Genomic DNA, 132,556 nt, shown 5'->3' on the forward strand with positions numbered 1-132,556 from the left:
CAAGATGAAACACTGGACACAGGATTTGTAGAATTCTGGATGTAGATATGGCTTCGGCAATATCGGAGGAATAAGTTCTAGTGTTTTACAGCATAATAGGGTGACTATGATGAACAATAATTTATTGTATATTTTAAAATAGCTAGAGGAAAGGATTTTGAATATTCTCAACACGAAGAAATGATAAATGTTTGAGGTAATGGATATGCTAATTACCCTGATTTGATCATTACACATTGTATACATGAATCAAAATATCACACTGCTTGCCTGGGCAACATAGAGACACCATGTCTCTACAAAAAAAAATTAAAAAATTAAGCTGGCATGGTGACATGCATCTGTAGTCCCAACTACTCAAGAGGCTGAGGTGGGTGGATTCTTGAGCCCAGGGGTTTGAGGCTGCAGTGAGCTATGATCACACCATCACACTCCACCCTGGCTGGCAGAGTGAGACCTTGTCTCAAAAAACAAACAAAAACACCACATTGTACTCCATAAATATGTACAATTATTGTGTGTCAATTAAAGATAAAAACAGCATAAGGTGAAGTGCACATCTGATTAAAAGATTGCATGATGTTTCTATATGATTCTAAGCACAAATGACTTCTTTAGCTTTTTTTTTTTTTTTTTTTTTTTTTTTTTTGAGGCGGAGTCTCGCTCTGTTGCCCAGGCTGGAGTGCAGTGGCGCGATCTCGGCTCATTGCAAGCTCCGCCTCCCGGGTTCAGGCCATTCTCCTGCCTCAGCCTCCAGAGTAGCTGGGACTACAGGGGCCCGCCAACACGCCCTGCTAATTTTTTGTGTTTTGTTTAGTAGAGACAGGGTTTCACCGTGTTAGCCAGGATGATCTCAATCTCCTGACCTTGTGATCCGCCCGCCTCGGCCTTCCAAAGTGCTGGGATTACAGGCGTGAGCTACCGTGCCCGGCTGACTTCTTTAGCATTTTTATAAACCACTCACTTGTGACTTTTCTTCCAATTTTAAAGTAAAGATTCTGCATGCAAACTAACTAGTTGTAATAATGGCAGAGAAGCATTGTCCTTGCTAACGTGGGGAGAAGAAGTGAAAGCAATATCCAGAAGCATCATCCTCCTATATAAAAGATAATCTTTTTGATCACAGACAACACAAATGGTAGCAATGTTGGGCCAGCATAATTATATTAAATCCAGTTGTCATCTCAGCTGTATTTTTGTCTTCAGGAGTAAGCAAATGAATTTCTCAGTATTTTATCTTCAGTTGCTCTTAGGTTGTTACATTTGAGGCAAAATACTCTTGCAAGTAAAGTAAGATTTTTTAATGTAAATGGAGTAGAAACTTAGTGGTTTTAGAAACTGAATGCACAATAGAAAGAGATAACATTATTAGTTCAAATAAACTGAAAAGAATAGACATACAAATCACTCAGTTGTAATTTTAAAGAATTCCTCAAACTAAACTTGAATTTAAGCAGAAGCTTATGCTTACAGATTACTATTTGCTAGCTTACTAATGATTACTTGAATTAAGCAGTAAGAACTAAAATGTAAGTTTCTTAGTTTTACGGGTTGATTTGAAGGCGTGCTATCTTGCTAATATTGAAATACATTTGTTTCTTAAAAATTACTGTTTTATTGGATTATGTCAGAAGCAGGGCTGTGTTCTTGAGGAAGGACAAGTTTCTTCTCCGACTCATCAAAATGAAGCTCTCACTGTTCTGCCCTTCAGAGGCTGGGTTGGGCGGTTGTTGCGCTGAATGGGGACAGGGTTATCACCTTCAACATTTGATAGAAGACTGCGGAATTGTGCCAGCTGGAAGGATAAAATATTTTAAAAATAAAAAGTTTTTAAAGATGCATAAAGCGTTTTATTTACAGTATTACTAATGCACTGATATTTAGAAAACTGAGTTAGAAATTGCAGTGATATCACTAATAGGAAGAGAGAAAGCCCTAAATCCTCTACATTCATTCCTTTGAACCAGGCATTTTGCTTTAATTATTGATGACTGGGTTAAAGTATCAACTTTTTAATTTCAGCTGGGGTATGTTGGGCGAGTGATGTATTAGCTTGGTACCTTAGTTTCCATATAGCACTTACTTCACTGTGTTGTTGTGAAGATTAAACGGGTTAATACATGCAAAGCCCTTAGAATGATGCTTGACATACAGCATGTGCTCAACAAATGTCAGTTAGCAGCAGGCTACAATGCTTGTCCTGTAGGTTTGTTATGAGAATTGGCTACCAAAACATATGTAAGGTACATAATAAAAGTGGTTGAGCAACCAATGATACTTACTGTAATCACAATTATACACAACAGTTAATGAGATATTTTGCTGAATATTTCAAAGTTTAAGCTCCACAAAAGGAACAAAAATATTTTGCCAACTATCAAGGTATGCCAGCTTACAGCCACAGTTCCCCAAAATCTTATTGAAATGTCCACACAGTTTTTCTTTTATTTCTGAAATGCTTAAGAAGATATTTAACAGGTCGGACATTTCCTTATTAAGGAGGAAAGAGTAGTGGGAGTCATTTTTTTTCTGTATAAAGGTCAAAAAAATTGTATTATAATGCAGTTTTGGATAGTTTAATAAACCGATGTCCCTGAATTAATATTTTTAAGTTGGGAGGAAAAATGAACTTCTCACAAAGCTGACTGAAATAATAATCTCTCTCACTGATACTACCAATTAAAGTAATATTCCTGCTACATATTCCCAGTTCCCATTCATTCACAACTCTACCTGCTCTGAGCTGACACTGATGCTCTCCTTACAGATGATCCAGGTTATACTCTCATAAAGAGGAGGATGAGTCAGAGAGCCAGAGTAGGTCCAGAAATCCAGGGATGAAGGAAGGAGAGTAGAGGGGTCAAAATTTGTGAACGGGGCTCGTTTGCCCTGGAAGAAAATAATACATCATTACAGCATGATATAAAATACTTATATGAATATATATATGCTATATTATCTTGTTATACATTATGTAGACATTTTAGCTAAGAGTCATTGATTTTTCTACTATTTAGTATTTCTTGACTGGTGTGTTTGTGGGTATAAACAATAATATCAACAGAAGAAAAAAGATGAAAAATGTGTTACATGTAAGTTTTTGACCAAGACATCTTCTTCCTTCTTCATTTGGTTGCAGATAAGCAAAGATGCAAAAAACGTTTTTACAATCTGTATCTTTAAAAGATATTTAACTTCTAGTATAACGCTTTTATTTTTTCTCTAGGAATGATGCCAGATTCTATTTCAATGGCAAAGATCTTTATTGACATGCATATTGGTTGTTTTAGTTTTATTCTATTTATTCCTATCATCTTTTCTGATTATTACTGGTGTATAGGAAATGTACTGACATTTGTATGCTAATCTTTTATGCATTCTGTATTTTAGATGATTCTTCTGGAGTGTTCAGGTGGATGTTAATGATGATATCAACTGCACATAATGATAGTTTTGCTTTTGCTATTTCAATATCTGTCATAGTATGTACTCTTTCATTATTTCGTTGCACTGATTAGGACCCTTATTATAATTTTCAATTGTGATGGTCACAGTGGCAGCTTGGTCTTGTGCCTGATTCAAATGAAAATGCTTCAGGTGTTTCACTATGAAGTTAAATGTTGATACAAGTTTCTAGGTAAAATTCTTTATCAAATTCAAGAAGTTTTCAGGCAGTTTTCTTTCATTTTGTTTCATCCTAAAGAAAGGGCATTAACTTTTATAAAATGATTTTTAAGCACTTAACAAGTTGATCATGATGTTTTCTTCATCTTTAGTTAATATAATGAATTAATTTAAGATTTTCTAATATTGAGTCATTCTTGTATTTTTGGGATATACGCTACTAATTCAGAAACTACTCTTTTAATACACTGTTGAATTTGATTTGTTATAATAAATGTTAGGATTTCCTTTAGCTATATTCCTAAGAAAGTTTATGCTATGTTTCTGTTTTGTGTGTTTTGTAGTTTTCATACCCGGTTTTGGTATCGATTCCATTAAATTGATAGGAAGTTTTCTGTCTGTTCCTTCATCTGGGCAGGTTAGTTAACACTGGCATGATTGTTTCTTAAAAGTTGAGTAACCCTTTTCCATGAAATGGCCTGGGCCTAGTCTTTTCGTTTAATAGATACATTTTGACTATTGTTTACATTTACTTTTAGGTTCTCAGTCTATTTAGGTATTCTAACTCCTTGTGAGTCAATTCCCTTACTTCACATTTTCTTGGAAAATTATCCATTTTATCTAAATTTTCAAATTTATTGGCATAATGTTATAAAAAATTTTGTCTCTTAAAATTTTCTTCTATATCTTTAGTCATAACCCATTTATTTCTAATAAAGTTTTATATGTATGGCTTTTTTTCTCTTTATCCAGCTTCCCCATATTCTGACTTTTTTGTTGTTCTTCGAAAGAATCAACTTTTCGATTTATTGATGAAATTTTACCCCTTACTTAGTCATCATTTTTCTTTTTAAAATTTATTTATTTAAGATAGAGTCTTGCTCTGTTACCCAGGCTAGAGTGCAGTGGCAAAATCTCGGCTCACTGCAGCCTCCACCTCCCAGGTTCAAGCGATTCTCCCGCCTCAACCTCCTGAGTAGCTAGGACTACATGCGTGCGCCACCATGCCTGGCTAATTTTTTGTATTTTTGGTATAGATGGGATTTCACTATGTTGGTCAGGCTGGTCTTGAACTCCTGCAATCTCAATCCTGAAACCTCAGGCAATCTGCCTGCCTCGGCCTCCCAAAGTGCAGGGATTGCAGGCATGAGCCACCACACCCGATCATAAATTTTCTTTCTTATTTTATTCTTTTCTGCTTTTATCTTCACTAATTATTTCCTTCTATTTTCTTTTCATATTTTTTTGATAACTCTTGAGTTGAGGGCTTATTTTTTATCTTCTGTCATTTATACTTTATAAGACACTCACTTAAGTTTAATCTTTTCTAGAATCAGCATAAGTCATATTTATTTTACACAAAAATATGACAGTTCTCCATGCTGCAAAAAATGACAAATCTCTGATTTATGTTTTAACTACTTACCATTAAAACAATAAAGCTAAGTTTGTGTATATCAAAAAATCCATTTTTTGAGTTGACTAATGAGAGTTATGGTTATCAAAGATTGTATATCAATCGTATCTCAAAAGAATGCCCTTTACTTCTGAATATTTGTACTGCTAAAAAACTAGAGATATCTTTATTTGTCAAATGGAAAATCACAATTTTGTTAGATACAGTTTTTCAAGCAAATTTAAATGGCTATGTAATCTGCTTTTCTACAGGCCATATTCTGCTGAAATAAATAAACCATAACTATGAAAAACAAAAAACCAAAACAATCCCCTGCATTAGAGACTTTCTCAGAGGTAGGCAATGTTGAAGTAGCACCTTGATTTTTAGTTGGTAGCTTTTGCTATCGCCTTCCTACTTCCCGGTTTTAATACTTCATTAAATGATTTCCATAGACTTGTAAATTCTTGTTCTCTGATTTAAACTACTTATTTAGTGTATTTACCTTGGTTTTAATTGCATGGAGGGCATCAAGTACTTTCTGCAGCTTTGGGTTGGCCTCACCAACCTGGAGATTTAAGAAAATAAAGTATGAGATAAAGATTATTGTCAATCAAACACTGCTTAGCTAAGCTTCAATTTTTTTTCAATTAGCAACTGACGAGAGATAAGGTATTTTCTCTCTGCTTTAGAAGGAGAAGTTTTTCAAGCTGTATGTCTTTGAGAGCCTTTGTACTCTATAAATTGTTTATAATATGTACCTACGGATAAAGTAGCAAACAAAAAACTTGATTAAACTTGATTGTTGGCAATATGTTCAAAGTTTTACAGGGCAAAATCTAGAAATTTATCAAAACTGACATGAAAACAAATCTCTTATTTTGGTCTGTTATGTTACTTATCATTACTACAGTTTTTGGCATATTGTAAGTGCTCAGTAAAGGTTAAGTAGAGATGCTATAATTTCCAGAGTTACTTAGTTACCCAGGCATACCCAATTTAATAATAACTTTTTTGTAGAACTTTTCAGGGATTCTTCTATAGAGTATTTGAGCAACATCTCCCATTTAAAAAAATCAACTGAATGTTCTTTGTAAGAAAAAATTCTCTTTATTTCTTTCCTAATGAGATTTTAAATTGATAAATTTCTGAATCTATGGTTTCAGGTTTCCTTATTAATATTTAATAATATTTCTTTCCTGATGAAATATTAAATTAATAAATTTCAGAGTCTATGAGGTAGGAATTTTAGAGGAAGGGGAATTTGGAAGAGCTGGGAAATAGAAATTCCTTTTTCCCTATGAACACCTTTCTATCTCACCTGCACCTGAAACTCATTTCTCTCAGAGGGAAAAGCAGAGATAAAACCAAGCAATAAAATCCTAGGGAACTATTTTTTCACCTGTAGTCATCGGTTGAATGGGAACTTTAAAATAAGAAATTCTAAAATATATGTTGCCTTATTTCCTTCTATTTTGAGGTCTAATTGGAAGCAGAGCTGTGTAACTTAACTACCTGTAACTCACCTTCATCAAAACGCCAATAACTGCCAAACCATCAGCCTTTGAGACAGCTTCAGCAAGGCTGGAGTATTTTGCAGAATTCCAGTGAACTATATGAAGCTAAAAATGATACTCTGGTTAATTAATTATTTATACCAGTATGATGACAAAAGGTAAGTTATAAGTTAACTTGTTACCATATGATGATGTATCTTGGCTTAGATACATAAAACTTATGTGAACCTTTATCCAGTGGATTAGAGGAGTTACCTTGTTACTCTTAGGAAGGGTTATCTGTGTGCCAAGTAGAGATTGCAAAACCTGGAACCAGTAAGCAAAATGTCCTTTCCTACAATATTGTTATTTAATATTAGTCCTTTAAATGTATCTCTCTTTGTTATGAAAGGATCAGGAAACATGACTAACTAGTTTTTGGGAAAATGATTGTAGTAATTTTCTCTCACATGAGGTACTTTGTAGTAAATTCGTGAGAAAGGGTTCCTTGAGTATCTGGGAGTCTCGGCCAAGAACGGATTCTTTCAAGCACATTAGTGCCCTTTTGAGACGCCTCTCAAATATCTCCAGTTTAATGTCTCTGCAAACTCTAGATTTGTATATCCAAGTATGTATGTATGTATTCTTGATATCTCTACATGGATGTCTAATAGATGTTTCAAACTTAATCTGGCCAAAATAGAACTCTAGATTTCCTTCTTGCCAAACCTGCTTAAATTTACCTTCCTAGGATAAGGTTTTTTAATTGCTGAATCAATAAGTACAACAATTATCATTCATTTCTTACTTTCCCCACCTATCAACATTCACATCTTACAGATTATACTTCATCACAACTTTGAGTCTTTGCATTAGCTTCTAATATTCTCTGGAATTTCCTTCCCCATGATCTTCAAGTGGCAGACTTTTGTCTTGAGTTAGGGTTGAACTCAAATGCCACTCCTTAAACAATTCTTTTCTGATCATCCAACATAAAGTAACCACCACAAATCAAAACAATTCTATCCATATCGCTTATTTAATCTCTCTTCTTCCTATTCTTCTCCCTCCCTCCCTCCCTTCCTTCTTCCCTTCCTTCCTCTGAAATTTTTATTTTCCCTATCAAATAAGTTCTGATCACAAGTACTTTTTAAAAACAGTATCTCACGCCTGTAATTTCAGCACTTTGGGAGGCCGAGGAGGGTGGATCACGAGGTCAGGAGTTCGAGATCAGCCTGACCAACGTGGTGAAACTCCGTTTCTACTAAAAATACAAAATTAGCCAGGTATGGTGGCACATGCTTGTAATCCCAGCTACTCAGGAGGCCAAGACAGGAGAATCACTTGAACCTGAGAGAAGGAGGTTACAGTGAGCCGAGATTGCACCTCTGGACTCCAGCCTGGGTGAGAGAGCAAGACTCTTTCTCAAAAATAAATAAATAAATACAAACCAAAAATAAATAAAGAGAGTATCTGGCATATTGTAGGTGTTCAATGAATATTTGTTGAATGAAAAAAGAATGATTAAGACAGTATATTCAGAGAGATCACTTATTGCAATTTCCTCTGACCATGCCAGTCTAGATTCTGTCCCTACTTGTAATTAATTATTCTTACATCTGTATTCCTGTGCTTCTTTGTGAATAGTCATACTGCCATTTACTACTATATTTATTTAATCACAATAATTTATGCCTACACTTCCCTGCTTGAAAAGGGCTTGCTTGTGTCTCTATGGAAATGTTAAGTAACATTATTCAGCACATGCAACATGAAAGGTGCTGGTCTAAGTGTGCTCTGTATGGGTTTACTCTTTTCATGCTGTTAACAATCATTGAGATGGATACTAATGTTATATTATCTAGATTTGCTATATAGGAATATTGGAGCATAGAGTGATTCGTTTGAAGTTGTACAGCTAGTAAGTGGTTGAGCTTTGATTCAAACCCTGGCAGTCAGCTGGGTACTTGCATTCTTAGGCAACAGGCTGCCCTGTCTCTCAAATCTAGTGTCTTATAGCTATCCCAAGAAGGTTTATTGAATTGAATTTAATCACATGCTAAACTTTGTGGCTAAGTGTCTCTCATATCTAGCATGGGTTATATTGATTTTTCTCAATTTAGGTGAGAGAGTCACTAATTTAGTTTTCTTGGATACTACCAACTGTCTTTCCAAAAAGATAATACTAATTTAGGCTGTTAGTCCATTTAATTTTAATCTATCTTCAATTTTATGGAGGGGAAAATCCAATTAACAGATTCTCGCAGCATTGAAAGGTGTTAGTCGTGCTTTACAACACAAGGTAAAGCAAGTTTTATTTGTACACAATCACTGATATTCTATCAGAATAAAAGATACATATACTTTGTAACTTGGCAATCTGCCCTGTAAAAATCTATCCTACATAATTACTTTCATTAGTGCACAATATATATGTACAGATATATTTACTGAAGCATTTTTTAATAAAAGGAAAAGAAACCAATTAAACAAAAATCATATGTTGTGATTGTTCATCAATAGAAGGCAGTTAAATAAATTATGATGTATTCACCCAAATGAAATACTATACAGAAAGTAAAAAAGTGAGGTGAAATTCATTCTTTTTTTTTTTTTTTTTTTTTTTTTTTTTTTTTTTTTTTTGAGACGGAGTCTCGCTCTGTCGCCCAGACTGGAGTGCAGTGGCGCGATCTCGGCTCACTGCAAGCTCCGCCTCCCGGGTTCACGCCATTCTCCTGCCTCAGCCTCCCGAGTAGCTGGGACTACAGGCGCCCGCCACCACGCCCGGCTAATTTCTTTTTGTATTTTTAGTAGAGACGGGGTTTCACAGTGTTAGCCAGGATGGTCTCGATCTCCTGACCTCGTGATCCGCCCGCCTCGGCCTCCCAAAGTGCTGGGATTACAGGCTTGAGCCACCGCACCTGGCCCATTCTTCTGATTTTTAAAAATTATCGTGATAAATGGGTAAATAGAAAAAAGCAGGTTGCAAAATTATGTATATTATAGAATTCACTTTGATGAAAGCAAAATTAAAGAGTCAACCTGCGTGTATGGGTACACATGTATTATATAATTCACACATCTAAAGTAAAGAGCAAAATTTCTCCCATTTTAATCTCCCGGACCCTCTATTGACAGTTTGGTGTACATGTCTTCAATTTTTCTTTGGATATACAGGTAATAATGTCCTGAAATAAGTCACAAATTCCATGTGAGAGCAGTTTAAGAGCCAGGGAAGCTCAGACCCTCATCTAGGTGTATGCTGTTCTCTGTGACCATTGCTATGGTTAAATTCGAGCTGATAGTAGAGTCTCATTGAATTGTCCCAGCTTGGTCACAACCATACTGCTGGTGTGTCCAAACTTGAACATTTAAATAAAGAGGAAATGGTTGTGTGTTCCATTTGAGGTTAGAGCTTTAAAGGAGAGCAGTGTCACCCTTTGAAGCTAGCCATGATATTAAGGTAACAGTTTTTGAGGCATTCTCAGGGAAAGGTGAATCTTGGGCTTAGGAGTTTAGCTGCCTCTTTCCACATGAAACATTTCACTCTCTTGCCAAACGTTATGTGTCTGTGCTTGATTTTAATGGAACCTGGGAGTTCATTAGTGGAATACTCATTCCTTTGGAGTCGTTATGATGTTGTTTTAGGAGAGAAGGGAGAAACTGCTTCTGGGAGTACTCTCAGGGTAATTATCTCTCACTTACTAAATTACATTACCTCGCTAGAATATTTCACTCCATCCACTGTATGTTCAGAACCATACTCATTTGAACTGCCCCAGTGAAAATGGAACTGAAAGAGCCTATAGCTGTCGGAGAAAGGACCACCTTTCAGCACTGGAAGAAAAGGGAACCGATTGTTAGTCTGATGCTCCGCAAACTCTAGCTTATCTTTGCATTTAATACAAACCAACACTAAATTGTGTTGACTAGAAGTGAAAACAAACATTAGTGCCTACACTTTCATCTTGTTTTACCCCACATCTATGAGGATGACAGTCATATGTATGGTACACACCTGACTGTGGCATTGATGAGATATTCCATGAGTTATATACATTTCCCAGCACACGAGCTATAATTTTACCTATTTCCAACTCCTAGAAGGCATATTGCAAGGTGAGTGAATTATATCATTACAGGGCTGTCCTTGAATCTCCTTTTATTTGCAAATTTATTCCTTCATTCTTTCAACATAGACAATATGCATCAAAAATCTTTAGTAGTTTATTTTGAGTAATGAACCATTCATCACCTACTCTGCAACTGATGAAGACACAACAGTGTATATTGACAGCTTTGTTGAGAATCCCTGGCCAAGGACCAAGAGAGAGTACCAGTGGGGCAGTGGGACACTTTTAAAACTTTGTTTGGAGAGCCTATCCAATGATAATATTAGCTAAATGCACATCATACCAGACCTAATCTAATATTAATAATGGACATAGCCCCAAAGTACTTAAAATTTAGGCTTCAGAAGCTCGCAAACAAGTTTAGCATTTTAAATCAGTAGAACTGTTTTATGGAATTGTCATTTAATAAAATATTCAATAAACCTTCATGAAAAGCTAACTCTGTAGCAAAATTTGTTCCAGATTCTGGAGTATAAGGATAATTCAGTCACTGTTTTGTTTTTCTTTTCTACTGTGCTCATTCATCTTCATCCCAATTAGAAAATATTTTTCTTTTCAGTTGTTATATTTGTAATGACTGGTTCACTAGACCTTTCTGGATAAATACTGTTTATTCAGAGAGAGTGAAGTGAGCACACAGATACCAGAATGACCAGAAGAGATGTGATGGTGACTTTGAGAAGAAAGACTGAAAATACAGAGCTGGGAATTCCAAAAATTGTCTTTACCACCTGGGCATTTTCCAGAAGTCCAAGATGCCTCACTAGATTACAGTAACGCTACACACAAGCACAAAAGACTTAGAATGGGTGTCATGTTTCTCGAGTACTATTTTTTAAACTTCCCCAGTAGACTGTAAGAAAAAAAATATCAGCAGGGTCTTTCAGCTCACCTGATCGGTTATCGTTGTCCTCAAAATTTACATGGAAGGAATGTCCCACATTGATAATTTCTTTGGCTGTGGCTGGGTTGTAGGAGACACTAATAGGTTTCAGAGAGGTGTCATGTTTGGCTTCACTGGTTTTAATATCAACAGGGGACTGGTTATTTCCATTGGCAATGGGATATAGCTTGCTCCATTGTTCAGGACCTACAAGGACAAACACATGTGTAAAATCAATACTTTATCAAATGCTTGATTCCAAGTTTTAGGAGTGTAGTTACCTGTTTGCTTACTAGATTAGGGTTTAAGTGTATTAAATGATATTCTGTTAAGATTAATACAAATTCTGTGTTTGAAAATGTCCCTTTTCTTTTCTTTCTTTTTTTTTTTTTTTTTTTTGACAGAGTCTTGCTCTGTCACCCAGGCTGCAGTGCAGTGATGTGCTCTCGGCTCACTGCAACCTCTGTGTCCCAAGCTCAAGCAATTCTCATGCTTCAGCTTCTCGAGTGTCTGGGATTATAAGCATGTGCCACCACACCTGGCCAATTTTTTTGTATTTTTAGTAGAGATGGGGTTTCATCATGTTGTCCAGGCTGGTCTCGAACTCCTGACCTCAAGTGATCCACCCGCCTCTGTCTCCCAAAGTGCTGGGATTACAGGCATGAGCCACTGCCCTGGTCTCTTTTCTATATTATACTATAAAATAATGTATTTGTCAATACTACTAATATAGATCTATACTCATAGTATATAGGATTAGACTATACATATTTTGTTATCAGCAATAGATTTCTAATACAAGCATACCTCATTTTATTGAATTTCACTTTATTGTGCTTTGCAGATATTGCATTTTTTATAAACTGAAGATTTGTAGCAATCTTGCATCAAGCAAGCTTATTAGGGGCATATTTTCAACAGCATGTGTTTACTTCACGTCTCTGTGTCACATTTTGGTCATTCTCACAATATTTTAAACTTTTTAATTGTTCATATATCTATCATTGTGATCTTTGATGTTACTATTGTAATAGTGTTGTGGCACCATAAACCACATCCAAGTAAGATGATGAACTTAGGCTGGGCGCGGTGGCTCAAGCCTGTAATCCCAGCACTTTGGGAGGCCGAGACGGGTGGATCACGAGGTCAGGAGATCGAGACCATCCTGGCTAACACGGTGAAACCCCATCTCTACTAAAAAATACAAAAAACTAGCCGGGCGAGGTGGCGGGCGCCTGTGGTCCCAGCTACTCAGGAGGCTGAGGCAGGAGAATGGCGTAAACCCGGGAGGTGGAGCTTGCAGTGAGCTGAGATCCAGCCACTGCACCCCAGCCTGGGCGACAGAGCAAGACTCCGTCTCAAAAAAAAAAAAAAAAAAAAAAAAAAAAAAAAAGATGATGAACTTAGCCTGTAAATGTTGTGTGTGTTTTAACTACTTTATTGACTGGCTGTTCCCCATCTCTCTCCCTCTCTATAAGTCTTCCTATTCCCTGAGACAACAATATTGAAATTAATCTGATTAATAACCCTACAATGACCTGTAAGTATTCCAGTAAGAGGAAGAGTCACATGTTTCTCACTTTGAATCAAAAGCTAGAAATGATTAAGCCCAGTGAGGAAGGCATGTCAAGAGTTGAGACCGGCCAAAAGGTAGACTTTTTGTACCAGTTAGCCAAGTTGTGAATGCAAAAGAAAAGTTCCTAGAGAAAATTAAACATGCTACACCAGTGCACACACAAATGATAAGAAAGCAAAGAAGCATTATTGCTGATATGGAGAAAGTTTGAGTAGTCTGGATAGAAGATCAAACCAACAACCACATTCCCTTAAGCCAAATCCTAATTACACAAGCTTACAGCTCTCTTTAATTCTGTGAAGGCTGAGAAAGGCAAAAAAGCTGCAGAAGAAAAGTTAGAAGCTAGTGGAGGTTGGTTTATGAGATTTAAAGAAAGATGCCATCTCCATAACATGAAAGTGCGAGGTGAAGTGGCAAGTGCTGATACAGAAGCTGCAGACAGTTATGCAGAAGATCTAGCTAAGATAACCAATGAAAGTGACTACACTAAAGAACAGATTTTCAGAGTAGACAAAACAGCCTTCTATTGGAAGAAGATAACATCTAAGACTTTCATAGCTAGAGAGGAGAAGTCAATGCATGGTTTCAAAGTTTTAAAAAATAGCCTGACTCTTTTGTTAGGGTCAAATGCAGTTGTTGACTTTAAGTTGAAGCCAACACTCATTTAGTATTCTGAAAATCCTAGGACCGTTAAGAATTATGCTCAATCTACTCTGCCTGTGTTCTCTAAAAGGAACAACAAAACCTGAATGACAGCACATCTGTTTACAGCCTGGTTTACTGAATATTTTGAAGCCCACTGTTGAGCTCTACTCCTCTGTAAAAGAAGATTCCTTTCAAAATATCACTGCTCATTTGCAATGCACCTGGTCACCCAGGAGCTCTGATGGAGATGTACAAGGAGATTGATGTTATGTTCATGCCTACTAACACAGCATCTATTCTGCAGTCTATGGATCAAGGAAAAATTTCAACTTTCAAATCTTATTTAAGAATACATTTTGTAAGCCTGTAGTTCCCATAGGTAATAATTTTTTTATGATGGATCTGAGTAAAGGAAATTGAAGTTGTCTAGAAAGGATTCACCATTCTGCATGAACATTCATAATTCATGGGAGAAGGTCAAGTTATCAACATTAACAGGAGTTTGGAAGAAGTTGATTCCAAAGTCATGGATAACTTTGAGCTTTCCCAACCTTCAGCAACCACCACCTGATCAGTCAGCAGTCATCCACATTGAGGCAAGACCCTCTCCATCAAAAAGATTAATACTTGGCTAGGCGTGGTGGCTCATACTTGTAATCCCAGCACTTTGGGAGGCCAAGGAGGGTGGATTATGAGGTCAGGGGATCGAGACCATCCTGGCTAACACGGTGGAACCCCATCTCTACTAAAAATACAAAAAAAATTAGCTAGGTGTGGTGGTGGGCACCTGTAGTCTCAGCTACTCAGGAGGCTGAGGCAGGAGAATCACTTGAACCTGGGAGGCAGAGGTTGCAGTGAGCCTAGATCGTGCCATTGCACTCTAGCCTCAAGTCAGAGTGAGACTCTGACTTAAAGAAAAAAAAAAATTAGTACTTCTGAAGGTTCAGATGATCACTAGCATATTGTAGCAATAAAGTATTTTTAATTAAGATAGGTATATTTTTTGGACATAATGCTATTGCACATAATAGACAACAGCATAGTGTAAACATAACTTTTAAATGCCCTGGAAAACTCCAAATTTTATATGACTTGCTTTCTTGTGATATTTGCTTAATGATAGGGGTCTGAACCTGAACCTGCAGTATCTCTGAGGTATGTCTGTACATATATCAAACATATTTTGTAGTCAGTCATGCCCCGAAAGACAATGCTAAGAATACATGCAAAGATAGTATAATTATTTAAAGCAGCCAGTTCAACAATTAACCTATGGCTGTACCGTTATTTTAAATGCTTAATATCTCTTCTGTTGGAAATGGAAAGAAGCTATCATTTTGATCTATATAAACAGGAGAACTCTTACCATTTTTGTCATCATATCCCCAGTCTGGACTTGCCATTGTCTTCTACTGAGTTTTCTTTTTCTGAAAACAAAAATAATACCTGGAATAACTAACTGCAACTGTGCGTGCAGGAGATGCCTTAAATCCCTGCTTGGGCATTTTTATAGAAACTTGTTTGCCCTTAATAGGCCATTATTTCATCATCTCTGCTTATCAGGAAGTACACATATCTAAAAAAAGTGTTGTAAAAAATTCTACAAGGGCTATGTTAGTTTCAATTGCTTTATTTTCTTATATTGTAAAAGAGAATGATCAAATCCTAGATTTTATAAAGCCAAGTCCTGTTTCACTCATGTTAGTAGAAGATATGGCTTAATATTATCACATATAATTCTTTAGATTTTCTAAATGGAAAATATTTTGTACACTTAAGATTTCCAACTCTACCTTTGTTAGTTACTTAAGCAATATAAGCAAAAGTAATTTATCAGGAGAATAATTTGTGTGTTTACAGGCTGGTCTGAACTAGTATCATAATGTTAATTTAAAATCAGATAATTAAATTACTAATCATTTGTAATATATGCTATTTATAATGGTACATTTTACAGATGTACAGGGTAAGAATAAAGTCCTTTTTGGAGCAATATTGGAATTCATAAATGGAGAAGATTTTATTAATATTAAAGTTAAATATGGCCCAATATTTATTTGATACATCAAATAGGTCTACTAGAATGAGAGTCTTCCTTTTTAATAGTTCTATATAATTTATAAACCCCTTTCTTATTATTTTATTTCACCATCACACATACATACAAATCCTATATAGTAAGAATTAGCATTTTGTAATTGAGAGATGTTGAGGTACTTTGCCATAACTAGCAACAAGCCAAGAAGCCAAGACTTCAGCCTCCTAATCCAGTTGCCTTCTTCACTTACCTTCACCAAATGCCACAATTAATTCCCCTCCTATGCTCACAATACTCTTAAGTCCAAGTTAAGTCTGGACCAAGATGAAAACTGATGCCCACTCAATGATGAGAAGCTACACAGGACTTTTCAGGAAGGCAAAGAAAACTGATTAGAATGTGCCAGACTCTGACCAGTTCTACATATTCAAAGCTCTAAACATGCTTAAAGAGAAGACAACCAGAAAAATAAGCTTCCATAGTGATGCTTTTTTCATGCCATGATAGTCATTCCTCGTTTCACACTGTAAGGAGCTGCTGCAACCCTTAAAAGAAGAGAAGGATCAGGGCAATTTTCACCAAGGCTGACTGGAGACATGTTGTTTGCTCCTTTGCAGTTAATGATGGTGCATTGTCTTATAGGCAGAGTGGGATGTGGTCATGAACATCCACAGAGTGGGAAGAGACGCAAGCTCCCATTCTATGGCTTCAGTAAGCATAAGAAGATATTGTTTAAAAGGGAATTATTTTTTTTTCAAAGTACTGTTTATTGAAGGCCCAATAGGGATCAACTGCTGTGCTAAAAACTTTACGTGCATCAACTTATTTAATTCTTATTATAACAAAATTGGGCATTAAAATCTGTGTTTTCGGCTGAGATGGGAGGATCTCTTGAGCCTACGAGTTCCAGATCAGCCTGGGCAACATAGTGATACCCTGTTTCTGGAAAAAATAAATAAATAAATAAAAATTGTGTTTTATATTAAAAAAAATTGAGGCTTACAGAGGTGAAGACACCTCCTCAGGGTTACAAAGCTTGCAAGTGGCTGTTTATATCCCATAAGCCTAGGGTTTAAACCTAGATCTGTCTAATTCCAAAGCTAATACATTTTCTCAACCTTCCACTGTCAACAATTGTCCACTGACCTCTAGTTGATTCTGTTTTCTGGAGGATTGGATTAGGTGATGTAGCTTGGTTTGGCTCAAGATGACCAAGAGTCAGGCTTCATCCTTGGGCTCACTTCACTCTGGAAGCTCATGGAGTGACAGGAGCAGGCTACCCTTTGCCAGGTAATTTGTCTCCTAATATTGTATACTTGTGAAAAGTAACTTTAGCTTGAACTGCTCTATTAATCAACAAATTTGAAAAACAGCAACCCCCTTTCATTACATGATTATGTGATGATTTGTTACATGAATGCTTTAACATCCATATGGAGTGGTAATTTATTTAAAGTTTTAGGTACAGAATGACACTGGACCCTAACTATTATCACCTTTTATTTTATTATGTACCCAGGGCGTGCTAGTGTACTGCCTCAGGCAGAAAATTATATAGAGAAAGGATATGAAGTTTAACGAGCTTTTATGAGTCCAAACACCCTTCCCATTTACCTTTATCCCTCTTTTTCTGCTTACAAATTTTGCTTCTCTCAGCTGAATCTATGCCAAATTCAAGATGTTTAATTTTGTATTCACTTCACTTTCACCAACAGTCTCCTCCCAGTATACTTTTCCAGGATGATCTTTGGGCTACTTTTGCCTACCAAGAAGGAGTTTAATCTACACAGCCTCTGCTTTTCTAAACTAAAAAAAAAAAAATATATATATATATATATATATACACTTTTAAATTATATATATATAATTTAAATTTATATATATAATATAATTTAATTATATATTATATAGAATATGTAGTATATAATATAATTTAAATTTATACATATATAATATATATTAGATTATTACATTTATTTATTAACACTAATTAATTTCACCTAAAGATTTTTTAGGACCCTAAAATGTGTTTCAAAAAAGCATTTCTTCAGTGTTTTTAAGTATATATTTAAGTCAGTTTTAAATTATATTTAAGAGCCTTAGTAGTTCTTATTTTAACTTTTATTCTTCTAGTTCCTTTGATACTTTTCATCTAATTTTTATTTTAATATTTTAAAATTAAAAACATGAACTCTTCTGGAAGCAAATAAATTATGGTGAGTTTCAAATTTAAATTTGTACTTAGAAAATAACTCTCTGGTATAAAAGGAACAAAAAGTGAAAAAAAGTGTCATCTATGCCTAGTTATGGGTGAGATCTGCTAAATGCCACTGAAAGGAAAAATCCACACCTTGGCAGGACCAAATTCCAAAAAGCCATAGCTGTTCTACAATGCTTAGAGTTCCACAACAATAAGTGGCTTTCCTGGGATTCATATTTTCCCTAAAATGAGGAAATATATATTGTGAAAATAAGTGTCATCGTTGACTATTAAATTAGGCCTGACTTTCACATTGCTTCCTAAATTCCCTGCCCCTCCAGAAATGGTATCATTTGGGGTGGCAAGATAAATCTTATTTCCAGTGGAGAAGTGGGTCATGGAAAATGGTGATATTAGCCTGGACATTTCTGCATTGAGACAACTAGACATTCTGATTAATCAACTGAAGTGGCAGGATGGGTTATCTGGATTTCACAGTTATCATTTTCTCTCAGTTGGGCTTTCTCATCACCAGTAACAAAGCTGTGTTGGTAACTTTATTCCTTCCAGTGTTTGTATTTGTCTCCATCCATACCGAGCTTGTTTCCATTTTAGGACCTTTGTGCTTGCTGTCCTACTGTCTGGGTTGCTCTGTACCCAGACCTTTGTACGGCCTCAAATATCTCCTGCTTAGATATGACTTTCCTGAACTCCAAATTCACATGTCCCCCTTTTCCCAGTCACTCCATTATATCATTCTGTCTTATTTCTTTCATAGCATTTGTCACATCTTGAAATTATCTTGCTTGTATTATGAAATTAATTTACTTAATGTCTATAATCATCTCTAAAGTGGCATCTCTATGATATGATAAAACCTTGATCATTTTTTTTCACCACCATGTTCTCTTCACCTATAACATGCCTGGAAAACAGTGGTACTCAATAAACACTTATAGAGAGGATAATTAAATGGTCATTTTAAATTTAAACTATTGTATATTTTTAAAGATATAGAAGAATAGAATATTTATCAGGGACTATGCTTACCCAAGTGCACTGATCTGAACTCAGGTTCTGTGGTACATTGATATTTGGGCATGTGAATGAGCTTTGCTATACTCATGTTTGTTTTTGGATTAAGGAAAAAGCCTTTCCCCTCTCAGTTCTATTAATGGGAGGAATGAAGTGACCTGTCTGTGTCTGTCAGTCATTACTGGGAGAATGAGAACACTGATCTTTGTAAGTGTCAAGTTTTTGACACTTTGTAAGTGTCAAAATCTAACTCTTCAAATATAGTTTGAACTTTTGACATATAAATTTCAAAAATCCATCACTCTTATGGCTTTTATTACTGTAACTAAAGAAAAGTTTCAACCTTTTATTTCCTGTCTTAGAACATTTCATTTTTAATGCAGTTGTTAACTCTGCTAATGAGTGTTTTTTATTAACAACCAAGTCAACTCTTTATATGTAAGCATTTTAATACATGCATAGAGGCATTCACAATGTCTTACAATTTCATGCTTTTGAAAACACTAAGTTTTAAGTATATCTCATTGACTGTCATGCTTACTGAAATTATTGGCTAGAAAGACACACACATTCAGAGAATGTCTTATGAACTTTTATGCTAATAATTAGGAATCTCTTCTACTGAATGAAGGATAACTTGGGCAGGTTAATAGTACTATCCCCAAATTTATTTTTAAAATTGAAAATATACTATTGTACCTTATCTTCTATAACTGTTTGGGAAATAAATGAGTCTTTATAGAACAGATGATGACACTGTTAAGTATCATTTTTCACCTAAAAAGAAAATAACATGCATTAATGATTTGTAAATCATAAACTTCTGCCAGATGTGGGGGCTCGTGCCTGTAATCCCAGCACCTTGGGAAGCTGAAGCAGGTGGATCACCTGAGGTCAGGAGTTTGAGACCAGCCTGGTCAACATGATGAAACCCCGTCTCTACTGAAAATACAAAAAATTAGCCAGGCGTAGTGGTGGGCACCTGTAATCCCAGCTACCGGGGAGGCTGAGGTAGGAGAATCCCTTGAACCTAGGAGCCAGTTGTTGCAGTGAGCCAAGACCGTGCCACTGCACTCCAGCCTGAGCAACAAGAGTGAAACTCCATCTCTAAATAAGCAAATAAGAAAATTCTGCACTAATATAAATGATCAACATAAGCCTCAAAAAAAAAAAAAAAGAGTTTGATTTTAACTCTCAGGCAAATAGATGATGATATAAAACAAAATAGTTCAAATATTGCATGTGGCCTGAAATTCAAACACTTGCTTCATAGATACCTGTTTGCTATATATTAGACTAAATCCTACATGTAAATATGAAAAAAGATAAGTTCTCAAGTAATATTAAGTGAGGTGAAGGTCAGTTCTATTAGTTACCTTGTTGTAACATCCTTCATGCATCTGTTTGGGGATTCTAGCTACCTAAAATCTTTTTAAGATTTTAAAAAAATGTCTTCTTACTCCTGAAATCAGCTTTGTTAGGTCTCAAATCCTCTTATCAAAGACTAGATTTCTAAAATACATGTGTAATGACATGTCTTTTCTTAATCCAGTGGGTTCCCAATGTGTGGTTTGTAAATCACCTGCTTCGAAGTCACCTGAAGTGATATTAAAATACAATGTGTGTGTCTCAACCAATCCTTTATTTTTGTGAACGGCCTTGGCCAGTTTAGACAATCAACAAATAAGCTCTTTTAGTAAGTATTGGTAGCTTTGTTAGAGGTATCTGGGAGTTAGATGACTCCACCCCCACAATCTAATTACCAAGAGGTACATTTCGGTGAAAGCAAGTCTTCAACAATCAAGTTTCCCAAGTGTACATGTATTATAAGCAAATAGCCAGCAAATAGTCATATGACTTGCCTGTTGTTTCAGGTGGGCTGGCTGCAAGTGAGGCTCACCAACAAGCACCTTGCATGAAAAGCTCACTCCAAACAGACGTCAGTGACATCAAGACCTCTTTTGGGTCAGGGAGCTGGGTTCAGTGGGGCTTAGACCTCACATACTCCATCAATGGCATTTGAGTGCTGGGCTTCTCCACTCCTATGTTCATACAAGACATTTTCTGGGTCCAGAAAATTTTTCCTTCTCAGTTACTTCTCAGGTACTCTTGATACCACTAATTGTACAAAATTCTTTCTAACATCTTTTATAGTAAATAACAAAACTTCAGGTGTTGATTTCACTACAAATAACTAAGTAGCCACCTCTGAAGAGGGCAGGTCCTGATTAGGACACTATCAAGCATTCCTATTAGGCATTAGATTATATGAACAAAAGTTATTTATACTGAAGTGATGTATAATTATAACACTACTGAATCAAAATCTCTGCATCCAAGACCTGGGAATCTATGTTTTTAACAAACATTTCCGGGTAATATTTTAAAAACATATTTGTAGACTTTTACAAACATTTTTAAAAATCCTAAATGCTGTTTTCTTGACTTACTTTCTCCTTTAGGAAGAATACTGAATTAATATTCATTTCAACAGTCACTTCAAAAACTACTCACTGTTTTTCTAAATGAGATTTCTCCCCATAAAATTTCTTGAATTTTTAATGCTTTTACTAGTACCTAACTCCGGTGAAGAAATTTTTTTTCATTCATTTTTTGTGATGCCCTTTTACCTATTGAGTCAGTATGCTAAATACAGGGTGGTGACTTGCTCTGCAGTAGTTTTTAAATCAAATGCTCAAGTCAGAGCTATGATTAAGTGAAGACAGGTACAATAACTAAATGCGCTCTAGTACTGGAAATATCAATTGTTGCATGCAGAAGATTGTCTTTTTAATTTACTTTTATCTGATCTTTGTCTTAGTAGATCTATCAAAGAAAAGTGGCAAGAGCACTAGTTGAACTAATGATTTGCAGAACGACTCATTACTCAAGGGCAGAGTTCACAGAAAACGTACATTACAGAGGTCTTCTTTACTGATCTTAAAAGAGTAAACAAAGACATACAATGAGGATGATGTAATATCTACAATGCTCCTTTAGTCTCTAGACTGTCTTTTGCTTCACAGTTGTTTTTACATTAGTATTAACTGTAAATTTTTTTTTATCTGTCTAACCCAATTTCTTTGAGTAATGCTATTTCTTTACGATAAACCTGGGTTAATAAGTATAAAATACCTAAAAATATTTTCTAAATGAGGATTAGCGATTAATGCACATAGCAGATGCACAGTAAAAGATGGCTTTTACTTTTTACTGAGTGTACTACTACTAATAGAAAACTATGGGCTATGGTTGAAACTGAAATGCAGCCAGGTGTTAAGGAGGACACAAGGCTATGTCTGAGCTTCCAAGGATTGGATGATGTACATTAGCTGATCAGCCTTGAAATCAAGGGACATAATCCGACCCCCTCATCCTGGAGTTTTTCTAATAAATGGGGAAGGAATAAATGGAATGATTACAAGTGCTTTCTGATTTTTAAAAAGTCTTTTTACTTTTAGCCTCTACACTAAGGACACAACAGGTGCTTTTAAAGAAAGAAATATAAATAGTTTCTTTTTAGAGTAACCCAATAGAATGAGACCATTTTACTCCGGTAATTTCTTTACTCACATGATCTTAAGGTATAACTTTTAAGAAGTTCGGAGGCTGAGAAAAACAAATATCAGTATTTCCATTTCAAAAGGAAGAAAGAGGCTTTTACAGATGAGAAAGTTAAGCCACTTGTCCAAAGTCAGATGGAAGTGTTAAAAGTGGAATGTCAAGTCTTTAAACTCTGGGTCAAGAATTCTTCCCACTATGGTAAATTATAAAATCAAACTAACAATAACTTTTTCATTACTTTTTACTTTGTTATCACAAAAGAGTTTAGTCATATGGGAAACTATTACCTCACAACATCATTGTAGTTTCCCTAAAACAGACCCTATAATTTTGGCTTGATTTTGTCCATGGGGGCTGATGATGGGGTATAGACCATCATTATCTTTGGAGAGAATGCATGCCGCATGCTGCGGTTTTTGCATCTCCACAGCCAGCCTGCCCAGCCCACGAGGCTATCACATGCATCCCTACTGAGGCTCTTTCAGGGCCTACCATTCTCACATTTGTGTGGAGAGACCAAGCTACTCGTGATCTATGCTTGCTGATTCCAGTGTAGCTGGTGAATGCATATTCTACATTTCCACAAAAATCTACTTTATTTCTCCCAGTCCTAGGTGTAAAGGATCAGCCCACAGGATGGAACAAAATAGATCCTCCTCCCTTCTATTTCTAGAATAGGAAGGAGAAAAAAGCAAAATTATTTATTAGGATCTTCACAGCAAAATTTCAGAAAAGAATACTGTCCTCTTAGCTAAAGGCAAAATAGCAAGGTTTGAATGAAAGTCCTTCCCGATCCTGTTTCCTTCATGCAAAAGATTACTTGGGCAATTAATTTAGCTGGTCAAGGTCATGTCTTATTCTGAATTTCCTGTTTTACTTTCTAAACATTGTTTTTTTCAAGTTGCTCCAGGCAAATGACAGTTACCTAAACATATTAAATAAGCAGATTTCTAAGATGGGTTTAGCTCTAAGTAAGTGAAGACTTTTCAGACCTCTTAAAGATCTTTGATACCATGTAACTCTGTCCTCAGTGACTCCCACAGAAAGAGTGCAAGGCAGCTTCTCCTGTGGTTTCTTAGGGCTCTTTTAGCTTCTGGAATCAGAAAACTCTGGAGAGGCTGCTTAGGCAACAGTTTTCAAGTGTGACTTGAAAAGCTCTGCGTTTCAAAATCCCAGGGTTATGAGTGAAAAGGTGTTGAATGAAAGGCTCTTAATTGCATCCCCTTGCACCTAGTTTATCTGGCCCGGTGATGGAGTTCCTTAATATGCACCACCTGGACATTGCAGTCGTCCTAATTCCTTTAAGACTGTCCCAGACTCTGCCTTTAACTAGTTGGTAAAGTTCCACATAGCCTTTGTGCAACTGCCTGAGGGTTGCAAAATGAGGGGATGACATGTTGGCAAGTGCCTCAGTTTTCCATCATCACCCAGGAGGCAGCCAGAACCGGTCTGGTGAGAAAGAACTCCAGGAAAAACACCTCCCCAGGTTTGTGTCAATAACGCTTTTAAAATGGAGATCCGCCGAGTCCAAAGGAGTTCTTACGGGCCTCATAGACTAAGAACCGCTCAGTTAGAATGAAGCTTATTAATGTGGACTGCTTAGAATAAATAGGGCTGATTTTACGCAGTGATTCGATCTGGGCAAGATGAATTCTTGGCAATGCCCTCAATTCCTCCTGTTGGTAATTCCTAGGGGTGCTTGCTAGCCAGGGTTCACGTTCGATGTTCTTACAATGCAATCTTTTGTCGCTCCTATCTCAGGCTCCAAGAGTCCTCATACAGTCCTCTGCAGAGCTGGACAGGATTTTACTGCGTGGTTGCTTGCAGCTGGCAACAGCTGTCGCTACACTTTTTAATCCACATTTATTTTTGTGTGTTAAGATTGTGTTTCTAGTCCTCCCCCAACCTCTGATGCTACGCAAACAGTGCCAAATTGTTTGCTGGCGAACATGATATTATTAGTAAAGGCCAGTGGCTTCTTCCAAGGGAGCATTGACTGTTCGTGTCGTGGCTTTATGTAGCCTCTTCTGAGTATGGCACTCACTGTGCCATTTATTTTGGCTAATGTTTTTAAAAGACTCATTTTGACTTTAAAATCAGAGGCAGCAAATGAAACTTTGCTTAAGGATTCATGTCCCTAAAATGTAATGTTGGAGTGGTAAGGAAAAAAGGAATCACCTTTTAGCAGCAGCTAGGTATAAGGTACAATGAAGTTTGCGGAAAAGAAAAATAGGGTTTATTTTATTAGCTCCAATATTGACAGCACTGCCCTAGCATGATGGACATGCCTTCTGTATGAGATGAGTATGACATCCACTCAAAAAACAGCCCAGTGGGGAGAGAAATGCCAGCAATAATAGATGTGACCTTTTAGTGCCTTGGCTATTGGCATTGCCTGAGGGTAATCCTAGATCACCCATTTTTCCATTTGGATGTAGCTGAGACTGACAGGGCAGGTGTCCTGCCTAAAGCAACTGATTTACTGATTTACGAGCAGCTTTCAGTCTCCTTCCTACTTGCCTCTTCCAAAGTGAACTTGAAAATCCAGTTCTTTTCACTACCTCTGCAGAAAACCTAGAGGCAAGCACAGGATTTATTCTTTGTTACTTGTAAGGCTGCTGTTGAAGTCATGCAAAGGTCGATGATTAAATGACATACCATAAAGATTTTTAGTATTGTTATTAAACCCAGTAGGATTAAAATGCAGCTACTGACGAAAGACTTGAACTGCAGTGTCTAGATGAAGCTAATTTGAACACAACTTAATCCCCTCATCATAATATGAACAAGGAACAAAACAAATGGTACCATGGCAGCTGGACACTGTCTCAGGCACCACAACTTCTGGTTGTTGAAATTAGCTGTGGGTTGATTTTGTAACTCACAGTTACATATTACCATTAATGTCACCAACCTGTCTCGTTAAACACCAGGTCTGCACCCAAATCATTCAACCTAACCTCATGGGGTGGATGGAGAAAGTGTGTTTTGAACTCAATGACCCATGGCTTCTTAGGGTGTAAAATATGGGCTAGACAGCACTGAGTGTGGGAGGGGAGAGAATCACATTTGGCCTCGCTACATGTTACAAGTGGTGCTTGCAGAATCCTGGCTCCCTCTCTCTACATCCTCAGCAGGAAAAGTGCTTAAAACCATTTGAGGGGGCATAGCTTAGTTACATCCTGAATAGACATGTGTGAACCTGTCTTTTCTGGAAGCTAGATTTAGGTTAGCTTGAATGTCCAACCAATACCTGTATGCCTGCTTTCCATTCTGTCCTGTGCCATCTGGAGCAACTCAGCTCTCTGGACCTTAGCCCCAGTTTTCCAATTTGGACTGTGACCTTGCCTTTGACCTGTGGTTGGTCTTATATCATAGCCACTGACTGCTGCCTGTGTCAGGATGCATGCCCCTGCTCTGCCCATCGCCTTCCTGCCAGCTCAGCCCCCAGCTCCATTTTTTTTTTTTGAGACATAGTCTCACTCTGTTGCCCAGGCTGGAGTGCAGTGGTGTGATCTCAGCTCACTGCAGCCTCTGCCTCCCGGATTCAAACGATTCTCGTGCTTCAGCCTCCAAGTAGCTGGGACAACAGGCATGTGCCACCATGCTTGGCTAATTTTTGTATTTTTAGTAAAGATGGGGTTTTGCCAAGTTGGACAGACTGGTCACAAACTCAGCCTAGCTTCTAATCCAGGACCTCTTACACCATCCTGTTCTATGGTCTGATGCTGACCACTAGTTGAGTTCAGGCTCAAGTGACTGCTTAGACCACAGGCTGAGAGTTTAGGCCTGGGAAGAATACTGCTGAGGCACCCAAGACCCAGAGGGGAGAGTACAGGCTGTTTTGAGCCAGAAACAAAGGTCACTGTGTGCTCTCCAGTGGTCAAAAATTTGAGCAGAAATATCTGGCTTAAATGGGAGAAAAGTGAAAGCAAGAAGAACATGAGCCATTAATCTTGTGCCACACGAATAACTAACATGAGGCTATAGACTTGCAACTCAGCTCACTTGGGTAGCATTTGCATCTTGAGTTTCTCACACATTGTGAAAAACCACCCAGGGATATTTTTATTTATGATCTTAATTTAATTTTGTTGGACGGGTACTATGTTCATGTGGTTTCAAATTCAAAGATATAAAAGGGTACAAAATTTAAAAAATCTTCTCCTATTTTCCGTTCCAGAGAAAACCAAAGTTACCAATTTATTTCATACATTTAAAGAGATATTGGATGCATATACATGGGTATAACTGCATGTATCATTTTGCTCTTTTGAAAAAAATACAAATAATACATACTGTATACACTTTTTTTGTCCCTTACTTTTTCCTCTTATACATTAGAATTTGGCCCTATTACTATACAAAGAGTAATTTTATTTTTCTTTCTGTTTTACATGTTTTGTTTTACTTTTTCTCCGAAACCCATTATCTTGGCATTTGGCCATTATACAAAGAGTATTTTTTTTTTTTTTTGGCTTTGCAATGTTCTGTTTTATGGATTGCCATTGTTTATTTAGCCATTCCTCAGTCAATGGACATTTAGGTTATTTCTCATTGTTATAAACAATGCTGAAATGAATGGTACATTTCCTTGTATATGGAGAGGACTGCTACTGGATACAGGAAAAGGGGTCTAGTAATATCAATACCTTGTAAATAAATACATAGATTTTTGTTCTTCTCAATGACTTCTCACTATTTAGATTCTAATAACTATCCTGACAGGGAGGGAAAGGTAATACATACTTTTTTTTTTCTTTTCATTTTTTGAGACAGAGTCTCACTCTGTCACCTAGGCTGGAGTGCAGTGACATGGATCTCAGCTCACTGCAACCTCTGCCTCCTGGGTTCAAGAGATCCTCCCAGCTCAGCCTCCCGAGTATCTGGGATTACACGCTTGTGCCACACCCAGCTAATTTTTTTTGTGTGTGTGTATTTTTAGTAGGGACGGGGTTTCACCATGTTGGCCAGGCTAGTATCAAACTCCTGACCTCAAGTGATCTGCCCACCTCGGCCTCCCAAAGTGCTGGGATTATAGGCGTGAGCTACTGTGCCTGGCCCATTTTTCTTTCTTTCTTTTTTTTTTTTTTTAACATAAGGAAAAACGTATATAAAGAGAGGCAAAGGTGACAGCTTTCTTTAAAGGGAAAGTTGAATGGAAGGAAATTCATTTCTTAGATACACCTTGGAGTACCACGTTTTAGCAGGGAAGTCCATTCGTGCTTCCAGAAAAAGTGCTAAGACAAAATCTTGTTGGGATGATCTGTTTTTAGAGCTCTTTAAAAAAATATCTGTTTCCTCACATATATACATAGTAAAGGAAAGCAAATAGCTTATAGAACAAGGATGGCTTTTACATGATTGAGAGCAGATTCAAGGTGGAGTCACCCGTGGAAGTCATTGAGACAACAGAGAAGAGAGATCTTTCAAGGTGGCGAACCAGCTTCTGATTGAAGGGAGTGTGTGGTGGTGGGGAGGCAGGAGCAGTCTCATTGTCCTTATAAGTAGCTCTCCAGGACAGCTTTTGTGTTTGATATAAAGAGAGAAAACAAGTTTTGTGAGCACAGTCTTAAAACCAATGGAGCATACCTTAGTTACGTCCTGGAATAGACTTGTGTGAACCTGTCTTTTCTGGAAGCTAGATTTAGGTTAGCTTGAATGTCCAACCTATACCTGTATGTCTGCTTTCCATTCTGTCCTGTGCCATCCGGAGCAACTCAGCTCCCTGGACCTTAGCCCCGGTCTTCCAATCTAGACTGTGACCTTGTCTTTGATCTGTGGTTGGTCTTATATCACCACCACTGACTGCTGCCTGTGTCAGGATGCATGCCCCTGCTCTGCCCATTCCCTTCCTGCCAGCTCAGCCTAGCTTCTACTACAGGACCCTCTTATCTCACCCTGTTTTATGGCCTGATACTGGCCACTAGTTGAATTCAGGCTCAAGGGACTGCTTGGACCAGAGGCTGAGAGAAATGCAGCAAATCAGGGCACTGAGATCACTGACTACTGTGCGAGAAAAACTGTAGCTGCAAAGGAAGAACTGGTACACACGAACACTGAGAAACATCACCCCAAAATTGCTTTTCTCTAACTGAAATATGAAGATGAGTGTACAAAGAAAGAAACTTTAAAGCTTAGTGAGAAAGCAACCAAACATACCTGTGCACTTATTTTTTTATTTAAGAATTAAAAACAAATTTTTAAAAGACAGGGTCTTGCTCTGTCACCCAGACTGGAGTGCAGTGGCGCGACCAATGCAGCACCCAGGTCCCGGGCTCTAGCGATCCTCCTGCCTCAGCCTCCCGAGCAGCTGGGACTACAGGTACACGCCACTATGTCTAGTTACCTTTTGTTTTCTTTTAGTAGAGTCAGAGTCTTGCTATGTTGCTCAGGCTAGTCTTGAACTCCTGGGCTCCAGGGATCCTCTTGTCTCGGCCTCTCAAGTAGGGGCATTATAGGCATGAGCCACCATGCCTGGCCCAAGTTTAAATTTTCACTTTTAAAAGTATATACTTTTTATTTTTAAAAAGTGATTAAGTGTATTTTATTTATTTTGTTTTAATGTAACTTGAAGCTAAGCTTACTGTGTGAACCAAGCCATTTTGATCAGTGATAAATTGCAGGTCTAGTTTTCTTTTCTTCTCATTGAAAGATCAAGAACCTCAGCCTGCCATGACTTTCTTGGCTTCCTTTACTAGCATTTAATCCTTCTAGTATTTGACATAATTCCCATGACAACATGTGGGCTGAATATAATGTCCTTCATTTCACAAATGAGGAGATTGAAGTTGAAATATTTTGTCACTTGCCAGAAGTCCCATGTCAGGGTGGCAGTGTTGATATTTGATCCCACTTTTTGTGCCTCCAGCCCAAGAGTTTTTCCATGACAATCAGGAACCTTGAGATTAAAAACACATTGAATGTTGTCATATGTTGGTAAGAATAAAATACCAAAAAGAAAATGCCTTCTACACACAGCTTTTCTCATGTACTCACTCTAACCTTCTATTTGCGCAATTGGAAGCAAATGTGTTAGCCTCATTGGACTTTAGTTTTCTTGTTTGTGAGGTAGAAATAATAATAACCTTACACAGTTGTGAGGATGAGTAAATAGTGTATATAAAGTGTTTCATGAAAAGATAGCACTCAGTGAATGGCAACTTTCCTATAATAATAATAATTATTATTATTATATATGAGATCAGGTAGGTGAAAATGTTTTATAAATTGCAAGTTGATAAATGCAAGGTACTCTTGTTATAATTATTTTATTACATTTAAAAATATTTATTCACTATTTTTAGAATACGTTTTAATGGTTGGATCCATTTAGTATATTCACTTTAGTGTTATTCTAAGCCATTATCTTAGGAAATTAAAAATTTTAAGGTAGTTTAACTGAAGTGAATACCAATGCTTCTGAAAAGTGCTTTCCTTTTTTTTTTTTTTTTTTATTTTACTTAATCTTAAAACTAAATGTCTTTCTGCAAGAAGAAATAATTCAAAAGTTCTGTTGGGATCAAGTATGATTAATAGCCTGAAATCAGGAATAAAACTGCTTTATAGAAGAGTAAGAAAATAAGGCACAGATAAATCTCCTAAATTCTTCTTTGTGTACTAGAGGAAAACAAAATAAAATTTCCTCAACCCTTAAAAACTTCGTGAGCTCTAAAACCATTCACAAACATAATTTATTATTACAGAATCCCAGTTGCACACCTGAAAACCCTGGGGCCACATGTGTTTCAGAATTCAGAATATCTCAGATTTTTTGAAAGCAATGTAACACAAATACTATATATGAATGCACTTATCAGGGTCTGGGGGAGCACCTTGTAATTGAACACGTTACTATTTTTGGAGCAAATGTATGAAAAGTCATGGTGCATGCAATAAATAAAGACTATAAATAGCTTTGTGTCAGGTCAGGTTAGGCCACTGATGAGTTCAGGTCAAATCAGGTCATGTGTTTTCAGGAATACTTTCGGTTTTCAGAAATTTTTGGATTTCAGAGCTGGAGACAAGAGACAGTGGAGCTGTATTTTTATCCCCAATGTGGAACAGGTCAACACGAAGGCAATGTGTCTGGTAGGAAGATCATCAGATCTGGACTCAAGTAGGCCTGAACACCTGATCTACCTTTTACTCCTCGGATTTATTGTGGAAATTACTTCACCTCTATAGGCCTCTGTTTCCTTATCTGAAAATGGGGAAAAGAATCCTACCTTGCAGGATTGTGGTGAGGGTTAATGATAATATAGGCCAGGTGTCTAGTTACCTGGCACTTACAGTATGATTGATAGCTGCTATCATTGTTCGTGAGAGGTAGTATCTAATGAAATAGAATAAAATCTTTTTTTTTTATTATTTCAAATTTGAAAGTAGCAGGGAAAAGGGGTAGAAATTTTGTGTATGAATCCCAGCAGACTTCCTAAAGGGAAAAGGGGCAAAGCCCCAAAGCTTTGTCTCTGGGACTTAACATTTATTGAAACCTATTAGGCTGGACAGGATAGCAACTGACCTCAGCTCAGAGTCAGGGAAGTTCCAAAGAGTCCAAAGAGCCCCTGAAATGAAACCCCCAGGAGGGTAGAAAGAACTTGCACAGTGGTTGGTCCCAACTGAGAGACGGGCAAATGTAGTCTGGGCTCATGAGGAATTGGCCTATCTCACCCTGAGCATCGGTGGTCATGCGTTCAACCTGTGCAAGTGACTATGTTAATTCATTTATTTATTCATTCAGCAATTGTTTTTGAATGTCAACTAAGCATAGATCTATGAAAATATCCAAGAAACATACAGAAACAACTCTATCTTCATTAGCATTATAGTTTAAGAGGGACTTAAACAAGGAGCAACAGCAAATCACCCAAAATTGTGGTGAATTTTCTAAAGGGATAAACTTGGTGAGCAGTGGTAAGGGCAGGAATGGGCTACTTACAAAGAGGAAAGCAAGAGGAGACAGGACAGCCATGACCGAGGTTGAGGTGTGGCCAGAACACTCCTCCTCTGTGACACCTCGCTGCTGTGCCTTCTCATCACCAGCTTTCAGATGGAGTGCCATCCCCTCAGAAGGCCTTCTTGACCTCGCTAAACTTCATTTCACTCTCCACTTTCGCCAGTCACTTTCTCCCCATTATCCTAGTTTATTTTCTCAGAACTTGAGATTCTTGAGAGCTCTGAACATTTTCTCCAGTGTCTGATGGTGCTCAATATTTGTTGAATGATTAAAAGGAAGACTACGCAAAGACCTCAAAGCAAAAGAAAAGCTAGATGCATTCTACGAAATAAAACGAGGCATTTGGGTCTTGTTAATGATAATGGCCTCCAATGAATCCTGCCTCCTGCTATCCATGCCCTTATGTAGTCCCCTCCCATACCGACTCAGGGCGTGGCCACATGACTTATTTGGCCAATGGGACATCAGCAAACAACACAAGCGAAGGCTTGATAAGTGCTTGTTTAGAACACAGATGAGCCACGTGAGAAAGTCCTGCCTGGTGTGGTCTCCTTCAAGAGGAAATACCACTTGGAGTGCAAGGTGCTGACATTCCAGCTGTCCCAGCTGAAATTCAGTCACCCAGCTGAAATTTGCTCAGTGAATAAAGTCCAGGCAAAACCAATAGAAAGATCCACCCATCCACCCTGTAACAGTGAGAAGAAAAAAAAAAGTTGTCATTCTAAGCCACTGAGTTTTTGGGTGGTCTGCTATGTGCAAGAAAGCTGAAACAGAGCTGAGGCATAGTGAGCAGGCGAAGGTAGTGTGAGATGGTTTAGGAAGGAAAACCATCATTCAGAACCTTACACATGTCAAATTACTGTATGTTAAATGCAATGGAAATTAACAGGTTTGAAGGAAGGGAAGACTTATTACTGAAAAGATCAGTTAGGAGGCTATTCCAGATATCTTTCACTGCTTTGAGTAATGGAATATGGTGGAAAAGACCAGACGCCAGTGCCCAGGCTTAGGCCTTATCAGACTGGCAACTTCTACTTCCCTTCTTTAGGAACACTCTCTGGGAGGCCTGAGCATCTGTTTAGAAAGCTAATTACTCTGCTGGAGCAATTACTTGGAGAGGCCCTTAGTCACAGACCCCTTCACCCTGCTCTGCCCCCAAATTCAAGACGAGGAGATATACCTCATCTTTCTATGGGAAGAGTGCAGTCCACCATAAGTTCCCAGATATTATCTCTTAATTCTCACAATAATATTATAATGTCATTAATATCACTCAAATTTTTACAGATGAAAAAATGAAGTACAAATGATCTATATAGCTTTGTTTGAACTTTCACAGATGTAGAGGCAGCATTTTAATTTAGGCCTTCCTAATTCCAAAAGCAAGCTATTGCCAATATAAGATCTGGATGGGCTATGGGTTGGCAATATATGAGAGTTTTGGTGGCAGAAAGAGAGTAGGTGAAAAGTTGTATTAGAGTTAAGGAGAAGATAGAAGGAAAGAAAGCGATATTCCAGGAAAGCAACTTTTTCTTCTTAGTACTCTTCCCAAATTGTAGATGACCCTCTGTGACAACCACAACTAAGTATGAGCTCTGAAGAACAATACATCCTTATTCTATCTGGTTGGTGTACAAGGATAATTGCGGGTTTTGCCATTACTTTCAATGGCAAAAACCATAATTATGTTTGCACCAACCTAATAAGTTTTCCACACTTACTATTGCTTCAAATCCATTTAAAAGGAAAAATACTTCTTGAAGCATAATCATTAGTAGCTAAAAACTAGAAACCACTTACATATCAGCCAACAGGAGAACAGACAAGTACATTGTGCCACTGTTATACAGTAGAGTATAAACAGAACTATATGCTCAACGTACATAATTCTTAAAAACATAATCAAGAAAAGTTAGAGAACAATGTATATAGCACAATACCAATTTTATAATGTTTAAAAATATGCATAGCAATGCAACATGTAACTTACAAATTCATACTAGGTAGCAGTCACATGAACAATACACTTGAGAAAAGTAACTACCTGTTCAGGTGATCACAGTTGCCTCCAGGAAGAAAAAAAATAAAGAAAGAAAATGGGAAATCTAGATTAAAGCTTTAATGGTATCAATAATTTATTATTATTTTTAAATGAAGCAAATATGGCAGGTAGAAAGAAAAGGAACTGTTTTCAAGGTGATTTTGGTGAGATCAAAGGCCAAAGCAAAGTTGTGTGAAGGCTTAGGTGGCAATTTGTAAAAATTTTAGCCCATTAGTTCACCAAGTACAACACAGGACATTGAACACAGTGAGAACTGGAAGAAATGAAGTGTCACTTTGTACCTTGATGTTGTGCAGTTGGGAAGACACCCACACACTGTACCCTACTCAGCAAAGCCACATTCTCTTAATGGTTTTCAGAAGCCAAGGTAGAGAGGAAGTGCCTTTTAAAAATAGCTTTTGAGGCAAGAAAGGCCGTAACAGGAAGGCCAGATGGAAGAACATGAACAGACTTGTTTCTGAGCACATGAAACATCCAGGAATTAACATGGTGGGTTTTGATTGGAGTGGAGTATGGGGAGAATCTATTCCTGCAGGCCAGATCTATGAGTCAGTGACTTCATTCGGTGGATGAGTCCTAGGGAAATTCAAGTAACTCTTAAAAATAGAAAGACCTGGAATTGCTAACAAATGAAAAATAAGATTCAACCACTTGTAAATGATGATATCAGGACTTTTCTTGTGTTAATTGGTGGAGAGGGTTTAGAAGAAGAGACACTAAACCTCGAATGAAAAGGAAGCCCTGCATGGAAATGACGTGAGGCAGGATGGGGCAGCTGGAGAAACAACCAACCAGTTTCATCAATGGTTATCTTCTGTTTACCTTTGTTTGTGCAAGAGCCCCGAAGAAGCTGCTTGCAACAGTCTTTCACATATTGTTGATAACGTGGTAGGGGTTATAACAAAGGCTTATTCCACTAATGCCCCTAAAAATATGGGCATGTATCTTATCTCTGTGCACTGGCCTCTTTAATATACCCTGGGACATCCAGATACCCTGAAACCTGAGTCCCAGGGCGTAAAACCCACTTCCTGGTATTGTGTATGATTTACCAATAAGGAGACTAAATTCCCTGGAAGAACATGGAGAACATGTGCTGATGTATCAGACAAATTACGTTTTCTGGTTGTAGCACTTGTTTAAAAAGAAGACACTGAAAAATCAAGCTATGAACATATAGAAAGAAGGGTTCAAGTCCCATTGAATCTTTGTTAGCCAGTCTTTGGGAACAAATCCCATAGCCCTTCCTCCATAAATCCTTCTAGAGAGACAAAATATGAGATTTTTTAGCCTTTTACCTCCTCTAACCCTAACTTGCTTGAAATACTTAGTAATTTTTCATATCTTAAATAGAAAAATCAAGCCAGCCAGATTTTATTTATAAGAAGATGAAATACCAGTTTTCCCTGAAAGTAGGCCTAAATGCAAACTAAAGACACTGCTGACCTTTCCTTGTCAATCTAAAAGGTAAAAAAAAATTCAAAGTGGCCTGGGCACTCAACAGTAAAGCCTTTTTAGAAAACGATACAAGCGTTGGCTGGGCGCAGTGGCTCAGGCCCGTAATTCCAGCACTTTGGGAGGCCAAGGCAGGAGTATCACTTGAACTCAGGAATTTGAGACCAGCCTGGGCGACATGGCAAAACCCCATCTCTACTAAAAAACACAAAAATTAGCCAGTCATGGTGGTACGTGCCTGTAGTCCCAGTTACTTGGGGGACTGAGGCGGAAGGATTGCTTGAGCCTGGGAGGTCGAAGCTGCAGTGAGCTGTTTGCAGCACTGCACTCCAGTCTGGGCAACACCCCTTGTCTCTAAATAAATAAATAAATAAATAAATAATTTAAAATGATACAGGCATAACTCTTGTTTCTCATCTCTGGTAACTGTAAATGGCATTATACCATCCCTATTTCTTAAGGAAGAAACCTAGGAGTCCTCTTTGAATATTTCCTTTCACAAAATCTATTTATCAAATCAGCAGCAAGTTTAATAGCTTCTTCCTCCTAAACATAATTCAAATCGTCTCTTTTTGCACCACCACCTGCCATCACCATTTCTCTTGCAGAACCACCAGGCCCTGGGGAGACCACACTCCTGGAGAGAATGTGGGTTCTGCAAGAAGTAATTGATACCTTCAGGAAATGCACCTTTTCCCTCTAAACACAAAGCAAAACCCCCAAAACTGGAGCTGGGCCTTAGAGGCACATGTTGTCCCATCCTGAGAGTGGATGCCAATAATAACTCTGAGGCTCAGGTCACTGGGATGGGAAATCTGAATCTGTGACTCTTCTCCTTGGGAAGCTGAACTGGTTCATGGTTGCTGATGACCACTGGCTACTGATCTCTTTAAGGAAAGATTGTCCAGTTTAGGAATCTAGGACTCTCCCAAATCATCAAATAATGAGTTCATGAAAACCACCAGATACCAATAAGATAAGCACTGTATACGTCAAAGATGTTTAAAGAGGTAATAAAGAAGAAAATGTTAAAGAGATATCAGATGTGACCAGGCACCATGTCTCACACCTGTAATCTCAGTACTTTGGGAGGCCGAAGCAGTATGATTGCTTGAGGCCGGGAGTTTGAGACCAGCCTGGCTAACGTGACGAAACCCTGTCTCTACTAAAAATACACAAGTTAGCTGGGCATGGTGGCAAGCACCTTTAATCCCAGCTACTGGGGAGGCTGAGACAGGAGAATCGTTTGAACCCAGGAGGCGGAGGTTGCAGTGAGCCGAGATCAAACCACTGCATTCCCTGGGTGCAATGTGAGATGCTCTCTAGGTGACAGAGCAAGACTCTGTCTAAAAAAAAAAAAAGAAAGATAACAGACGTGAAGTATCGAGCTTGATGTCTAACACTCAGTGGGGCTTACTTACTATGTGGAAGCTCCGTCTGGATTGCACCTCATCCTTTCTTCACTGAACCAGCGCTATTAGCACCAATTTACCAGCTACTATCATCTGAAGGTACACGTTAATCATGCATGTTACCTTCTCTGGGCAGGCAATCCACATCTTTATGGTATTGAGTTTATGGCAGACCATACAGAGAGTTAACATAGTAGTTTTCTACTGCTGCTGAAACAAATCACCAAAATTTTAGCCTCTTACAACACAAATTTATTCTCCTGACACTTCTAGAGGTCACAAATCCAAAATACATTTTTGGGGCTAAAATCAAGGGGTTGGCAGGTTTGCATTCCTTCTGCAGGCTCTAGGGGAGAATTTGTTTTGTTGTCTTTTCCAGTTTCTATAAGCCTCCTACATTCCGTGGCTTATGAGCCCTTCTCCATCCTCAAAGCGAGCAGTATAAAATCTTCTCTCCCTCCTCTTTTCTTCCTCCTTCTTATAAGAATCTTTGTGATTGTATCAGGCCCATCTAGATGAATCAGAATAATCTCCCATCTCAGGATCCTCCATTTAATCACATCTGTGAAGTCCCTTGTGTTGTGTAAGACAACATTTTCAAAGATTCTGGGGATTAAACCGTTGGGGTCAATTATTTAGCCTACTACAGGTAGGAAGCAGGGGGAAACTTCTCAAGGACTCATTTAGTGATGGTGGAGTTTGGAGGTGGTGGTAGCTGGGGTACTGAGGAGGAAACAGGCCAAACGGGAAATAAAAGATGATTTTCGACCCTGGGTGTAATTGAATTGGCATATTTTGAGGGGGTGGGATTCAAGGAAATTAGCTTCACTGAGGGCTGAAAAAGATTCAGGGATTTTGCTTTCTAAAAAGCAAAATTGGGAGTATAATTGTGGGCGGGGGGAGAGCAAGGGGAGTTAGTGATGGCTGAAATAATATAATGTACAAATAGTTTCATTACTAAAGCATATCATTCTCTGGATATTGATGGATATCATTCAATTGGCTGTAGTTGATGCAGCAGAAAAGAGTTCTAATTGGTCATTCATTGATTCTATTGATTCTATTCAAATTTTTAGGTAGTTAACTTATCATATATTATTTTGATGGAAATATCAATGCTGATATTAGCAATAGATACATGAGAAGAAGCAATTAAAAAGATCTAAAGATGTGTGGTTTGGCAGAATGATTATCAATATAGTCATTTATGTAGACTGCTTACCTTCAATTCCCTTATGGCACGATAGCACTAAAGCAAGTCAGATTGCTGTGAGTTTTATTTTATAAAGGCTGTTAAGTCTAAATAGGTTTGCTTAGTCATCATGGTTGCTGTTTTGTGGCATATTCCATTCACTTACAATTTAAGGAAAAAGTAAAGGGAACTTGTTTCTTTCTCAACACTTTTGCTTCAGGCAACCCCTTGTTGCTTTTACTACTAATGAGAGAATTTTAAGACAAAATTTTGCCTGCATCTTTCCAATCCTTGGAATACCATTTACAGGAGCATAGCACAATAAATCTGTTCATGCAGGTGATAAATGCTGTTGAGGGCTCTGCTTGCTAACCATTTAAGAAATACAGATTTACATACTTTCAAGGCATATCTGTGAAAATGTCAGTCCTTTAACTAAACACTCAGCTACACAGCCTTTCTGCTAAAGGGAGCACCCACTGAGTGACTTGCCCACACTCTGAGCTCTTCCTGCCTCCAAATGAATTGGTGATTGTTCCCCTCCTGCCTCCAGTGTGTTGGTTACTGTTGCCATCTTTATCGAAGGTAAGGGTCCAGGCCCACCGGCTTGGAGTTATCTGTGTCTCCTTCCCTTTCCTTAGGCTTTCGTGGTAAATGCTGTCAATTCTATCTTCACAACCCCTCTGGTGTTCTTTCCTTCCTTCTCCTTTCATCACCATTGCCTCTCACCTGCTGACATCAAATCACATCCTAACTGACCTCATTGCCTAAGCCTTTGCTCTCTCATATCCAGCTAAAGACCTACTGTAAGAATGATAGCCCTGAAGCCCTGTTCCAGTCAGCTCATTCACGGTCAGGGAATTTTCAGCAGCTTCCCACTGCTTTGCATAAAAGGCAAATACCACCACCTAGCAGGCAAGGGCCTCAGATCTACTTTTCCAGATTTTTATTTCAATAGTTTCCTTTTTATTTTTCAGTAAAACAGAACTATATGTTGTCCCCAAATTTCTTTTCTTTCCTTTCTTTCCTTTTCTTTTCTTTTCTTTTTTCTTTTTTTTTTTTTTTAAATAGAGACAAGGTCTCACCATGTTGCCCAGGCTGGTCTTGAGCTCCTGGGCTCAAGGGATCTGCCCACCTTGGCCTCCCAAAATGCTGGAGTTACAGGCATGAGCCACTGCACCTGGCTATTATCCCCAAGTTTATTCTGTGTCTCTCTCTCTTTACCTTCGGACTTCGCGATGTGCTGCTTTTTAATGTGAAATGCCCAACTCTTGTCCCAAACACACATATCCACTTGTGAAAATCTAACCTATCATTAAAAGTACATCTCAAATGATAGGTATTTCTTGAATAAAGTCTTTCATCTTTGCATTGCCTTAGAGTTTGTTTTACATCTTTCTTATGACAGCACTCACATTCAAACCTTGGTTATATTTATGTGTACACTTGTCTCTCCACCAGGTGGGTAGTAAGACTCTCAAAATCAGAGTCTGAATTTTATCAATCCTAGGACTCTTCCATTCTCTTCAGTAGATAATCAGAATCTTTTGTTAAATATTGGAATGAATAAGCAAGTGAGTTGATTTTGTTAATTTATTTCTACAGAACATTAGTGATGTGGTGAACAAACACTTTGAGCACATCCAAAACAAAAACCATCTGGAGCTAGAGTAACAGCATTTTTAATCAAGCTACACTGTAATACACACTGAGCTATTAAAAATTTCATGCTGGAAAAGGTGCCAGAATCTTAGTACACTATTTTCAGGAAAGAGATACCATTTCTTTCCCTAAGACGTGACCTCGTCTTAGTACCAGAAATGTGAAACCTAACTGGAGAATAAATAAGTTTCAATTTTTAATAGCTCATAAACTCTGACAGGGCTGGGAGTATCAAATTAACTTGAGCATTATCCACGCTGCAGTGCCAGCCGAGGGGCATGTGGAGAGAAAGGTGCTGAGGGTGGGTGTGGGTGTGGGTGCTCAGCTTCTAGACGGTACTGGCAGCAACAGCTGCTGCTTGGCTCTGGAGGCAGCCATCTGCTCTCCCTCTGTGGGCAAGAGGTCCAGGATGAGATGTGGATGTGGGTGGTCAGATGGGGCAGGGGCTTAGGAGGAGGCCTCAGGCCCTGGTTGGAGATACAGCTGACCTATATGAAGCAGAGTAATTAGTTATAGCTTCACCGGTATATAAAAGGGTGAGGGAATCTCAGAATTGAGTTATAATACCTGCTTGTGAGATGATATTACATTAGTGATGACAAAGGGTAACTTCTATGAACTTCCAGAAACAAAGGATTATCTGGGGAGTAAACTTAACAGGCGCTTCATTTCAGAACAACATGAAAAAATTACAGGCACATAAATCTAGAAGTAGGCAGCTCCGTCTCTACCATAATGGATGATGAAAGGTGAGATTAAATGATTCTGAACTTTGTCTGACATGATAAACCTCTATGACTTAAGAAAGTGAACCCTGCTTGGCTGGACAGAGCCTCCCTGATATTATTATGGTAAAAGGAATTTCTCACATTGCAGGCTGGGGAAGCCAAATATGGACTTTGTGCCACAGTGTTCTGCATCCGTTCGTACACAGGGCTTTTGCTTTAAAATGAGCATTTGGAAGAACTGGTAAATCATTTTATGCACTTTGCTTGTATTATATTCTAAATAAATTTATAAATGGTTGATTCCCTTTAAATCTTATTTTTAAATCCCTCTTCATCTTCAATATAGCCTGGCTTGTTAATTTATTTTTTAGTTCAGGGTGAACAACTGTGGCCATACACATGAAGAAAATACAAGATATTGGGAAAGATGACAATTTCATTGCATATCCATGACCCCCTCTTCTTGTTAATGCCCTGCAGGTAAGAATCAATCAGTAGAATACACAAGGCCTAGGGACCTCCAAAATAATGAAGGCTTCTATAGACCCAGGCATAGGGCAGTGGCTCCCCTAGGTACAGGATAGATGTTTTGCCCTGGGATAAGGAACTCAGAACCCTTGGCTCCCTGAGTGGGTGCAATCAGTGAAACCTGGTAGATGTCTCTTGGTCTTTGGAGAAAAATTCCCTTTGCCAATATCCTATGTACAGCTTGCGTCTGCAGGCCAACTGTAGCGGCCCTGGAGAGGAACTGCAACTTTGAGCGGAACTATTGTTAATCTACACAGTTAAGGAGGGGAGAAGCCCCACCATGCTCTTTCTTCCTTCTTTTTTCTTTTTATTTACTTATTTATTTTTGTAGAGATGAGGTCCCACTATGTTGCCCAGGCTGGTTTAGAACTCCTGAGCTCAAGTGATCCTTCCACTTCGGCCTCCCAAAGTGTTAGGATTACAGGTGTGAGTTACTGTGTGCCACCCATCATGCTGTTTCTCACCTGGAGCTTCAAAAGGTCACTTTTCCCCCTTAGCCTCCAAGGAAGACTTTTGACCTTTTGCTCACAAAATAGCCAATGGCCAACAGTGTGAGAAGAGATAATCTATGTGACCACTGTTTAGAGAAATGTAGATCAAAACAATGAGAGACCATGGGAGTGGGAGACAAAATTCAAAAGACTGATAATATTCCTGTGGAAACACAAAGTGCTCCAATAATTCATTTGCAGCTCTTATTTAAATTATAAATGGACATAGAGTTAGATTCAAATATCTCACTTTTAGGAGTCTGTGCAATTGAAAAATTAGCAAGAGTAATTGGAAATAAATGTGCAAGGATGCTAACTGAATCAATGTTTATAAGAGCAGGCATTTCAAAATAACCTCAAGGGGGAATGGAATTGAATAGTGATACTAGACAAGTGCTTTTGTGATACTTTAAGTGTAAAAAGTGAATTGAAGAGCAATGGCATAATATGATCCTGATTTTGCATATGAAATGTTTTCGCATCTACACATTTATGCATTCAGTGAAGAGAGATTAGAAAGAAACACCAGTCTACTAACATTTGTTGCCTTGAAGAGAACATGACTCTAAAAGAGGACAGATTGTTAATTTTTACTTGATTTACATCTGTATTGTTTGATAGTTGCAAATAACATATATTCTTTTTGTAATAAAATTGTTTAAATTTTTCTTAACCTCATATTTAAAAGTTTATAAGATTTTGAGATATTAATCTGAAGAATTTCAGAGACAGATTATAGAATTTAAAAATTAAAAATTTCTTGCCTTAAGAATGAGTCAATATTTTAATAAAATCTTGTTTTAACCAATAAGAAAAGTTTATAAGAGGAAAAGAACCATTTCTGTAGTTTCTACATGTCTACTGACATGTCAATATAGCTATTATGCTCCCTTTTGAATATTGTTTTATTGCCTTATAAAATTGGAAATCTCCTAACCAGATGAACACATGGAGAAGTTATTTTATTTTGTACGATCTACATGATGATTATACTCCTAAGAGGAAAATAAATACGCTTGTTTGAAAAAAACCAAGGGAGTCAGGGGAATCTCACTCAACTCTGTGGCATAAGAGAAAACTTTTAAATTAAATGATTGGAAGGAGAAAAACAAAGCTAGGGATAAGTTCTGAAACCTTTTTAAAAAATCTTTGCTTTGTGGTTCCTTTAAGCGAGCGGTTCTCAAACATTTCTGTGCATCAGAGGGCTTTGTTAAAACACAGATTGCCCAGCCTCACCTTCAGAGTTTCTGATTCAGTGGGCCTGGAATGGAAGCTGAGAATTTGTATTTCTAGCAAGCCCCAGATGATGCTGATACTGCTGCTCTGAGGACCACACTTAGGGAGCCACTGCTTTAGAAATATTCCTTGTATACCCTTTGTCAGAAATGGCTAAGATTTCCAGAAGCAAGAATAGGAATAAAGGCAAGATGTACACAAGTGATAGATCTGATACTGGGGTTGAGATTATGTATGATATACAATTTTTTAAAAAGTAAGACTATGACTAAGCTGTCTATTACACTACATGTGCTGCGGTAGTATTTTGTATGTTGTATAAAACAAAAGCATTAAATAAAACAAAAGTATTTAAGAATAATAGAAAATTATTTCTATGTATTAAATCTCACTTATTTTTTTATTGCTTATAAAAGAATATGAACTGTAGAAGTTTCCAGCTAGTTATACATATTAGAAAATAAACAAAAACAAAATATTGAAAGAAGAGAGGACAGAATGTTTACGAATCATTTGTAATTTTAAAATTAAAAAATTAAATTAAATTTAAAATAATAATAATTATTATTATTTTGAGGCAGAGTCTCACTCTGTTGCCCAGGCTGGAGTGCAGTGGCGCAATCTCGGCTCACCACAAACTCTGCCTCCCAGGTTCAAGTGATTCTCCTGCCTCAGCCTCCTGAGTAGCTAGGACTACAGGCGTGTGCCACCATGCCCAGGTAATTTTTTTGTATTTTTAGTAGAGATAAGGTTTCACCATGTTGGCCAGGCTGATCTTGAACTCCTGACCTCATGATCCACCCTTCTCTGCCTCCCAAGGTGCTGAGATTACAGGTGTGAGCCACCGAGCCTGGCCAAATTTAACATTTAAAAGTTTTACCTGTCTTTAGTTGTGGTACATGATTGCTTTAAAAATACGGAGGTGTTCTTTTCACATTTTCTTTGTGTGAAACAAACATAATATCTTTTTAATGATTGTTTCATTGTGACTGAAGCAGCTGAAATGCACAGTGAGCTCTTTTGAGTTTCCCTATAATTGTTCAAGATTGATTTTTCATTGTTCTTAAACTTTTTTTTTTTGGGGAAAGAGAAACATGGGAAAAAAAAAAGAAAACTTTAGATAATTATAACCTTATACTATCTTCGCGGCAATGCCTCATTTCTAAGGGAGTTTAAGCACTGTGCATCAGAGCCAGGAGGTTCCGGACTCGTCACTGTCACGCCAGTCTTATAACTTTCCAGCAGGTCCTCCTTCCCAGATTTTCTACTTGAAGCGGTACCAAGTCTCTGGACAGAGCTTCAAGGGAAGGATTTTGGGGTCATGGGTTTTTTCCAGGGAAGCTAGAAAAAAGCTTCCCTTGCAGTTTGAGTTTGAAGGCAGTAGCTCAGTGGCAGATCAGGACACCTAGGAACATTTCCAAGGAAGTAGTCACTTCTCTCCCAGCCTTGAACCCTAATCTCTGGGTTCTTCCCTCTGAGATTCTTCTCCATCTCAGCTAAACTGTGCATCATAATTGCATGGCTATTTGAGCTATTATTTTTAAATAAGATGTTTACTTTGCGAAAGCTCTTATGTTAGGGAAACCAGAGGTCAGCATTGCAGTTTGTTTACAGATCTGTGAAATGACTTTGCCCTGCTACAGCCTTATTTACATCACATTTCATCTTTCATGCTACCCTCTCTTTTCCAACTTCAGTTTCCTGATGCTCTTGGTTACCCCACTTTGGAGATCACCCCGGCTTGCCTAGGACGCATCTCTCCAACATTCAATGAGTAACCTTGGCTAGTTAACCATCTTGAAACAAATTCATATCAATGCATTAATGACAGAAAATAGCTTAATGTGGTAACTTCTAGTCACATCTTTGCTTTACATGGTGATTTTAAAGATCTTAAGTAAAGAAATGCATTTTAAACAATAAAATGCCATGGACTGGTAGGGCCAGCAAGAAGGAGATGTTTAGCCAGAGCAGCTTCCCTTGGTCCTTTGTATCATAATAGCTAGTTCATCTTTGGTTGATGCAAAAGTTGTACTTAAGAGAAAGCATGTGAACAGGGTTCTCTTTTAAAAGTATACTGCAAATGGCTACCTGAAAGGGAAATGAATGGGAACCCTGGCACTATGGTGGGTCAATCTTGATGTTCTCCATTCATCCCTTATGCCTGTTACCCATGTTAGTCTGTTTCTTATTAATTGGAAATTACTTTTACTTATGATTAAGAAACTGTTATAGTCCTGGACTTGCATGTAGAGGATAGGATTACAATTCGACAAATAGCCAAGTAATATCTGACCAACTAAGTTAAGATCCTTAGAATCTGGCTACATAGGGTTTAATGTGGCTAGCAAACTACTTCCTCTGTAGTGAGAAATAACATGACATCAAACCTTTCAGAATTAGGCCAGCAACCGAAATGGGGGGAAATTGAATCAGCTGTCTTTGAAGCTGAACCCCGTCATTAAGGGCTGGATGGCACAGCCATAGAATAGGTTAGGACTGTTCTAGAGAACTAGTGATGGTTATATATTAATACCTGTAATTTATAAGCCCATAAGGATTTATGCTTCTTGTATTTTATATGTTTATTTGTACTGGTTTTCCTTCACTTTGACAGTCTCAGTCTATCTCAGATTGGCAGGAAATCAATTGAAGTAAGCTTTGTTCAGACTTCATTCAGACCTCTGGGGATACAAATGGTAGTGACTGGTTATCATGGGAAGAGTGAAATTCAGAGGAAATTGAATCAAAACCCTCTAAACTTAGGCATTTTTAATAGTACTAAAACCTTGGAGTTTTTTTAAAAAAAACTTCAAAAATCTTTTAGCTTTGTTCTATTTTATTTTTATTCTTTAGAAAGAGATATGGGAACTTTATGATCACCTTGGATGATTTTATTGTAGTTAGAGAGTAAAACATTCTAGCTCATTTCTGTAAATATGCAACTCAGTAACCATGTCTCAGTAGAAATGCTTTTTATTTACAGAGAGTAAATAGAAAGTAATTTCAATTTTCTAAAAATAAAAAGTACTCTCAAAATTTATGACAACGTGTAGTATAAGTATGTACAGATACACTATTTAAAATTTATGTCTTAGACTTTCTTTTCTTAGCTAATATTCATTTTTATTGACTTTTCTAAGAAATTATTTTAATCAGTCCTGTATTAAAAGATGCACAATTTCAAATTTCTTCTTATCAGATTAAGACACAAAATAGGTTAAAATATAACTTGCCATTGTTAAGTTTAAATGGATCTTAGAAGTGTTAAATTTACATTTTCGTACTATTCTGGATACTTCTAGGAATTTTAAATTTGATGTCATAATTCTTCTATCACCTTTGGTTGTCTGCATTTAACATGTGGCACAGTGTGATATCTGAATGCCTCTCTGAATAGCTCCCAGCTGTAATGACTACTGCCATCTTTGGGATGGATCCACGGATTCTGTATCTATCTTGTGTGCAGGTAGAGGGAGTTTAAAGGAGATTTAAATTACCCTGTCAACTCCAATGACTCTTCATCCCTGGAGTTTGGTTAGCTGATTCTGTGCTTTGGTCCTAGTAATTGGGGGTTCTATCTCCCCTAAGATCTGAACTCATACCACAAATGGTTTCAAGACATGTTTCTTTTCCTAAAGGTAAGCCTCTGGCTCGGTAATGATTCTGGTGCCCTAGGCTTTCTAGGTCTGTTAATCTTAATTCTTTTGGTCATTCATTCCTTTGAAATTATGATAAAAGTTAGGTTTGTTTCCTTTGAAAGTGCACATATTCTCAGGTACGTGTGCATATACACACATGCTCACAATTTTGAATACAGTTGCTGGGCTTTCATGAATCCTAAGGCAACCCCCAAAGAATGGGATCTCTGAATATTTCAGGCTTTAATGCCGTGTGTAGTACACCCAAGCAGAAATCAGCTGAGGCAGCATCCTAAATCACATGCCATTGAGGCTGTCTTGCCCTTTGGTGCACCAGAATCTTGTCAACAGTAGTCAGGTAGGATCCACCCAATACAAATATTTGTCTAAAGCAATACCTAGAGAGGTAATATAATTTACAACTTAATGAGAAAAATAAAATCATCTACTGAGCATGAGTGAAGCTACTTTAGAGAATGAGAACAGTAAAGATTGTACTGTGTTGATAAAGACTTAATTGCACTCAGTGAATTACAGAGCAGCAAGGTTCTGATATTTGCTTCCAGTTTCTCTTCACTGAGGAACTTTTGAACTTCTATATGCATTGTGACTAAAAGAATTGTGGCCTGTCTTCTATGGATGAGTTTAAGCTCAACCACCAAACATCCATTAAACACCAAGTATATGTCAGGTCCTAAGCTGGGTGTTGTGACCAAAAAAAAAAAAAAAAGAGTGAGAAGCTCAAAATGTTGTACAGGAGAAAGATGTGTAAGTAAATAATAATGAAAGGGATTGTTACTTTTTAAGTGTAGATTCCATGCTAATGGTTTCACATATATTATTTCACCAAATCTTTAAAACAATCCTAGAGGCATGTTTTTTTTATCCTCATTTTATAAGCCAGGAAACAAAATCATGGATGATGGACCATATGCCATGGTAGAACTAAAGTTCAGACCCGACCACAGAGAAGACCCAGGTTTTTGGGAGGCCCTTTTTAAAAAAGAATGCACTTTGTACTCATCAGATGGCTACTATGAAACAAAAAGAAAAGCCAACCAGACAAAAATACCGCAGAAAACAAGTGTTGGTGATGATGTGGAGAAATTAGAACTCTTGTGCATTTCTGGTGGGAATGTGAAGAGCTGTCACCATTGTGGAAAGCAGTATGGTGATTCCTCAAAGAATTAAACATAGAACCACCTTACGGTCCAGCATTCCACTTCTGAGTATATATCTGAAAGAAGTGAGAACAGGGGCTGCTACAGATATTTGTACAGCTGTGTTCATAGCAGCATTATTCACAATAGTCCAAAGGTGGAAACAAACCCAGTGTTTATGGTCAGATCAATGAATAAACAAAATGTGGCACTATGTGTACAGTAGTTTCCCCCTTAACCAAAGCTTTGCTTTCCTCCATTTCAGTTACACATGATCCACCACAGTCCAAAATTATTAAATGGAAACTTCCAGAAATAAACAATTAATACATTTTCAATTGCATGCCATTCTGAGTAGTGTGATGACGTCTCACAGCATCCCACTCCATCCTTGTGGTGCCGTGAATCTCCCCTCTGCCCATCGTATCGCCTCTGTACATGCTGCCTTCCCCTGAGTCACTTAGTACCTTCTCGGTTATCAGATTTGCTGTTGCCATGTTGCAGTGCTTGTGTGTAAGTAAAACCCTTATTTTACTTCATAATGGTCCCAAAGCCCAAGACTTGTGACACTGGTAATTTGGATGTGCCAAAGAGAAGCCACCAGTCCTCCCTTTAAGTGAAAATGTGAAAGCTCTTGACTTAATAAGGGAAGGAAAAAAGTCATATACTGAGGTTGCTAAGATCTATGGTAAAATCAAATCTTCTATCCAGGCAATTGTGAAGGAGGAAAAAGAAATTCGTGCTAGTGTTGCTGTTGCAACTGAAACTGTAAAAGTTACAGCTACAGTACATGCTGGGTGTTTAGTTAAGATGGAAAAGGCATTAAATGTGTGGGTGGAAGACATAATTAGAAAACATGTTCTGATAACAACTTGTTGCAAGAGAAAGCACTGAGCATCTGCGAAGACTTCAGCAAGCAAGAAATGAGTGACACCAAGCCGCTTACTACAAGTAAGGGCTGGTTACACCGATTCAGGAACACAGAAGGTTAAAAGGCTATGGCTACATCACAATGCTTACATCATTCACTTCCTGTCATCTCATCACAGAGGCATTGCAACATCTCCCATCACAAGAAGAGTGAGTACAGTACAATGTGATATTTTGAGAGCGAGAGACTATATTCACATAACTTTTATTATGAAATATTGTGATAGTTGTTCTATTTTATTATTAGTTATTGTTGTTAATCTCTTCCTATTCCTAATTTAAATTTTAAACTTTGTCATAGGTGTGTTTATATAAGGAAAAAAACATAGTGTTTATAGGATTCGGTACTATCCATGGTTTCAGGTATTGTAACGTATCCTCGCAGATAAGGGGTACTACTGTTCATACATGGAAATATTATTCAGCCTTAAAAAGAAATGATACATGCTACAATATGGATGAAGATTGAAGATACTATGCTAAGTGAAATAAGCCAGATAGAAAAGGACAAATACTGTGTAATTCCACTTATATGTGATACCTAGAATAGTCAAATTTATAGAGTTAGAAAATAGAATAATTGTTGCCAGAGCTCGGGGGAGGAAGGAGTGGCGTGTTATTGTTTAATGAATATGGAGTTTCAGTTTGGAAAGATGAGAAAGTTATGGAGATGAAGCGCGATGGGGGTTGCACAGCAATGTCAATGTACTTACTGCCACGGACCTGTATACCTTAAAATGTTTAAAGTAGTAAATTTAATTTCACCACAAAAAGAATACAAAATTAATAATAAAAATTAGTGACTAAAGTGAATATCTATATAGAACAAGAAAATGATTTATAATAAATCAAATATTTTACAAAGTTAAATATCAAAAATATCACAAAATAAAAAAAAATTTATATTCAGCCACTGCCAGACACAATTCTCTAATAGTTTTTATCTATATTTAAATTTCATGATTCCGAATTATCTCTTCATATGACAAAAATTTTATATTATTTTCTGTAGAGAGAATAGAAAGATATTTCAGTCTTATTTCAAGCATGGTTGATTAAAATTTGTGTTTGTTCTTATTAATATTGGGATTCATAAAACTTCACACACATTTGAAGTACTGCTATAGGTTTGTGTCTTAATACACAGGATTCTTTAATTTTGCACTATTTTCATCAAAAAAATTTTGTAACGTATTATGTGGTTTTAATTGTACATAAGACATTATCAGATACATTCCTGAGAGAACCTGTCTTAACTAGGTTTTCTGGTCAAATTCTAAAAAGGAATTCTCTGCTTACAGTTTTACACATTGGATGGTTGAAATTTTTTTCCCTGGATTTGCTCTGCCTCTGTGCATTTCACCATCTGTTTCTCTTCAATAACCTACAAATTTCTGAACCTGGGAGCCATTAAGAAGCACACTTTCACTTTTCGATGTGACTTCTGGCCCTGCATTATTTGTTTTGGCATAGTGGGTGCTACCCTGAATGGCTAGCAATAAACTATCAATATACAGAAATGACTGATACCCACATAAATATGTCCCACTAAAGCCAAACTAAAATTATTCTCAATTCAACATCCTCCCTTTCGGTCTCAAAAATGCCCGCAGCCTCTCCAACAACACCTGATACAGGAAATATGATGCCGGACAGTTGTAGTAAAATGATAATGGGGTTGACTGATTGTGGTTAAATATCTTTTGCAAATTTTATATAAAACATTTCTTGTGCCCTTCTGGGATCTTGGAAGTAAATCAAGCCAATGAATGGTCTTGCAGCTTAAGCATCATTATTTTTATAATATTGCCACCTCTGCCTAAGTCTATCTCACTCCAACATTTTTGCTTCTCTCCACTGTGCTATTCCACCTTAGATAATTGTAAAACATTAAGATAAGGGCAATGAGAGAAACTTAATTAGACAGTAAGGACACATTAAGGAAAGACACATAAAACAACCTGGAAGGAAGGCTACGGAGGGAATAACTCACCTATCTCATGCTGGCCTGTCCTGGCATTGCACTGTTTTATTTTATGTATTTTTTTACCCCTTTCAGAAAAGTAACAGCACAGTTCTGCCCAACTAGCACATCTAATGCTGTGTCCCACCCACCTGCCCTACACTGACCAGTGGTGCCATAAAAGTCCTGGTTTTTTCCTTTTCTTTTGAAAAAAAAAATTAGAACAAATAGAAAGCTTCGAACAAATGTTGGCATGATAGAAACAAGTAATAAAATACATAGAAACATCCCAAGGGAAGATCTACATGCTCTAAATGAGTTTGTGTCTCTTGGAGAGGAATAAAATCCAGAGCACAGAAGATGTTCAGATAAGATGGATGAAACTCAGAATAACTCGAGGTGCAGCGAAGACTCAGGCAGAACAACTATATCCTGGCACATGCTATCCCAAATTTCAAAACTAGAACGGTGGATGTAGGTGAGTTATAGATCATGAGCTTGATGCAAATGTAGGTAATATTCTAAGATACAGTATTCAGTAGATAGTGTTAATCACGTAGGGAATAGTCAATAAAATGATAATAGGATTATTGATATTGAACTGGATATAAAACATGTAAAAAGCAAGTTGACTCCAATCAGGCAATAAAGACATTAAATTCAGTCGAGTAGTAAATAATATCCTGTAGAGGGAATTTCACCTATCAAATTACACAATTATAAACTATAAAAGAAGCCAGGCATGGTGGCTCATGCCTTTAATCCCAGTACTTTGGAAGGTCCAGGCTGGCAGACTGCTTGAGGTCAGGAGTTCTGGACCAGCCTGGCCAACATGGTGAAACCCCTTCTCTACTAAAAATACAAAAATTGGCCGGGCATGGTGATGCATACTTGTAATCCCAGCTACTTGGGCATACTTGTAATCCCAGCTACTTGGGAGGCTGGGACACAAGAATTGCTTGAACCGGAAGGCAGAGGTTGTAGTGAGCAGAGATCATGCCACTACACTCCAGCCTGGGTAACAGTGAGATTCTGTCTCAAAAAAACAAAAAAGTTGTAAAAGAGGTAACTTTAAAAATTGGGTAAGGGGGCTGGGCGTGGTGGCTGACGCCTGTAATCCCAGCACTTTGGGAGGCTGAGGCGGGCAGATAGATCATCAGAGGTCAAGAGATCGAGACCATCCTGGCCAACATGGTGAAACCCTGTCTCTACTAAAAATACAAAAACTAGCCGAGTGTGGTGGCACACACCTGTAGTCCCAGCTACTTGGGAGACTGAGGCAAGAGAATCGCTTGAACCCGGGAGGCAGAGGTTGCAGTGAGCCAAGATCGCGCCACTGCACTCCAGCCTGGCTACAGAGTGAGACACTGTCTCAAAAATAAATAAATAAATAAATAAATAAATAAATAAAACTAGGTAAGGGTACACATGATATACCGGACTGCATGAACTGGTGTGAGTTTGGAAAGCTCTGTTACCTCAAGGAGATGTCCAGCAGATTGACTTTTGTGTTGTGTGGTCCCTGAGCATGTGTGGTACCTAATTAGGTCCCTGCCCCTCTCTCAAATTCTTTAACTGACACTTCAACCCTGGACTTGATTCTCTGATACAGTATCCTTGGCCCAGTCAGATCATACATCTATCTATTCTCTTTATTTGCATAAGTGGCTTTAAAATACTGGGAGAAGAAAGAAATAACTATAAGAATGTTGAAGTTAGTCAAATCCACAATATTAACATATTTGTATTAACTTTAGAAATTTAATTATTTAATCATTGGGATAACCTATGATAGATTGTTAAGTTGTTTGAAGCATTTGATAGAACCTGATATATTAGAAAATCAGTTATATGAACCGTATAATTTCAATTTTAAAGTACAAGAGCATTTTCTTCAGTCTATATGCAGTGTTTGAATGTTTAAGAGAACATAACTTACTACTGCATACATTTGATTTATTACTTTTACTGGAATTGCTTTAATTATTAGAACCCCCTCCCTCCTTTTTTAAACTTGCAAGATGTATAAAAGATACTAATGTGTCAGGCATTTGAAATGTTGGCGAGATTCAGGTAGACTGAATTTGTAATTGATATAATATATGATATTTAAAAGAACTTAATTAACCAAATCTATCAATTGCATTAATTGTTTAGGGGAATTAACCTCAAATTGAAGATTAGTCATGGAATAAGTTTAAATGGTAATTTATATTGGCCGGGCGCAGTGGCTCATGCCTGTAATCCCAGCCCTATGGGAGGCCGAGGAGGGCAGATCACCTGAGGTCAGGAGTTCAAGACCAGCCTTGCAAACATAGTGAAACCCCCTCTCTACTAAAAATACAATAATTAGCCAGATGTGGTGGCACACGCCTGTAATCCCAGCTACTCGGGAGGCTGAGGCAGGAGAATCACTTGAACCCAGGAAGCAGAGGTTGTAGTTAGCAGAGATGGTGCCACTGCACTCTAGTATAGGCGGCCGAATGAGACTCTGTCTCAAAAAAAAAAAAAAAAAAAAAAAAAAGAGAGGCCAGAATATTATATTATCCTTTTCATATTTCCAGATTTCCAGAGATTTGCTTGACAAATATAGAAGGTTTAGAAAAACTATAAGGGTTTTTAAAACTTTGCAGCTTTCATTCATTGAATAGTAATTAAGATGTAGGTAGGACTGTATTTTATAAGATTTAAAGATTCTTTAGCAGTCAGACAAAACACTTCAATTTTGTTACTTACACTTCCGAATGAGAGAAGGCTGCCACAGAGGACCACGCAGGGGGTTGCACCTGAGGACTGGATACCACAAGCTGGAGGGGGAAAGGGCAGCTTATGTATAGCAAAAAGGGTGGGGTTAGCTAGGTTGAATAATTTTGAAAATTTGCACAATTTTGGCGGGCTTTGGTGCATGGGCTGTGTCCTTAAGTGTCTGATGTCTGGCCCTGTGGTGATTAGAGTGGGTACATAGTGGCCCCGGAGTGTGAGAACCTGATAAGGGAAGTGGTTGGGGTGTGGATTTAATCGGCTGCTCAAGAAAGGAAACTGACCAGCCTCTAGCCGAGGCCTCAAAACTAGGTCAAGACAGCACCATAATCAATAAAAATACCATATATGAAATATATTTAGTCACTGATTCCTTTCTATCTTGATGTTGATTTTGAACTCAATTATTTGGGGTATTTGAGTGGCCTGAACAGTAGAGGAGACTTCTACAGAATAGGGCCTAAATTGCACTAAACAGCATGGAAAACATTTTATTATGACAGTAACAAGGAAGAAACCAAGTAGAAATGTGACAAGTCCCGGAAGGCTGACTTGTAACCAGGCTCCCATTTGTTTGGTGTTGGCCAGGAGAATACATCAGTCTTGGCAAGGGCCTTTAGTCATATTTTGACTGAATTTCAGAGTGCGTTAAACATGTAAGGCATGTTTTCTTTAGGGTGATGGTTTTTGTGATCCAGGCTTTCTGTTAGTGACCTCTTGATTGGTGGTGTTAACCCACCTACAACAAGAAGCTCTAATAATGTTACAAGCACCTCTTTGACTAGTTAATATATAATCAAGGACAAATTTACTGTCAAAAAACATTTTTGCCGAAGCTCCCCAGTCTAGCAGGACTAATATTTGCTGTAATTTAGAAATATGATATACTAGAGTTTTGGACATTTGTAGGGTAGCATCAATTATTTTTGACTCTCGGACTAAAGCAATGGTCCTTGTGACCATCGCAGTGAGTCCTAGAGCAAGGGTGAGTCCCAGTATTATAGGTACGAATGTGGCACATCAATGACGTTTGGCTGGATGGGGAAAGAATAATTAACATTTACATAAATAGGAATGCCAAGAGAGGCCAGAATGCATCTCATGGCTTCCAGTTTCAGGGTAATGGAAGGGCAAAGTAGAGGGGATAAGCACCTTTGTTGGTTGGGACACAATATAGTTTTGTGGCATTATCTTTAGACTGGAAAACTGTACCTTGATTTAGGTAAAGGGAAATTACTAAAGAATGGGACTGGAGGAAGACAGTGGCTTTTGTTGGGCATATGGTGAGAGCATGCAGTTGTTCATTGGGTAGCCCACCTGTGGTACGTATTGACAAAACACAAGTGCAGTTGCCACTTGCCATGAGGGGGCACCCCGATACAGGAGAAGAGGCCGTTTGGAAGTGGTTTTAATTTCTCAATATTTTTCATCTCTGGAGCAATTATCAGTTGGGTAAATGTGTGGTGTAGGATATGTGGAAGCAGGCTGATGAGTTACGGATAGTCACTGCAGAAGAGTCTACTTCAGTCAAATGTGTGTGTATTTTGGATGCCCGTATAAATATCAGAGAAACTGGGGCAGTGGATTTGAATTTTACTCATGTAGTCTTTTAGAGGGCAAGAGGAGAAGATGCTGTTAGGACAGAAGAGATGGGGGTGGGAGTAGGGATACTGACAATGAGAACGGGAAGGGAAAGACGATGGAAGGGAGTGAATGGTTTGACAGTGGGAGACCAGCAGATGCTCCTTTTACTCCTAGGAGAGCACACAGGGTGGATACTTCAGTTAGATTACCCTTTAGGCAGGAGAAGTGGGTGGGCTTAGCAGGAACCTGAATCTTGGAAGCATTAAGGAGGCACTGGACTTGGTCTCATGAGGGCTTAGCCTGGTATAGAGTGGAATTACAATCAAAGGGAGCAGAACTTACAGTTTTATAGGTGTCTGTAAAGTCTGAAAAGTCCTTCCAGTTTTGTGGGTCTCGCTTTTTAAAACAGAAGCCAGCACTGTAACTAGCTACTGGAAAACCAAGAGCCTCTGGTCTCCTATGAATGGCAAGACATTCCATGTGCCAGTGTAGTTGGCACTGCCCATAGTTGGTTGGGAGGCAGGGGGCATGCCATCTTTAATGGCGTGGTCTTGAGCTAGGGCAGTGTGGGACTAGGGTATCCTTCCCACATGGATACCCACTAGGGTTGATGTGGGTCATATTTTTGTGGCTCTGTGGTGTTATAATGAGGCTGAGTCATTCATAGAATTTGAATACAATGTTGGGTCCTGGGAGCTTGATTTGCTTGTCTTTTAAGTCAAAGGCTTTGTGGGTGCACAGCTAGCAAAGATGCTGGCATCTAGGATTCTGCTATAATTGGACAAAAGTGCCAGAATCTGAACGGTACAATCAAAGTCTCAATTAAAGGCAGCTAAATGTCCCTACAAAGGACAGGATCTTGTTCCTTTTTATGGTAGCATAGTATTCCATGGTGTATATGTACCACATTTTCTCTGTCCAGTCTGTCATTGATGGGCATTTGGGTTGATTCCATGTCTCTGTTATTATGAATAGTGCTGCAATGAACATACATATGCATGTATCTTTATAACAGAATGATTTATATCCTTTTAGGTACATACCCAGTAATGAGATTGCTGTGTCAAATGCTATTTCTGGTTCTAGGTCTTTAATGAATCACTACAATGTCTTCCACAATGGTGGAACTAATTTACATTCTCACCAACAGTGTAAAAGCACTCCTATTTCTCCATAGGCTTGCCGGCATCTGTTCTTTCTTGACTTTTTAATAATCACCATTCTGACAGGTGTGAGATCATATCTCATTGTGGTTTTAATGTGCATTTCTGTAATGATCAGTGATGTTGAGCTGTTTTCACATGTTTCTTGGCCACATAAATGTCTTCTTTTGAGAAGTGTTTGTTAATGGCATTTGCCCACTTTTTAATGGGGTTGTTCATTTTTTTTTCTTATAAATTTGTTTAAGCTCCTTGAAGATTCTGGATATTAGACCTTTGTCAGATAGAGAGATTGCAAAAATTTTCTCCCACTCTGTAGGTTGCCTGTTTGCTCTAATGATAGTTCCTTTTGCTGTGCAGAAGCTCTTTAGTTTAATTAGATCCCATTTGTCAACTTTTGCTTTTGTTGTAATTGCTTTTGACATTTTTGTCATGAAATCTTTGCCTATGCCTATGTTATGAATGGTATTGCCTGGATTTTCTTCTAGGGTTTTTTGTTGTTGTTGTTTGTTTGTTTGTTTGTTTGTTTTTTACTTTTGGGTTTTGCATTTAAGTCTTTAATCCATCTTGAGTTAATTTTTGTGTAAGATGTGAGGAAGGGGTTCAGTTTCAATTTTCTGCATATAGCTAGCCAGTTCTCCTCCCAGCAACACTTACTAAATAAGGAATCCTTTCCCCATTACTTGTTTTTGTCAGGTTTGTCAAAGATCAGATGGCTATAGATATGCAGTCTTATTTCTGAGATCTCTATTCTATTCCATTGGTCTGTGTCTGTTTTTGTACCAGTACCATGCTGTTTTGGTTACTGTAAACTGGTAGTATAGTTTGAAGTAGGGTAATGTAATGCCTCCAGCTTTGTTCTTTTTGCTTAGGATTGTCTTGGCTATATGGGCTCTTTTTTGGTTCCACATTAATTTTAAAGTAGTTTTTTTCTAGTTCTGTGAAGAAAGTCAATGGTAGCTTGATGGGAATAGCATTAAATCTATAAATTACTTTGGGTCTTTTGGCCATTTTCACAATATTGATTCTTCCTTTCCATGAGCATGGAATGTTTTTCCATTTGTTTGTGTCCTCTCTGGTTTCATTGAACAGTGGTTTTTAGTTCTCCTTGAACAGGTCCTTCACTTTCCTTGTTAGTTGTATTCCTAGGTATTTTATTCTCTTTGCAGCAATTGTGAATGGGAGTTCATTCATGATTTGACTCTCTGCTTGTCTGCCATTGGTGTATAAGAATGCTTGTGATTTTTGCAGATTGGTTTTGTATCCTGGAGCTCAAAGTCATTATCCTCAGCAAACTAATACAGGAACAGAAAACCAAACACCTCATGTTCTCACTTATAAGTGGGAGCTGAACAATGAGAACACGTGGACACAGGGAGGGGAACAACACACACTGGGGCCTTTCTTGGGGTGATGGCAGGAGGAGGGAGAGCATCAGGATAAATAGCCAATGGATGTGGGGCTTAATACCTAGATGATGGGTTGATAGGTGCAGCAAACCACCATGGCACTGGTTTACCTATGTAACAAACCTGCACATCCTGCACCTGTATCCCAGAACTTAAAATAAAATAAAATTAATAAAAATAAAGGCAGCTGAATATAAAAGCTCTCAACAGTCCCTGTTTTTTTCTAGACGTGTGAAGAGAGGGGTTCTGCTGTACATGGGTTTTAAATCATATGGCCTGATTGGAGTGCATATGGTTACTAGGGTGTCAGGTTGTTTGCCAATTAATATATCTATGGCTGGGGCTGGAACTCCAGTATTAGTCTGTAGGAACCCCTCCAATTTAACCAATTTCTATGTTCCTTTATAGTTCCTTTATCGTAATTGGTTAAATTGGTCAAGTTGACAATGAGACCTGGCGCCGTTTCTGTATTGTGGGAGAGCCCAACCAACACTTTCCTCCACAAGAGTTTACCTGAAACACTCGGACAAACAGGATTCTGCCCCACATAATAAAAAAGAAACACTGCTGCCAAAGAAGTTACAGACTCCTGGAATAGGCTTCTGCCAAACACAGGCTATGAGCAGAAGCATGGGGAATGCAGACCCTGCAAAGTGCAGCTCAAGTGGCTCATCACTCCTAATGGTCTAAGGTGGGCCCCAGCTGTACTAGTATATAGCTTTGGAGTTTAGCCAGTCAGCACTGCTCATTTTTAACGTTCCAACACAGGAATGTGGATAAGGAGAGACTTGGCAAGCACCGGCAGCACAGCAGCACCAGCTGAAGTGCAGCTCACCGACAGGCAGCAGTTGCATCCCTAGTTGTGCTGGTGTGGGTCTGGAGCCAATGAGTAAGCCAAGAGCAGACCCTCACACCCTGCACCCTGTCCCCACAAGGAGCTACTCAAGAGTCCACAATCATGGCCACACCTTCCTGCTCACAGCACCAATTGTTTATAAGATTTGAAGACTTTTGATGGAGGACACTTACAGGAGTTGAATCAGGGACTGAGTAACTGAGTAACTGCAAGCTATCGGGGGCAGCTTACATATGGCGCACAGGGTGGGGCTAGCTCAGTTTCATAGGCTCTCTGTGGATTGGATGATTTAAATAATTTTGGTGGGCCCTGGGGCTTAGGGACTATCCCTGGCTGTTTGGTGCTAGGTCCCAGGGCAGATTAGGGCAGATGTGAGTGTGAGAGCATGATAAGGAAAGTCTTCAAGGTGTGGACTTAATCAGCTGCTGGAGAAAGGGGATTTATCAGCCTTTAGCCAGGGTCTCAAACTGGGTCAAGACAGCACAATTTCAAAGACAAACAACCAACCAAAAAAAACACAGAATAAAAAATAAAAGAAAACCCTATAATGTACACTAAGAGACTCTTTCTGTGCATAAATACCCTCATAAACATTACAAACCAAAAGATGGAGGTAATCACCGAGAGCCAGCATTGGTTCACTAAGAATGAATGACGCAAATTTTGTGTTTTAGATCAGGAGTCCCCTGATCTAACAGGTCACAGTACAGGTCCCTGGCCTTTTAGAAACAGGGTCGCATAGCAGGAGGTGAGTGGCGGGCCAGTGAGGGAAGCTTCATCTGTATTTACAGCTGCTCCCCGTCATTCACATTACTGCCTGAGCTCCACTTCATGTCAGATCAGCAGTAGCATTAGATTCTCATAGCAGTACGAACCTTATTGAGAAATGTGCATACAAGGGATCTAGTTTGTGTGCTCCTTATGAGAATCTAATGCCTGATGATCTGTCACTGTCTGCCCTTACCCCCAGTTGAAACCTTCTAGTTGCAGGAAATCAAGCTCAGGGCTCCCTCTGATTCTACATTACAGTGAGTTGTACAATTATTTCATTATATATTACAATGTACTAATAATAGAAATAAAGCGCACAATAAATGTAATGCACTTGAATCATTCCTAAATTATCCCCGCCCCCATGTCAGTCCATGGGAAAATTATCTTCCATGAAACTAGTCCCTGGTGCCAAAAAGGTTGAGGATCCCTATTTTAGATTACCATGTACTCTCTTGTGAACTAGTGAGTTTCCTGCCATTCAAATTATATTAGAAAAAGCTAAAAGATTACTAATTACGAGTAACACTTATAATGTAATAGACTATTTGTACATCAATTTCACATACTATATTTCACAATTTTCTTTCCAAACCGGATTTACAGTAAATTCAGTGACCACATTTTTAACTTATTCCTTTGTAATTCCATAGACATTTATTGAAAATTAAAGATGTGCCAGTCAGGAAATAAGTGTTGGTACAAAAGTATGTCAATTCATTAAAATTAAGTAAGACATAGCTATATAGAACAACATAGCTCATTTTGAAAATACATGCAAACAAAAAGATACATACAGTTGCATTATAATGGACACTTGTGCAGGGGAGAGAAATGGGAGATGGTTATGGGGATATAAAAAAGAATAAGTTAAAAAGTAATGTAACAAAGAGGGAAAAGAAAAAAGGGGCTTTCACAGTAATAATGGCAATTTCCCCTGAACTGAGAGATGTGATTAACTTGACCTTCTACACCTGTGGAAAGTACGGAAATAAAGGAATAAAACATAGTGCCTGTCCTCAATATTTGAGGAGTACTAGAAACACAGAATCTAGATAATTTGCAAACTCTATGTTCAGCTTTTACTTTAGTCTAAAGTTGGTTATAAATACCCAGGAGGTGATTTATCCTACTTTATTCGTAATTATAATGCTTTAAATATGTGTTATTATGCAAACACATTAAAGACTTTAGTGTGATTTTCTGAATTAGTTCTGAAGTTAGAGTGTCACTAAAGCTAAGCATCGTTCTTCTGTAAGAAAAACAACAACAACAATAACAACAAACACCTCCAAAACTAAATATGTCCTGTCCTCAAGAAACTCACAGCTTGGTAGGCAGACGTAGGTAGAGACATGTGATTGTAACACATGATTAATTCGGTAAGCACAGAATGTTTAAAGTGAGTACCCTAGACAGACTTCAGGTGCCTAGGGTAGGAGGCTCTTGTTAGGAGAGATTTCTCTGGACAGGTACTAGTTAACCAGGTGACATGGTGCAAAGGCAATCCCAGGCAGAATATAAGATATGCAACAGCACAGTTGAGAGGAAGAGAATGATTTGGAAAATTGCCAGTGCAACTCTGAGAGACTGATGTTGTTGTCATGTTTATTCATTTAAAATTATTTATTAAGCATTTACTATGTATCCAAGTACTTAACATGTGCAAATTGAGGTTCAGAGTGTTTGTATTTTGCTTACACAGAGGTAGAATGAACTGGAGCTAGGACTCAGGCCAAGGCCTTCTGACTTCACAAATATCGTGTGCTCTTTCCCCCCAGGCTCCCTTCCACGAATGCTGGAGAAAAAATTTATTGAATTAGATAGAGAGTTGGACTAGATGACCTGCAAGCTTTGAGACTGTGTTCCATGAATAACATCACTAGAGTACTTTGACTTTGCAAATAGTGCTTTGATGGTTTCTGACACTCTTGGATGGCCCATTTATGACACCTGTCTGCAGACATTTTAAAGATAGAGCAGTTGTTCTAAAAAGTTTCTGAAATAACTGTGCAGTGAGTATCAACTTCAAACATGCACAGGGAATGTTTTAATATCCTGTTCTTATGTAAATGCCAGGACCAGGCTGGCTGAAGGTCACCAGAGAGGACACAGCTAGGCTGAGAGAATTTGACCTGGGCAATATTTGAGAGCCATAGACAACTGCACTTGCTAGGGGCAATGACAATGCATTGATCTAGGACTGAGGCAGACATTCAAAGGACAGGAAAAGGTTCAACATCAAGACAGTAGGAGTCAGCAATGGGGTGGAAGAGTAGTTCCAAATTTACTTTAACTGATACACAGATTGAAATCTCCTGGTGAGAAATTAGATTACTGATCTATTTGTCACCAAAAATGAAAAAGGACTCTGACTCAATCCAGTGATTTTTTTCTCATATATTTTAGTTATTTCCCTGTTGATTTCTTAAAGGGAATGTCTGTGCTCACTAAAATGCATCTTTACATACATTTATTTACATTTTAGGACACAAGTTTAGATACATGCTCAAAGAAGTCTAAACTACTTCAGAGGTTAACAGGAATAGGCAACCAGCACATAGAAAATTTAATCCATGAATAATTGGAATGCAATCATGTTAACTTCAAGTTGTCTTCTTTTTAAAAATAATACCTGCAAAGCTATTTTCTCTTACTCTATGCAGCTTTTAACAACTAGCTGAAAGCCAGACAGAAACCATAGGAGAAGAAACACAGAATCTAAATAATTTGCAAACTCTATGTTCAGCTTTTACTTTAGTCTAAAGTTGGTTATAAATACCCAGGAGGTGATTTATCCTACTTTATTCGTAATTATAATGCTTTAAATATGTGTTATTATGCAAACACATTAAAGACTTTAGTGTGATTTTCTGAATTAGTTCTGAAGTTAGAGTGTCACTAAAGCTAAGCATCGTTCTTCTGTAAGAAAAACAACAACAACAACAAACACCTCCAAAACTAAATATGTTCTTCATAAATCTCAGAGAAAAGGAAGAGGTGAAGGTTGATTACCGTAAATCATCATTTCCAAAGCTGCCAAGTCTGCAAATGTACAATCAATCTTGCCCTTGGGCTCAGTGCCATGACTTGATGGAATTCAGACTAGGCTGTGATCTCAGATTTTAACTGACCATTTGGAACTATCACTCAGAACTCAGGACTCTGAAGCTAGAGTCTAAAAATCCTTATCAGCGATGATGGCATTTCTCTCGGCAGACAAGTGACTCCACCTGAAATTTAAGTCTGGCTTAAGGCTATATTTAATGTCCAGTATCATATCATCATCACTGGCTTTCTCTGACCACCTTGCCTTTTGGGAAATGTGATCATATTTTTATATAACACTGAGTTTGCTTCTGACAAAAGAGAGACAGGTGTAAAAGGATCAGTCAAATCTTTTAGAAGATAATAAATTAAAGCAAACTAAGATAAACAATATGGTGAAAATGTTTCTCTTTTGTATACACAATTTTACATTTTTAGTTACTTTATTCATTGGTAACATGTTGAGAAATATTAATTACTGGGAGCCCTGCTATGTGAAAGCAAGTCGTTTGCTAAAGTAGCAAGCTCAACCATGGACTAGCTGTGGTTGTGGACCATTGACAAAGATACCACTGTGTCTCACATTTAGTTTCCTTATCTGTAAAGTACTGACTCTAAATACCAACTGCATTAGGTGCTTGTGAGACTTCAGTGATACAATGTTTTAAAGTACTAACACAACACTTAGAACCTAGCGAGTTCTCAACAAACTGTGGCTACTATTATTTTTTTAAATATGAAGACTTTGTACGTTTGCATGCATAACTTTTGTGCTTCACTAGTTTTTCTGTCTCAAATATTTGATGAAGAATGGTAGTTTTTCACAGACAATCTCAATTTTGAGGCCAGAGCCCATTTAAAGATTAAAGAACTCCTACAAATTTTCATTTTGTTTGTAAATTTAGTGATTCTCACATAATTCTTTCCTTACCTTCAACAAAATCTCCTGAAATCTGATATAATACATGTTAATAAGGCACTGTATATTTCTAGTTTAAGTAATTTAGAAGAATTATAATTGTAAGTATTCCCATAAATATGCATATTATGGAATATTCATATTAAATTCTTCAATAGCTCTTTTTGTAAAATTTATTTTAGACTTTCAGTTTACTGGCAGATAAAAAGATTATGTAGCCAGGAACTGATCAACTTGCTCTTTCCTTTTTTATTTTTATTTTTGTGATGGAGTCTTGCCCTGTTGCCCAGGCTGGAGTACAATGGCACCATCTTGGCTCACCGCAGCCTGCCTCCCAGGTTCAAGTGATTCTCCTGCCTCAGCCTCCCCAGTAGCTGGGATTACAGGCGCCGGCCACCACACCTGGCTCATTTTGTGTATTTTTTAGTAGAGATGGGATTTTGCCATGTTGGCCAGGCTGGTCTTGAACTCCTGACTTCAGGTAATCCACCCCCTCTCGGTCTCCCAAAGTGTTGAGATTACAGGTGTAGGCCACCGCGCCCGGCCAAGTTGCTTGCTCCTTTCTGAAAGTCAGAACTATGCAGCAGATCATAATTTCCTTTCTGGCCCTGGCTTCCATATGTCCGTTCTGTAAATGTATGGTTTTATATCTAGACTCTCAATTCTATTTATTTGGTATAGATGTCTATTCTTGTAGCAGTATCACACTGTTTTCATTACCATTTCTTCATAGACCATTTTGAAATCAGGAAGTATGCTGATTTCTTCTTGAAACAAATAGATTTTTAAGGCTCAACATTGTTGTAGATTATTTTCCTTCAACTCTAAATAACATCACATGCCCTTGAACAAAGTACAGGATCCTCAATTAGGCAATGTCATCTGTCAGAATGTGTGCAGTATGTAGCTTTCAAATGAATGTCCATGGACTAAGATGATAAAACAATTCAGTAATGTAGCAGGATATAAAATTAATATGTAGAAATAGCATTTATATGCCAAATAAAAATAGCCAGCTAAAAGATAAAATGATACAGAAAACTTCATTTACATAGCAAAAGAAGATAAATACTTAAAAGTGAACAGAACAAGAAATGTGCAAACTCTCTATGAGAAGGACACAAAAGCAGACTTGAACAAATGAAAAGATAGCCATTAATTTTGGGTAAGATGACTCAATCTTAAAGATGTCATTTCTCTCTAATGCAATCTTAACAAAATACTAAATACAACAAAATGCCCATAAAAAAAGAAAACAACGAACCAGAGTAGCCAGTAAAATACTGAAAAAATTAAAAGCTATGAGGAGACTTTCTTTACCAGCTATTAAAACATACTAGAAAGCCTCTATCATTAGCATAGTGTGGTACTGTCACATGAGTAGGCAGACAGACTAGTGAAATAGAATAGAAAGTCTAGAAATAGATCCAAATATATATGAAAATTTAATATTAATGAAAGTAATGTCTCAAATTACTGGAGTAAAGATAGACTTCTATTAAATTGCTGAGAAAAGAAGAAAGTTGGCTGGGTGCAGTGGCTCATGCCTGTAATCCCAGCACTTTGAGAGGCCAAGGCAGGCAGACCACCTGAGCCCAGAAGTTAAGACCAGCTTGGGCAACATGGCAAAGCCGTGTGTCTACAAAAAATACAAAGAATTAGCTGGGTGTGGTGGCATGCGCCTGTAGTCCCATCTACTCTGGAGGCAAGGGTGGGAGGATCCCTAGAGCCTAGAAGGTTGAGGTTGCACTGAGCCAAGATCATGCCCCTGAACTCCAGCCTGGGCTACAGAGTGAGACTTTGTCTCAAAAATAAATAAATAGATTAATTAATTAATTTTAATTAATTAATTAATTAATTAAAAATTTTAAATAGAAGAATTATGTCTTTCGACAAAAGATACAGTCAGATTAATTCCTCACCTCTCACACATGAAAAACAGAAAAAAAGAAAGAATCCATAAGAGTACTAAAGGATGGATGAATTCTTCTATAATCTAGGTATAGGAAAAGACTTTTAAACTATGATTAGCAATCCATATTCAAAAGAAAAGATTGATAAATTTGACTGCATAAAAATTCTGTCAAGGCAAAAACACCATAAGTGAATTGTACAAAAACCAAATAGCAAATTGGAAGAAATACAGATGTCAATAAAAATAAAGCAGTTTGAGTGGGAAATTATGGAAGCAAATTCTTATTTTATTTACTGTACCTACCACCTCTTCAGAATCTTTCATCTTAAGTTTGGCTTACCTCAACATGATTACTCTGACACATGTTTGCAGCATTTGTATGTCAGGTTATTTTATAGGGCTATAGGAATTTCTGTCTGACAATTGCCCTCTCTCAAAGTCTTCTTAGAAATCAGTGCTGTGCCTCTCCAATGGGAAGCTGAGAGCACCAGCCCACCCTGGGCTTTTTTCTTACCATCAGGTTTCTTTCTCTTCTTCCTGAAAAGCCATTGTTCCTTCTCTCCTTCGAATGCTTTCTTCTCATACAATCTCTCCTCAAGGGGAAGAAGAAAAGACAAAGTGTGAATAAGGAATATAATTTATAACTATGCATATATTGAGTCGTGAGATGATATAAACAAAGAAAGAGCTTCATATTACTTTTAGATATAAAAAGTAAAATATGAATATAAATTCTTATTAAAAATAAAATGACTATATGTGAAATCGTACATATTTAAGTGTGCACTTCATTCTGAGTTGAATTAAGATAATTTATGTTTCATATATAATATGAAAATAATATTTCATATTTAACACCAGAGAGAGCTACATTTCCTCATTTAATTCACTATAATTATGAAAAAACAACCACAATAAAGCAACATATATTCTTGAATTTATGAATAATAAAACTTGTATTCTTTGATCAGTTGAATGCAGTTGAATTGAAGGGTGGTTAGGGAAGTTTCAGGAATTAAAGTTGTGTGTTTTCTTTATTTTTTATTTTTTTGAGATAGAAGCTCTCTCTGTTGCCCTGGCTGGAGTGCAGTGGTGCAATCTCGGCTCACTGCAACCTCAGCCTCCAGAGCTCAGGTGATCCTCCTGCTTCATCCTCCTGAGTAGCTGGGACCACAGGTGTACATCACCATGCCTGGCTGATTTTTTGCATTCTTCATAGAGATGGGGTTTTGCCATGTTGCCCAGGCTTGTCTCAAACTCCTGGGCTCAAGTGATCCATCTGCCCCGGCCTCCCAAAGTGCTGGGATTACAGGTGTGAGCCACTGCACCCAGCCTGTGTATTTTTTCAAAGGGTGAATTCAATTTTTTAAAAGCATACTATATTTGGGAAAAAATGACTTTATTATTTTCCAGAACTTTTTTGCATAATGGTTTATTTTTATTCATTTTCCCATTATTGGTTGAGGAAAATGAAACTTCACTTTGCTCATTTTGGATAGTTGCTAAGAACGTTTTTCCTTACCAAATTCAACTCAGTTTTGGCTTTAGTTTCCAGAATACATGTTACCTACTGGGTGCTCCTTGACAAGTTACTGAAGATGAAACATACTGGTTCAAAATTTCAGTCTGTTTACTCCTCTTTACGTGAGATGCCATTAAAACAGTGATTTGAAAACTCACTCTACAGATTTTAAAACACTAATGTGGATTCTAGAACCTAGGCATACATGAAAATCTTATTATTTAAAATATGTTTAGGTCAGAAACTAGCATTTCTGTTTATAACTTTTATTCAGGCAATTATAGCAACATAGGTTTTTTTTTTTTTTTAATCAAAAAACAAACAAACCAAGCATCTTTTGGGTCTTTCCCTCCTTCCGAAACTCCCTCCTTCTGTATATTCCTCCCTTTGTTTCTAATTGTTTCTGAGAGCAGAACTCTATTAACTAGATTTTGACACCTGGATGAGATCTTATTTTTCCAATGTGTTTCTAAATATAATACATCTTACTTCCATAAGGAACACACACATTTGGGAACAAAAATCTCTTCTTTCCCCAGATTCAGGACCTTTTGTAGCACAATGCCTGCTCACTTGTCTTGAAGTATCACTTCCTTGTTCATTAGTCTCTGAAGAAATGTATAGTTTTTTCTTTGCCTATAAAATTAAGTGATCCACTCCTCAGCCTCATTAATTAGAAACTGATTAACTCGAAGATCTTTAGAGATAGAGCAATACAACGTTAGAACATGTCAGAAACACTCCTACATTTAGTGATGGGAGAACTCGAACCTGGGGTTGAATATATATATATATATTTATCTTATTTCTTCTGACCATCAGTCAGAAAGAGAAAGATGAACCATCAGTGGAGAAAGCTGAACATTTCTTATTGAATGACACATAGAAATTAGCTTGGAAGTTGAGGGACCAAGAATGTGGGCAAGATCAGCTTATACCATGCCAGGTACAGCAATGTTAATGGCTCAAATGGCTTCTAGGGGCAGCCATGATTCTTGGAGCAGTGTTTCAGCAAACTGGAAGAGAGGAAGAAAATCACTTCATTCTGCTTCTCCTCTGAGAATAATTGTGCTAAGTTATTCATGGATTATCTCTTTTAATCTTTGCTACAAACTTATGGAGTAGGAACTCTGATAGCCCTATTTTGTGCATAATAAGGTTAATCAGTTTGTCCAAATTAAACACTTAGAAAGTAATAGCATTGAATTCAAAACAAGGCAGTCTGTCTTGAGAGTCAATTTCTATATGAATACTTTGTGTAGCTAGAGAAGGCCAAGAGGACCTCCCCTACCCAGGACAAGACATGGATTGGGTTAGAAAGTGCATATGAGTTTCTGAAACTGGTCAGACTGAAGGCTCTGTCTGATATTTTCTCCTTTTGATGCCAGAGGGCCAAAAAGACAAATTTTAGACTCTTATTTTGCAAAAGATCTTAGAAATTGTATAGCAGAGTCCTTGGGAGGCTTAATGATTAGTCAAAGTCACCAAACCAGTCAGTTGAAGAGCTAATATTGAAATGTCCATTTTGGGGATTTTCTTTTCACCACTTCACTGTAGTATACTTTAAGTATCAAATGGGACAAGAAAATAACATGCAGGAATAATTTTATGGGAGGTAACAAGAGTCAGTCTGAGTCAGCTGAGGAAAGAGACTGAGTTACGAACATTACTTTGAAGAACAGGTGGAATATTTACAAAAAAAAAAAAAAAAGAGTAGAGGGGGATTTCAAGCAAGAGAAAGCCCCTTTCATTCACTACTCTACTCAGCAAACTTATAATACAATCATTGATACCTCCTATAAATTTCCATTCTACAGTCTTAAATTGCCTTTCTACTAAGAATGCTTTTATTCCTTTTGTCATTTCAAATCCTATCCCTTAAGGTCCACTTCAATACTTGCTTCCATGAAACCCTGCATAGACAATTTTAACCCTAAATGTTTTCTATTTTTCTTACCTGAAATTCCCCCAACCCTCATGCTCAAAAACAGCAGACTCTCATCTTGTACATTACTACTCACCTTACAGTAGTTCCCCAATTGCACCATTTGTGAGCTTTCTGTAGTTCTCTCTTTACCTCTTTTGTTTCTCAAAATGTTTTTATTCATGTGTTCACAAACCATTTATTGTCTCCTAGATTCCAGGCACTGGCCCAAGTGCTCGATACATGAAGGTGAATCAGACCCCGAGTTGGTCCTCAATGAGGTGCAGAGAAGCAGAAGGGACAAGAATGCAAATACATTATTATAATTCAGTTATGAAAAAATGTATTGTGGAGCCCTGCTCTAGAGACAGCAAAGGGAACAAATAAATAAGTTGTCAACTCTACTTTTCCTGTAACTCTATGCTTCATTATAGGTTGGGACACTAGAAATATTTTTGATGCAAATGACTTATATAGTAAATGTAACCATCTGTTTATATGGGATTCCATGTAAATTCACCAAAGTATAATATTGGAAGGATTTTGACTATTGTTCACAAAATTACAAAATTTATACTAGAAGATCTGCCAAAACCCATACAATTTCTTTATTTCTCTAGTTTCAGTCCTCTGGAGTCTCTTTGTGACTGGTAAACTCTCAACGTCTCAAAGGTCAGTAAGCTTAGATAGAGATTCTATAATTGGAAGGGGCAAAAATGAACTTTAACTCACTTCTGACCAGTCTTTATAGATGGCTCTGCTCTTCCTGGAGAAACCAGAAGCAGAGAGGACTAGCACAGTAAGAAGGGAGTGGTGAATCCATTAGGCATATTCAAACTCAAATAGGGAGCAGGGGACAGAGTTCTGGGCCCACAGTAAATGTTTAATAAGCACTTGGTCAGTGAATGTCCTTATGGCATTTGCTCCTTAGAACTCTCTCCTGAGTTACGACGTTTTAAAAGGCTATCAGTCTTCTCAACCCACTGGCTTAGAAGTGTCAATGCGCAGAGGTTTAAGCTCTGTTCTAAAGTAGCCTGCAGAGCATGCTCGCATGTTCTGGCACAGAGACCAGCTTTGTACTCTAGGAAGCCTCCCGCATGGGGTGTCATAGAGATTCGAGAAATCAGATTTGTAAAAAAGAGAAGGAAGCTGCCAGCCCTGGAGAGGTTCCAGAGCCACCCACGGTTGGCTGCCAAAGCCTGTATTGGGCATTCAATAATAGCACTATGAAGGTTAGGAGGGGCAGAGAGAGATCAGCTAACTACACAGAAGTGTGTCCATAAATGGCCTGCGGAACAGACCCTTTTCTCTACCCTGGGATTATAGAGGCTGATGAAAAAGGGAAAAGTCATTTCAGATCACTCTATTGTTAGTTATATAAATGTATATTCAAGCACTAGAAAATGATGCTAGTTAAGCAGAAAGGTGATATATTGAAAGAATACTGAGTAACTCCCAAACCCTCTGGAAATCTAAAGAACGAAACTCATAATAAAGGAAGAACCAGGACAGACTGGATGGCCAGAGCTTGTAGAGATGGACCCTGGCTGCTGCCACTGGCAGTCCTGCCACAAGTGGCCCTCTGTTGCTGGTCACCATTACTGCCTGTTCTGGGACCACTCCCCCTTAATATTGGACTCTTCTGCTGCCAGAGTCACAACTGATGAATTCTGCACTGTCCCCTCTTGATTGCATCATCCACTCTAGGAATAATGTCTCAGATGAGACCTTCCTCTGGCTGAACATAAGTCCTCTAGCTACAGGGAGCTCAGAAAGGTCGTAGCAGCCTCCCGCCTCCTTCGTCTTTCAGGATGAGATGCAGGGCTCCACTTTCTACTAGTCTTGATGTTTCCTCACATACAAAAGTTGTCTGGATGCTAGTTATTAAGCAATTGTCTCTTTGCTCTCTTCTTAGTGGCACTGGGGCTGGAACTGTGTGAACCATATTCCTCCATTGCCAATTGGCCCCCTGTCAGATTCTACCAATAGGGACCCCTAGAAGGAGATGAGAAGGCTAGGGGATGGGGAAGAAACTTGTTCCTTCTTCATTTGCTCCCTGTGCCTGTCAGGCTCTCCCCAGGAATGATTATTCACCCTGTCTGAGGCAGTCAATTCCAGTTTTGAGTTTCTTCCCACATTCCAAGAACCAACCTCATAATTGCCCACATCCTACCCTGAGAGGCCAACTCCAATCTGCCCGTGCTCCATCTTCAGTGACCTGGGCCTTAGCTCAGTGGTGACTCCCTTCTGAGCTACTAACATACCAGGAGGGCTGTCCTTTCTCCTAAGATGTTTGGGTCCCAACTCTACAGGACCTTCTCCCTAAGCTTTCGGGTTCTCATAAGGCCAACCTCTTCTCTTTGCTGCTCCAAGCACAGGGATGGCAGATGCCCCCACAGTTTTTATCTCTGTGTCACCTGAGTTGTCACCTTTGCTTTCTTTAGACCCCAACACCCATTTAACTAATTCCTTATGTTACATTCTTCCTGTTAAAATATTAGTATGGTTTAAACATATTAGATCTAGAATAATATAGCTTCCAAAATGACAAATGCCCTCCACAGCACATATTTATAAAGAATTTAATATTTCTAGAGCATAAAGTATGAAAGTGACCTTGGCTGGAGAGGCAGAGAAGGGCCAGATAATGGAGGACTCGCTTTCCTTCAAGCAGTGTATGCTTTATTCCTTGGGTAGCAGAGGGCTAGCAAAGATTTCTGAATAAGAAAGTGTCGATCAGATTTGTTTGTTAGTGTGCAACTGGCAGTGCATTAGGGGATGAATTGGGGAGGGTTAAGTTTAGAGAAAATCATAGGAGACAATTGTAATAGAACTAACACTATTTGCCTTAGTCTCTTCCTGCTACTATAACAAAATATCTTAGACCAGGCAATTACAAATAACAGAAATTTATTTTCTTATAGTTCCTGAGGCTAGAAAGTCCAAAATCAAGGTACCAGTAGATTTAATGTCTTGTGAGGGCCTGTTCCTCACAGAGGGTGCGTTTTCTGTGTCCTCTCATGATTGAAGATACTAACAGTTTCCTTGCACCTCTTTTATAAGGTCATTAATCACATTCATGAAGGATCTACCTTCATGCCTTAATCACCTCCTGAAGGCCCCACCTCTTAATACTGTCACATTGGCAATTAAATTGCAACATAGGAATTTTGAGTGGATACATTCAGACCATAGCAGTACTGAAGCAAAAATATAACTGATTTGAATGACAAGAAATCCATTTATAAAGAAAGAGAATTTTGGTGGAGGCACACACATATGGAGTTAACATGAGGTGATCAGTTTGGGACGTGTGAAATTTGAAGTTCTTGTGGGACATACTGGTGGATGTTTCTAAGAGACAGCTAGAGACATAAATTTCTGATTCTTTAGTATGTAAGTGAGAGTTGAAGTAATCTGATGAGATAATAGAGAGTTGAGGTGTCCTATCACCCATCAGTGGGGCTTGGGTGTGCTAGGCTGGAGGGTCAGCTATGTAGGTCAATCCTAAAGGACCATAGCTAGGTCTAAGCAGCTGTCTTGAAACCTTGAGGAGGAGAAGAAAGAGCAAGAGGAGAAGAGTCTGTACATAAATATATAGGAACCGGGAGAGCCAAATCAGCAGATGAGATCAAAGGGTAGGAGCGGGTAAAAATTGGGAAATAAGTCGAAATAAGCACTCAAAATAATGGGAAGAGAGCCAGAGCAAAGCTGAAAAGTGTTCATTAGTCTATGCTATTAGTAGATAACTGTTGACCTTAGAGAACACAAATTCAAAGGAGTAGGGCTGCAAAAGTTTAAAAAAGTCGAAAACAGGGGTGCAGAAAACTGGATGGTAAGGGCGCAAGTTGAGTTAGCAGGACAGACCCACTGCTGCTATAGAGGAAAGAAGAGAGAAGGAAAGAGAAAGTTATGGCAGGTTGATAGTAGGCCTTTGTTTGGCTTCTTGTTTTCAGATGTAAGTGAAGTAAGCTTGTTTACCTGCTGAGAGAAAATAGATGAAAAGGAAATTGTTAAGACATAAAAAGAAAACCGTAGAAAAGTATGTGTGTAAGATTGAGGTTTGGAGCTCAGATGGATGGATTATGTTTGGTTGGAGGAGAGTTGTGGAGTGTGTGTGTGTGTGTGTGTGTGTGTGTGTGTGTCAAAGTGAAAGGAGATAGTGCAAAGAGGCAAAGAGACAAGTAATTTTGCATCTAGGAGATGTCAAGCAGTTGAAGAGGCTCAAGCCTGTAGCCTCATGTTCTCTGCAATCCCACTCTTGGGTGGTAAATGGGTGGTAGGTAAGATATGGAGATTGGGAAGATTGTTGTGAAGAACAAGGAGCAGAGGTAAGAAAGGCAATAGAGGAGGATTTTTGTGTCTGATTAGAACATAGCCAAATTATTGTATGTGATTGTCAATTCCAACTTTCAGAGAAGAAAGTATTAATATTTGAGAACAGAACGTTTTGAAGTCAACAAATTGGAAGACAGTTTGGCAGTTTCTTACACAATTAAATATACTCTTAGCTTATGACCTGACAGTTGTGCTCCTTGGTATTTACCCAAATTAGTTGAAAACTTATGTCTACACAAAAATCTGTCTATGAACATTTATAGCAGTTTTGTCATAATTGCCAAAACTTGGAAGCAACCAAGATGTGCCTTCAGCAGGTGAACAGATAAACTGTTTAACATCCTGACAAGGGTCTACTATTTAGCACTAAAAAGAAATGAGCTATCAAGGCATAAAAAGAACAGAAGAACTTTAAATTCATATTACTAAGTGAAAGAAACCAATATAAAGGGCTACATACTGTATGATCCAACTATCAACTATACAACACTCTGGAAAAGGCAAAACGATTGAAATGGTAAAAAGATCAATGGTTGCCAGGGGTTGGCAGAAAAGAAGAATGAATTGGCAGAGCACAGGGGATTTTTAGGGCAGCAAAACTACTCTGTAAGGTATTATAATGGTAGATACATGTCACACATTTGTCAAAACCCATAGAACGTGCAATTGCAGGAGTGAACTCTAATGTAAATGATGGATTTTGGATGATAATAATGTGTCAATGTGCATTTATTGATTGTAACAGATGAATCACTTTAGTGAAGGAGGTTGACAGTTGGGGACCTTTGCACGTGTAGGGGTAGAGGGCATACAAGGACTTTGTATAATACTTTCTGCTCAGTTTAGCTGTAACTAAAACTGCTTGGTTTAGTTAAGAGTCTACTTAAGAAAAAGTCAACCAATCAGGATCTTAAAAATTCTTGTTACAGTTCTTGTCTTTGAAACAAAGGCTAAGCTAATGGTGTGTATCAAAGGCCCCAGAGAAAGTGTAAATTTCAATCTTCAGTCTTGTGTTGACACAGTGTTCCCTTCCAGAGGAGGAAGGTAGCCAATCTCATGGCTGGCCCATAGCTTGTTAGGAGACCTGATGTGGGAAGCCTTAGCCAAATGTGAAATAGCTATGCCATCATGTTATTTCTCTTAGCAATTAGAATTTAGAAACATGAAAGGAATCAGTACTCTAACACAGGAGCAGAAGTTGATCAGCCACAATGAGCGAGGCCATGAGGAAGGCAGGGCCAAAGTCATGAGACTTCTAATTTAGGTGTAAGCAGAGACCAGGGGTAAGGGGGAAGACAGGAAGTAATGGTGGGCGGAACCACGAGGGTGAACTGGAGCTGAGTTAATGGCACATGAATTCCTGTTGCTGATGACACATCATATATGTTGTCACCTTTCCAGTTCCCTTCCCTGTGATACATCTGTCCTATGGTTCCTGTCCTCAGATTCATTCAAATAAGGTCCTGTCAGCCTTAGTGTGAGAATTTTTATAATTCCCCTCTATCACTTGAGCTATCCTGATAGAGTCTTTATTCCACACATCCAAAATAACCTGCCTAGCATGGTTATCGTAAAGAAGAAGATAGTACATTGTAATATTAAAACAAATTTCATCCACTTTATGATTTTAGCAAGTCATCTCTCCTGGTCGTGAGATCTGTTTTTTGAGAGGAATTCTATATAGGAATCAAACATTTTTGCCAAGACAGAATTACCTGAACCTTTCTGCCTCATATCCTCCTTATTAAATGTATGAGTTCCAAATAGAATATAGCTTTTGGTTTCTGAATGAAGTAAGAATTGGATAAATCAAATCATGTGGGGGATTACCTAACCCACAAATCTTTCCTTTCCTTTTTGAAACAGGCTCTCTCTCTCTGACACCCAGGCTGAGTGCAGTGACATGATCATGGTTCACTGCAGCATCAACCTTCTGAGCTCAAGTGATCCTCCCACCTCAGCCTCCTGAGGAGCTGGGACTACAGGAGCACACCACCACACCCTACTTGAATAAATTTTTTAGTTTTTTTGTAGAGACAGGGTGGGCTCAAACTCCTGGGCTCAAGCAGTCCTCCTGCCTTGGCCTCCCAAGGTGCTGGGATTATAGGCATGAGCCACTGTACCTGGCCCAAACCCACAAATCTTTATGATAACCTTAACCCATCCTTTTAATAATGGACTTAATTATTATTTATTTTTTATTTCCTTCATGCTACCATGGTGCCTAGTACCTGATTGAAAATAAACTTAAATACTGTCTTCACTTATGTTGAGTTATATTTCCATGTTTTTTGAGTACAGAGATTCATTGATAAGAAACAAACTCACAGTGAGTAGAAAATTAATGCAGTCATGCAAATGTGAGCAATGCCTGTCTCTCAGGCCCTGGCTACTCCAAAATAAATGGCATGGTCTCTCCTCTCAAAGAGCTTACTGTCCAGTGGAAGAGACAAAGATGTAAAATAAATGCAAAATAATGTGACAACTGCCAGAATGCATATAGGTGCAAAGTACTAAATAGCATAGAGGAGAGAGTGAGTAGCTGTGAGGTGAGAGAGACGATGAGGAGGAATAAGGGCAATTTCAGTTCTCCACACTATTGCTGATTTCACAGGGGATTCCAAGCTGCAAGATCTTGATATGCCAGTAGGGTTGTCCCTGTCAGATAAATACCCGGGAGAAAAACACTTGGGAATGTGGGTGACATATTAATGACTATGGATGGAATTGAGACTTATTCCATGCAGAGATAATAGCATCTTTAAAAGGAGTGATGGGTGTGGAAGCGGAGTATGGAATGATATACAGTGGGGACTTAGAGAGGTGGGGGGATTGCCGGGGTTGGATGGTGGGAGGTTGCTTGGTGGGTACAATGTATATTGCTCCAGTGATGAATATACTGAAGGCCCTGACTTCATCACAATGTAATATATTAATGCAGCAAAATTGTACTTGTGCCCCATGAATAACACATAAATTAAAAAAATATTTTTTCAAAAAAAAAAAAAAGAGTGATGGGGTGAAAGAATATTTTTGTTCAGGCACTATAAGTAGTTTGGTATATGTATCAGTTATCTTTTCGCCACAAAACGTTGTTAACAAACCGTCGCAAATTCAGTTGCTGAACAACAATTATCCATTCTCTCTCATGTATCTCTGAGTAGGCTGGATGCTTCTGCTGATCTCATTGTACTCTGCTGATCTAAGCTGAGTTCTCTCCTGAATCTGTGATCAACTGGCCTGAAGCTGGGAGCGGATGGGTTTAAGATGGCCTCAGTTAGGATAACTTGTCACTGCTCTGTGTGAACTCTTCTCCTCCACCAAGTTGGCCTGGACTTGTTTTCATGGTGGAGGCAGGGTGCTAAGAGAGAGCACAAGGCTGCTTGAGGACTGGATTTAGAACCAGCACACCATCACCTTCCATAAGGCAAAGCAAGTCACTAAGCCAGTGCAGATTCACAGAGGGGGAAAAGAAGTCACTGCTGCACAGTCAGTTTGCAAAGGGTGTGGAGGGATGGAGAACGGGGGTCATTTGCACTATCAATCCATGTCACTATGTAGGAGTAGAAGGTGCATGTGACTGGTGAGAGGAGAGTCCGGGAAGTTGTAGAGGACCCCAGGCTTTGTAAATGGAGGTAAGAAATGTGGACTGGCAGAGGAAGGGAGGCTTGGAAGAATTGGAGGCAGAGCAGAGATAGGATCAGTTTCTCACTTTAGGAAAATAACACTGGCTGCAATAAAGAGGATGAATTGGAGGGATCCAACCTTTTCCTTGTAAACAAATATCTGGGATGGAACTCTGCATAGTTATCTGTTTATTTATATCCCACTTCATTCCAAAAATGATATAATGCCACAACTCTTCCATAGTTGCTATCAAAAATATATGTATTTATGTCCTGTCTACTTCTAAAAAGAATTTGAAGCAGCTCTATTTGAATTCTTCCCAAAGGCCGTCTTGGAAGTATGTCATTGTCTGACTTAACTGAGCTATCAGTAAATGAAACTCCCAGAGCTTCTAGCCAAAGAATATTCCTGGAGGCGAAATAAACAGAGGTGAATTTGGCTGTTTGAAAACACATGTAAGCTCTTTATTTAGAACTCTGATTCCATGGTAGCTGAAGAGACAGAAAGGTATGGCTGGTAGCATGAGTTCAAAAAGCATACTTACCATTCCAGGCATCTTAGGAAATGCTGCAATAATTTCTGCTTAGCAAACACAAAAATAAGCTGGTAAAAGTCATAGCTTGCTTGTACAACAAAGCTGAGATAAGAAAAAGGCCCTGCACAGACTGAACAAGTAACCGGCAAAGTTTAGGTTGCTTTTCAGCCAGTTGCTCATGTTGGAACAAACTTGAAAAGCTATGCTTTGCTTTCACTCTCACATCTGCATATGAAAGCAAAGTAGAAGTGATTTCCTTTTCTTTTCTTTTTTTTTTTTTTTTTGGAGATGGAGTCCCACTCTGTTGCCCAGGCTGGAGTGCAGTGAAGCAGTCTCGGCTCACTGCGACCTCCACCTCCCAGGTTCAAGTGATTCTCTTGCCTCAGCCTCCTGAGTAGCTGGGACTACAGGAACACACCACCATGCCCAGCTAATTGTTTTGTATTTTTACAAAAAAGCAGAGCCACCGCATCCAGCCGGGAAATTTATTTCAAGTTCAATGTTAGTCAATGTAGTAAATTCCATAGTTTCAGGATTAAGACACTTGATCCTACCATTTTCATCTGTCCTACATACATTTAAAGAAGATGCATTGTGTAGGTCTGTGTTAAATACTGGGGCTGCAGAGATGAGTAATATTTGATCCTTCTTCTTGAGTTGTTCATCAATAAACACAGAATAAGGTAAATGGCAACAGATCTCGCTAAGCTCTAGTTCCCAATTGTGAACAAAATGCTGTGAAACAATAGTTGAGATAGTGAAAGCCTTAGTTTCTCTATGTTAGTCCCTTTGTCTTGGAGTTCATATTGTTAGGACAAAAGGCAAAACAGGAAAAGTGTTCTTGCTTGTAGCACACAAATATTTCCTGAGGATCATTTAATCATAGACTTCTGTTACCTCCACAATAGGCTCTGATTCTAGCTAATACCAACACCGAGACTTCTTTTAAAGGAAACAATTCCAGGGAGATTGTAACACTACATAGTATATATATATCATTTAGATGCTTGTCTTCTCGTTTACAACGATGATACTAATAGCTGGTGTAATATAAGTCCTTCACTTGTTGGTGCAACCCCCGTTTAGCCCTGTTATCCTGCCTTTTTTTTTTTTTTTTTTGAGATGGAGTTTCACCCTTGTTGCCCAGGTTGGAGTGCAATGGCACTATCCTGGCTCACTGCAACCTCTGCCTCCTGGATTCAAGTGATTCTCTTGCCTCAGCCTCCTGAGTAACTGGGATTACAAGTGTCTGCCACCATGCTTGGCCTTTTTTTTTTTTTTTTTTTTTTTTGATTTTTAGTAGAGGTGGGGTTTTACCATGTTGGCCAGGCTGGTCTTGAACTCCTGACCTCAGGTGATCCACCCGCCTCAACCTCCCAAAGTGCTGGGATTACAGGTGTGACCCACCACGCCTGGCCCAGATGATTTGTTAGTAACACCCCCCTCAAAAGAGTTCTGGTTTGGATAGTAAATTACATGGCTACTATACTAACAACAAATTTTCAGCAAAATGAGCAATGGAGCTGGTTTCCCAGCAGTGATTCTGCAAATTATCCATGCTGTCTTGCACAATCCCTTCTCCTTTTTGATCAGGGATGTGAACTTTTATGATGTCTGGCCTAGACTAAAAATGCTGTTTGTGGTTGTGCAACACGTTTTCTCAGAGTAGAGCTAACTACTCTGTGTAGAGATCATGACCATGGGAACCCATCAGTGCTCTGCATGAGCCAGGAGGGAAGCTGGCTCTGTTAACAGCTTGATAATTGCAACTTTGGCAAAGGGAAGGAAAGACACTCCCCTCAGTACACTTTGCACTAGGATTATAATTCACATGCCAACCTTGAATTCTCACCACCATGTCAATTTCAATACTTGTGTAGTTGTCATGCTTCCTAAAATATACTGGCAATACTTGTCATGCTTCCTAAAATATAGTGAAAATAAAAGTTTTAAAGATAATTTAATAAGGTAATAGGGCAAAACATTTTATGCTTTTGTGGGTGAGGGGCAGGGCTGGGTTTTGGCTCTTTTCCTGTCACTAATCATGCATTTACTTTTTTCATGTATATTGATGGTTCTTCAATTAACTATCCTTGTGTACTTTACAAGTTGTATGTAACTCAGTCACTCTCTGTTTGGTTAGTAAGCTTTTATAATTTGGATTTCTATAACAACTACTCTGGGATGAGCCCGGTTTGAGTTCTATTATGACACCAACTACTAGAAAAATAGACTATGGTCTTTAGAGCCAAACAGACCAGATTTAAGTATCAGCTTTGCTGGTCTATAGCTTTGTGACCTGGAGCAAGTTACTTAGCTTTTCAGGCCTCAGTGATATCAATTGTCAAATGGGGACATTAAAGTTCAACTCCTTAAGTCATTGTAAGACTCATTACAAGGCGCTCAACAAATATCTAGTAAGGTGCTCAACAAATAATTTTCTTTCTCTTTGCATCCCACTAAAGAAAATATAATTCAACCTCTGGAATGCTCCTACTCTACAATTTTGTTTTTGTTTGTTTTGTTTTGTTTCGTTTTGTTTGAGACAGGGTCTAGCTCTGTTGCCCAGGCTGGAGTGCAGTGGCATGATCTTGGCTCACTGCAACCTCCACCTCCCAGGTTCAAGTGATTCTCGTGCCTTAGCCTCCTGAGTAGCTTGGATTACAACACCACCACACCTGGCTAATTTTTGTATTTTTAGTAGAGATGAAGTTTCACCATGTTGTCTAAGCTGGTCTTGAACTCCTGGGCTGAAGCAATCCACCTGCCTAAGCCTCCCAAAATGTTGGGATTTACAGGCATGAGCCATCGCACCTGGCCGTACTCTCCAATTTTAAAAATTTAACTTACCCCCATAAGATTTCTCATTACTAAAAAAAAATCCTTGAGTACAAATATTTTTAGATAATATAAATATCCCTGGAGGAACACCAGGTTTCTCCAGGTTTCTGATTTTAGGGTCTCTTTTGCTAATTCGATAGGAGGGGTCTGTCTTAAGGAAATTAAAAACAAAAACTGGTAGGCTGCTTTCTATTTGTACATATAAAGTATTGAATTTAATACTTGTTAATTAAATAGTTTTTCAAAATTAGCTGGAATTAAAAACATTTTTAAAATAATTAAAAATTATTATTATTATTATTTGTCATGTGAAAAGACAGGTTGCTCTAGCTGTAGAGAATCATGGCCCACATAAAAATAATAGAAATTGGCAACCTTGTTTTGGAATGTATTGCAGCATGTGAAGAAGACGTAGAAGGGTGAACTTGGAGAGTACGTCCCGAAGGGAAAATTCTTCAGAGGACATATATCTATTACACGAGGCTCACAATATAAGTCAAATACTTTTTTAAAATGTCACTAAGAGGAACAAATGTCTCTCCTGCTGGGAGGACACATCCTCCATAGTAAGCGCATGGAAAGATATTTGATGAGGACTGGAAAAGGGACAAGTATGCACGGAAGTGTCGGAGGTGGAAAAGCGGCACATAAGAAACAATGGGGTGCGTGACAGGGGGCGGGAAAGCAGGTACTGCATGTCAAAGGGAGACTTTGAAGGAGGAAACCTATAATGATACCAATTTCAACAGGGGAAATCATATCATGAAAAGATCTTCCAGTTATTTGTGCAAATGCCACTTTTTCAGGGAAGCAAATGAACACCCTTGTGAAATTATTCTCACACTTCTGATTTCCTTTCCTTTTTTCTCCAAACCACTAGTCACATGTTGATATGCTATCAAATTTCTCTATCAATTTTGTTTATTGTCTGTCTCTCCTCAGTAGAACGTTAAGCTCCATGAGGGCAGGTGCATCTGTCCATTTATTCTATTGTGCACTTTTATATTCCTAGCATATGGCAATACAAATTTCTTGCATCAGTCAATAAATGAATGCCCAGATGAATCAACTATTGTGGGTGGAAGAGGTAGTATCTTCTAGGAGGAGTGAATTAGTCATGTGAAGTCTATTCAATACATTTATTGAGTTATATGCTCACGTGCATAAACACTGGCAGAATGTGAAGTGGAGATCTCCCAAAAATGAAACTCTGATTTTCACAGATACCCATAAAAAGGTTTTTAAGAGTGAATTATTTGTCAAGTTGCTTTTGGAACATTTTGTTGTTTGTTCTTATTTCCCAGTGTAAATATTACTGACATGGCACATCTGTCTCCATTTGATACATAGAAAAATGGCAGCAAGCATGCCCCAGATATCAAAACACCAAGGCGGAAAATTCTGGAGAAGAACACAAATACTGGATACAAGTATTTCTCAAATGGAGAAGGAGAGATACACAAACAGATTTCAATGTGCCATATACTGTAAAAAGGCAATTTCCACTTCCATCCCCACCTTCTCCCCCTACAAAAGGACAGAACAGTTAAAAGGACCTGCTTATAGACATTAGTAAAAAATTTATAAATTCTATCATTCAATAAATATTAGTAACTGTAGTCCTGTTTAACAAATTTTGTTTGATGAAATTTTAAGGGAATAAATGACAAACAATCAGTTATTCTTTTCTAACAAGGAGAATGATCTTTAAATTGTAAAGGGTAGAATAAATAAAAGGATTACAAAATAATACAATAAGCAATTGTATGCCAACAAATTAAATAACCTGAATGAAATAGACAAACTCCTAGAAGGACATAAATTACCAAAAGTAACTCCAAAAGAAATAGAAAATGTGAATAGACCTATAATGAGTAAAGATAATGAATCTGTAATTGGTAAACTTTCTACAAAGAAAAGCCTAGAACTAGATGGCTTCACTGGTGAATTCTACCAAACCTTTAAAGAATAATTAGCACCAATCCTTTCAAAATCTTCCAAAAAGTAGAAGAGGAGACAACACTTCTAAATGCATTCCATAAGGCCAATAATATCATTATACCAAAGTCAGAAAGATAGATCACAAGAAAAAAATACCTTCAGATAAAAATCCCTTATGAATGTAGATGTAAATAAGAACTACAAAGAAATATAACTTTATATTCACCAAGATGGCTATAATTTTTTTTAAAAAGACAGGAAAACAGTCTGGCTGCTCCTCAAAAAGTTAAACATAGCATTACTACCTGATTAATCAATCCTACTCCTGGTTATATACCCAACAGAATTGAAAAGAGAGACTCAAAGCCAATACTTATATACCAGTGTTTACTGAAGCATTATTCATCATATCCAAAAATGTAAACAAGCCAAATGTTCATGAACTGATGAATGAATAAACACAATGTCATGTATTTGTACAATGAAATACTATTCTTCCATAAAGGGAATGAAGTATCGATAAATACTAAACATGGATGAACCTGAAAACTTTATGTTAGGTGGAGGAAGCCAGACAACAAAACCATATATTGTATGATTTCATTTATCTAAAAAGTCCAGAATAAGAAATTCATAGAAAGTAGACTAATAGTTGCCAGTGCAAGGGGGTACTGGAGGGGAAATGGGAAGTTACTACTTAATAGGTATGAAGTTTCTTTTTGGGGTAATGATAATTTTCTGGAATTAGTGGTGATAGTTCCATATATTGTGAATATACTAAAAGACACTGGATTGTATGCTTTAAAATTGCTTAAATGGTGAATTTAATGTTAGTCACTTTATCACAATAAAATAGATCACAAGATTTACGGGAAAATAGGATTTAAGAGATAATACTCAAAAACTTATCAGTGACACATAAAAAGCAGATAGGAATTTAATTAGACAGAATGGAATCTAATAAAACAGGAGCACAGTTTTACACATTCTAAATGGTTAAGAAATAAATGGATACTGTAATAGTTATGGTATTTTACCTTGAAAAATATCTAAAGTTTGCTTGTGGAAGTGGGTGCCTGAACTCCCACTCCCACCAGGCTTGCCTGACTGGCTTCCTCACCCACCATCATGTGTGCAGGAATAAAAGAACAAGGCAGTAAAGGGTAAGGAGAGAGGAAGAGAGACGAGAGCAGAGAGAAAAAATATATAATAAGCCAAGAGGAAATGGGAAAATGAAAGAGTCTTTAGGACAGGGGTTTTTCCATATAATTGTGGCTATGTTTTGATATTATCCTAATACTCAAGCTTGTAGCTTGAAAGTTTTTGTAAAGTGGTGGCAAGAGGTGATCTGAAATCACATGGAACAATTGTGACACTGAATGCAGATGATGTGGCTTGATGTCCTCATGAGGGTGTGCCTGGAGTTTTTGGGTTCTGCATTCACCTAATGGTTCTCTTTGGAAAATATTCAGGCCTTCAAAACAAAACAGGTTTGTTTTCTGGCTGGCACAAATTCAGATGTTTCCATGTGAAAGCAGAACTGACTGAATTTTGTTAGCTTTTTCATATAATTGTGGCTATATTTTGGTATTACCCTAATATTCAACAAGTTATAGGTTCCTAAATATTAGCTTCAATGTAGAATCTAAAACCGTATTAATAAACTCTCACACTCTGTTACATTAAAATCCATGACTTTGGATTTTATCTTGTACTTTAAATAGGTAGTTTACCTATGTATGATTTTATAGGATCATTCCTTGTTCATTTGGAAAACATCGGTTCACTGAATTACTAGTCAACTGAATCCAAAGGCAGAAAAAAAGATCACATACTTAACTAAGTAGGATCTATCCTAGGATGTGAGATTGTTACATCATGTGAAAATGAATCAACATAATACACCATATTAATAGAATGAAGGACAAAACTCATGTGATCATCTCAGTAGATGTGGAAAAGTATTTGATGAAATTCAACAATCTTTCATGATAGAAACATTCAACAAACCGGGAATAGAAAAACAAATTCCCACCTGATAGCATCTACAAAAACCCCATAACTAGCATTATACTTAATGGTAGAAGCCTGAAAGCTTTCCCACCAGAATCAGGAATAGGGCAAGGATGTTCACTCTCACTACTCTTTTCAACATTGTACTGGAGATTTTTCCCTGTAATTTGGCAAGAAAAGGAAATAAAAGGCATCCAAATTGGTAAGGAAAGAGTAAAACTATTTCTATTTGCAGCTGACATGATATTATAAGTAGAAAATTCTAGGGAAGGTACAAAACAACAGCTATTAGTGCTAATAAACAAGCTTAGCAAAGTTGAAAAATACAAAATAATTATGCAAAAATTAATTGTATTTCTATGTAGTAGCAATGAACAATCTGAAAGGAAAAATTTAAAAAGTCAGTTTATAGTAGTATAAAAAAGAATAAAATATTTACAAACAAAATCAACAAAAGGAGTTTAAGACTTGTGTGTTGAAAACTGTAAAACATTGCTGAAATAAATTAAAGAAGATCTAAATAAATGGAAAGATATCCCATGTTCATGGATTGCAAGATTTAATATTAAGATAATAATTGAGCTACATAATCAATGCAGTTCCTATAAAAATTCCAGCTGTTTGCTGTCTTTTCCTCAGAAATAGACAATTAATTTAAAATGTATATGAAAGGGCAGGAAACTTAGATAGCTTAAATAAACTTGAAAAAGAACAAAGATGGATTCATACTACCAATTTCAAAACTTCCTGTGAAGCTACAGTATTAAAAACTATGTGGTACTGGCATAAAAACAGATATATAGAGCACTAGGAAACAATTGAATGTCCAGAAATAAACCTCAAGTTTATGGTCAATAGATTTGCTGGAAGGGTTCCAAGGATATTCAATGGAGAAAAAAATAGTTGTGTCAAAAATTTGGTGCTGAGACAACTAGATGTCCACATGCAAAAGAATAAAACTGTATCACTCACACCACATACAAAAATTAACTCCAAACAGATCAAAGACCTAAATTTAATAACAAAATCTATTAAACTCTTACAAGAAAACATAAAGCTTTTTGACCTTGAATTAGGCAATGGTTTCTTAGACATGACATCAAATCACGAGCAGCAACAAAATAAATAAATAAATTAGACTTCATAAAATTGAAAACTTTTGTACTTCAAAAGACACTATCAAGAAAGTTAAAAGACAACTCATGGAATGGGAGAAAATATTTGCAAATCATATATTTAATAAGGGACTAGTCTATCCAGAACATAAAAGACCTTTCGCAACTCCACGTTAAAAAAAGACAGTGCAACAGAAAAATGGGCAACTACTTTTAATAGACAGTTTTAAAAGAAGATATACAAATGGCCAATAAGCACATGAAAAATGTTCAACAGCATTAGTCATTAGGGAAATGCACATAAAAACCACAACGAGATATCATTACACACTCACTAAGATGGTTATAATAAAAATGTCAAACAATAAAAAGTGGTAGCTAGGATGTAGGGAAATTTGAACCCTTTTATTTTGCTGATAAGACTTAAAATGGTGCAGCTGCTTTTGAAAAACCATTCCTCAAAAGGTTCAATATGGAGTTACCATATGACTCACCAATTCTACTACTAGGTATACATCCAAGAAAAATGAAAAATGTGTTCACACAAAAGCTTGTGTGCAAACATTATAGCACCTTTATTCATAATAACCAAAAAGTGGAAATAACTCAAAAGTCCATCAACTGATGAATGGTTAAATAAAACATGGTACATCCACATAGTGGAATATTATTTGGCCCTAAAAAGGAATGAAGTACTGATACAAGCTAAGTCCTTGATGAACCTTGAAAAGATTATGCTAATTGAGAGAATATAGTCACAGAAGACCATGTAGTAAGTGATTTCATTTATATAAAAAATCCAGAATGGGCAAATCTGTAGAAACAGAAAGTAGATTAGTGGTTGTCTAGGCTCGGGGTTTAGAAAGGAAATGGAAAGTGATTGATAATGGGTATAGCATTTCTTTTCACGCTGATGAAATGTTCTGAAATTAGATTCTGGTGATGTTTGCACAACTCTGTGAATAAAAGTCACTAAATTTGCACAGCTTAAAAGAATATGCTTTATAATATATGAATTATGTACCAATAAAAAATGAAGAGATATGATGATTATTAGGAGCCAGCAATGAATCACTTAAGAATAATTTGACTAACATAATTTGTTATCATTTTTTCATAAGCCAACTAGACAAGCAGATTAGAGAAACAACCCATAGACAATGTATCATGATTTAAGTAAGTAATTTTGATCCAGTCATTGATTGTTTTGCTTGTTCAGTAATTCATTATCTTTTGGAAATATGCTAAGAATGTACCTGAATTGTGCTGGCTATTGGCGATTCAGAGATCAATATGATAGTTCTTCACAGAACTATCTATTAATTTAAAATTATGTTTTAAATATGAAAAGAGAAACTCAGAGAGGTTAAATAACTGTCCTGATGTCACACAGCTAGTAAGTAACAAAGTAAGAATTTGAACTAAGTTATATAGGGCTGAAAAGTCCATGATGTTCCATTTTGGCATGCTTCCAACAGCAGCGTGCTTGTGGGTAAGAATAGGAACTGAGTGATGATGTAATTCAGAATATTCACAAAGAGTTGAATAACTGAATGCAGGGAATGTAAACTCATGGACTGATCTCAGTCTTGAGGGACACCCCTAGAGTTGTCACAGGGCTCTGAGAATGGCTGGATCCCATTTGATAATCTTATCATCAACATAAATGAAGACAGACAGAAGGCAGGATGACCACATTTGTTGTTGACACAAAGCTGGAAGTGATAGTTGATATGCTCAAAGAAAGAATCAGGATTTAAAAAGATCTCATCAGACTGGAACTATGGGCTGAAATTAATATGGGATTGAGGGAGAACTGGATTAACAGGAATTCACATGAAAAAGACTTGGATATTTTAATTGACAGCAAGCTCAATATGACTCAAAGGTGTTAGCCAAAAAAGCTAAGGCATTCTTATCCTGCATTAAAATATAGTGTCCAGGAAAAGGAATGTAATTGCACTCTGGTCATTGCTATTGTCTGACAAATTATGAAGCATTTTGTTCAGTTTGGGGCGGCTATTGTTTGGAAGGATATTGACAAACTGGAGCATGTTCAGAGAGACCAGAAGAGTGAAACTGTGTCATGTGAAGACTGGGGGTGTTTAGCTTGGAATAGGAAGATCTGGATGGTACAGTGGGAGTGGGGAGAAGGGAAGTAAAATAGGTATTTTCAAAATAGGTATTTTCAAAGATTTAAGGGGATGTCTTGGGGCTGGTGGTTTAATTCAATTCTATTTACTTTAGTAGAATTCAAACTCAAACAAGACAGGGAGACAAATTTCCGCTCATGAATTATTTTCAGATAATTAGGAGTTGTGGAAAATGGAATAATCTACTTTGTAATTTAGTGAGCAGTTGTTCGTGGGGATTATGCAAGAATATGAACACTATTAAATAATTTAGAGGTATTACTGAAACTTCATTGAAGATCGTCTCAATGTCTTATAAGATCCGTTTGAGCTCAAAGAGCCAATAATAATTATAATATTATTGTTATAGTATCAACTAATATGAATTGAGAAAATTATTATAAAAATATTCTACATGCATGATCATATTTAGTCTGACAAAAAAAGTAATATTTTATTACTCCCATTTTATAGATGCAGAAATTGAGGACTTAGACAGGCCGAGTAACTTTCTCAAGGATACATGGGTTGTAAATGTTAAAGCTAGACTTCCAGCTCAGGTCACTGTAATTCAGAACTGCAGCTCTTAACTGCTCTCCTAAAACTCTTTTGGTCTCTATGTCATTTAATATGTTATAATAGGTTGATTGCAGTTAGATAATCTGGCTAGAATTCTACCTGCTTAGAGTGAATACATATATGGGGAGGGGTGTTGTATTGTTAAGACATTTGAGTAACTCAAGGTCAACAGGAACTCTTACCTTCATGGAGAGTAAATGCCTGTCCAATGGAATTTCAGTATCGACACGTTCAGTGTTTAAAAAAGCAAGCAGCGTAGCTCATATTTTCATTCTTGGATTATTTTAAATGAAACAATGCCAGAGTACACAAAAGCAGATAGCTTGGTTTCAGATTTTCATTCCTGAATTGAGATTTCAATATGCATGCCATGCTAGGATATGCCTACCAAAGAATGGAACGAGTAAGGGATGGAAATTACCGTATTTACTCATCTTAGGCAAATGACTTTTCTGCAACTTGCATGGTGATTTTATTTTTCTCTAAATAGTAAATGAGTGACCAACAGGTGCTCTATGGTATGCTGTCTTGCAAATATCTGGTTGATTTCAATTTGAAGGCCCTGCCACAAAGTTTAAGTTTTTGGACAAAAAAAAGAATAGTATAGTATTTTTCTTCAATAAATTATTTCCTTGTTCAGTATAACTTTGAGACAGGCAGACCAGAAATAAATTGATTAATTCATTCTAGGAAACAGACAAAGGAAAAAGTATAGATTTTGATAAATGGAAGAAAGAACATAAATACTAACTCTCAAAAATTAAGAGGGGAATATACTTAGATAGGATAGTAAGAAAAAGCCAATCTGTGCTAGTGACTTTTAAACTGAAGCCTGAATGTTGGGAAAGAACCTGCAGGTGCAGAGCTTAGAGCAGGATCAGTCTAGATAGAGAATGCAGCAAGCTGAAAGGCCCTGAGGCTGGGAGGAGTTTAGCACATTCTAGTTACACACAGAACAGATGGCAGCGGTCCAGATGAGGGATGTCTACAGCTTGGCCTAGGATGATAGCGGTGGAGGCATATTTTGGAGGTACTCACACACTGGAATAGACTCTATACATATATGTCATATTAAAGTACATCATACATGCATACAAGTCGTTCTCCAATCCCTATTCAGTTCTTTATAATCTCAAAAGTCTTCAATACATTTCAGTCTTTTATCAGACAGTCTTAAACAGAAGCCATTCCTCTTCCTTGATGTGAGAGAGGATATTTCCTCAGACAATTCACTTTCTGTTTGTTAGAAATTACCTTTCTCCCTTCTTCCCTTTCTTCCTGCATTCCTTCTTCTTACCTGCCTACCTTCCTACAACAATATTTAATATATGCCTACTTGCTGTCAAGCACTGGGCTAGGTATTGAATATACAGTTATGAACAAAACAGTCCTGGTTACTGCTTTCATGAAATTTTCATTTAATTAGGTGCTGATTAGCCCAGACATAATTTTATCTACTTTGTATTTCTATTTTGTAAGTTAATAATTACTGAATGCTTACTAAATACCAGGTAGCATGCTGAGCATGTTACTTTTATTTTTTGTAAGCATTTTTCATTTTACTAAATAAATTTTATCATAAGGATGTGTTTAATGAATTGTTCATTTCTTGAATCTATACTATTTGAACCATTCCTACCTGTTGAACCTTGGGATGATTCACAATCATTTATAAAGACTCTGGCCAATTCAGTGGATGTGTATAGAAATAGCCTTAGGGTTCAAATACATCCTGAGAACAAAAGGGACACACACTGCCCAGAATTCAAAAGGCAAATGTTGCTTTTAGACTTGAATGATAGCTCTATCTGACTCATCCATTTTTAGGAGATGGAGAATAATAATATCTTTAAAATAAAATAAAAACTTTTTGTATTTAAAGAGTTTTTTGTCTTTTAAATTCTCTACTTAGTGATGATCTAATTTTATTGACACAAAATTGTATATATTTAAGGTGTACAACTTGACATTTTGATACACATATACATTGTGAAATCATCTCTTCCAAGCCAATTAATATGTCACCTTTATGTAGGTACCAGTTTTGTGCCCTTTGACCAACATCACTCCATTCCTTTCTTCCCTTGGCCTCTCTGTATCCATATGTTTGACTATTTTAAATTCCACATATAAGTGAGAACCATGCAGTATTTCTCTTTCTGTGTCATGTTTATTTCACTTGGCATAATGTCCTCTAGCTTCATTTGTGTTGTCGGAAATAGCAGGACTTAATTCTTTTTTAAAAGGCTGAATAACATTCTGTTGTTTGTGTGTGTGTATCACATTTTCTTATCCATTCATCCACTGAAGGACATTTTAGTTTTTTCCGTATCTTAGTTATTGTGAATAACGCTGGAATAAACATGGGAATTCAGGCATCCCTCCATGATCCTGTTTTCAATTTCATTGGATATATATCCAGAAGTGGGATTGCTGGATCATACAGTATTTCTATTTTGAATGTTTGAGGAAGCTTTATACTGTTTTCCATAGTGGCTGCACTAGTTTATATTCTCACCAACAGTGTAAGGGGTTCTCTTTTCTCCACATCCTTGCCTACACTTGTTATCTTTTGTCTTTTTTATAATAGTCATACTAGCAGGTGTGAGGTGAATATCTCATTGTAGTTTTGATTTTTCATTTCCCTAATAATTAGTGATGTTGAGAACATCTTCATGCGCCTGTTGGTCACTTGAATTTCTTCTTTTGAAAAGTGTCTATTTAGGTTCTTTGCTCATTTTTTAGTCAGGATATTTGTGTTTGGGGTATTGAGCAAAATGAGATCCTTATATGTTTTGGATATTAATACATTTTGGATATATTATTTGCAAACATTTTCCCAATTCTATAGGTTGTTGTTTTCTTTATTGTGCAGAAATTTTTTAGTTTGATGCAATTCCACTTGTCTATTTTTAATTTTGTTACCTATACTTTTCATACCCAGAAAATTATTGCCAAGACCAGTGTCAAGAAGGTTTTTCCTTATGTTTTCTTCTAGGAATTTTATAGTTTCAAATTTTATGTTTAAGGAAGTCCTAGTCAGAGCAATTGGGCAAGAGAAAAAAATATCTCCAAGTTGGAAAAGAGGTAGTAAAACTATCTCTGTTTGCTGATGATGTGATCTTATACCTAGAAAACACTAAAGATTCCTTCAAAAGACTCCAAGATCTGATACATGAATTCAGTAAAGTCTTAGGTTACAAAATCAATGTACAGAAATCAGTAGCACTGCTGTACACCAACAGCAACCAAGCTGAGAATCAAATAAAAAACTAACCCCTTTTACACTAACTACAAACAAACAAACAAACAAACACAAACAAAAAACAAAAAGAAAAACAAAAAACCTAGGCATATACTTAACCAAGAAGGTAAAAGGGCTCTACAAGGAGGACTATAAAACACTGCTGAGGGAAATAATAGATGACACAAACAATTAGATGACCCATACTCATGGATTGGAAGAATTAATATCATGAAAATGACCATACTACTCAAAGCAATCTGTAGATTCAACATAATTTCTGTAAAAATACCAATATCATTTTTCACACAATTAGAAAAAAACTCCTAAAATTCGTATGGAATCAAAAAAGAGCCTGAGTAGCCCAAGCAGTCCTAAGCAAAAAGAAGAAATCTGAAGGCATCACATTACCTGACTTCAAATTATACTACAAGGTTGTGGTAACCAAAGCAGCATAGTACTGGTATAAAAATAGATACGTAGACCAGTGGAACAGAATAGAGAACTCAGAAATGAAGCAAAATACTGACAACCAACTGATATTTGGCAAAGCATACAAAAACATACATTGAGAAAACAACAACCTATTATTCCTGTCTCTCACAATATACAATAATTAACTCAAGATGAATTAAAGACTTACATCTAAGACCTGAAACCATAAAAATTTTAGAGGAAAACCTAGAAAAAATTGTTCTGCACATTGGCCTAGGCAAAGAATCTATTAAGACCCGCAAAAGCAAATGCAACAGAAAGAAAAATGAATACTAGGCTGGGCGCAGTGGCTCATGCCTGTAATCCCAGCACTTTGGGAGGCTGATGTGGGTGGATCACGAGGTCAGGAGTTCAAGACCATCCTGGCCAACATGCTGAAACCCCATCTCTACTAAAAATACAAAAATCAGCTGGGCATGGTGGTTCGTGCCTGTAATCCCAGCTACTCCAGAGGCTGAGGTAGGAGAAGTGCTTGAACCAGGGAGTCGGAGGTTGCAGTGAGCCGAGATCGCGCCATTGCATTCCAGCCTGGTGACAGAGTGAGACTCGGTCTCAAAAATAAATAAATAAACAAACAAATAAATACTAATAAATGGGACCAAATTAAACTAAAAAGCTTCTGCACAGCAGAAGCAATAATTATCAGAGTAAACAGACAACCTAGAGAATGGGAGAAAATATTTGCAACTCACGCATTCAACAAAGGACTAATATCCACAATCTATGAGGAACTTAAGTCACCAAGAAAAAAACAAATAATCCCATTAAAAAGTGGGCAGATGACACGAATGGACATTTCTCAAAAGAAAATATACAAATGGCCAAGAAACAGATGAAAAAATGCTCAACATCACTAATCATCAGCGAAATACAAATTAAAACCACAATGAGATACCACCATCCTAGCCAGGATAGCCATTATTAAAAAGTTAAAGAGCAATAGATGTTAGCATAAATGTGGTGAAAAGGGAACACTCATACAGTGTTGGTGGGAATGTAAATGAGTAAAACCTCTATGGAAAATAATATGGAGATTTCTTAGAGAACTAAAAGTAAATCTTCCATTTGATCCAGCAATCCCACTACGGGGTACTTACCCAAATGAAAAGAAGTCATTATATCAAAAAGACACCTCCTGCACGCATATGTTTATCACAGCACAATTTATAATTGCAGAGATATAGAATCAATCTAAGTGTCCATCAACTGATGGGTGGATAAAGAAAAAATATATGTATATATGCATAATATATATATACACATAATATATATATACATACACATATATATGTGTCTCTCTATATATATATGTATATCTCCACACCATAGAATACTACTCAACCATAAAAAAGAACAGAATAATGTCTTTTGCAGTAACTTTGATGGAATTAGATGGAGACCATTATTCTAAATGAAGTAACTCAGGAACTGAAAACCAAATACCACATGTTCCCATTTATAAGTAGGGGCTAAGGTATGGGTACACAAAGGCATATAGGGTGGTATAATGGACATTGGAAACTCAGAAGTGGGGAAGTGGGGAAAGCTACCTTTTATGTACAATGTACACGACTTGGGTGAACTGGGATTTTAGTGCACAATTTGTCCATGTAAACAAAACCCACTCCTACCCCAAAGCTATTAAAAATTTAAAAACTATGTTTAAATAAACGTAAGACTTTTTGTGGTTCCATATGAATTTTAGATTTTTTTTCCTATTTCTGTAAACATCATCAGAATTTTGATAGCAATTATATTGAATCTGTAGATCACCTTAGGTAATATGAACATTTTGACAATACCAATTCTCCCAATCCATGAACATGAGGTGTTTTTTATTTATTCATGTCATTTTAAATTTTCTTCATTAATGTTTTTTAATTTTCAGTGTATAGGTCTCTCACTTCTTTGCTTAAGTTAATTCCTAAGTATTTTATTTTTTGATTGTTGCTAATGTAAATGGTATTGTTTTTTCTTAATTTCCTTTTTGGATAGTTTGTTGTTGGTGCATAGAAATCCCATTGAGTTTTGTATGTTGATTTTGTATCCTACAACTTTACTGAGTTCATTTATTTGTTTGAATAGCTTTTTTTGTGAAGTCTTTAAGGTTTCCTACATAAAAGATATTATCATTTGAAAACAGATAATTTTACCTCTTCCCTTGAGATTTGGATGCATTTTTTTTTTTCTTGCCAGATTGCTCTGTGACTTCCAGTAATATGTTGCATAGCAGTGGTAAGAATGGGCATCCATGTCTTGTTTCAGATTTTACAAGAAAAATTTTTTATTATTTCTCCATTGTTGATTATGTGGGTTTTTCATATGTGGCCTTTATTTCCCTATTGATTATGATGCTAGCTTTGGGTTTTTCATCTATGGCCTTTTTGTGTTGAGGTCAGCTTCTTCCATACCTATTTTGTTAAGACTTTTTATCATGAAAAAATACCGAATTTTGTCAAATGCTTTTTCTGCATCTGTTGAGATCATCACATGGCCTTTGTCTCATTCTACTACTGTGGTGTATTACATTGGTTGATTCTCATAAGTTGAACCATCGTGGCATACCAGGGATAAATTCCACTTGATCCTGCTGCATGATCTTTTGAATGTGCTATTGAATTTGGTTTGCTAGTACAGGCTTGTGTTGTTTTTGTCTGGCTTTGGAATCAGAGTGATTCTTAAATGAATTTGGGAGTGTTCCTTCTTCTACTTCATAGAAGTTTAAGGATTGGTATCAGCTCTTCTTTAAATATGTGGTAGAGTTCACCTACAAACTAAGGGGCTTTTGTTGGAATGATTTTTGTTTTTGTTTTTGTTTTAAGCCAGAGACTTCCTCTGTCACCCAGGCTGGAGTGCAGTGGCAGCATCACAGCTCATTGCAGCCTCGACCTCCCGGGCTCAAATAATCCTCCTACCTCAGTTTCCTGAGTAGCTGGGACTACAGGCATGCACCACCACACCCGGCTAATTTTTAATGTTTTTGTAGACATAGGGGTCTTACTATGTTGCTCTGGCAGGTCTCAAACTCCTAGGCTTAAGCTATTCTCCAGCCTTGGCCTCCCGAAGTGCTGAGATTGCAGGTGTGAGCCACTGCACCAGCCTGTTGGAAGGTTTTTGATTATTAATTCAATCTCCTTGCTTGGTATTGGTCTGTTTAGGCTTTCTATTTCTTTTTGATGCAGTTGTAATGAGTTGTATGTTTCTAGGAATTTGTCCATTTCTTCTCAGTTACGTAACTCCTTGTTTGGCATATAATTGTTCACAATAGTCCCTTATGATGTTTTGTAATTTCCGTGTTATCCATTGTAATATCTCCTTTATCGTTTCCAAGTTTATTTATTTGAGTCTTCCTCTTTTTGTTTCTTAGTCTAGTTTAGGATTTGTTGATTGTTTGGCTTTTTAAAAACCAATTCAGTTTTATTGATTTTTCTCTATTCTTTATTTCACATCACACTATCATTTTCCTCTTTTTGCTAAGTTTGGGTTTAGTTTATTCTTATTTTTCTAGTTTCTTGGAGTATAAATCTAGGTTTTTAAATTGATATCTTTCTTCTTTAACATAGGCATTTAATACTAGGCATTAAAGTAGTTCCCTCCTAGTACTGCATTTGTCCCATCCCATAAGTTTTGGTAAGTTATATTTTCATTTTTACTTTTGTTGAGATAATTTTTTAAATTGCCTTTTCATTTTCTCTTTTACTTAATTGTTGTTTAAGAATGTGTGGTTTAGCTTACACGTATTTGTGAATTTTCCTGTTTTATTTCTATTATTGATTTCTAGTCTCATTCTACTGAGAAGATATTTGATATGAGCTCAATTTTCTTCAAGTTGTCAATACAACTTCAAGGCCACTGGGGACCATGGTGTCCTCTGTCATGTGGCTGATACTGATAGGCCCTGTTCTTCTTCTTTTATTCTAGTCATCTTCAGATATCTCAGCTGTGTTGGTTTCCCCAGCAATCTGCGTAGATGAAACCAAAGTGCGTCTTTCATGCAGTGCCCAGAAGGCTGGGGAAGCTGGGCATTCACCCTGCTCTTCTTTTCCCTGTTTGGGAAGCTCATGCATGGGCTGGGGAGTTATCACTGGTTGCTGAACTGTGATGGCTTGGGGGATGAGATAACGCAGTAAATTAAAACTGTTCTTCCTACCATTTTTGTGCAGTTATTTCTTGATTTTTTGCTTCATTGTGTTGTGACAGTATCTTAACTACACTTCTGAGCTCTCCTAGAGCTATTTTCATTCTTGGATAGCTAATTTTGTGTGTGTGTGTGTGTGTGTGTGCGCGCGTGTGTGTGTGTGTGTGTAAAGGCTGGGATCTTCTACTCCGCCATCTTCCTAATGTCACTCCTCACATGTATTATCGTAACTAATCCTTAAAACTCTATTCTGTTAATGAGTAAACTGAAGCTCAGGGAAATTGCTGGCCCTAAGTAAGTGGCAGAGTTAGTCTTAGTCTCAGGTCTCTGGAACTGAGAGTTCCAGCTCTTAATTTCAATGCTTTATGTCTTCTTAAATTTATTTAAAAACTAACCAAATACATAAATAAATGCAAACAAATGAAGAAATAAAAACTTGTTTTAGCATTACCTATTTCTTGCTATAGCTAAATCTATGTGCTTCCTTTAATGGGGAGGAGCTGTAAAGCTTTATACTACCCTTTCTCAGGCTGCTCTGGTCTACATGATTTAAGATCTATTTTAAGAGAAATCAGCCGGGTGTGGTGGCTAATGTCTGTAATCCCAACACTTTGGGAGGCTGAGAGGGATGGATAACCTGAGGTCAGGAGTTGGAGACCAGCGGCCAACATGGTGAAGCTCCATCTCTACTAAAAATACAAAATTAGCCAGGTGTGGCAGCATGCCTGTAATCCCAAGTACTCAGGAGGCTGAGGCAGAAGAATCACTTCAACCCAGGAGATGGAGGTTGCAGTGAACCAAGATTGCACCATTGAACTCCAGCCTGGGCAAAAGAGTAAAACTCTATCTCAAAAAAAAAAAAAAAAAAAAAAAAAAAACCAAAAAAAAAAAAAAAAAAAAACAAAGAAAAGAAAAGAAAAGAAGAAAAAAATCATATAATGAGATCACCAGGAGCAATATCAATGACCTGTTAGTTAACCTGAACCTCTAACTGACAACCATGTCCCATCTCCTAATGTGGAGAAATACGTAGCATTGTTTAATATTTAAATTGTCTTGTTTTAATGATAGCAATATTGAAACGCATAATTGAGTTTTGTTTCTTGTTTCTTCTTCCACGTACAGCCAGACAAATTTCACTACTTGAATATTTGAAACTCTATTTGAAATCTGTAGCTTCATCACATAAAGAAAATTATGCACCAGAATCATAATAACAGAAATTACTCTTCTCTGTTTGCTTTCTGCTTCCCCTTCCATTCCATTTCCTACATATCAGTCAGTGATCTGCAAAAGTGAATTGGCTTGTGTTCCTCCTCAGCATTATACTCTCCAACTTGCCATTGCCCCAAAGGAAAAGATCAGCTGTAACCTGCAGGACCCTGTGTGCCCTGCCTCCTACCATCATTCCTAACTTCACCTTGCACCACCTTCTCCTTGGATTACTACCTTCCAGCCACAGTGTTCTTGGAGCTCCCATGGCCAAGAATACTCTTCCTTGAATTCAAGTGGCTAATGCTTTTCTATACTTTAGTTCTTTAATTTCACCTCCACAGAAAGACTTCCATAATTATCTGTCTAGAGAAGATCACTCTTTTTGAGTATCAATAGCTGATTATTCCTTATCTAAGTTTTTCGTTAGTTTTCATTCTAGCATGTATCACAAGCCACAATGGATATTAGTCTATTAATTTTGTCAGTACCACCCAATAGAATGTAAGCTTGAGGAGAAACTCTCTCTCTTGCTCCTTGATATACCACTGGTTCCTAGAACAGAACTTGGCACACAGAAGGCACCAAATAAATATGTAGAATGCATGAATAGATGATATTATTTCAATAACATTCATTAGATATATTTTTAAAACTTATTGGATTTTGCTAAAATATTATTCCATTTAGAATTTATTGAATGTAGAATGTCAAAGACACTGTAACCAACTGAGGGGTTCCTCCTGCCCACTGCACAAATAAAGACCATGGCATTGCAGTAAAGAAATTCTTTAATTGACGCAAGGCTGGCCATGCTGCATGGAGATGGAGTTATTACTCAAATCAATCTCATCAAAGGGTCATAGGTTAGGGGTTCTTCAAAGGTAGTTTAGAGGAAGGGGTGGAGATGGTTAGGTCATGGGTGAGTGCTTGCTGTTGACTGGTTAGGTCAGAGGTGAAATCATAGGGAGTTGAAGCTGTCCTCTTGCACTGAGTTGCTTCTGGGTGGGGCCACAGAAGCCATTGGTAAGTGGGATCAGGTGGTAGAGCCATGGGTGTCCAACATGCAAAAAACCAGAAAAGTTATCTCAAAAGGCCAGTGATATTCTCTGCAGGAGTAATTAAAGAAATTGCATATCTTTTGACCAGTCTGCACCTTAGCAAATTTGCAGGCTCCTCTCCTCCGCCTAACCTGGTGATCTCTCATTAGCTTTATAAAGGTGGTTAAGTTTTGGGGAAAGCCCAAACTGCAAGATATTTAAATAAATTATAGCCTCAATATCTTCCAAAGTTAACTCAGCCTAAGCCTAAGAGTAATTAAAGCAGCTTGAAAGCTAAAGACAAGAGGGAGGGTTGGCTAGATCAGATCTCCCCGACTGCCATAAGTTTCTCACTGATACAATTTTTGCAAAGGTGGTTTCAATATCCATAGGAACTTTAAAAGTAGTAGCTTACTATAATTAGTCACCAGTATCACAGACTGTAGAAAAGTGTTGGCCCAGTCATTGAACAAAATAATATACTCCTATACTGTAATGAGTTAAAAATTGTAGAATGGGATGCAGTACCTCATAAGTTTCTGTTTGTTGGCAAAGAAACTACTTCTGAGAGATTGAAGATTTGCACTAAGATTTATGACATGCCATTTACTATATCTGTAGCAAAATTTAAATTTAAAATACATGCTCAAGTCAAAGCATATTAAATTTATTATAATTTTTATAATTCATTATAAATTATGTTTTTATAATAATTTATAACAAATTATTATAATTTATATTTTCCATGTGATTAAGTGCTTACATTTCTGAATTTCTTTATTCTTGTGAAAAGAACAATGAATTTTTATTTTAAGTTCTGGGATACATGTGCAAAATGTACAGGTTTATTACATAGGTATACATGTGCCACGATGGTTTGCTGCACCTATCAACCCATCATCTAGGTTTTAAGCCCCACATGCATTAGGTATTTGTCCTAATGCTCTCCCTCCCCTTGTCCCCCACCCCCTGTGTTATTCCCCTCCCTGAAATTTTTACAGGATAAGAAGTAATGAACAACTTTCTAGTTTACCACTGCCAAAAAGATCTTCCTTAATTTATTTAAATAAGGCAACGTTAAAAAAAAATCAACATAAACTTCAGTTTTTGTTGCTGGAATGCAACATTTCAGCAATGTGAAAGTGTGAAGAAATGAGTGTTCCTACATCAGAACAAATGGACTCATTTTCAAAAAGTTCAGTTTGGGGATTATGACACCTTTTAATGATGCTAAGGGAAAGTATGTGCAACATCAGACACACTGGGCTGCCATTTATTCCTCTTGCCGCCTTGTCCCAGACAAGGCAGTGTCGTTGGTTGCAATCTGAGTACTGAACCCTAGTCGACAATACCCATTACTCATTCTTTCAATCAAATATCAACGTGGGAAGTTTGTGACTTAGGCCAAAGATAAAAGGATCTGAACAGCTGTTCCTCCCAGGCTCAGTTCTGATCCTTGTGGGTAAAAAAGAATACCTTAGAAAAATAACTGTGAGTCCTAATACAATGGGTGCCAAACAAAAAAATCCAGCCCTGTTTATTTTGGAAGAGACGTGTGCATCAATCTGGCTGTAAGCAAGGTATTTATATGCGTGCTTCTGCCCAACAGGGACAGCACGGTTCACCCCTCTCATTTGAATAAGATTTCTCTGTGTGAATTGTTTGTCTTCTCTACCCTGGCACCTTCTGAAAAGAAGAATATCTTTAACATCAATAATAAATGATGACTTCTGTGTGTGAAACTAAAAACCAAAAATCTGGTCAGGATAGCCTCCCTTGAGGATTCAAGTTCTGACCATACAGAAGGATCAAGTGTCCTGAGGGTTACTGTCAATAGAACCTAAGAATTTAATGAGGGATTAGCAGTGGGGAGGCGGCAGGATAGATCTTCAAGTAGGAGCAGGGCAACTCATGTCTCTGCCTCATATTATTCCCCATATGACCACCATTTCCCCACTAGTTCTTGTCTCTCCGTCTTAAGTATCAAGTCTAGATTGAAACTTTTTTGGCTCCTGAATTGTGGATATACTTTCCAATTTTTCTATGTTGTTGACACTTATAAATATTAACTAATGATAATTAGGTGCTCTAGTTTAAAGAACGACACATGAAGTCTCTTCATTGCCCTGGAAATGTTCTCTGGCTGCTCCAATCATTGTAATTCACTTTTACATGTCATGCAAGTGCTTTTCATTCACTTATATTCCTTTTTCAATAGGATATTCTGAGAAATTAAAACTACAAAGACTAGCTCTCATTTCTAGTAAGTAATAGCATGTTTCAAGGTTAAACTATACTAGGTCCTACAAAGGAATTTATTTAGTATTGAATCTAAATTTCTCAGTCTTTTGAATTCATCTGATACTTCTGATGTACAAAGAAAAGCACATCTTACTATAGCTAAGAAACTACAGATATACAGATAAGAAACTATAATTCTAAAGATCGCAATTGTATTTACATACTGAATTGGCTCCAGAAAAAGCATTTATTCTAGCATGTAACAAAACACATTTGTTTTAGACATCAATATTTATACTGATCTCTTTCAACACTTTTAGTATTGCAGAATTTCAAATCATTAGGTATTCATTTTGCATTGTGCTTTTCAAGGTCATAGAAAGAGAATTCTCTATATTTTTCTAAGATATAGTTAAAAACATTCCTGTTTCATTAAAAACATTCCTGTGCTAAAACAAAGTAAATGGTTTCTGTACTAGAGCACATAGAAGCAGTTAGCTTCATATAGCTATTCACGCTCAAACTGGAAATTCCCTTTCTTAATTTTATGTTCCATATAAATGAGTCTGCGTTATAACTGTCTCAAAGACTATGTAGCTCATCATATTATATCCATAATTGCATTTTTCTTTACATTGATACTTGTTAACTAGCATCAGTGGGTGTCTCTGGCTTGAAAAATGGATGTCTCTGGATTAAGGATGTCTCTGGATTAAGGATGTCTCTGGCTTGAAAAACTTTACTTAGGGATTTCATACTAGTTTAAAATTATTTAAATACCAAATACCAAACCATATGCCAATATATATTTGTAGGATTTCAGTTGACTGTAACCTATAAGAGTAATTAATATTATATCACAGTAATTATTTTTATAAAAACATCACAAGTCAAGAAGATGGATTAGGTTAAGTAAAGCAGAGTAACAAACATTATAGAGCCATATCTAAAGAGAAAATACATGGTTTTTTTTTACAACGACAAGGTGCTCCTCATCATTTAGATGCAAAATCAAAAGTGTCTAAATAACTTTTTCTAAAGCCAACAGATAAAAACTAATCATATCTTAGTCTTAGTGCTAAGACACTATTGGTGAGATTTTGAAAAAAGCAGTGTGTTATGGTTTAATTGACAGCATTTTTTTCATAGATGAGCACAAAATAAGTTCATCTTAGGATCCGTGGAGAGAGTAGAAATACTGAGTAGCATTTTCTTTTTGTTCCCATTGCAATCTAGGGTATGGGGTGGTTAATTTATTTTCATACAAATGTCAGAGGCATTTGAACCAGAGGAACTCCATCTTGAATAAGCACTGGGTAAAATAAGGCTGAGACTTACTGGGCTGCATTCCCAGATGGTTAGGCATTCTAAGTCACAGGATGAGATAGGAGGTTGGCACAAGATACAGGTCATAAAGATCTTGCTGATAAAACAGGTTGCAGTAAAGAAGCTGGCTAAACCCCACCAAAACAAAGATGGCAACAACAGTGACCTCTGGTGGTTCTCACTGCTACACTCCCGCCAATGCCATGACAGTTTACAAATGCCACGGCAACATTAGGAAGTTACCCTATATGATCTAAAAAAGGGAGGCATGAAGAATCAACCCCTTATATGGCATATAATCAAGAAATAACCATAAAAATGGGCAACCAGCAGCCCTCAGGGATGCTCTGTCTATGGAGTAGCCATTCTTTCATTCCTTTGCTTTCTTAATAAACTTGCTTTCACTTTACTCTGTGGACTCACCCTGAATTCTCTCTTGCGTGAGATCCAAGAACCCTCTCTTGGGGTCTGGATCAGGACCTGTTTCCAGTAACATAAAGAACATACTTTGTCCATGATTATGAAGCTTGTTTACTCTCCAGAATACCTTACAGATATACATCCATGGCAACATGCCTATATTGCTAGACAGATAGGTAGATATATAGATATAGATAATTGATTTTAAAATTAACCTCTGGAAACCATAAGTAATGAATTGTGGAAAGAGTTAATTGCTGCTAATTGACTGGAATCTTGATATTTTAACGTGAGATTCAAATTTATCTAAGAGTATTTTATCTGTTCATTTTATTTCACTGTGCTCTTCATCATGCCTTTAGCCAATGCCATGTTTCTTAAAAATGTGTATGACAGACCAATCATATACTCTGGTCCTGCTTTGAGTAGCATTTTTATAGTAGACATGTTTACCCTTAAAATGCTAAGAATTGCATGCGTCATTATATCAGTATTTAAAACATTTTAAGAATACATTATTTAAATTTTATTACTTATTTGGAATAAATGAGATAAAATAGCTTGTGGGGCATTATACTAATTGAAAGATTTCTATTAGTCTTCACTACTTAATTTTAGAAAAATAAAGAAATAATTAACATTAAAGGACTATAAAATTCAAGCAATCAGTGCAGATATTTTTCTGCAGTGTTATTTGGAAATTTGATGAAAGGCAATCTCCAATGTCTCTTAATGTCTTTAAGATGTTATGATCTTCAGTTCACCACGTTTTGCCTTGCAAAATGGCACTTGCAATTTTTTAAATGATGCTTTAGTTTTTAAATGATGCAATTTCTTTTCTTTTTTTTTTTTTGAGACGGAGTCTCGCTCTGTCGCCCAGGCTGGAGTGCAGTGGCCAGATCTCAGCTCACTGCAAGCTCCGCCTCCCAGGTTTACACCATTCTCCTGCCTCAGCCTCCCGAGTAGCCGGGACTACAGGCGACCGCCACCGCGCCCGGCTGGTTTTTTGTATTTTTTAGTAGAGACGGGGTTTCACCATGTTAGCCAGGATGGTCTCAATCTCCTGACCTCGTGATCCGCCCGTCTTGGCCTCCCAAAGTGCAGAGATTACAGGCTTGAGCCACCGCGCCCGGCCTAAATGATGCAATTTCTAAAAATCGCGCTTCCTGCATGAAAACTTCCCAGATCTTAAGTATTTATTTAATTAAACTTAGAACATGAGAATAATAAATGCAAAATATTAGTTTTTAAGTGCTTGAGGTGTATTACTTCATTTAGTGTTAAAAACCAAGTGAAGTATCCAGGGCAATTATTATTCTGAGAAGTCAGCCAACCAGCCTAGGGTAACAATGCTTTAAAGGAAGCTCCAGATGTAGAATTGAAGTTTTTGTTTGTTTGTTTGTTTGTTTGTTTTGTTTTTTCCTAGCTGCTATAGACATGAGGTAGATGATTGATTGTTTTCCAAGGAAGCAAAATAATTTATATCACAGTGAAAATAGTACCCCCCCCACCTCCACCCTCCAAATATGAGTCAATGCAACTCCAACAGTGGCTTGGCCTTGAATTAGTATGGCTGCAGGGAGCCAAGGAAAGCGGGTTTAAGACAATAACTTTTCATGTTGAACTGTTTGAGTTCCTTATACATTCTGGATATTAGTCCATTGTCAGATGCATAGTGTGTAAACATTTTCTCCCATTCTGTAGGTTGTCTCTTTATTGATTATTTATTTTGCTGTCTAGAAGTTTTTGGTTTAATTAAGTCTCATTTGTTTATTTTTGGTTTTGTTGCATTTGCTTTTGAGGTCTTAATAATAAATTCTTTACATAGGCCAATGTCTTGAAGAGATTTTCCTAGGTTTTCTTCTAGGATTTTTATAGTTTCAGGTCTTAGATATAAGTCTTTTAATTCATCTCGAGTTAATTTTTGTATACAGTGAGAGATAGGGTCCAGAAAAACAAATAATCCCATTAAAAAGTGAGCAAAGAACATGAGCAGACATTTCTCAGAGGAAAATATACAAGTGGCCAACAAATGCAAAAAAAGTTCAACATCACCAATTATTAGAGAAATGCAAATTAAAACAACAATAAGATACCGTCTCACACACATGGACACAGGGAAATGAACATCACACACCAGGGCCTATCAGGGAGTGGGGACAAAGTGGAGGGACAGCATTGGGACAACTACCTAATGCACGTGGGGCTTAAAACCTAGATGACGGGTTGATGGGTGCAGCAAACCACCATGGCACATGTATACTTATGTAACAAACCTGGATGTTCAGCACATGTATCCCAGAACTTAAAGTAAAATAAAAAAGAAAAGAAAAAAGAAAGATACTGTCTCACACCAGTAAGAAAGGCTATTACTAAAAAGTCGAAAAACAGATGTTAGTGCAGTTTTGGAGAAAAGGGAATGCTTATACGCTGCTGGTGGGAATGTAAATTAGTACAACCTCTATGGAAAATAATATAGATATTTCTCAAAGAACTAAAACCAGAATTACTAATGGACCCAGCAATATCCACCACTAGGTATCTACCCAAAAGAAAAAAAAATGTTACACCTGCATTTGTATGTTTATTGCAGCACTATTCACATTAGCAAAGACATGGAATGAACCCGGGTGTCCATCAATGGTGAATTTGATTAAGAAAATGTGGCATATATATATACCATGGAATACTATGCAGTCATAAAAAAGAATGAAATCATATCTTTCAGAGAAACATAGACGGAGCTGAAGGCCATTATCCTGAATGAAATAACCCAGAAACAGAAAATCAAATGCCATATGTTCTCACTTATAAGTGGGAACTAAACAATGGGTACATATAGACATACAGAGGAAAACAATAGGTAACGGGGACTCCAAAAGAGGGGAAGGTGAGAGGGGCAGTGAGGGTTGAAAAATTACCTGTTGGGCATTATGTTCATTATTCAGGTGACGCATATACTAGAAGCCCAAACCTCACCACTACGTAATATATTCATGTAGCAAATCTGCATATGTAGCCTCTGAATCCATGAGAAATTTTTAAAAGTATGCATATTTTAAAAAAGTAACTTTTTCCACATAAAATATTACATAAATACTCACTACCTACACAGTCTGCATAACTATAGGTATAAACAGCTGAAATTTGTCAGGTATAAATGAAGGAAAGGACAATTGAGCCAAAGGGAATAATGTGTGAGAAAGGCAAGAATAAAGTGTGTTACAGGAAGAGTAAAGGATGCTCTGTAGCTAAGCAGAAGGTGGGCAAATTTGGGAAGAAAGGCTGGAATAAGGCTGAAAAGTAAATAGGCTACGAGGCTTCTGAAAACTCCTGAATGCCATTTGGAAGAGTTTGAATTTCACTTTAAAAAACTTGTTATTCAAATAATATGCCAAAGGAGTTTTAAGCTTTGTCAGAATTATATGATTTTTATTGTTTAGATTCTATTCGTTTCCATTAATTATGTTAGATGAATGCATTTTGTGCATAACTGGTCACGTATGGTTGAAAATGTTTACTTTGACTCCCACTATGGGAAGAGTAAACTGGTGATTAGATTATGCAGCTCAAACAGCTGAAGAAAACGGTGAATGCTGTATTAATTTTTATCCTACATGAGCAGGACGTGTCCTTTATTTAAGTGATGTCTGCAAGTTAGCACCTATGCTTTATGACATGCAAAGAAGGCACTGTTTATGGCCAACAAGGAACAAGGATTATTTAGGGTAGCTGGTTGCCCAGAGAGAAATTAGATGAAATGAACAAGGCCAGAGAAGGGCACTAACTTTGCTGAGTGCTAACTACATCGGCCTACTCAGTTGCCTTACATTTAGCATCTCATTTAAGCCTCACAAGAACCCTGCAAGGTGTGTTATTTTCTCCATTTCAAAGATGAAGTGACTGGGGTCAAAGAAAAATTTAAGCAAATGGCCACCTAAATGCTTCTGAAATGTTAAAGCAAAATTTCACTTTTTAGTTCTATAAGCTAATGTCATCAAGTTATTGAAAACTAAACTTGAGCATTTAAATTTGATCCTAAAAAAATCATAAAGTTTAAGGAACTTTCTTCCATTTAAGATGTTATTACTATATTCTAAGAGAAGAATTTGTTTTTGAAAGAAAATAGTTTGCATTTGCTGACCCTGATGATGAAATCTTGCTGCTCAGATTTGGGAGGTCTTCGTCTTTGGATTCATGCTCCTATTCTCAAAGTGACTACCTTAGGTTGATACATTCCAGTGAGGGAGACCAGTTGGGACAAGGCCCAGGCTGCTCTCCTACAAATTTGCCATGAACAGGAGCCAAAATCTAAGACCTGATTCAAGTGGCCCAGCTGTCACTGGTGACACACTCAGGGGCTGGGCCTATCATGTTCCTATACAACCTAAGTGAGTCAATATTTCCACAATATTGGAAAATAACATTGTCAGGGAGGAAGGTAAAAGTTATGTTATTTGTGACAGTTCAGTAGATTAATCAACAATTTTAATTTTTATCAGCCATTTGCACCTTCCTATGCCAGAACTTGTTTTATAAAAATGAAAATGTAATAGAAAGTGCGTGCCTCTGTAATATGTAAAATATCTAGACAAAATTTTGCAATTACTTTGTGGGCAATTTCTCACTTTTTTTTTTTTTTGTGGTACAATAGAATGCCAAATGGTAACTTGCAGAAGGTTTGAATTAGTTATATTACCTGATATCTTGCAAAACAAAATGCCAAGTCGTGAGTAAAATATAGTTAAATTTTATATCCTCAGATCTTTTAAGTTTATAATGTTAACGTACAATCCTAGATGAAACTTCTATATTGGACACTATTTCCCCACCAATAACTTTTGTTTACTTAAATATTTTCCTCTCTCTCTCTTTCTTTCTCTATATGTGTACAGTCATTTCCTACAAATTGCCCAATATATCAACTTTTCAACAATGGCACTGTGAGAAATGCTGCCAATATGCTAGGAGATCATTTGAAATTAATCATCACTCACTCTTTTTTTTTTCTGGCATTATTTATCTCAGTGTATACCTAACAGTTTTCTTTTTCAAGTGAACTCCGGACATCTCAAAGTCTTGAACACACAGTTTAGAATTATCTGTTTATTGACAGAGAATTTTGAAATGTATAGGCAAACATGCTGAAGTAAATCAGCTAAGATGCAGATAGTAAATTTGCCGATGAGGTTTTTGAAAAATGTATTTGCAGAAAAATTTAGATGAAGTTTCTGAAAAACTTATTATGGCCTAGAATTACATGATTTAATGTAAATTGTCTTGAAATTCCAATTTCTATTAACCTCTTATGAAAAAGTATAATGAAATACAAATCATCATTTTGAAGGCCACACATCTAAAGCTATTAAATATTTCACTTTGCAAAGTTTACCTAGCATTTATTTGAAATTATGTGCTATTGTGCACTTTTAAAATTAATCATAAATAGCACTTATTTTTTTAAAAAAGTATCCTTCTATGCATAAATAATAACAACATGATGAATTTCTAGATCGTTCTTGGTATAAATGTTATCGTCTTCTGTGTATGACTACTATATCAAATAACATGAAATTTAATTGCCAATCTTCTAACCACTCATACCAGAAAAAGAATATTGTAATGATTGAGTGGATTGATTTACTCATACAAATAATTATACATTTTATAAGAACTATAAAACATCTCCATTAACCACTGCAGTCTTTCTGATCAAACAGTGACAGATAGGAGCTCAGAGTTTAAGGGCATTTGTTTACTATGTTTGCTTGGATTTTCCGAACTGCCTTAGTTCCTGATTCCACACTGCTATTGTGTGGATCAAATAATCCCTTGTCACAAAAATACCCTGGGGAGTGACTCCCCTGGCGTCCAGGTTATGAGTGTGGTCAGTCATTCCACATGCCTTAGGGATGAGCTATCTTTGCCATGACGAGCGATTTCCTTTTCGAGTTTTGTAATCCCCGAATACTAAATACTATTATCAATAAAAGTTAATTAAGGAAATGTATATTAAAATATTGTTCAAGATAGCACTGAAATTAGCTTTATCTTTCCTCATTGTCTTAAAAAAAATTATTACTGAATTAAAACAGGAGAAATTTTACAATATACTCTTAAAATTGTAAATATCTACTACTGACTTCTTTGATATGAACCATAACCAGATATTGAAAAATATACTTTTGTCATGTACACACTAGATATGCCGCTTTTATTCTCCTTTGCATGGTTCAATGTATCAGAAAACAACTTAGGAGGGGGAGAAAAAAATTAAAAGCCATTCTGTAAATCTTTCCCTCTTCCTTTTCTTGCAATCTCTCATTATATCTTGGAGAGCGAGGTCACAGGTTTTAAGAAATATGACTCATTTTATGTTAGTAGCCTTCCAATACTTCAGAATATTCTTGATTTTTCATGGACAGAGGTACAGCGCAGGGAGTGTGGCTAAATCAGTGCCAGTCTCCAGCTCCGCGTGAACCTAGGATCCAGACATCTCCTGGATGCCGGGCGCTCTCTGAGATCCAGCCCTTGGCTTCCTGCAAACCAAAAGGATCCGCTAGGTTGGGAAATGCTGCCTGGTGCGATTCCAGAAAGGGCCATCTCTTTAAGGATAACGGACTTGGAGGACCTCTTCACCATCCCACCCCGCTCCGGACTCTTTCTTCCCATCCTTTGCTCCCAGAATTTTACATGTTGCCTGCAAAGGGAGTCAAACTTAGGGGGCAGGCAAACAAACGAGTTCTTTCCAGCCTCCGTAACCGGATCGCTAGAACGAAATAAACGCAAAAGTGTCCAGAGTCGCAGCCAGACCGCCAGCCTGCGCTTGAAGCAACTTGTAAGTGAGGCTGCAAGAGCCGCCGGGATGTAGATTTTAGTTCGTGGCCAAGTACAGCTACGACACCCTGTCCCTGCCTCCACCCCATCCCCAAGAATGCATGGAAGAGGGAGAGAGGACGAGGTGAGGGCCGCCTGCATTTCTGCACGTCGGCGCCAGTTAGAAAGCCCTGCAGTTTTGCGAGACAACAGGAGGAGATGGAGGGGCCAGGAGCCACGACTCCCGGGAGAGCGCAGGGAGGGGCTTAGGTGCCCCTTCGCCCACCTCCGCCCCCCTCACCTCGACAGCTGTCCCGCTCTTGGAATTCATTGGCTTCCCCCACCCGGCCTCCCAAATACCACCCCAATCTAGTTTAGCCCCCTGCCCCACCCTCGCTGACCTAATAAGGCCATGCAGTGTGCGGGCGGGGGGGAGCTACATAAAAACGCGGGCTCTCGGAGACTGTGCACCACGCTGGGGAAGAGAAGGCAGGAGCAGTCCAGCGCGGAGGAAGGCGACCATGGCCAAGGAGTGGGGCTACGCCAGTCACAATGGTGAGTGCAGGCAGCGGCGACCTGGCCAGGAGGAGATGCCGGTCCTGGAGAGCCCTGCCATTGAACAGAAATGGGCAACTTTAGAGAGTGCAGTGGAAAATGTAGGAGTAGGATAAGACCTAACATTTACTGAGGTTTTTCAACTGCCAAATGCTGCTCCTTCTCTTTTCCCTTCATCTCATTTAGTTCTCCCTAGTATGGAGTTTTTATTTCTCTTGGAGGCAACTGAAGTGCAGAGAAGTTGGATCACTTGCCTAAGATCCCGTTGCCTCTGAGAAGTCAGACAGCCCGAGGTCAGGTGTGACTGGCCCTTATTCTGTTAGACTGGACAAGCACCTAACCTGAGCTTGGTGCTGGTGTGAGAATCTCTGCTCTGCCTAAGGTTCTCCCTAATCCAAGGAAAAGGAATACGGGTGTGCTCTGAAAACTGCAACATAATGCTCAAATGTAGGTGGTCAATATTATTGTATTCCAACTGTATGATGGAAGGTGGCATTGGTTTAAAAAAATGTGATAAAGTTTATCTCAAAAATAAGCCTTTGAGCAAGCAGAGTGAACACACCGAGTTAAATAGTCTCCATGTATGCTATTCACAAAACTACCAACAGGCCTGAAATGAACGGTAAGTCTCTTATTGCCCAGTCTGAAACCTAAGACCTTTTTGAAATCACTGTCTAGCCTCTCTGCATTTTGCTGGTTTAGTCAATTAGAAAGAGGCCTTGGGTTGTGCCACCAAATAAATACATCCCCTCGACTTTATTTCCTAGGTCCTGACCACTGGCATGAACTTTTTCCAAATGCCAAGGGGGAAAACCAGTCGCCCATTGAGCTGCATACTAAAGACATCAAGCATGACCCTTCTCTGCAGCCATGGTCAGTGTCTTATGATGGTGGCTCTGCCAAGACCATCCTGAATAACGGGAAGACCTGCCGAGTTGTATTTGATGATACTTACGATAGGTCAAGTAAGTATGACAGTGAGGTAGAATCACATGGATGTTTTCAATGTCCATATTGACAAAATGTGGGTTATGACACAGTACCAGAATTAGTGAGGAGAGGGAGCCCTTTACCTCTGAAAATGGAGATGACATTTGACTTTGCTTTAGTTATGAATAATTATATTTATGCATTGAAGAGAAATGTCTCACCCTCCAACCTTGGTCTCTGTGAAAACGGCCCCATGTCCAAGCTAAAAGTTGGCAATGCATTCCTGAAATGGAACATGATAGGACAGAGATGACAATAAGCTCAAATGAGTATTCTTCAGACTCTGATGGCCTGTACCTGAAGGATTTTTATGCTTCTTGTCCATGGTCTGGAGAGCCAGGCTTCCACTCTCGATTGCGTAGATTCCATTCTACAAAGCCAGAAATATAATAGAAACCCTAAATAGGCACTTTCTTCCCCTGGTGCCTGGGAGGTGACCAATCTAGGGGAGAGAATGGGGCCATTGAAGGTGCGAAGATGACTTACCTTCAAGCCTTCAGTGGGGTTCGTCTGATTAATCATTTTGGTGAGTATTTTTGAAATATCTGACAATTTCTTCTTGAGTAGTATTTGTGTGTGAGACAGCAACTGAAAAATACATGTTTAGAAAAAACAAATCTCTTTATTTCACTTACACTAGTAAGCAAATCAGTAAAATAAAAGAATGCTAGTCAAAAATACTTTATTTCACAATAAATGAGGTAAGAAATAATCTTCCTTTAATATTTTGGTGCTTGATATACAGCAAAATAATTCCTTATAGCCACATTTCTAATAAAGTTACATTTATTGATATACATAAGTGAACATTCTTAATGATGTTGTAATGAAGAATGATATTCATAATTCCTACCTACTAGGAGGTTCCAAGTTATAGAAATTTAAATTTTCTTAAACAGTGATTTTGTATTGCTATTGTTTTCTTTTTTCCCCTTCTCCTTATATATCAAGTACCATTTTGAAAGCACCATAACAAAATTAAACATGTCTATTAGATTGAACCACATGAAAATGCCATTTTTGTGAGCAAAAATAGTTGAATATTGCCAATTTCATACAGTTTATTCTAATAAATTGGACTCACATGTCCCTATAATAACTGTTCTGAGTGGCTGGACAGGAAAAATGCAATGAATTGAACCACTCCATTTCTACATGAAAAAACTCATATAGGCCTAGCCTCATTGTTTGAGGTCTACATTTATGGCTTTCCTGGGCCACTTAGTGTGGCCAACCTCTTCTAAAATAGCTGTGCTCTGAATTCTATTTTGATCTAGCTTATATTGCCAAATCTTGATCTTACGGTTTCTGCATAGTTTTCAATATACTTTGGAAGATATCTGAACCTCTGAATCACTCTGCAATGGGTTGAGATGTTTATCAACAAGCCCAAATTAATGCTGCTGAGAATTATCTAGTTTAGTCATATAAATTGATTGGTTTTCTGGGAAATTTCTGAATTTTCCATTTCATCTCATTTGAACAGACACGGTCTAAATTAGGCATAGATGAAAGTTCTTGCTTGCTGTCTTAAAGAAAAGTGTAGTTGGAAGCAACATGGGGAGAAGGAATTCACATTTGCTCAGTGATCATCGTGCAGGCACTATGATGAGCACTTTAAGGTGCTTAATCTCAGTTAATCTTCACAGCAGCTCTGAAAGTTTGGTATTATTATCACCTTCTTAGAAATGTGAAAGTGGGTTCAGAGAAGTTTAGCAACTTGTCTGAGATCACAGAACTAGCAAGGGGTGAAGCCAGCATTGGAAACCTACATCCACCTGGTTCTCAACTGTCCAATTCTTCGCACTGCATCACACTACCGACCTGTTCTCTGGGTGTATGCCTCCTCATTGTCCATCTGTTGTTTTAATTTTACTTTCCTAAATGTTAAAATGATGTTTCAATAATAATGAAACAAACAAACAAAATAAGAAAAACAGAAAAGAACAATCATTTATCTTGACATATCCCAAGACTTCATTTTATGAGGAGTCTGGTGTCCTGGGAGTGGCACCATCTACCCAGCACACTGACCACATTTTGTCCATTAAGCTCTGTAAAAGAAGCATGAATTCACTGTTGACCAAGCTTATCTGAATCACAGTGCTGAGAGGGGGTCCTCTCCCTGGACCCTACCGACTTCGCCAGTTTCATCTTCACTGGGGCTCTTCGGATGATCATGGCTCTGAGCACACCGTGGATGGAGTCAAGTATGCAGCAGAGGTAGGAGGAACTGCCATAATCCATTCTGAGTCTCATACAGTGAAAATTGCAAAATTAAAAATAAGAACCACAGCAACAAAGCATCATCCACTGCTTTTGTTTCAAGTCTATAGTTATGAAAATAGCTGTACTAGTTTTAGCTAAACTGAAGCTGCCAGACATTCTAGGCTAGACAGGTAAAGGGGTATAGGTGAGTTGGCATCAAACATGAAGATTTCCAAGGTTACATTAAGAAACTGGGGCGAGTGCAGTGGTTCACACCTGTAATCTCAACACTTTGGGAGGCTGAGGCAGGTGGATTGCTTGAGCCCAGGAGTTCGAGAGCAGCCTGGGCAATATGGTGAAACCCTGTCTCTACAAAAAACACAAAAATTAGCCTGGCATGATGGCATGCACCTGTGGTCCCAGCTACTCAGGAGACTGAGGTGGGAAGATCACTTGAGCCTGGGAGGTTGAGGCTGCAGTAAGCCATGATTGTGCCACTTTGCTCCAGCCTGAGCAACAGAGTAAGACCCTGTCTCGAAAAAAACCCCAAAAAGTTAGAAATTGGATAGCTACTTAATAAGAAAGCCTAGGGTCCTCAATGAAACTGGAAAAAGGATAGCTAATACTTATTAAATGCTTACATGTATTAATTCATTAGATCCTCTTAGCTACCTTAAGAGACAGGTTACAAATGAGGAAACAGAGGCATAGAAAAGACACATAATAAAGTCACATGGCTGGTGAATGCTAGTGCTCTACCTGATACAGACTGGCTTCAGAGTTCATCGTCTTATCCAGTGCCCTATGCTGCCTGTTTTATAAGAATATAGTACTCCAAAAATAGCATTTAGAAATTCTGAATAATGCTTATGTTCCAATCTCTTAATGAACCGTGTGCATATATATATGTGTGTGTGTGAATATCTATATATACACACGCACACATATTTACACACACATAGAGATATGTGTACACACATACAATTTAATCTGAGCATATACTACTCTCTGTCTCAGTTAACCCATTAAAGAAAAGAATGAATCGTAACTCAGATCAACGCATCAAATTACAAGGGCTTAAGACAGGCCTCTGACAGGTTTTCTTTATAAAGCCAAGCCAATAAGTGGTGGCAGTTGCCTTGGAGGTGAGGACCAATTCATTTTTCCTGCCTTTCTCTTTTCCAAAGATAGGCTCTGGTTAACATAGGGGCTGTAACAGAAGCCCAGAAATACACTATGAACATGTTTTTAAGCAGAATCATTAGGCAACTTAGTTCTTGGTTAAATTAATTGCTAGAAAACCCAAAGTACTTCACTGTGATCTTTCTGTTTCTTTACAGCCAATCTAGAAAGCCATGGCAAGATAAATTAAATATTGAGAATGCCTTCTAGACATCTTCCCCAACCAAATGGGGAAAGTTGAGTATATTTCTTACAGATGCAGTCAATATTTTCAGTTTGACTTTTGCATATGGGATTATTTCAGACTTTTGGTCTTGAATAAAACATTTTTTAACTGCTGCAAGTGATTGTATTCTCTTGCCATTCTCTGTAACTCAGCATAGAAAGTTTGATTAACCTAACTGGTACCCATGTTCTAAATTAAGATCAGGTTGCCACCAGGTGTCAGAGCTCTGGTTGATAAAAGGAGATAAATAATTTTATATGCCTTTTATTTGAGCCACTAGAAGTGTTACCAAAATACTACATGCTACTCTTTCAAATTTTCTCAGCTTTTATGAGAGTGCTCAGCAACCTTAGCCTGTACAACGATTGGATTTACTGTGGATAATGTTATACTTACTTCCATATTCCAGGAATTTACCTTCTAATCTGTCTTCTATGGTTTCAGCTTCATTTGGTTCACTGGAACCCCAAGTATAACACTTTTAAAGAAGCCCTGAAGCAGCGTGATGGGATCGCTGTGATTGGCATTTTTCTGAAGGTAAAGTAAAAATTGACCATATATTTTCTTTCAAAATGTATTTCCCTACCAATGCTTAGCATAGTTTGAGTTTCATTCCCTCATTTTTACTTTCTTCCCTCTATATACATTTTATTATTAATTCAACTAATCAAGATATTTCTGCTAAGATCAGCTCAAAATGTCTTGCTTTTCTCTAAAAGTGTATATTTTACCACACTCCAGGACCCCAGCACTTCTAAATTTTCCCCAGATGTGGGATGTGTGTGTGTGTGTGTGTGTGTGTGTGTGTGTGTGTGTGTAGGTGGCGGGGACAGAGCCTTAGAGTGCGCTTATTATCATGGTGGTAAGGGCAAAGGTGGCATATATTCATTTTCCTTTCTCACTGCTCCACTTCAATTGCACTGGAAACCAGAAAAGTCAGTGTTGGGAACCATATGATGCCAAGTCCCTGGCTGGACATCCCCTCGGCTTGAGGTGGTCACCACTCACATGATCCCAGGCTAAGATAGCACATGGAATGTGTGTGTTGTTGAGCCAGCCTTGCTTTAAAGAGGACTTAGTGTCATTAACACATGAGGTTAGTGGTAACATAATCTAGATTTCAAGCCAGAGGTGAAAATCTGGCTTCTTTCTCTTTGAATGACCTAATTTGTTTTAGGTTCTCAATTCATTGGGTCATTTCTGGTGCTTGAACACAGCACAGCAGGAGGTGGAGTAGGTCTAAGAAGAAAGACAATGAGTTTAGTTTGGGAAACATACGGTCCATTTTGGTTCTAAATCTGTTTTTTAGAAAAGTGGAATGACTTTGCGGAGAAGGTCAAAGACACAGAACTAGATGAACATGTAATTTTGTGGTCCTGTACTTCAGAGGCCTGGAGTCCAAATTTAGATCAGAAAATATATACTCTAAAATCTTGAGGAAAAATAAACTTAAGTTTTTGCTTAGTACGAGATATTCTGGCAGATTTATAAACACTAGTTGCAGATGGATGAATCAAAATCAGCTTTGAAGACAATCCTAAATTATGGAGAAGTAAAAGAATTATACTTGGATTTCCGTTTTCTTACAGATAGGACGTGAGAAAGGCGAGTTCCAGATTGTCCTTGATGCATTGGAAAAGATTAAGACAAAGGTAAACAAAAATCATTTTCCCTCCTAACACATAAAGCAGATTATGCAAATTTTCTTTACACATTTTCAAGTGTTTTTTTTCACCTAAAATCTGTTACTAAGTTTGATGGATATGCTAAGCATAAATATAAAAATAAATGCTATTATATTTGTATGGCATGCAGTTTTTAGAGCAATTTCACATATATCAGTTTTTTAATGGTGATAGTCATCCTGTCAGATAATCTCTTTCTCAATGGAATAAGTGAGAATCAGAGAAGTTGAGTGGTCACCGCATCCTCGCCGCCCCCCCCCCACACACACACACTGCATATATGCATGCATACCATCATGGAGATACTAAATGTCAGCCAGCACTGGTCTGTTGAGTCTTGGTGATGACCTTTCTGGGAAGCACTTATAAATTTAAAATCTTAACAACAGACTCATGTAAGTAACAGAAAAATTTTGATTTTTTTTGCGACCATTCTAATAAAATATTATTGAGTTTTATTAACAGAGAGAGTAAGTATTCCAAGTAGAACATTCAATAAAAATGCAAGCCTGATATTTTTTGGTATCATCAACAACAAAACATTAACTTACATGAAATAATTCAATTACGCTTGGGATATCAGTTTCTCCTTTTTCTTGAGGAGTGATAGAATTACAAATTCTACTCACAGTTAAAACAATAAGGAACACAGTGTGACAATGATTGTGTCAGATCAAGTAATAATGTGCAAACCAGCTTCCCCGCTTTGATCTTTATTTTTGACAGGCCTCTACTTTGTTCAAAAGTTCTATTTTCTCTATTGCATTTGAAATCCATTCTCACAAATGAAGTGATAAGGGCATTGGGGTGGGTGAGCATGTGCATGCACACACTCACTGCACCTGCAACCTGCTCTTACCCAGGGCAAGGAGGCACCCTTCACAAAGTTTGACCCATCCTGCCTGTTCCCGGCATGCCGGGACTACTGGACCTACCAGGGGTCATTCACCACGCCACCCTGTGAGGAGTGCATTGTGTGGCTGCTGCTGAAGGAGCCCATGACCGTGAGCTCTGACCAGGTGAGCAGCCTTGTGAACACATGGGCTTATGTTGCTGTCTGCCTATGTAAGATACAGATACCAAATCAAAAATACATAGCTACTAACTGGATACTCACTGAACATCTCTATAGGTAGAGATTTCATGGTCTGCCCTGGTTAGTTACAACCAGCTTGTTCAGCTTTCTAAAACTTGGCCCCCAAAGGGTACCAGGATAAATAGAAATCATTTAAAAGTCGTTTTGATACTGACCATGACTGAGTTTATGCTCTATAAACACTTTAAAGGGTTTAGGTTAATATGAATCTTTGTTAATTTGGATGTTGCCAAATACTGAGCACTGGTAAGGAGATGGGATGATAAATACAGACCTGGAGAAGAGAAGGGTGCTAATGGAAAGGATTTAACAATTTTGTATGCTATATATTATTTCTGCAGTTTTACAGATACGTAATTCAAGGTTCAAAGGTTCAGTAATTTGTCCATGATCACACAGCCAAGTGCAGGATTGTAATTCCACCTCCAAACTGTTCCCAGTATTTTTGGCATCTGTTCTCAAGGTTCCCTTCTTAGTGTTCAATCTAAAGAGTGTCCTAGTAACATTCATTAAAGACACTTTCAGGGAAAAGCTACATAGGAGAAAATAAGTGGGCAAGAACATGGAGAAAAACAGATTGAAGCAAGTAAACAACACAGGGACTTACAACCTAGAGCATGCATGTTCTGTAATAGTAAAATCAGTTTCCCAGTGTGTGTCTCTTGCATAAGGCAACAGTTTTCATATTTATGTCAGTTTATAAAGACATTTTTATTAAAAGATCAAATTTAACAACATCGTTCAGTGATGTAACTATTTGGAAAGAATGAAATTTTTTTCAAGAAGAAATGTAAAAATATTTTAATATAGAATCATAGTGTTTCTAATGAAAATTTATTGTCTTATCCTTTAAGAAAGAAAAGACAATTTAAAAATTGGAAATGTAGCGTGAGTTGGATTTCTTTTTGCTCTTAAAATAATTGACTCCATAAACTTATACAAAAAAGGTCTATTACATTTTATTTACACTGATATATGGATGTGGTCATCCTCTCCAACAAAGTATACAGTTCATACTGACCCCTCAGATAAAAAATAAATGTTTCAGAATTCAAGAGGAAAAGGCTGTGACCCGAGGGCATAGTGATCTTGTACAGAATGAAGAAAAGGGCTTTTACAAATAAACAAAAAATGCGTGTCACTCTGCAGCGACTAGCTAAATAGCTCTGGACTGGACACTGGGGACAGGTTGTGTGGTTTGCTTGTCATTTTTAAAACACCAGTATTGGCTGGGCATGGTGGCTTACGCCTGTAATCCCAGCACTTTGGGAGTCCGAGGCAGGTGAATCACCTGAGGTCAGGAGTTCGAGACCAGCCTGGCCAACATGGTGAAACCCCATCTCTACTAAAAATACAAAAAATTAGCCAGGTATGGTGGCAGATACCTGTAATCCCAGCTACTCAGAAGGCTGAGGCAGGAGAATCGCTTGAGTCTGGGAGGTGGAGGTTGCAGTGAGTCAAGATCCCACCACTGCACTCCAGCCTGGCTACAGAGCGAGACTCCATATAAACAAACAAACAAACAAACAAACAAAAGAAACCCCACCAGTATTTACACCTCTTTGTTGCGTAGTGTGTCCAGTTCATCCGAATGTCTTGTTAACAGTCTGCCCCTGCCCTTTGCAGATGGCCAAGCTGCGGAGCCTCCTCTCCAGCGCTGAGAACGAGCCCCCAGTGCCCCTTGTGGGCAACTGGCGCCCTCCACAGCCTATCAAGAACAGGGTAGTGAGAGCTTCCTTCAAATGAGGCTGCTGGATCTTGCCCTCTTCAGGAAAGGAAACCTGCCATTGGAGAGCTTGGTTCCTTGCCTCCTTCTGGTGCTCCTTACTCCAAGTCTATTTCATTTCTCCACACTGAGCAATGAATGTGAGAGATGTGGTCACCAAGAAACCAAAGTTACTTTTGACAAGACCTAATATGAAAGAATAGATTTCATATTTGATCTCTGTAATAATCATCTTTCCTATAAAAGTAGCATTTTTAGTAAAGTTTCAAAGAAGAAGAAACAGAGATGGAAGAGTAAAGATATTTTTAAAATGGCTAGCTATTGGGCACCAGTTTTTCTGTTACCTAAAATTTCACAGAACTTCATTGTTTTTATTTTTATATTATGAGTTGTCCATCTTAAAGAAATATGAGTAATTCTACATGTAGTAGAGGTGTATGAAGATCATGTAACAATTAAACATAAGCCAGAAATTAAAATGACTATGGACAGCAAGAACTGAGCTAATAATATGTTTTAACTCAACACCAGCAAGAAGTCAGTCATTTATTGAACTTTTAGCTACTAAGATTACTTGGTTTTTATTATTAGTGAAAAGAAAACACAATACAATCAGGAGTTTTCAAATTTTTGATTCAGTATTTGAATTTCTTCTTCATAATTGTAGTTGAATTTATCCTAGTATTTTTCTTTACCTGAAGGAGGGCCATTTATTTTTAATTTCACTACATTTTCCTTTGCATGATTATTAAAATAAAAACTGCCTCTGTTGTCTTTCTCACTGGAGGCTGGAATGAATGATCATTAAACACAAAACAGTGAATGATGGCACTTGAAGTTAAAGCAGTTGTACTGATCACCAGAACCAATAAAGACATGAACGGAAAACGTTGAGTGTTGTGTTTTTTTTAAAATGGAAGGGCAGCATAAATGACAAAAATGGAGTTTAAGAGCAACAAACTTTGTAAGTTTGTTTTTATAGCTGAAGGATGGCACTAAGGACTGAAGTTCTCAGTTTGGATGCTACATTCCTCAAGGAGCGTCAGGAAAAAAAAAAAAAAAATTAGTACGGGCCTTCTGAGGAAACTGCAGACCAGAAGATGAATGTGTGGCCATATATCTGATAGTGGGAAATACTTTCCAGAGGCCTCAAAATTGGTTTAGAATTCTGGGGTTCAGACTAGTACAATGGGTTTCAGGGGCATGAAATCAAGTCAAACTATAGCTTTTACATCCATATTTTTAAAAATTGTGTCTTTAGGATGATGCTGGCCTAACACTGCAAAAATCCATATATTTAGATCTTTAAACCATTTAATATAAAATCTTTAGACATAAAGTCTAATTTTGCAGTTACTGGTTTTGATGCGTCTTTCATCACCTCACTGGCCAATATGTTAACTTACTTTAAAAAGTGACAGGAATAAGTTCATTACCCTAAGGAATGAAATAATATTGGGTCAGGAGAGTCCTGAGATGCCAGAAGTCAAATCACGTGACAGAGTCCTATGAGGCTAAAGATATTTAATAGATTACCACCCAGGTGAAGTCAAACCAGGTTGGTCAGTATGAACTGGAAGTGTTAATTAAATCCCTTGAAATTAGGAGGTGTGGAGCTTTGATCATTAGTGATAATACACAAGCTGATTCTCTCAAGGTACTTACTTAATAATGCTTATGCACTGTAAAAGATGTATCCAGTATTGACTCTATGTGGGAGAGGAACATATGACTTAATGCCAGCTACAAATGGTCCTTATTCCAGTACACAGGCTGAACAGGTTAGAACTGTTTTGAGGGAAAACGCCCCATCAAAAGAGGCTATCTTCATAGACCATATGCTCTATGAGGGCACAAATATGAGTCTTGCATGCTGACATTCACCTTGCTGTCTAATACTGTGTCTGGCACATAATGATTACTCAATATTTGTTGAATAAGCGATGTCATGAATTCTTGAACAACACATTACATGGTTAATAGGAATATTGTTTTTTGTTTATCTTAGTTTAGATCCCCTTGGAAAATGATCTCATTAGCTTCAGGTGGGAGCTTTCTAGTAGAACATAGTTCTCCCCTCCCTCCAGTCTGAGTCATTGTCAATGCTCACAATTATCGCCCATCTTAAAATTTCCTCCCAGCTTCTCAAAGTGCTGAACTCAAAGTGCTGTGATATTATAGATGTCCATTAGAATATTAAAGACATACTATGTCCTTATTCAGCAGGGGGATCATTTTCCTGATCATAAACAGGCCCCTAAACAATTGCATTTCAGATACACACAGCCTTACAAAGGGGCATGGCTGGGAACTGCTGTGGTAAGAAGATTTCAGCATCTGCAACTTTTGTTCTTCAGGGTATAATCATTGCAAGTATTTTAACATTTCAAAATAGGGCAGAAACTAATTTGAATTCGTGTTTCATAACATTCAGATATCATATCATTAAAAGCCTATGAATTGGGCAGAATCAACAAGAATTTACCTAATATAGGGTATTGTTAGAAGTATGCAAATATATCTATATTTACATATATATATAACTTTTTTTTAGATGAAGTCTCACTCTGTTGCCCAGGTTGGAGTGCAGTGGCATGATCTTGGCTCACTGGCACTTCTGCCTCCTGGGTTCAAGCGATTCTTGTTCTTCAGCCTCCCAAGTAGCTGGGATTACAGGCATGCACCAGGATGCCATGCTAAGTTTTGTATTTTTAGTAGAGATGGGGTTTCACCATGTTGTTCAAGCTGGCCTCAAACTCCTGACATCAGGTGATCTGCTCACCTGGGCCTCCCAAAGTGCTAGGATTTCAGGCGTGAGCCCCCGCACCCGGCCAAGACTAAGTGTGCAAATATACTGTTAATATAATCCCTGCCTTTTAAATGAGCAGATATATTTATGAAAAGGCAAATAATTTCAGGAGTATTGATTCAAAATTCTTTAAACTGTACAATCAGTGAATATTTACGTAGATGAGTGAGAAGCATTCTACACAGAACATGCAAAACTGAAGCACTCAATGTTTAACCATAATCATTTATATAATTAAATATAGTTGAAACTGATCAGCTATTAACAAGCTTGGATACATGTGGAAAAATTAATATGACAGTTATTAAAATGAGAATTGGCACAACTAAAATTGGCCTAAGAGAAATACATATGGTCTAAACCCACATAAAGAAAGTTAATTAGATTCTAGGTTCTTTTCTAATGCCTTCTTATCTGATATTAAATATGAGCTCCAGTTATGAGTAAAATATATTATTTTAGCAGAGGAAGAATAACTGAGAAGAGGTAAGAAAAATGAATCACTGTGAATTTCAGATTTTTTAAATTTCAGATTTGAGGTATACAAATTTAATGATTCTTTTAAAACCTACCGCTAAAGTAGTTCTTAAAGTCTTAAAATGCAGATGGGAAAATAAAATCATATTTGAATGTTATTTTCACTTAGGTCATTAGATGGCAGCAAAATATTACAAAAATTTCATGTGCATCACTAGATGGCACCAAAATAATTACAAAAATGACTATGACATTAAAAGCCATGCTGTGCTTTATTCACACTAATTGCAGAGCAATAAGATTTAAAAATTGTTTTTGACAGCCTATTTCTGTTTTTCAAATGTTTACTATTAGTCATTAATACCTATGCAAAAGAAAAGAGAGTGAAGGATTCTTACATATTTTTAAGAGTCTTTATAGCCAAAAATAAGGCCTGAGGGATAAAAGAATAGTAGTTATTGCACTGAAACTTAAATAATGGGAAATTAACATTTTAAAGCCCTCTTCAGTATTCAGAAGGACTAGATTCAAGACACACAACACTTGCTGAATGTGTGGCATCAGGCAAGTTAATTTCTCTATGCCTCAGTTTCCTCATCTGTAAACAGGAATGAGAGTAATAGCTGCCTCCAGAGAGATTTTAAGAATTCCTTGTAAACCACTTAGAATAGTCCTTCTGACATAACTCACAATAGGAGTTAACGATGATCTTTTATTAATTAATTTCACACCAACCAAGAAAAAATTGGATGCCTTATTCAATACCTAAACTTACATTTCTTTCTTTAGGTATCTATTAGTAATATCGTGAATCCACACCTCATCAACAGGTAATATTAAAAGAGTTTCTGTAACAGGCTCACCTCTGGTTGTTATTGGTGAAAATGGTATTTTAAAACAGTAACTTTTGTCCTATATATATAGCAGGCAAAACAAGATGTGGTGACATTGGAAACCAGCACATCACTAGAAGCAGCGATTCAGAGGAGGACCAAATAACTTTTCCTGAGGAAGCTTCTGCTCCAGGAGTTCTACCCCTCTCCTGAGGAACATACAGAGTTAGCAAAACATCCAGAAAATAAACCAAAGAGGAGAGTTGTAAGAACCATAGCGTTCCTTTTGTTCAATACTGATTTTCAAATGTTAGCAAGATAGAAGCCCTTGGAGTGCAGCGTGAAGTGGAAATCTATCTTAATAGTAAATACAGAAAGTCTCCTGCCATGAAATTGATTTTGGACTTGTCTGAGCATGCCATAAAGTCAGAATCCTAAATGAGATGCACAAGTCACACTTGAGAGAAGAGCTTGTACTTTGGGGGTGATTCGACTACAAAAAAAACAAGGAGATAAAACAGTCTAGGCATAAAATCTAGCATCAAGGAATTAAGTAGAGGGTTAAAGCACTACTTTAGGTGTGAAGGTGTTTAGTAGGTGCTGCCACTCGACAACTTGACTGCGTAAGTAATCACAGCAGGAGTAAGAGCGAATCTAATGGTGTAATCACAGGGGACCACGTGTGCAGCAGCAGCATAAAACCCAGTGATTTAAAAGCTAATTTTAGCCAGGTTAGAATTGACTCTGTGCAGTAAACAGGAATCAAATCCTCCCTTGTATTTAAATCTTTCTCAGATAGAGGAGAGTGGAATTCCAGGGAAATATTTTGGCCATTAAGTGTACATATTCTCTGTTCAACATGTCCATACATTTCTATAATATGTATTCAGCGCACTTGAAATTTGGATGGTTCCAAATGCATTTGTTCAAGGGAATTCTTACCCTAAAAGGAACCTGGCTCCCATGGAACTATAATACAAATGGAAGTGTTTGAAAATACTGCGCTCACAGAATTCACGCTTCTGCTCCTGTGAGATCAGTTTACAGCAAGATCTAAGGCATCACAAGGGGCACATGGATGGATCAGGACCCCAAAGAAGGGGGCCTATTAAGGGTGGGAAAATTGTACAAGCCAAGCACAGCAGATGTAAGGGCAAGGCCAAGTGCTGGGAAGAACTAAGAACTGAGAAGGCTGCACATCAGTGAATATATAGGAGCTCAGATTCTCACACTGGGAACTAATTTAGGAGTAACAACAACACTTTTAAATTATGTTTATAAGAGCTGGTGTGTGTGTGTGTGTGTGTGTGTGTGTGTGTGTGTGAGATAAGTAGTGGCAGCAGGGAGGTTTTGTGAAGGTAAATACTTTATCTGTTTCATTACACTATTGAAGCCCCAGCACTTCACACAGTATCTGGAACCTAGAATAGAGCCCAAAGATATTTGTTGCACGGTTGAAGGAATGAATAGATGGATGGATAAACTGATAGAGGGATGGATGGATGAACAGATAGATGGTGCAATGAAATTCCTAAAATACTGAATGCCAGTCTAAGTCCACAAGCTACTGGGAGCTGTCGCCTCATCTTAGGAAGGCCAGAGACTGGCATCTCAATGAGTTTTTATACTTCCTCAATTAGGGAAAGTTCTTGTACTTTCTCAATGCAGAATATACAGATGTCTGTTGCTGCAACCCAGGCTTCTCTATAAAAAAAGTGTGCATGGAAGAAGAGAAGCAGCTTTACATATATCCAAAGCTTCTCATTTGCAAATTTTAATCTTAATAATTAATTTCACTTAGCATAAAAGCGACATGTTTTAGGAGATATAACAGCAGAGTCTTTCCCCGCATATTTATCTCTTTTAGCACTCATGCTTCTAATGTGCAAGTTGAAGAGGTAGATTAGCAATGAGTCTGTGGCATTAGACTCTGATGACACTAATTGGCATGATTCATGCTGGTACTTGAACTACCCCACTCTCTCTTTTCTCTAAGTTTGCCTTAATTTTCTCATTAGTGACTTTAGTTCTCCATTTCATTCAGTTTTGCGTAGAGATATTTATGGCAAGTTCACATACATAATAAAGATACCTCTTCCTAACACAAATCCTTGTTTCACAGTCATGATTAGCAAAGTATGATGCTTTTGAAAATCCAATAAGCATTTCCAACTGACACATTCCACTCCACACCTGCCAAATAGATGGTAAAGTCAGGTCAATTTTCTCCACAAACAACATAGGCCCCATGTATGTTCAGGTACTGATAATTACTACCTCGAGCTTTATAGTATAGCTGAGAATTTTTTTTACAAAAAGCTTTACCTCAGACAGTAAATAACTAGAAGTCACCGTCAGTTATGATGGTAGTGGGCTGGGGAGTGGCAGGGTGGAATAGTAAGTACTTTGCGGCTTAACTTGTAACTTGATATGTAAATTTCAGACAGCCTATTATAAATATTTCTTAATTAAAAGAGTATTTTAATGACATCTTATCTGAGAAGGTCTAATTCATTCCTTTTCGTTTGTTTTCTCTAACAAAGGGCCTGTTGTCAAGATTGTGCGGTGTACTGAGTCTCTTATTCTTGGGAGCTTAATTGATATGAAACATTGATGAGGCCCCAAGAGGAGCAGAGAGTTGCAGAGGAATTATGAAATCACCACAAGGCATAAAGAAGAAAGTTTATAGCTACAGCTGGGCAAAAGTATCCACTATTTGGTATATAGTTTTAAAAGTATACACAGATGACTAAAATAAGGCTCTTTTTTGTTTTTTGAAACACAGTCTCACTCTGCTGTCACCCAGGCTGGAGTGCAATGGCGGGGTTTTGTCTGGGATTACAGACACGTGCCACCAGGCCTGGTTAATTTTTGTATTTTTAGTAGAGATGGGGTTTCAGCAGGTTGGCCAGGCTTGTCTCAAACTCCTGACCTCAAGTGATCTGCCCACCTTGGCCTCCCAGAGTGCTGGGATTACAGGTGTGAGCCACCATGCCCGGCCATAAGAAAGGCTCTTTTTGAAAAGATTTCATGCTTTTCAAAAGTGTTTATGTGTCAAATATGGAAGAAATAAAAGCAGGTTAAGGAACTACTTAGAAGCATCAAGGAGAAGAAAAAAATAGAAAGATAAAGGCGACTACCAAACATTGCTCAAGAGAAATGATACTAGACATGGCTGTGAATACTGAATGAAAGGGCTTATCGGGCACAAGCACAGTGCCCAACACACTGGGCATGAAATACATGTTGAACAGTGATATCAGTGCCATAGGAAAGAAGGAACAGATAGCAGGACTGAGGGTACAGGCGACCTGCAAAACACGGCTCTGGGTCACCTGGGTCTTTGGGTCAGCAATGGACTCCAGACTCTTTTTGAATGATGTAGGGCCCCTGGGACACAGTTCTTCCACATGTTCCCACAAGATTGCACTTAAAAAAAATAAAGTATATATTCACAGTATTTTGTTATTTTATATATTATAAAATATAAACAAAGTAGAAAATTTTAGAGGCTAAAAAATTAACTATAAATAGAATTTCTCATGTTTTCTTCCTGTCATGGGGCAGTCATCATGTGCACCCCTGAAGTGTGTACAGGGTCATGTGGGGGGCAGCTGGTGCAGAGTCGAATGCTAACAAAATCAGCCTACAGAATCTCCTGCCAACTGGTCCACTTCGTTCTGTCCTGTGGTTTCTCACCAGCCATGTTGGCACGCTGTCTTATTCACTGTCTCACCAAGTGGGGACTACCGGAGAGTGGAAGTAGGAGATAATTCTATAACAAATCTTAAAAAAGAGAGAGTCATTAAGACTGCTGTGAACTGCTGCACAGTTGAAGGAAAGAATGGATGGATGGATACATGGAAGGAAGGATGGATGGATGGAGAGATGGTACAATGAAACCCCTAAAATACTGAATTCAAGTCTAGGTTCATGAGCTAATGGCCTCATCCTGGGAAGGTCAGAGACTGGCATGTCAATGAGTTCTTGGAGGAATAGCACACATTTTTGACTCATCAGTTTTGATCTTGGGTTGGGTGGCTTTTTGAATTTGGCTGTAACTCTTTTGGCTTGGTCAAAGCTGACAAAAGATTAAAAAAAAGAAAGAAAAAAGCATTCACAATACATAGGTCTAGGGAAATATACTTGATTATTGCTTCTGTTCATTAAAATATTTAAATGACATTTATTCTTTCAAGTGTGTATTATTTTCTAGCCATTGTACTCAGATGGAAGAGAGAGAGAAAGACACTAATAGAAGCATAGAGCTAACTGCATGGAATAATCTTTAAAAGTTTGTGTGAAATGGTAAAAACACATACAATCTAACAAGAAGCAAAGAATTACAAAGAAAATGTCATGGGGGTTCAAAGCCAGCAGCAGTTTTCTTAGGTTATATACTACTTCTATTTCCTCAAATCTTAATTTTGAGTAGTTCAAAACTTTTTAAGACATCTTTTCATGCCTATAGATTTTCTATCTTCTTTAGAATCAACCTGGATAAACACAAACGAGAAAACTACAGAGTTATAAAATATAATTATCTTTGTTTCCTATAGCCTATCCACATATGCTATAGGATTATAAAGTGCTGATTTTCCACTTGTATACTCTTAAGACAGTTGTCAGTTAGTGACACTGGTGAATGAGGACTCCTGCCCTTGAACAGGAGGAAAAAACTTATTCGTAATGCCTACAATTCCCCTTGCATGGAAAATGTTAAATTATTCTTATAACTAAAGGGAAGTCAAAAATTCCCCTATACAAAATGGTGATTTATAAGCAAAAGAGAAGTTTAATCATGTAGTGAAGCTAATATTAACTTAACCAAGTCACTATGATTTAGGTGCAAAGCCATCATTGGAAGTGTGTTGAAGCAAAGTGAAGAGACAAATATCTTAAGGTGCAGAGGCTGGATTTTGTTCTTTTCTATCCAATCCAATAAACAAAAGATAAGCGAGGGAGTATTACGGGCAAAGCCCTGTCCTAGGGCTCACATGTTGCTGGACACATATGCAACTCTAACACAGACCTTTTACAAAAGCATTACCTTATGTATACTCTTAAGGTAGGGTTCCAAAATCTTGGTACTATTAACGTTTCAGACAGAAAAATTCACTGTTGTCAGTAAGTGATTCTCTGAATTGTAGGATGTTTAGCAACATCCCCAGCCTCTATCCACTAGAGGACAATGGCACACAATCCCTGTCTCCCCCAGCTGTGAAAACCAAAAATGTGTCCAGACATTGTCAACATCCCCCTGGGGAGCAAAACTGCCTCCAGCAGAGAAGCTATGTTCTAAGAAGAGGTGGACTTTTATTTTTATTAGATTGATGCTAGTATCACATGTGGCAGCTGTTCTGGAATATAAAATATTTAAAATGTGTACTTTATGTATTTTTAGTGTAATTGTCCCACTTAATACTTCTTCCAGTTCTGGTTGGAAATGAAACTAGGTAATGAGCTTGGAATTCATCCACTACTCTTCAAAACTAAATAGATTTTATTACTTATAGAAAAGTTAAGTGTTGCTAGTCATTATGAAAAAACAAAGACTCATTCAGAAACTACATTTTTAAAAGTCTGAAAAGTTATTTACTAAGGGAAGTTGAATTCAACTGTTTATTATATGTAAAGTTATTGTTATCCCCTGCTACCCTAAATAGTCAAAAGGAATTTAGCAGGAAACCCTAAAAATGGCCAGCATTTTGATAGAACATTCTATTTTATAGAGGAGTACTGCTTACATAATCTTAATGCACTGCTATTCCATCATGACAAGGCAGGTGCCTTTATAAACTCCTTGAAGGCACTTTGCTGGCCCTCGGAGAGACAACACAGCAGATGGCTAATAGTTCAAACTGTCTGGTTTCATAGCTGGCCTCATCACTTCCTAGCTGAGTTACCTGGGGTAATCTGACTTACCTCTATGCCTCAATGTCACCAGCTGTAGAGTAGGACTATGTGAAGTATTCAGAATTGTGTTGGTGCGTAATCAGTTTTCAATAAGTGTTAGCTGTTTTTATAGATCAGGAACTCAAATAATGTTAACTAAATACATGTGAATTTTCATCCAAGCTAGAGAACTAGAAAGGTCAACCTGTTATTTGACAATGGAAAACATTATATGCGATGACAATCATACCATTTATTCAACAAAGAAAATGTGCCAGGATTGTATCTAGCATCTTCCAGACATTCATGCTCATCACGTTGTGGAGGTAGAATTCCCTTCACCCCACTCCGCCCAGTCGCCATCCACAAATAAAGCTCGTGAAGTTCAGAGGGATTGATTACTTTGCTCAAGGTGAGGCAGCAAGTAAGTGTTCGAGTCAGAGTATGAACTCAGGTCTGTCTTATTACAAAGTCGATTCCCATTTCACAATTCTATGGCTTTTGACTACAATAACAAGAATCCTAATGGAGCAGCTAACATACCAGGCATCATGTTCATTCACACAACCAATTCGCACAAACTAGTCCATTTGACACAATCAGCAGCCCTGGGTACTCATTACATTTCACATACGGAAACTGAGCTTTGAGAAGGCGAAACAAATAATATAAGATCATGTAGTGAAGAAGTCCTAGAAGCCAAATCCAAATTATAAAACCTGGGCTCTTGACCACATGTGATGCTGCCTCCCATCTTACCAAAGAAGAATACTGAGAGACTCAGAGCCCAAGTGGGAAGCCAGAGACAGGATTAAATGGCTTTATAGTCAGAAGAAGGAGTTTGGATCTTTCTGTAAAGGAAGTTGTCAGATGAATAAAAGCAAGGAGCTAGGGAACAGCATGTTGTATCTGGGGACTTCTACAAGTTTCCTCATCTATAAAATAAAGAATTGGACCAGTTAACCTCCAAACTTCTTTTAATTCTACAATGCGATATTGTTGCAGTTTGTATTACACCCACCCGGCACATAATACACCTGTGCATAAGCCACTCCCCAGTGGCTTCCCTGTGCAACCAGTATAAAATCCTTTCTTGCTATCATTGTCTGCAAGGCTCTGCAGGCTGTAGCCCCTGACTCTCTCTGACGTCACTATCTGTCTTTTCTTCCTCAATCGCCATGCTCCAGTCACAAGCTTTTCTGTTCTAGAAACTTCCTTTCTCAGGGCCTTTATACTTGCTGTTTCCTCTGCCTGAAATGCCCTTCCCCAGATCTTTTTTTAGTGGTTCCTCAAATGCACTTCCTTCAATAGGTTTTCTATAATCACTGCATCTAAAGTAGGATTTCCTCACTTGTTATTCTTTACCTCATTCCTGTTTTACTTTCCTCATACTAATTCTCAGTATTGGAAATTTACTTTTTTTTTTTTTGAGTCATTTATTGTGTAGTACCCTCATCCATCCCCATGTCAACTCTGTGAGGGCAGGAGTTATGTTGATCTGGTTTATGGCTACAGCCTCTGTGCTGATGCCTGACACATAATAGCACTCGGAATGATTTGCTGAGTGAATGAATGAAGACACGAGTCATCTTGTGTAGCCCACTTATCACATAGAAAATATTAAGCACAAAATAGGAGCTGAGAAACATGTAATGGTAGTAATGATAACTAACATTGATCAAGTTCTAACTATTGGCACTAGGTTAAATCCCTCACACACATTGTATCATCTTAGTCCTCACCACAACTCTGTGACGTAGGTATTACTGTTACCCTAGTTTTACAGACGAGGAAATTGAATCTTAGCACAATCAAGCAATTTGTCCAAAGTTACAAAGCTAGTAAATTAATCCAGATTCAAAACCAACCTAATTTTAGCACAACGTTATTTGCTAACTGTAATCTGTAACAAAATTATTTACTAACTTCTGCAAAGTGAAACTGCCGTTATCTCCATTTGGATTTTTCAAAGTTTATAATTTCAAGGAGTACTATGTGAGTAGCCACTACATGTATCCTGGGACTCAGCCTAGGTAAAGGGTGCTAGGTGCCTAAGATACAGAGATAAATAATGTGACACAGTACCCAACTTCAGGGGGCACAGTGTAAGAAGAAAAACACAAGTGTGGTAGAATGCACATCTCCATGACACAAACACTCCTCTGTCCTCCCACAAAAAAATAAAAACTGAAAAATAAAAAACAGCTAAAAAAAAAAAAAAACACCTCTTGCTGCTGGAGACTCATTCCTCTTAAATGTTTCCCTTGAACCTGGCCCAGGTGTTTAATTTTGCATTCCTTACATTATTTTCTAACTGTTTAGCACTGTCTAGGAGGAACTGAATAGCCATCATTTACTGAGTGCCTACACGTGACAGGTGATTTACCTATGCTCACCGACTGAATTCTTACAACAATGAGGTGGGTGTCATTATTCCTGCTTTACAAATGAGCAGTCAACAGTTTATTGGGTCATTGGATTATAAGCCAATGATTACAATAGAGTATCTGATTACAATGCAGAACTGCTAATATTAGGACAGAAGGATGTGCACGCAAATATCTATGGGAGCCCCAAGAAACAAGTGGCTGTTGGCCTCCATAGATATTTATTTATTTTTATTTTGTTTGAGACAGGGTCTTACTCTGTTTCCCAGTCTGGAGTGCAGTGGCATGATCATGGCTCACTGCAGCCTCGACTTTCTGGGCTACGATCCGCCCACCTCAGCCTCCTAAGCAGCTGGGACTGCAGGGGCACACCACCATGCCTGGCAAATTTTTTCTTTTTTGTAAAGATGGGGTTTTGCATGTTGCCCAGGCTGGTCTTGAGCTCCTGAGCTCAAGCAATCCGCCTGCCTTGGCCTACCAAAGTGCTGGGATTACAGGCATGAGCCACTGAGTCCAGTCCCAGATATTTACTTTAACACTATAATTGTAACAAATATGAGAATATCTAGCTTTTTATTAGCTTTTTAATTAAATATTTAATAAATAATGTATATCTCACTTTGTAAAATATCTTAACAATATCTTTACATTTTTTGAGAAAAAGCGAATACTTTTTCTTTTACATTTTTACTAAGATTAATATGTTAGAAGTTTTGTATTCCAATAATTGGAACACAGACTTTAAGATTTTTTTATATTACATTTTCCTGATATACTGACTGATTTTTTTTTTTTTTTCCTGAGGCAAAGAAAAGTACTTTTCTCCAGTTACTGTCAGTTCCTTTACTTAGGATTATTCTGAAATGAGCCAATCCTTCCCTCTGATGGAAACATAGGTACATAATAAGATAAGTATTATTTTTATTTTAACAAATCCAGTATTAGAGTAGTCTTTTGCAGCCAGTGAATCATGACAGCCTGCTAAGAATGCCTTCAGTAAAATAAAGTTAGATTGGGACTGACTGACGTGAATGCATAAAGTTAACTCCATTTAAAACAATTGACTAGGAAAATAAAACAATGCTAAGCCAACCACTGTACTACCAAAAACGCTACTAAAAAATTTAGATTGCTTCTGAGTAACCAAAGGCAAACCACTCTCCACCCTGTGGTGAACATGTGATACTCTCCCTAACAGCAGCTCTGTGGGGAGGGCCTGCTCCCACTGAGAATTAATTCACTTTCCAGAAGTGAGAGATAAGGGAAAATTCCCACAACAATAATCCATTTGGTAAACTGCAGTTTGGTGGTGTTTGAAGTTTTACACATATTTAAGAATCAAACATGCTCTTACTTCATCCCTATTAGGAAAGTCATAATCCAGCTTCACAGAAAACGAAAGACAAGCATTTCTGCTGATCAAATAGCCTGGCTCCCTCTACAGAATCCCGGGAACCCACTCTACATTCATAAACTTTGTACTCAGTTCTTGGCACCTATCAACGCCATATCCCCAGGGCCAAGTGAAGAGTCTCACAGCAACGAAGTTAACCCGGGAGGCGGAGCTTGCAGTGAGCCGAGATCCGGCCACCGCACTCCAGTCTTGGCGACAGAGCGAGACTCCGTCTCAAAAAAAAAAAAAAAAGAAAAAAAAGAAAATTATGTAAAGAATCAAAGTTACCTCACTGGGACCCAACAGATAGGATGCACCTACAGAGGCACAAATAAACTCCATTTTGCAATGGTCCTAAAAATTTTAAAAATGTATTGCTGCTTTCGTGCCTAAGAATTCCCTGTGACATCAACCCAAAACCCACATAAGCAGAAGCACACAATTTTCTAGAATCTTAGAAGAAGAACAAGTAAGTCTAAACATGAATTGTATTTGTTTGGGTGAAATTGACTGAAATAAATAGTAAAGAGTGATTTTGAGATAAATATTGCAAAAATGTACACTAATAACTTACCTTTTATTTATCTATATATTTTCAAATGTAAGTAATGTGATGTCAAGGCCGACACAATCACATTAAACTGTGTCCTGCTTCCCCAACTGTAACTCTAATACTATTGCCCTCAGAGATTGCAGAGACCACAGAACCGAACTCCTTCCCACAATCCCCCGGATTTTTTTTTTGTGGCAAAGTCCCTTGTAGGAAATGAATTCTGTCTATATCTCAAAACAGCCTCACTTACCCATTAGACCCTGTAAGCACAGTGCCTCAGGTCCACAATACTTTTAGATGCTCAGGAAAATGTTTCCTTTTAAACTAAGAACAAAAAAAAAAAAAATATGTTTTGATCAAGGAAAATGTTTAAATATATAATATTAAGGTATTTATCTTTATCTCAGTGTAGGTATAAATGCGTGTTTACGAAAAAGGGAACCCCCAAGGCGAAACTCCATAGGACCCACGAAAGTCATAATGCTGGCTGGGCCTCAAAATGTCCTTCCTATTAAACTATTTTGAATGATTCCTAGGTATGCCAGATGCCAAGTTTTTTTGGCCAGCCGGGGAACTTCTCTTACCTTTGGAAGAAATTATCTTTCTCATAC

General features: G+C 37.7%; 2 protein-coding genes across 3 annotated transcripts; one reads left to right on the forward strand and one right to left on the reverse strand.

Moving 5' to 3' along the window:
* Positions 1 to 1,279: 1,279 nt before the first annotated feature.
* Positions 1,280 to 52,813, reverse strand: LOC102126955 (carbonic anhydrase 1). Of its 2 annotated transcripts, XM_045398461.3 has the most exons (9): positions 52,746 to 52,813; positions 20,889 to 21,068; positions 15,120 to 15,180; positions 11,542 to 11,739; positions 10,235 to 10,353; positions 6,547 to 6,642; positions 5,526 to 5,588; positions 2,734 to 2,889; positions 1,280 to 1,795 (listed from the first exon to the last, which is right to left on the reverse strand). In XM_045398461.3, the coding sequence occupies exons 3-9, from the start codon at positions 15,154 to 15,156 to the stop codon at positions 1,679 to 1,681; spliced, it is 786 nt and encodes a 261-aa protein (XP_045254396.1). In that variant the 5' UTR covers positions 15,157 to 15,180; positions 20,889 to 21,068; positions 52,746 to 52,813; the 3' UTR covers positions 1,280 to 1,678. The 2 variants fall into 2 exon arrangements, with proteins under 2 accessions (XP_045254396.1, XP_005563698.2); XM_005563641.5 differs by lacking the exon at positions 20,889 to 21,068.
* Positions 52,814 to 108,399: 55,586 nt separating this feature from the next.
* On the forward strand, positions 108,400 to 118,486 carry CA3 (carbonic anhydrase 3). Its single transcript, XM_045398463.2, has 7 exons — positions 108,400 to 108,485; positions 109,253 to 109,450; positions 111,580 to 111,698; positions 113,536 to 113,628; positions 114,681 to 114,743; positions 115,640 to 115,795; positions 117,499 to 118,486. The coding sequence occupies exons 1-7, from the start codon at positions 108,452 to 108,454 to the stop codon at positions 117,616 to 117,618; spliced, it is 783 nt and encodes a 260-aa protein (XP_045254398.1). The 5' UTR covers positions 108,400 to 108,451; the 3' UTR covers positions 117,619 to 118,486.
* Positions 118,487 to 132,556: the final 14,070 nt, after the last annotated feature.

Source organism: Macaca fascicularis, chromosome 8 (assembly GCF_037993035.2).
Source record: "Macaca fascicularis isolate 582-1 chromosome 8, T2T-MFA8v1.1".
NCBI classification, from domain to species: Eukaryota; Metazoa; Chordata; class Mammalia; order Primates; family Cercopithecidae; genus Macaca; species Macaca fascicularis.

What these genes read in the sequence shown, in the direction of transcription:
- CA3 (XM_045398463.2), top strand. Translation starts at nt 108,452, where the DNA reads ATGGCCAAGGAGTGGGGCTACGCCAGTCACAATG. An exon ending in TGATACTTACGATAGGTCAA is followed by an intron (nt 109,451 to 111,579) that starts GTAAGTATGACA and finishes TCTGAATCACAG; the next exon opens with TGCTGAGAGGGGGTCCTCTC. An exon ending in TGACCGTGAGCTCTGACCAG is followed by an intron (nt 115,796 to 117,498) that starts GTGAGCAGCCTT and finishes TGCCCTTTGCAG; the next exon opens with ATGGCCAAGCTGCGGAGCCT.
- LOC102126955 (XM_005563641.5), bottom strand. Translation starts at nt 15,156, where the DNA reads ATGGCAAGTCCAGACTGGGGATATGATGACAAAAATG. An exon ending in TCCATGCAATTAAAACCAAG is followed by an intron (nt 2,890 to 5,525) that starts GTAAATACACTA and finishes ATTTTCTTCCAG; the next exon opens with GGCAAACGAGCCCCGTTCAC. An exon ending in TCAGTGTCAGCTCAGAGCAG is followed by an intron (nt 1,796 to 2,733) that starts GTAGAGTTGTGA and finishes TTATCCTTCCAG; the next exon opens with CTGGCACAATTCCGCAGTCT.